Source organism: Rutidosis leptorrhynchoides, chromosome 4 (genome assembly GCF_046630445.1).
Source record: "Rutidosis leptorrhynchoides isolate AG116_Rl617_1_P2 chromosome 4, CSIRO_AGI_Rlap_v1, whole genome shotgun sequence".
NCBI classification, from domain to species: domain Eukaryota; kingdom Viridiplantae; phylum Streptophyta; class Magnoliopsida; order Asterales; family Asteraceae; genus Rutidosis; species Rutidosis leptorrhynchoides.
Window position 1 is genome coordinate 160,297,647 of NC_092336.1, and position 144,179 is coordinate 160,441,825.

Genomic DNA, 144,179 nt, shown 5'->3' on the forward strand with positions numbered 1-144,179 from the left:
TTGATTGATGAAATGTGTTTAGTTGTTTTCCTCGTCAAATTACCTTCCCAACGGTATAAGATACTTGTCTTGATTGTTTGCGGATCATAAATGGTGATTGTTTGAAGTTAGGTTCGTGCATAAAACTTAAAAACTGCCAGAATTCTCTGCACAGGTAATGGCGCGGCGCGCCATATACCCGCGCGGCGCGCCATTTTGGTCTGTCCAACTTGGTCAATTTTTGAATAATGTTTGCTATACTACGCACCTCCGATTCACATGTAACTTGTCCTAACATGCTCATACATGATTAAAAACCTCAGAAAAATAGTTCGGGACACGACCCGAACGTGTTGACTTTTTCGTTGACTTTGACCGACCGAGGTTTGACTTTTTGTCAAACTTAACCAAATGATTATGCAACCTTCCTAACTTGTTTATATACTTGTATCTTGCATGAAACTTGACAATTTGATTTCACATGCTAAATAATCGAGTCGTAACGAGCCATAGGACTAATTGAACATCTTTGACCTATCGTGTTTACCGTTATTGATACGACCTATTTGTTTAGGTCAAGACTAGCACTATCCTTCACACACGTTATTTTGTGAAGTACTTTTCGTACGTGCACTCAAGGTGAGATCATAGTCCCACTTTTACTCTTTTTGAACTTACATTTGGGATGAGAAAACATAAACATTTCTTTTACTAAGTGAACACAAGTACAGGAAAACAAACATTCTACATACGAGTTTAGAACAAAATCCTCAATTCGATTATCATTAGTTACACTTGCCAGGTGTAAGCGAGAACTTATGTTGTATGGATCCATATGGGTTTGACAAACCCTCATTCAAACGGTTCGCTACCGTTTACGAATGAAATATATTTTCGAGAAACAGTGTATGTTCTAGCACTAAGTGATGGGGTTCAATGGAAGGAAATGTTAAGCATTGATAATTGGGTGCTCGTGAAACAAACTTTTGGAATGTATTACTATTATTTCATTGATGCAAATCTTGTGGTTCACGTGTACTTACTTACTTAAACCTATGATTTCACCAACGTTTTCGTTGACAGATTTCTATGTTTTTCTCAGGTCCTTGAACGATACATGATACATGCTTCCGCTCATTATTTTGATACTTGCATGGGATGTCGAGTATATATGCATACATGGAGCGTCTTTTGGATACTTTTAAATTGTGTCGCATAAGTTTCATTTGTACTTAAAACTTTGTATCGTAACTTGAGGTGGAACTATTCTTGTAAACTTGAACAACCTTTACATTTGAAATGAATGCGACATATCTTTTGGTCAAACGTTGTATTAAAGACTTATGACCACGTAACGGGACCTAAGTAGACGGCGCCGTCAATGACGATTTGGTCGGGTCGCTACAGATGGTATCAGAGCGTTGGTTGTAGGGATTTAGAGTTCATTGGTGTCAACCTCGAGTCATAGGGTACATTGGTGAGTCTAGACTACAACCGGCATATAGACTTGAAGTAGGAATTACTTGACTACTTGTGCATTTATACTCGAACGCTTCTACTCATATCTACTCTTAGTTCATCTTAATCTCACGTTGTTTAATTTGATTGACGCGCCACCTTGACTATATGAAATGATGTCGAATGCACATATGAATCAGGGTAATATAATTTCCGGGATTATATTACGGTGACTCATATGAACGTTCCGACATTATGACATAAAGAATTTAAGGCGAGTCGAGGAAAAACTTCTCTTTATCTTTATTCTATATCACGGTTAGTATTATTGAGAATACTAATCAATGATATTCTTGTGTCTTGAAGGAACAATGGCTCCTCGTCGTGTACGCCGCAATGAAACTCCCGAACAAGCTCTCGAACGGATGATAGCTACCGCCGTAGATGCGGCCATGGCCGGTCACTCATCCAACAACAATAATAATAACAACCACAACAACAACCACAACAACAACAACAACAACAATGGAGCCGGAAACTCAAACGAGGGATGCTCCTATAAAGCTTTCATGGGGTGCAAACCTCACACTTTTGATGGAACCGGGGGACCGGTCGTGCTCACCCGATGGTTTGAGCAAACGGAAGCCGTCTTTAGCATAAGCGGTTGTCGGGACCAAGACAAGGTCAAATACTCCACTCACACTTTCTCCGGAATTGCTCTAACATGGTGGAACACCTATGTTCAATCGGTGGGTACCGATGAAGCTCATGCCCTCTCTTGGGCCGATCTAAAGGAAAAGATGATTGTTGAATATTTTCCGCGCGAAGAAACCCGAAAGCTTGAGGAAGAACTAAGAGCTTTGAAAGCGGTCGGAAACGATCTTAAAGCTTATAATCAACGCTTCGCCGAACTATCCTTGATGTGTCCTAATCTTGTTAACCCCGAATCTCAAAGGATTGAGCTCTACATGCTCGGTCTTCCAAAAAGCATCAAACAAGGGGTGATGTCATCCAAACCCACTACTCATCAAGCCGCTATGAACATGGCTCGCCAACTAATTGAAACGGTTGACGAAATCGTAGTTCCGGCACCTAAGGCCGAGGATAAATCGGGCGGTAACAAAAGAAAGTGGGAACCCTCCCAATCAAACAACAACAACAACTTTGCTAAGAAGCCTTACACCTCCGACGGCAAGAGGGGTTATGCCGGGAACCTACCTCTTTGCAACAAATGCAACAAACATCACTTTGGTGAATGTGGCAAGTTAATTTGCCACCGGTGCCAAGGAGTTGGTCATAAGGCCAACGATTGTAAAAGTGCCACTCCCGTTGCTCGAAAGTGGCCCAATGCACCAAAGACGGGCACTTGTTACGAATGTGGTCAAACAGGTCATTATAGAAATGCATGCCCAAAGAAGAAAGATAACCCCAACATGCGCGGCCGAGCTTTCAACATCAACACCGAGGAAGCCCGGGATGACACTGAACTAGTCACGGGTACGTTTCTTCTCAACAATTCTTATGTCTCTTGCTTATTCGATTCAGGTGCCGATAAATGCTTTGTATCCAAGACTTTGACTCATTCTTTTAGCACTCCACCTCTTCCATTAGATACCACTTATACCATTGAAGTGGCTAACGGGAAACTATTAAGTGCCGACACATATTACCGGGGGTGTACGATAAACATTTTGGGTAAGGAATTTGAAATTGATTTGATACCCATGGAACTAGGAAGCTTTGATGTATTAATCGGTATGAATTGGTTAGTCAAAACGAAATCTCACATTCTTTGTGATCTTAACGCAATCCGAATTCATATCGAGAATGGTAAACCTTTGATCGTCTATGGCGATAAGAGTTGCACCGGACTCAACCTCGTTTCGTGTGTTAAAGTTAGAAAACTTGTCCGTAAGGGTTGTTTTGCGATCCTTGCTCACGTTAAGAAAGTCGAGTTCGATGAGAAGCACATCGATGATGTGCCAATTGTTAGTGACTATTCCGATGTATTTCCCGACGAATTGCCGGGTCTTCCGCCTCATCGACCGGTTGAATTCCAAATCGATCTTATTCCGGGAGCCGCACCCGTAGCACGTGCACCATATAGACTCGCTCCATCTGAAATGCAAGAATTGCAAAGTCAAATCCAAGAACTACTTGATCGTGGTTTTATCCAACCTAGCCATTCACCTTGGGGCGCTCCGATTTTGTTTGTTAAAAAGAAAGACGGATCCCTACGAATGTGCATTAATTATCGTGAACTAAATAAATTGACGGTTAAGAACCGATATCCTCTTCCTCGCATCGATGACCTCTTTGATCAACTACAAGGGTCTTGTGTATATTCGAAAATCGATCTCCGCTCGGGTTATCATCAATTAAGGGTTAAGGGGGAAGATGTCTCCAAAACCGCTTTCCGAACTCGTTATGGTAGTTATGAATTCCTTGTCATGCCATTTGGTCTCACTAACGCACCGGCGGTGTTCATGGATCTTATGAACCGCGTGTGCAAACCGTATCTCGATAAATTCGTTATTGTGTTCATCGATGACATATTGATCTATTCTAAAAATGAAGAAGAGCACGAACAACATCTCCGACTTGTGCTTGAACTTTTAAGACAAGAACAACTCTATGCCAAATTCTCCAAGTGTGAATTTTGGTTAAAGGAAGTTCAATTTCTTGGTCATGTTGTAAGTGACCAAGGTATTAAAGTCAATCCAACAAAAATCGAAGCCATTAGCAAATGGGAGACTCCTACTACTCCTACTCACATTCGTCAATTTTTGGGACTCGCCGGGTACTATCGTAGATTCATCGAAAATTTCTCTTTGGTTGCACGTCCTCTAACCGCATTGACTCACAAGGGAAAGAAATTCATTTGGGCGACCGAACATGAATCCGCATTCCAAATCTTGAAAACGAAGCTAACCACCGCTCCTATCTTGTCACTTCCCGAAGGCAATGATGACTTTGTTGTATATTGCGATGCCTCAAAACATGGTTTTGGGTGTGTATTGATGCAACGAACGAAAGTCATTGCTTATGCTTCTCGACAACTCAAAATTCATGAACGAAACTATACGACACATGATCTCGAACTCGGAGCCGTTGTCTTTGCACTTAAAATGTGGAGACACTATCTTTATGGAACCAAGAGTACTATCTTCACCGATCACAAAAGCCTTCAACACATTTTCGATCAAAAGCAACTAAACATGAGACAACGAAGGTGGATTGAAACCTTAAACGATTACGATTGCGAGCTTCGTTACCATCCCGGGAAGGCAAATGTAGTAGCCGATGCCTTAAGTCGAAAAGAAAGAGCGGTGCCTCTTCGTGTCCAAGCCTTAAACATCACCATCCACACAAACCTTAATAGCCAAATTCGGGTAGCCCAAGATGAGGCTCTCAAGGATGAAAACATCTCTCTCGAACACTTGAACGTCCTCACCTCTCGATTCGAAATTAAAGAAACCGGACTCCGATATTTCGCCGGAAGAATTTGGGTGCCTAGCTATGGGGATCTACGAAGCCTTATCTTAGATGAAGCCCATAAGTCACGATACTCGATTCACCCCGGTGCCAATAAGATGTACCACGACCTTAAACAACTATATTGGTGGCCGAACATCAAAAGGGACGTAGCTACTTATGTTTCCAAGTGTTTGACATGTTCCAAAGTCAAAGCCGAACACCAAAGACCGTCCGGACTACTTCAACAACCCGAGATCCCGCAATGGAAGTGGGAAAGGATAACGATGGATTTTATCACCAAGCTACCAAAAACGACGGGCGGTTATGATACCATTTGGGTTATTGTTGACCGTCTCACCAAATCCGCACACTTCCTTGCCATAAAAGAAACGGACAAAATGGAGAAACTTGCACAACTTTACATTAAGGATATCGTAGCCCGACACGGTGTACCATTATAGATTATCTCCGACCGAGATGGCCGTTTCGTTTCTAGATTTTGGCGTACATTGCAAGAAGCATTGGGAACGCGTTTAGACATGAGCACCGCATATCATCCTCAAACCGATGGACAAAGCGAACGTACAATTCAAACCTTAGAGGACATGTTACGAGCTTGCGTGGTTGATTTCGGAAAAGCTTGGGACAAGCACTTACCTCTCGCCGAGTTCTCTTACAACAATAGTTATCACGCGAGTATTAAAGCCGCACCTTTTGAAGCGCTATATGGCCGCAAATGTCGTTCACCTCTTTGTTGGGCCGAGGTAGGCGACGTGCAAATCACCGGACCCGAACTCATTCACGAAACCACCGAGAAAATCGTTCAAATCCGAGATAGGCTTAGGACGGCCCGAAGTCGTCAAAAGAGCTATACCGACAAACGACGCAACGATCTTGAATTTCAAGTCGGTGACCGAGTAATGTTAAAAGTCGCGCCTTGGAAAGGTGTAATCCGTTTTGGGAAACGCGGGAAGCTAAATCCGCGGTATATTGGTCCTTTCGAAATCTTGGAGCGTATTGGAACCGTTGCTTATCGTTTAGATCTTCCGCCTCAATTGAACTCCGTTCATCCTACCTTCCATGTATCTAACTTGAAAAAGTGTCTTGCCGAACCCGATATCGTCATCCCTCTCGAAGAACTTACTATTGATGACAAACTTCATTTTGTGGAGGAACCGGTTGAAATTGTGGACACCTCCGTCAAGACATTGAAACAAAGCCGAATCCCGATTGTCAAGGTTCGTTGGAATGCCAAAAGAGGACCCGAGTTTACTTGGGAAAGACAAGATCAAATGCAAAGGAAGTATCCTCATCTATTCGTGAATTCGGAAACGCAAGATCTCGAGGAAGAAACAACGACTACTACGCCTACTTAAATTTCGGGACGAAATTTCTTTTAAGGAGTAGGTAATGTAACATCCCGCCTTTTTCCATTTACTTTTCCGTTATACTAATATAAAGTCCGTTATATGTTTATAACATCTCCCGTTGATACGCGTTTTAAATTATCTCGTTTAGGTAATTCCCGCACCCGAATGAAAGTTGAGGGACTAAACTTGACAAGGGATCAAACCCTTGACTATGTCAAAGGGTCAAACCCCTTTCACCCATTCATTTTCATCTCCATCTCTCTCTCTTTCTCTCTAGCAAGAACACACACCCAAAACCAAATTCATTCAATCATCATCTAAATTCGATCTAGGAGGCTTACAACAAAATAAACTACATATTTGTGATCCTCTCTTCATCCTCTTCATTTTGGTACCAACTTCATCTCATTTGGGTAACTTTCTAAAATCACTAGATTTTGTGTTCTTGATATTTTTAACTTATAAAAGTGTTAATTAGTGTCTATGGCTCAAGTCTAACATGAATATATGATTTATATGCTCGATCTCGTTGTTTTAGTGTAACTAGCATGAACTTGAATTTTGGTGTGTTGTTCTTGAATTTTGGATGATCATATGTTGTTAGATGTTAAAAGTTGATGTTTTAATTGTGTTACTAGCATCACTAGCTTCAATTTGATGTATAGGTTGCCTTAGAAAACTTCATGAACTTGATTATTGATTTTGGTGAATTTGGGTTAGGGTTTGATGAACTTGAAATGGACTTTTGATGCATTGAATGCCATGGATTATTATTGGTAAGTGTTTAGTTGGATTGTATGCTTGATTACCTTCGAAACGGCATATCATTCATGTAAATTGGTTGCCCGAATCATTGAATTGCATTTATGAACTTGTATGCGGTTAATGTTAAGCATTAGATGCGGTTTTGGTTGTTGTAATAGGTAGATTGATTGATGAAATGTGTTTAGTTGTTTTCCTCGTCAAATTACCTTCCCAACGGTATAAGATACTTGTCTTGATTGTTTGCGGATCATAAATGGTGATTGTTTGAAGTTAGGTTCGTGCATAAAACTTAAAAACTGCCAGAATTCTCTGCACAGGTAATGGCGCGGCGCGCCATATACCCGCGCGGCGCGCCATTTTGGTCTGTCCAACTTGGTCAATTTTTGAATAATGTTTGCTATGCTACGCACCTCCGATTCACATGTAACTTGTCCTAACATGCTCATACATGATTAAAAACCTCAGAAAAATAGTTCGGGACACGACCCGAACGTGTTGACTTTTTCGTTGACTTTGACCGACCGAGGTTTGACTTTTTGTCAAACTTAACCAAATGATTATGCAACCTTCCTAACTTGTTTATATACTTGTATCTTGCATGAAACTTGACAATTTGATTTCACATGCTAAATAATCGAGTCGTAACGAGCCATAGGACTAATTGAACATCTTTGACCTATCGTGTTTACCGTTATTGATACGACCTATTTGTTTAGGTCAAGACTAGCACTATCCTTCACACACGTTATTTTGTGAAGTACTTTTCGTACGTGCACTCAAGGTGAGATCATAGTCCCACTTTTACTCTTTTTGAACTTACATTTGGGATGAGAAAACATAAACATTTCTTTTACTAAGTGAACACAAGTACAGGAAAACAAACATTCTACATACGAGTTTAGAACAAAATCCTCAATTCGATTATCATTAGTTACACTTGCCGGGTGTAAGCGAGAACTTATGTTGTATGGATCCATATGGGTTTGACAAACCCTCATTCAAACGGTTCGCTACCGTTTACGAATGAAATATATTTTCGAGAAACAGTGTATGTTCTAGCACTAAGTGATGGGGTTCAATGGAAGGAAATGTTAAGCATTGATAATTGGGTGCTCGTGAAACAAACTTTTGGAATGTATTACTATTATTTCATTGATGCAAATCTTGTGGTTCACGTGTACTTACTTACTTAAACCTATGATTTCACCAACGTTTTCGTTGACAGATTTCTATGTTTTTCTCAGGTCCTTGAACGATACATGATACATGCTTCCGCTCATTATTTTGATACTTGCATGGGATGTCGAGTATATATGCATACATGGAGCGTCTTTTGGATACTTTTAAATTGTGTCGCATAAGTTTCATTTGTACTTAAAACTTTGTATCGTAACTTGAGGTGGAACTATTCTTGTAAACTTGAACAACCTTTACATTTGAAATGAATGCGACATATCTTTTGGTCAAACGTTGTATTAAAGACTTATGACCACGTAACGGGACCTAAGTAGACGGCGCCGTCAATGACGATTTGGTCGGGTCGCTACAGCACAACTATTTAAGGCGAGATCAGTTTGTAAGACATTCGAAGAACGTTCCAAGACTGTCTTGGTTTATAAGAGACTTTCGTTTGAAAGATGGGGGATATCACATTGGGAAACCCATAAGTTACGATGTGTTTACTTTGACGCATATATTGCGGGGAACCCAAATGCTACTTTACGCAACGGGTTAAGAAATTATTTTGACTCAATGTATCCGAATATAGGACTTCATGATTTAGAAAAAGCGGCTAACATGCAACATAAAGAAGCATGCTATGCTTACGGGTTAGTAATGTTCTCTTCTCACCAAAGTGAGAAAAAGAACATCGGGCTACAACTATTAAACAAAACGTTCCCACAAGTGACGGTGTCGGTAATTGGGGTAAGAAATGAGGTTTTTAGGTTATTACGAGACTGTTGGTCATTACATAACCCTCGTCCCTTTGACGACGTTACAACACGCTGTCTTATCAATGGCCATAACGGTTATGTTCCACAAGACCAAGGATGGGAAGTAATCCTAGTAAAACCAGAATGCATGACGTGTTTCTAGACGTATGAATTACGTGTCTTTATTGCCTTTGCTGAACGACTTGTGTACTAGCTAGAATTATCTTCACAACCATCTTGTATCAAATTTATTATGTGCTATATTTCATGCTATATGTAAAATAAGCGGTATTGTAAGTTTGTAAAATATTGTGTAAAAGTTTGAACGCGAAATATTATTATAATCAGTTTTTCATATAGAATTGTAGTAGTTGAATTGTATATTAGCTACTAAGTATGAACTTAACGGGTAGGTACTACCCGAATTTAAACTTATAAAACGCTAATATGAAGAAAAAGCTTTTATAAATGAGTTCATATTATGATACGAAATACTATTAACTACTCTTAATATTCTGTATGATTAACTTGTTCCATTTGACTATTTTGAAGGAAATGGCACCGAATACTCGACACACCGTGAATATGAATGAAGAGGAATTCCGTACTTTTCTAGCTTCAAACATAGCCGCAGTACAGGCTGCGCTACATACCAACAATAACCTTGGATCTAGCAGTACAGGAAATCGTGTAGGATGCACCTACAAAGAATTCACTGCCTGCAAACCTTTGGAATTTGATGGAACCGAAGGACCGATCGGATTGAAACGGTGGACCGAGAAGGTCGAATCGGTGTTTGCCATAAGTAAGTGTACTGAAGAGGACAAAGTGAAGTACGCTACGCATACCTTCACAGGTTCTGCGTTAACATGGTGGAATACCTATCTAGAGCAAGTGGGACAAGACGATGCGTACGCACTACCGTGATCAGCATTCAAGCACTTGATGAAAGAGAAGTACCGTCCCAGAAGGTCAATAAGCTCAAGATAGAACTTAGAGGGTCACGAACCCAAGGATTTGATATTACCACGTATGAAAGACTATTCACAGAATTGTGCCTATTGTGTTCGGGAGCGTTCGAAAATGAGGAAGAGAAGATCGACGCGTTTGTGAAAGGATTACCGGAAAGAATCCAAGAAGATATAAGTTCACACGAGCCTGCCTCCTTACAACAGGCATGTAGAATGGCTCACAAACTAGTGAACCAGATTGAGAAAAGAATTAAAGAACAGACGGCTGAAGAGGCCAATGTGAAGCAAGTCAAAAGAAAGTGGGAGGAAAACGGTGATAAGAATCACCAATACAACAACAACAGCAATTATAATAATAATCGCAACAATTATCCCAACAATCGCAACATCAATCGTAACTACAACAAATGGCCCAACAACAACAACAACAACAACAACTACAACAATCATCCCAACAACAATAACAACCGCAACAACAACAACAATCAGAAGCAGCTATGCCAAAGGTGTGAAAAGTATCACTCGGGGTTCTGCACCAAATTTTGCAACAAGTGTAAAAGAAATGGTCATAGCGCGGCGAAGTGTGAGGTCTACGGACCAGGGGTTAACAGAACGAAAGGAACAAATGGTGTCGGAACGAGTAATGGTGGAGCAAGTAGTGTCGGAGCAAGTTATGCCAATGTAGTTTGTTATAAATGTGGAAAACCGGGCCACATTATTAGAAATTGCCCGAACTAGGAGAACACAAATGGACAAGGCCGCGGAAGAGTTTTCAATATTAATGCGGCAGAGGCACAGGAAGACCCGGAGCTTGTTACGGGTACGTTTCTTATTGACAATAAATCTGCTTACGTTTTATTTGATTCGGGTGCGGATAGAAGCTATATGAGTAGAGATTTTTGTGCTAAATTAAGTTGTCCATTGACGCCGTTGGATAGTAAATTTTTACTCGAATTAGCAAACGGTAAATTAATTTCAGCAGATAATATATGCCGGAATCGAGAAATTAAACTGGGTAGCGAAATATTTAAGATTGATTTGATACCAGTAGAGTTAGGGAGTTTTGATGTAATAGTTGGCATGGACTGGCTGAAGAAGGTGAAAGCAGAGATCGTATGTTATAAAAATGCAATTCGCATTGTACGAGAAGAAGGAGAACCCTTAATGGTGTACGGAGAAAAGGGCAACATGAAGCTACATCTTATTAGTAATTTGAAGGCACAAAAACTAATAAGAAAAGGTTGCTATGCTATTCTAGCACACGTCGAGAAAGTACAAACTGAAGAAAAGAGCATCAATGATGTTCCCGTCGCAAAAGAATTTCCCGATGTATTTCCGAAAGAATTACCGGGACTACCTCCACATCGATCTGTTGAATTTCAAATAGATCTTGTACCAGGAGCTGCACCAATAGCTCGTGCTCCTTATAGACTCGCACCCAGCGAGATGAAAGAACTGCAAAGCCAACTGCAAGAACTATTAGAACGTGGTTTCATTCGACCAAGCACATCACCATGGGGAGCTCCTATTTTGTTTGTCAAGAAGAAGGATGGTACATTTAGGTTGTGTATTGACTACAGAGAGTTGAACAAACTTACCATCAAAAACCGTTATCCACTGCCGAGAATTGACGACTTATTTGATCAACTACAAGGCTCGTCGATTTATTCGAAGATCGATTTACGTTCTGGATATCATCAAATGCGAGTAAAGGAGGATGATATTCCAAAAACTGCTTTTAGGACGCGTTATGGTCATTACGAGTTTATGGTTATGCCGTTTGGATTGACTAACGCACCAGCTGTGTTCATGGACCTTATGAACCGAGTGTGTGGGCCATATCTTGACAAGTTTGTTATTGTTTTCATCGATGACATACTTATTTACTCAAAGAATGATCAAGAGCACGAAGAACATTTGAGAAAAGTGCTAGAAGTATTGAGGAAAGAAAAACTGTACGCTAAGTTTTCAAAGTGTGCATTTTGGTTGGAAGAAGTTCAATTCCTCGGTCACATAGTGAACAAAGAAGGTATCCAGGTGGACCCGGCAAAGATCGAAACCGTTGAAAAGTGGGAAACCCCAAAAACTCCGAAGCATATACGTCAATTTTTAGGATTGGCTGGTTACTACAGAAGATTCATCCAAGATTTCTCTAAAATAGCAAAACCCTTGACTGCATTAACGCAAAAAGGGAAGAAATTTGAATGGAAGGATAAACAAGAAAAGGCGTTTCAATTATTGAAGAAAAAGCTAACTACGGCACCTATATTGTCATTGCCTGAAGGGAATGATGATTTTGTGATTTATTGTGACGCATCAAAGCAAGGTCTCGGTTGTGTATTAATGCAACGGACGAAGGTGATTGCTTATGCGTCTAGACAATTGAAGATTCATGAGCAAAATTATACGACGCATGATTTGGAATTAGGCGCGGTTGTTTTTGCATTAAAGACTTGGAGGCACTACTTATATGGGGTCAAAAGTATTATATATACCAACCACAAAAGTCTTCAACACATATTTAATCAGAAACAACTGAATATGAGGTAGCGTAGGTGGATTGAATTGTTGAATGATTATGACTTTGAGATTCGTTACCACCCGGAGAAGGCAAATGTGGTAGCCGACGCCTTGAGCAGAAAGGACAGAGAACCCATTCGAGTAAAATCTATGAATATAATGATTCACACTAACCTTACTACTCAAATAAAGGAGGCGCAACAAGGAGTTTTAAAAGAGGGAAATTTAAAGGATGAAATACCCAAAGGATCGGAGAAGCATCTTAATATTCGGAAAGACTGAACCCGGTATAGGGCTGAAAGAATTTGGGTACCAAAATTTGGAGATATGAGAGAAATGGTACTTAGAGAAGCTCATAAAACCAGATACTCAATACATCCTGGAACGGGGAAGATGTACAAGGATCTCAAGAAACATTTTTGGTGGATGGGTATGAAAGCCGATGTTGCTAAATACGTAGGAGAATGTTTGACGTGTTCTAAGGTTAAAGCTGAGCATCAGAAACCATCAGGTCTACTTCAACAACCCGAAATCCCGGAATGGAAATGGGAAAATATTACCATGGATTTCATCACTAAATTGCCAAGGACTGCAAGTGGTTTTGATACTATTTGGGTAATAGTTGATTGTCTCACCAAATCAGCATACTTCCTGCCAATAAGAGAAGATGACAAGATGGAGAAGTTAGCACGACTGTATTTGAAGGAAGTCATCTCCAGACATGGAATACCAATCTCTATTATCTCTGATAGGGATGGCAGATTTATTTCAAGATTCTGGCAGACATTACAGCAAGCATTAGGAATTCGTCTAGACATGAGTACTGCCTATCATCCACAAACTGATGGACAGAGCGAAAGGACGATACAAACGCTTGAAGACATACTACGAGCATGTGTTATTGATTTCGGAAACAGTTGGGATCGACATCTACCGTTAGCAGAATTTTCCTACAACAACAACTACCATTCAAGCATTGAGATGGCGCCGTTTGAAGCACTTTATGGTAGAAAGTGCAGGTCTCCAATTTGTTGGAGTGAAGTGGGGGATAGACAGATTACGGGTCCGGAGATAATACAAGAAACTACCGAGAAAATCATCCAAATTCAACAAAGATTGAAAACCGCCCAGAGTCGACAAAAGAGCTACGCGGACAGTAAAAGAAAAGATATAGAGTTTGAAATTGGAGAAATGGTCTTGCTTAAGGTTTCACCTTGGAAAGGCGTTGTTCGATTTGGTAAACGGGGGAAACTAAATTCAAGGTACATTGGACCATTCAAGATTATAGATCGTGTCGGACCAGTAGCTTACCAACTGTAGCTACCTCAACAACTCGCGGCTGTACATAACACTTTCCACGTCTCAAATTTGAAGAAATGTTTTGCTAAAGAAGATCTCACTATTCCGTTGGATGAAATCCAAATCAATGAAAAACTTCAATTCATTGAAGAACCCGTCGAAATAATGGATCGTGAGGTTAAGAGACTTAAACAAAACAAGATACCGATTGTTAAGGTTCGATGGAATGCTCGTAGAGGACCCGAGTTCACCTGGGAGCGTGAAGATCAGATGAAGAAGAAATACCCGCATCTATTTCTAGAAGATTCGTCAACACTTTCAACAGCTTAAAATTTCGGGACGAAATTTATTTAACGGGTAGGTACTGTAGTGACCCGAACTTTTCCATGTTTATATATATTAAATGAAATTGATATTTACATGATTAAGTGTTTCCAACATGTTAAGCAATCAAACTTATTAAGACTTGATTAATTGGAATAGGTTTCATATAGACAAATGACCACCCAAGTTGACCGGTGATTCACGAACGTTAAAACTTGTAAAAACTATACGATGACATATATATATGGTTATATATATAGTTAACATGATTTTATTATAAGTATGTATCTCATTAGGTATTTTAACAATGAGTTATATATATAAAAATGAGACTATTAAATTAAGAAACTCGAAAACGATATATATAACGATTATCGTTATAACGTCTTACTAGGTACATATGAATCATATTAAGATATTGATACACTTGGTTAATTATGTTAAATGATAAGTAAATATATCATTAAGTGTATTAACAATGAACTACATATGTAAAAATAAGACTACTAACTTAATAATTTTGAAACGAGACATATATGTAACGATTATCGTTGTAACGACATTTAATGTATATAGATCATATTAAGAGATATTCGTATATCATAATATCATGATAATATAATAATTTAAAATCTCATTTGATATTATAAACATTGGGTTAACAACATTTAACAAGATCGTTAACCTAAAGGTTTCAAAACAACATTTACATGTAACGACTAACGATGACTTAACGACTCAGTTAAAATGTATATACATGTAGTGTTTTAATATGTATTCATACACTTTTGAAAGACTTCAAGACACTTATCAAAATACTTCTACTTAACAAAAATGCTTACAATTACATCCTCGTTCAGTTTCATCAACAATTCTACTCGTATGCACCCGTATTCATACTCGTACAATACACAGCTTTTAGATGTATGTACTATTGGTATATACACTCCAATGATCAGCTCTTAGCAGCCTATGTGAGTCACCTAACACATGTGGGAACCATCATTTGGCAACTAGCATGAAATATCTCATAAAATTACAAAAATATGAGTAATCATTCATGACTTATTTACATGAAAACAAAATTACATATCCTTTATATCTAATCCATACACCAACGACCAAAAACACCTACAAACACTTTCATTCTTCAATTTTCTTCATATAATTGATCTCTCTCAAGTTCTATCTTCAAGTTCTAAGTGTTCTTCATAAATTCCAAAAGTTCTAGTTTCATAAAATCAAGAATACTTCCAAGATTACAAGTTTACTTCCAAGTTTTCTAAATCTATTCCAAGTAACCATCCAAGATCAAGAAACCTTTGTTACTTACAGTAGGTTATCTTTCTAATACAAGGTAATAATCATATTCAAACTTTAATTCAATTTCTATAACTATAACAATCTTATTTCGAGTGGAAATCTTACTTGAAATTGTTTTCGTGTCATGATTCTGCTTCAAGAACTTTCAAGCCATCCAAGGATCCTTTGAAGCTAGATCTATTTTTCTCATTTCCAGTAGGTTTATCCAAGGAACTTGAGGTATTAATGATGTTCATAACATCATTCGATTCATACATATAAAGCTATCTTATTCGAAGGTTTAAACTTGTAATCACTAGAACATAGTTTAGTTAATTCTAAACTTGTTCGCAAATAAAAGTTAATCCTTCTAACTTGACTTTTAAAATCAACTAAACACTTGTTCTATATCTATATTATATGCTAACTTAATGATTTAAAACCTGGAAATACGAAAAACACCGTAAAACCGGATTTACGCCGTCGTAGTAACACCGCGGGCTGTTTTGGGTTAGTTAATTAAAAACTATGATAAACTTTGATTTAAAAGTTGTTATTCTGGGAAAATAATTTTTATTATGAACATGAAACTATATCCAAAAATTATGGTTAAACTCAAAGTGGAAGTATGTTTTCTAAAATGGTCATCTAGACGTCGTTCTTTCGACTGAAATGACTACCTTTACAAAAACGACTTGTAACTTATTTTTCCGACTATAAACCTATACTTTTTCTGTTTAGATTCATAAAATAGAGTTCAATATGAAATCATAGCAATTTGATTCACTCAAAACGGATTTAAAATGAAGAAGTTATGGGTAAAACAAGATTGGATAATTTTTCTCATTTTAGCTACGTGAAAATTGGTAACAAATCTATTCCAACCATAACTTAATCAACTTGTATTGTATATTATGTAATCTTGAGATACCATAGACACGTATACAATGTTTTGACCTATCATGTCGACACATCTATATATATTTCGGAACAACCATAGACACTCTATATGTGAATGTTGGAGTTAGCTATACAGGGTTGAGGTTAATTCCAAAATATATATAGTTTGAGTTGTGATCAATACTGAGATGCGTATACACTGGGTCGTGGATTGATTCAAGATAATATTTATCGATTTATTTCTGTACATCTAACTGTGGACAACTAGTTGTAGGTTACTAACGAGGACAGCTGACTTAATAAACTTAAAACATCAAAATATATTAAAAGTGTTGTAAATATATTTTGAACATACTTTGATATATATGTATATATTGTTATAGGTTCGTGAATCAACCAGTGGCCAAGTCTTACTTCCCGACGAAGTAAAAATCTGTGAAAGTGAGTTATAGTCCCACTTTTAAAATCTAATATTTTTGGGATGAGAATACATGCAGGTTTTATAAATGATTTACAAAATAGACACAAGTACGTGAAACTACATTCTATGGTTGAATTATCAAAATCGAATATGCCCCTTTTTATTAAGTCTGGTAATCTAAGAATTAGGGAACAGACACCCTAATTGACGCGAATCCTAAAGATAGATCTATTGGGCCTAACAAACCCCATCCAATGTACCGGATGCTTTAGCACTTCGAAATTTATATCATATCCGAAGGGTGTCCCGGAATGATGGGGATATTCTTATATATGCATCTTGTTAATGTCGGTTACCAGGTGTTCACCATATGAATGATTTTTATCTCTATGTATGGGATGTGTATTGAAATATGAAATCTTGTGGTCTATTATTATGATTTGATATATATAGGTTAAACCTATAACTCACCAACATTTTTGTTGACGTTTTAAGCATGTTTATTCTCAGGTGATTATTAAGAGCTTCCGCTGTCGCATACTTAAATAAGGACGAGATTTGAAGTCCATGCTTGTATGATATTGTGTAAAAACTGCATTCAAGAAACTTATTTTGTTGTAACATATTTGTATTGTAAACCATTATGTAATGGTCGTGTGTAAACAGGATATTTTAGATTATCATTATTTGATAATCTACGTAAAGCTTTTTAAACCTTTATTGATGAAATAAAGGTTATGATTTGTTTTAAAATGAATGCAGTCTTTGAAAAACGTCTCATATAGAGGTCAAAACCTCGCAACGAAATCAATTAATATGGAACGTTTTTAATCAATAAGAACGGGACATTTCAACAATGACCCAGGAACCTCTAAACCACCAGATTTTTCTAAATCATTGTGGAAAACGACAGATTGTATTAGGGGAGCATCATATATCCCTAGGAAATTAGCAAAACGAACCAAGTACGAAGAAGAAGAAACGAGTGAGTCGGATTAAAGAGTTGTAATCATGTTGTGTAATATATGTAATATAGTGTGCTTGTACTTTTATGTTCTATGTAAAAATTGCTTGTATTATTTGTTAATTATCTTTTACGAATCTATTCCTTGTCTATTTTACAGTATAAAAACAAAATGGACGTTAAGGGTAGACAACCGAATATTTTAGAAGACCTACCAGAGGATATGATTGAGGAAATCTTGTCTAGAGTCGGTCAGAATTCATCAGCACATTTAGTTATGGTGAAATTAACTTGTCAAACATTTGAAAGACTTTCCAGAAATGCCTTAGTTTATAAAAGGCTTTCCTTTGATAGGTGGGGTATATCACATTGGGGAGACCGTAAGTTACGCCGTGTTTTCTTTAAAGCGTTAAATGCGGGGAACCCAAATGCAATTTTACGCTACGGGTTAAGAACCTATTTTGACTCAACATATCCCAACATAGGATTTCGTGAGTTAGAAAGAGCTTCTAACATGCAACATAAAGAAGCATGTTATGCTTATGGGTTAATAATGTTAACTTCTCATCAAATTGAGAAAAAGAACATTGGGTTGCAACTTTTAAATAAAACATTCCCACAAGTGATGGACTTGGTAGTTGAGATGAGAAACAAGGTTTTTAGATTATTACGGGGTTGTTGGACATTACGAAACCCTCGTTCTTTTGACGACATTACAACATGCTGTCTTGTCAACGGTCACAACGGTTATGTTCCACAAGACCAAGGATGGGAAGTAGTCATAGTAAAACCAGAATGCATGACTTGTTTCTGGACGTATGAATTACGTATCTTTATTGCCTTTGTTGAACGACTTGCGTATTAACTAGAATTGTCTTCGCAACTGTTTTTTATCAGAGTTTTTATGTGCTATATTTCATGTTATATGTAAAATAGCGGTATTGTAAGTTTGCAAAATATTGTATAAATGTTTGAATGTGAAATATTATTATAATCAGTTTTCATATAAAATTGTAGTAGTTGAATTGTATGTTAGCTACTAAGTATGAACTTAACGGGTAGGTATTACCCTAATTAAAACTTATAAAACGCTAATATGAAGAAAAAGCTTTTATAAATGATTTCATATTATGCTACGGAATACTATTGACTTGTGACGACCCGGAAATTTCTAACCAAATTTAAACTTTAATCTTTATATTATTCCGACATGATAAGCAAAGTTTGTTAAGTTAAATCTCAAGAATTTTAAACTGTGTTCATACATTCATTATAACCTCGACCAAATTCCGACGATTCACGAACCGTTATATATAAATAGATATGTATATGTATATATATATTGTAACTTGAGAATATTGATAAAGTATTAAACGTATAATACTTTACACGAACGTATTTGTTTCAATATGATTTTCGACGAAATTAAAAAAAAATATATTAAATGATTGAATTATCAGAAACATTAAATTATGATTACAAGTCTCTGTTGAGAGGTCCACTATAATTTGAGAAAATCTATTCCTCTTAACGATATTCAGAATAATTTGTAACGCTATTTATAAATAAAAACAAAAAGTGTCATTTACGAAAGTTAGACAAAAGTTAGTGGAGAATTGGTTTCCGTAATATTCTATTAATCTATTTTCAAACGTACAAATACGTTTTCAGTTTAAAAATAACTTTATTATTAAAACGTATATAACTTTTATAAATATCTAGAATCACTTTTGATAACTCATTACTTAACCAGCATAATAAATATAACGATATTTATATTTTATTTCATTAAATATATATAACGATTTAAATTAATATTATATATATATATTTATACGCGTATTATACATACATAGTTTTTATACTTTTACTATACTTTAACTTTAACTTTAATAATTCACTTTAATAATTCATACTTTAATAATTCACTTTAATAATTCATACTTTAATAATTCACTTTAATAATTCATACTTTAATAATTCACATTAATAATTCAAACTTTAATAATTCACTTTAATAATTCATACTTTAATAATTCAATTTAATAATTCATACTTTAATAATTCACTTTAATAATTCAAAAATCTATTATAAATAGAATTCAATAAGTTTCATTATTTCATAGAAACTTGAAAATATATTTCTCTAAACTCTCTCAATCGAATTACATATATATATATATTTACTTAGTATTATTTCAAGATATAATTAGTATACATAAAATACTACGACGGAGTTATATTCAGACGATTTCAAAATAAGTTTTCAAATGAGATAGAGCTAAGGAAATTATGGGTTATAGCTATGAAGGTTATGGGTATTGATCGAGGGTATTGCTCGTGAGGTCAACCTAACGTTTATCATTTTCGTTGCGTCTACGTACTTTCCTGCAATATTGAATCACAATATTGATACGTTCGTGAATCCGAGACAAACCCTGCACTTGTTCAGCGCCGTCATATACATAATTGCTACGAAATACAGTATTGTGAGTTTCATTTGCTCCCTTTTTATTTGCTTTTGCAATATATTTTTGGGCTGAGAATACATGCGCTGTTTTATAAATGTTTTACGAAATAGGCACAAGTACTAAAACTAATTCTACGTGGGTTTAAACCAGAAATATACCCTTAGCTTGGTAACATTAAACTACTTGTCTATGTACGGTAGGCGCGAATCCTAAAGATAGATCTATTGGGCCTGACAAACCCCATCCTGACTATGGGATGCTTTAGTACTTTGAGGTTATTTTAAACACACCTGATCTGGTGTACTTTAGAGGGTAAAACATGAACGTTAAGGCTTGTTACCGGGTGCCTACAACTTATAGAATACTTTTATACACTTGCGAGTGTACGGATATTTATAGAAACTAAAATTTTGTGGTCTATTACTATTACGGAAATGATGGATTACGATAAACTAATGAACTCACCAACCTTTTGGTTGACACTTTAAAGCATGTTTATTCTCAGGTATTAAAGAAATCTTCCGCTGTGCATTAGCTCATTTTAAGGATATTACTTGGAGTCATTCATGGCATATTTTGAAAGACGTTGCATTCGAGTCATTGGGTTCATCAAGATTATTATTAAGCCAATTATAGTTGGATGTATTATGAAATGGTGTGCATGCCGTCAACTTTCGTTGTAAAGAAAGTTTGTCTTTTAAAACGAATGCAATGTTTGTAAAATGTATCATATTGAGGTCAAATACCTCGCGATGTAATCAACTATTGTGAATCGTTTATAATGTATATGAACGGGTCCTTTCTGTTGGTATCAGAGCGGTGGTCTTAGCGAACCAGGTCTTGCATTAGTGTGTCTAACTGATAGTTGTTAAGATGCATTAGTGAGTCTGGACTTCGACCGTGTCTGCATGTCAAAAGTTTTGCTTATCATTTTTAGTCGGAAATCATCTACTTACCATCCTTAGGAAATTACCTGCTTATCATTCTTAAGTCTAGACGCGTTTTCCTACATTTATTGCATAATAGTGTATAGACGAATTCTTATCTTAGCATATCTGTTACTGTGAACTTTGACTGACATCTTTCAAAGATTCCTCCGTAATTTATGGGATTTTGGTATTATATATACATATGTAAATTATGTATTAAAGAATACCAAATCTAAATTCTACAATCTATTTCATACCAAAAATTCTTTCCCTGATCATACAAGATGGATCCCTCAACCAGTTCGAGTTCCCCGGATTCCGACAGCTATGCCGATATGGATTTCCACATGAGCTCCGAAAGCAGCGTGACCGGAATGGATCAACCAATTAGCCATCATCTATTCTGGATGAATTGGGGATGGGTTCGTAATCTACTTAACCATTGGAGACAAGAAGAAGGTGATCCCTTTCATCCACCACATTGCCCTCTTGGCAATGAACCTGAAGCACTTACCGGCGAACCTGTCCGAAACACCATTTTCTCTCTCATTTCCAGAGTATCTCGTCATGATTATATACTACACCAAATTCTAGATCTTATTTATCCGCTCGTCCGAACTGACAATCACCCCGGTGTAATAGAAGAAGTCAACGAGCTTCGCGCTCGGGTAGTGGCTTTGGAGAATATGGTGCAAAGGTTACAAACACTAGCAGCAGCACCAGCAGCATAACCAGTACCACCATCAACAACATCAACAGTACCATTACCACCACCAACAACAACCGCATCGCAAACCTCAACTTCACAATCTGTCCCACGAGCATCGACGTCATACGCCATGTAGATACCAAGGAATACCACAACGATGAAGTATTGATTCATAACTTCATTGGAGAAACATTCTACGGCGATTATGTAATTTCTAAAGTTTAGAAATTATCTATCCTAGCCTTAACCATAAATCAAATGAGTTTAATTTAATATTAACTCTTTAAATCAATATTACATCTGAAGAAATATACACATATATATTTTCATAAAGACTGTAATAAAATTCTTTTGTACAAAATATTAATTGTGAAATTTTTTTAACGGGTAGGTAATACCCGAGAGATATATAAATTCACAATTAATATGTTACATTCTTCGAATCTGATTCAGCAAATCATCCATTATACTCCCTACTTTCACAACAATATACATTCTTTTATAGAAATCAAAACAACCATACTCATTCAAAATCTAATTACATATTCAGATTTTGAAATCTCATAATTCGATTCAAGATATAACCGAAATCATCACTCTTAGATTCCTACATCTTTCAAAACTATACTTTGACTTCAAAACTGTCCTAGAACCTCATTTCTATTCATGGAACTCACAAAAATATTTGTATCATTCAAAATCTTAGAACATCATATGTATATTAACAATTACAATATGTGTTCAAACACTTCAAAATTCCTAAAGACATGCGAGATGATGATCCAACTACATATTACCCACTGTCATGCATCTGAAAAGCTCTTGAAACCAAAGTTATAGTTTAACACGTATCCGTGTCAGATCCTTTGATATTTATTACCAAATATAATTTTTCATTCTCTTTCCAAAATAGACAGTTTTGTCACAGCTCCAGCAAATCACCTTCATTTGTTTATACGAATAAACCTTATTTTAACAATTACCCCTTCATCATTGTTACTGGGGAACCTTTCATATCTCGCCACATTAGCAGTAAACTTATCAACATCTTCATTAACCTTCGACTTAAGCCTCTCCGAAAAGCCACTATACTTATTCATTAAAACCCCATCATGTACTCACCTACATCCTGTAACAATAATTGTCACACCAACTACTGGGAATTAGTAATCAGTATTTTGAATTTCGCAACAATTTTACGTCAAAAGTTATACATATAACGTCTATCTCCTAGACTTACATACTTCGAATGTGAATTTTCTGAAAAACATCCCAAAATATGAACTAGTTCTCCGAAATTGGAAAAATGCTGATGAAGTAGCAAAAACTGTAAACGACTTTAACAGTCAAAAGTTTGATGATAAAGAATAGTATGGTGGTAAAGCTGAGAAAAATAGAAGGTTTGAAACTGGAAAACGGATTGAGCAGACCATGAAGGAGGCTGTGGACAAATCACAAAGACTAAACCTGCCTTCAAAGGATCCAAATGATTCAGTATCTACTGAAATCGTTAGCAAACACCTTACTTCTTATTCTAAACCTTCACAGACAAATCTTCTTCATCATCCATATTATCGTATCTTTTATTATAATATCTTCGATATTCCTGAAGATATTTTCACAACTATTCTTATCCGAAATCTTTTATCTCTTCGCAATATCTGCGTTACAACATAAAAAGAAACTGTGTTAGTTTCTAAATTCTAAAAAAAATTTTGAATTTAAAATAGGAATATTCTTGAAGAAGTGTTGGGAGCTGAAGCATGAGTTAGTATAATATAATTACACTTGATCAACGTGATTATATTACAGTAATTCATGCTGAGTTTCTAAATGGAACATGATGATTCACAGATCATAACGTCATCATGTGCTATGTTACACGACTCTTGTATTCTCTTTGATCTCTAAATATCAAGAAAATATTTCTTGATGATTCGGCCTTTTCCGAGGTATTCTGGTAATTTGACAAGTCAAGATCATGCCATTACAATTTCCTTCCTAGAACAATAACAATGTTCATTCCGAAATTTATATCTGCGAATTCTGGACTATTACAAGCGGTGCTTAATCGCAAGAAGAAGAAATGAAAGGACAAAGCTCCGAACTAGAAATGGGAGTATAAATCATAGCAAATAGAAGAGAGCATTAACTGTGAATGACAATGATTATAGAAGAAGCAAGAACTTTGAAATATAAGGAAAGATATAAAACCCAACAACAACCCAGAAATCACAAACCGTATATATTAATGCATATAGCAATATAAAGATACGAGAGAACTAAAAACACTATAAAGCCAAGAGTATAGTAGAAGTAAATAGATTCTTCCGGAGGCAGATGAAAAAGAAGAGTGACAGATATGAAAGTGAGGAGTATATCAAGAATCAGCACTGGATGAAGCATATTGACAAATACTTTAAAATATGAGTTGAGAAGGTGTGAGTTGTAAGAAAACAAATGAGGTGGATTTATAGTGAAAAATCCGACAGAGAAATCAAAATGGATTATCGCATTAATTCGAAGAGGATCATAATTTCCTTAATCGCCGAATAATCAAATCCAATATAGATTACAAAGATTTTCTTTTCGGAGATCAATCGTGATGACGTCAAAAGATACGACGAATCACTATTATCTTATTTCATTCATTTACGATAACTTCACTCACACGCTTCGAGTAATCGAATTATTTTATCCATTCTTCTTGAACATGATAAAACTCTATAATCGTTATAATAACATTCTCATTGTTAGTCATGACGACCTCTATCAAATTTCGGGGACGAAATTTCTTTAACGGGTAGGTACTGTGACGACCCGGAAATTTCTGACCAAATTTAAACTTTAATCTTTATTATTCCGACATGATAAGCAAAGTTTGTTAAGTTAAATCTCAAGAATTTTAAACTGTGTTCATACATTCATTATAACTTCGACCAAATTCCGACGATTCACGAACCGTTATATATAAATAGATATGTATATGTATATATATATTATAACTTGAGAATATTAATAAAGTATTAAACGTATAATACTTTACACGAACGTATTTGTTTCAATATGATTTTCGACGAAATTAAAAAAATATATATTAAATGATTGAATTATCAGAAACATTAAATTATGATTACAAGTCTCTGTTGAGAGGTCCACTATGATTTGAGAAAATCTATTCCTCTTAACGATATTCAGAATAATTTGTAACGCTATTTATAAATAAAAACAAAAAGTGTCATTTACGAAAGTTAGACAAAAGTTAGTGGAGAATTGGTTTCCATAATATTCTATTAATCTATTTTCAAACGTACAAATACGTTTTCAGTTTAAAAAGAACTTTATTATTAAAACGTATATAACTTTTATAAATATCTAGAATCACTTTTGATAACTCATTACTTAACCAGTATAATAAATATAACGATATTTATATTTTATTTCATTAAATATATATAACGATTTAAATTAATATTATATATATATATATATTTATACGCGTATTATACATACATAGTTTTTATACTTTTACTATACTTTAACTTTAACTTTAATAATTCACTTTAATAATTCATACTTTAATAATTCACTTTAATAATTCATACTTTAATAATTCACTTTAATAATTCATACTTTAATAATTCACTTTAATAATTCATACTTTAATAATTCACTTTAATAATTCAAACTTTAATAATTCACTTTAATAATTCATACTTTAATAATTCACTTTAATAATTCATACTTTAATAATTCACTTTAATAATTCAAAAATCTATTATAAACAGAATTCAATAAGTTTCATTATTTCATAGAAACTTGAAAATATATTTCTCTAAACTCTCTCAATCGAATTACATATATATATATATTTACTTAGTATTATTTCAAGATATAATTAGTATACATAAAATACTACGACGGAGTTATATTCAGACGATTTCAAAATAAGTTTTCAAATGAGATAGAGCTAAGGAAATTATGGGTTATAGCTATGAAGGTTATGGGTATTGATTGAGGGTATTGCTCGTGAGGTCAACCTAACGTTTATCATTTTCGTTGCGTCTACGTACTTTCCTGCAATATTGAATCACAATATTGATACGTTCGTGAATCCGAGACAAACCCTGCACTTGTTCAGTGCCATCATATACATAATTGCTACGAAATACAGTATTGTGAGTTTCATTTGCTACCTTTTTATTTGCTTTTGCAATATATTTTTGGGCTGAGAATACATGCGCTGTTTTATAAATGTTTTACGAAATAGGCACAAGTACTAAAACTAATTCTACGTGGGTTTAAACCAGAAATATACCCTTAGCTTGGTAACATTAAACTACTTGTCTATGTACGGTAGGCGCGAATCCTAAAGATAGATCTATTGGGCCTGACAAACCCCATCCTGACTATGGGATGCTTTAGTACTTCGAGGTTATTTTAAACACACCTGATCTGGTGTACTTTAGAGGGTAAAACATGAACGTTAAGGCTTGTTACCGGGTGCCTACAACTTATAGAATACTTTTATACACTTGCGAGTGTACGGATATTTATAGAAACTGAAATCTTGTGGTCTATTACTATTACGGAAATGATGGATTACGATAAACTAATGAACTCACCAACCTTTTGGTTGACACTTTAAAGCATGTTTATTCTCAGGTATTAAAGAAATCTTCCGCTGTGCATTAGCTCATTTTAAGGATATTACTTGGAGTCATTCATGGCATATTTTGAAAGACGTTGCATTCGAGTCATTGGGTTCATCAAGATTATTATTAAGCCAATTATAGTTGGATGTATTATGAAATGGTGTGCATGCCGTCAACTTTCGTTGTAAAGAAAGTTTGTCTTTTAAAAACGAATGCAATGTTTGTAAAATGTATCATATAGAGGTCAAAAACCTCGTGATGTAATCAACTATTGTGAATCGTTTATAATGTATATGAACGGGTCCTTTCATGACTACTCTTAATATTCTATATGATTAACTTAATTCTTTTGGCTATTTTTGAAGGAAATGGCACCGACTACTCGTCAGAACTTGAACATGAGTGAGGAAGACTTACGTGCTTTCCTTGCAGCAAATATAGCCGCAGTACAGGTTGTAATGAAAAACAACAATAACTCAGGGTCTAGCAGTGGAGTTAACTCCACAGGAAACCGTGTAGGATGCTCCTACAAGGCTTTCACTGCCTGTAAACCTCTGGAATTCGATGGAACTGAAGGACCAGTCGGACTGAAATGATGGACCAAAAAGGTCGAATCTGTGTTTGCTATAAGCAAATGTGCTGAGGAAGATAAGGTAAAGTACGCCACGCATACCTTCACAGGTACTGCGTTAACATGGTGGAATACCTATCTCGAACAAGTGGGACAAGATGCTGCTTACGCACTACCGTGGTCAGCATTCAAACACTTAATGAACGAGCAGTACCGTCCCAGAAACGAGGTCAATAAGCTCAAGGTAGAGCTTAGAGGGTTACGAACACAAGGGTTTGATATTACCACGTACGAACGACGATTCACAGAGTTGTGCCTATTGTATCCGGGAGCGTTCGAAGATGAAGAAGAGAAAATCGACGCATTTGTAAAAGGGTTACCGGAAAGGATCCAAGAGGATATAAGTTCACACGAGCCCGCCTCCATACAAAAGGCAAGTCGAATGGCTCATAAACTTATAAATCAAATTGAGGAAAGGATTAAAGAACAGGCGGCCGAAGAAGCCAATACGAAACAAGTCAAGAGGAAATGGGAAGAAACCAGTGACAAGGGTCACAATTTCAATAATCAACCCAACAATCATAACTACAATCGCACCAATTTTCGCAACAACAAACGCAACAACAACAACCACCCCAGCAACAACTACAACAACCGTTTCAACAACAATAACAACCGCAACAACAACAATCCCAACAATAACAACAAGAGGCAGAAATTCTGCCAGAGATGTGAAGGATACCATCTAACTGGGCTCTGTATAGCAGTATGTACTAAGTATAATAGAAAGGGCCATGGTGCGACAAAGTGCGAAATCTACGGATCAATGGCTAAGGGAACAAATAATGCCGGAACAAGTATGCAGACATTACCTGTTTCGGATGCGGGAAGAAGGGCCATTAACAAAATATGTGTCCAAATCAGGGGGATAATAATGGGCAAGGCCGAGGAAGAGTCTTCAACATTAATGCGGTTGAAGCGCAGGAAGACCCGGAGCTTGTTACGGGTACGTTTCTTATTGACAATACATCTGCTTATGTTTTATTTGATTCGGGTGCGGATAGAAGCTATATGAGTAAGGATTTCTGTGCTAAATTAAGTTGTCCATTGACGCCTTTGGATAATAAGTTTATACTAGAATTAGCAAACGGTAAATTAATTGCAGCAGATAATATATGTCGGAATCGAGAAATTAAACTGGTTAGCGAAACATTTAAGATTGATTTGTACCAGTATAGTTAGGGAGTTTTGATGTGATAATCGGCATGGACTGGTTGAAAGAGGTGAAAGCAGAGATCGTATGTTACAAAAATGCAATTCGCATTGTACGAGAAGAAGGAAAACCCTTAATGGTGTATGGAGAAAAGAGCAACGCGAAGCTAAATCTTATTAGTAATTTGAAGGCGCAAAAGTTAATAAGAAAGGGTTGCTATGCTGTTCTAGCACATGTCGAGAAAGTACAAACTGAAGAAAAGAGCATCAATGATGTTCCCGTCGCAAAAGAATTTCCCGATGTATTTCCGAAAGAATTACCGGGATTACCTCAACACCGATCCGTTGAATTTCAAATAGATCTTGTACTGGGAGCTGCACCAATAGCTCGTGCTCCATACAGACTCGCACCCAGCGAAATGAAGGAACCTCAAAGCCAATTACAAGAACTTCTAGAGCGTGGTTTCATACGACCAAGTACATCACCATGGGGAGCTCCTGTTTTGTTTGTCAAAAAGAAGGATGGTACATTCAGGTTGTGTATCGACTACCGAGAGTTGAACAAACTTACCATCAAGAACCATTACCCACTACCGAGAATCGACGACTTATTTGATCAATTACAAGGCTCGTCAGTTTATTCGAAGATTGATTTACGTTCTGGGTATCATAAAATGCGGGTGAAGGAGGATGATATTCCGAAGACTGCTTTCAGAACACGTTACGGTCATTACGAGTTTATGGTTATGCCGTTTGGATTGACTAACACACCAGCTGTGTTCATGGACCTCATGAACCGTGTGTGTGGGCCATATCTCGACAAGTTTGTCATTGTTTTCATTGATGACATACTTATCTACTCAAAGAATGATCAAGAGCACGAAGAACATTTGAGAAAAGTGCTAGAGTTGTTGAGGAAAGAAAAACTGTACGCTAAGTTTTCAAAGTGTGCATTTTGGTTGGAAGAAGTTCAATTCCTCGGTCACATAGTGAACAAAGAAGGTATTCAGGTGGATCCGGCAAAGATTGAGACCGTTGAAAAGTGGGAAACCCCTAAAACTCCGAAGCATATACGCCAATTTTTAGGACTGGCTGGTTACTACAGAAGATTCATCCAAGATTTTTCCAAAATAGCAAAACCCTTGACTGCATTAACGCATAAAGGGAAGAAATTTGAATGGAAGGATGAACAAGAAAAAGCATTTCAATTGTTGAAGAAAAATTTAACTACGTCACCTATATTGTCATTGCCTGAAGGGAATGATGATTTTGTAATATATTGTGATGCCTCAAAGCAAGGCCTCGGTTGTGTATTAATGCAACGAACGAAGGTAATTGCTTATGCGTCTAGACAATTGAAGATTCACGAGCAAAATTATACTACACACGATTTGGAATTAGGCGCTATTGTTTTTGCATTAAAGACTTGGAGGCACTACTTATATGGGGTCAAAAGTATTATATATACCGACCACAAAAGTCTTCAACATATATTTAATCAGAAACAACTGAACATGAGGCAGCGCAGGTGGATTGAATTGTTGAATGATTACGACTTTGAGATTTGTTACCACCCGGGGAAGGCGAATGTGGTAGCCGACGCTTTGAGTAGAAAGGACAGAGAACCCATTCGAGTAAAAGCTATGAATATAATGATTCACAATAACCTTACTACTCAAATAAAGGAGGCGCAACAAGGAGTTTTAAAAGAGGAAAATTTAAAGGATGAAATACCCAAAGGATCGGAGAAGCATCTTAATATTCGGGAAGACGGAACTCGGTATAGGGCTGAAAGAATTTGGGTACCAAAATTTGGAGATATGAGAGAAATGGTACTTAGAGAAGCTCATAAAATCAGATACTCAATACATCCTGGAACGGGGAAGATGTACAAAGATCTCAAGAAACATTTTTGGTGGCCAGGTATGAAAGTCGATGTTGCTAAATACGTAGGGGAATGTTTGACGTGTTCTAAGGTCAAAGCTGAGTATCAGAAACCATCAGGTCTACTTCAACAACCCGAAATCCCAGAATGGAAATGGGAAAACATTACCATGGATTTCAACACTATATTGCCAAGGACTGCAAGTGGTTTTGATACTATTTGGGTAATAGTTGATCGTCTCACCAAATCAGCACACTTCCTGCCAATCAGAGAAGATGAAAAGATGGAGAAGTTAGCACGACTGTATTTGAAGGAAGTCGTCTCCAGACATGGAATACCAATCTCTATTATCTCTGATAGGGATGGCAGATTTATTTCAAGATTCTGACAGACATTACAGCAAGCATTAGGAACTCGTCTAGACATGAGCACTGCCTATCATCCACAAACTGATGGGCAGAGCGAAAGGACAATACAAACGCTTGAAGACATGCTACGAGCATGTGTTATTGATTTCGGAAACAGTTGGGATCGACATCTACCGTTAGCAGAATTTTTCTACAACAATAGCTACCATTCAAGCATTGAGATGGCGCCGTTTGAAGCACTTTATGGTAGAAAGTGCAGGTCTCCGATTTATTGGAGTGAAGTGGGGGATAGACAGATTACTGGTCCGGAGATAATACAGGAAACTACCGAGAAGATCATCCAAATTCAACAACGGTTGAAAACCGCCCAAAGTCGACAAAAGAGCTACGCCGACATTAAAAGAAAAGATATAGAATTTGAAATTGGAGAGATGGTCATGCTTAAGGTTGCACCTTGGAAAGGCGTTGTTCGATTTGGTAAATGAGGGAAATTAAATCCAAGGTATGTAGGACCATTCAAGATTATTGATCGTGTCGGACCAGTAGCTTACCGACTTGAATTACCACAACAACTCGCGGCTGTACATAACACTTTCCACGTCTCAAATTTGAAGAAATGTTTTGCTAAAGAAGATCTCACTATTCCGTTAGACGAAATCCAAATCAACGAAAAACTTCAATTCGTCGAAGAACCCGTCGAAATAATGGATTGTGAGGTTAAAAGACTTAAGCAAAACAAGATACCAATTGTTAAAGTTCAATGGAATGATCATAGAGGACCCGAGTTCACCTGAGAATGAGAAGATCAGATGAAGAAGAAATACCCGCACTTATTTCCAGAAGATACGTCAACACCTCCAACTGCTTAAAATTTCGGGACGAAATTTATTTAACGGGTAGGTACTGTAGTGACCCGAACTTTTCCATGTTTATATATATTAAATGAAATTGTTATTTACATTATTAAGTGTTTCCAACATGTTAAGCAATCAAACTTGTTAAGACTTGATTAATTTAAATAGGTTTCATATAGACAATTGACCACCCAAGTTGACCGGTGATTCACGAACGTTAAAAGTTGTAAAAACTATATGATGACATATATATGATTATATATATATAGTTAACATGATATTATGATAAGTAAGTATCTCATTAGGTATTTTAACAATGAGTTATATACATAAAATTGAGTTTATTGAATTAAGAAACTCGAAACGATATATATAACGATTATCGTTATAACAACGTCTTACTAAATACATATTAATCATATTAAGATATTGATACACTATGTTTAATCATGATAAATGATAAGTAAACATGTCATTAAGTGTATTAACAATGAACTACATATGTAAAAATAAGACTACTAACTTAAAGATTGCGAAACGAGACATATATGTAACGATTATCGTTGTAACAACATTTAACTTATATATATCATACTAAGATATATTAACATATCATAATATCATGATAATGTAATAATTTAACATCTCTTTATATATAATAAACAATGGGTTAACAACATTTAACAAGATCGTTAACCTAAAAGTTTCAAAACAACATTACATGTAACGACTAACGATGACTTAACGACTCAGTTAAAATGTATATACATGTAGTTTTTTAATATGTATTCATACACTTTTTAAAGACTTCAAGACACTTATCAAAATACTTCTACTTAACCAAAATGCTTACAATTACATCCTCGTTCAGTTTCATCAACAATTCTACTCGTATGCACCCGTATTCGTACTCGTACAATACACCGCTTTTAGATGTATGTACTATTGGTATATACACTCCAATGATCAGCTCTTAGCAGCCCATGTGAGTCACCTAACACATGTGGGAACCATCATTTGGCAACTAGCATGAAATATCTCATAAAATTACAAAAATATTAGTAATCATTCATGACTTATTTACATGTAAACAAAATTACACATCCTTTATATCTAATCCATATACCAACGACCAAAAACACCTACAAACACTTTCATTCTTCAATTTTCTTCATAAAATTCATCTATCTCAAGTTCTATCTTCAAGTTCTAAGTGTTCTTCATAAATTCTATAAGTTCTAGTTTCATAAAATCAAGAATACTTCCAAGTTTGCTAGCTTACTTCCAATCTTGTAAAGTGATCATCCAACCTCAAAAAATCTTTCTTATTTATAGTAATATATCTTTATAATACAAGGTAATACTCATATTCAAATTTTGATTCAATTTCTATAACTATAACAATCTTATTTCGAGTGGAAATCTTACTTGAACTTGTTTTCGTGTCATGATTCTGCTTCAAGAACTTTCAAGCCATCCAAGGATCCTTTGAAGCTAGATCTATTTTTCTCTTTTCCAGTGGGTTTATCCACAAAACCTGAGGTAGTAATGATGTTCATAACATCATTCGATTCATATATATAAAAGTACCTTATTCGAAGGTTTAAACTTGAAATCACTAGAACATAGTTTAGTTAATTCTAAACTTGTTCGCAAAAAAAAGTTAATCCTTCTAACTTGACTTTTAAAATCAACTAAACACATGTTCTATATCTATATGATATGCTAACTTAATGATTTAAAACCTGAAAACACGAAAAACACCGTAAAACTGGATATACGCCGTCGTAGTAACACCGCGGGCTGTTTTGGGTTAGTTAATTAAAAACTACGATAAACTTTGATTTAAAAGTTGTCCTTCTGGGAAAATGATTTTTCTTATGAACATGAAACTATATCCAAAAATCATGATTAAACTCAAAATGGAAGTATGTTTTCCAAAATGGTCATCTAGACGTCGTTCTTTCGACTGAAATGACTACCTTTACAAAAATGACTTGTAACCCGTATTTTCGACTATAAACTTATACTTTTTATGTATAGATTCATAAACTTAAGTTCAATATGAAACCATTTAGCAATTGGATTCACTCAAAACGGATTTAAAACGAAGAAGTTATGGGTAAAACAAGATTGGATATTTTTACTTGTTGTAGCTACGTGAAAATTGGTAACAAATCTATACAAATCATATCCTAGCTAACTTATATTGTATTATACATGTATTCTAATATATTATGTAATCTTGGGATACCATAGACACGTATGCAAATGTTTTGACATATCATATCGACCCATCTATATATATTATTTGGAACAACCATAGACACTCTATATGCAGTAATGTTGGAGTTAGCTATACAGGGTTGAGGTTGAATCTAAAAATATATATACTTTGAGTTGTGATCTAGCCTGAGACGTGTATACACTGGGTCGTGGATTGGGTCAAGATAATATATCAATTTATTTCTGTACATCTAACTATGGACAACTAGTTGTAGGTTACTAACGAGGACAACTGACTGAAAATATTTAAAACATTAAAACGTATTAAAAAATGTTGTAAATATATTTTGAACATACTTTGATATATATGTACATATTTGTTATAGGTTCGTGAATCGACCAGTGGCCAAGTCTTACTTCCCGACGAAGTAAAAATCTGTGAAAGTGAGTTATAGTCCCACTTTTAAAATCTAATATTTTTGGATGAGAATACATGCAGCTTTATAAATGTTTTACAAAATAGACACAAGTACGCAAAACTACACTCTATGGTTGGATTATTAAACCGAATATCGCCCTTCAAGTCTGGTAGCCTAAGAATTAGGGAAATGGCCCCTAATTGACGTGAATCCTAAAGATAGATCTATTGGGCTTAACAACCCCCATTCAGGTTATGGATGGTTTAGTACTTCGAGATTATTATACAGACGAGAGGTTCTGTTTTGGGGATATTCTATGCATTAAGTTAACGTCGGTTACCAGGTGTTCAACATATGAATGATTTTTATCTCTATACAGTTTATGAAATGCCTGATAAGAGATGTGTTATAAAAATGAAATCTTGTGGTCTATTATTATGATTTAATAGTATGTAGGTTAAACCTATAACTCACCAACAATTTTGTTGACGTTTTAAACATGTTTATTCTCAGGTGATTATTAAGAGCTTCCGCTGTTGCATACTAAATTAAGGACAAGATTTGGAGTCCATGCTTGTATAATATTGTTTAAAAACTGCATTCGAAGACTTATGTTGATGTGTAATATTATTGTAAACCATTATGTAATGGTCGTGTGAAAAACGCTATATTTTAGATTATCATTATTTGATAATCGTCGTAATATTTTAAAGTTTATGGTTTGTTTTAAAATCGAATGCAGTCTTTGAAAAACGTCTCATATAGAGGTCAAAACCTCACGACGAAATCAATTAATATGGAACATTTATAATCAATATGAACGGGACATTTCATACAACACGTGTATACTATGTACTACTAACTGTGGACTACTAACTGTGGACTATTAATTGTGGACTACTAACGTTGGACTGCTAACTTGACAACTTAAACAATCACACGTGATTGAAAATATAAACTTAAACAATCACACGTGATTGAAAATATAAACTTAAACAATCACACGTGATTGAAGATATGATATGAATAATAGTTGTATTACATTTTGATATATATATATATATATATATATATATATATATATATATATATTTGTTACAGGTTCGTGAATTCAAGGACGACGGCCATATTTTTAATAAGTTGAAAACTTATTATTAATATACTTTTACTACCGTGAGTATATAGTCTCATTTTTAAACTCTAAAAATATTTTGGGATGAGAATACATGCATTTTATGTTTTACGCTATGGACACAAGTACTTAAAATATATATTCTACGTTGAGTTGTAACACCTTGCATATCTTCCCTAATAGCTTGGTAACTAATATTTACATGTTGTAAGAACATGTAAGCGCGAATCCTATTGATAGATCTATCGGGTTTGACAACCCCAACCGGGCTAGTCGCTTTAGTATCGTAAACGGTTGCATAGTACTTCGTTTTTACTACACTTGGTACAGTGTAGGGAGATTTCATAATAAAGGGAATATGATACATTAATGGTTAAGTATGGTTACCGAAGCGCTCAACAACTTATAGAATACTTTTATACACTTGCGAGTGTACATATATTTATAACTATGAAATCTTGTGGTCTATATTTATATCGATGCTAGCTTTAAACCTATATATCTCACCAACCTTTGTGTTGACTGTTTAAGCATGTTTATTCTCAGGTCCTTAAGAAAGTCTTCCGCTGTTGCATTATCTGAGCAAGCTGTGCATGGAGTCTCATGTTTTTGTTTAAATGAAGTGTTGCATTCAATAAAACATTTGTCATGTATTATATTCGACTGTTATGTCACGTGTGTAGTATTTGAAAACCGATGTATCATGGGGATTATTTCTTAAATAATCGCCCACTCGTTTAAAACATGCATTATGTATAATAATGGTGTGCTTTTTATAAAACGAATGCAATATTTTTCTAAAGCGTATCATATAGAGGTCAAATAACTCGCTATGAGACCAATGAATAACGTACTACGTTTATAGTAATATGGACGTGTCGTTTCAATAAACATCAACAATTCGCATTTATTTTACTCTTTGGTCCAAATTTTTCAACACTAAAGGCATTATCGATCCCGTTAAAATGAACTAAATAGAGCGGACCGATTCAGATAGATATCAGTCGGATCGGAATCTGATTGACATCTTTAATTACCATTCTAGAAACATATGATAAATCAAATGGATCAATATTTTTTATTGAGGTAGTACTCCGTAAAAAATATTGAAAAAGATAGTAACTTCCAATGATAATTATGAACGTACAGTATATGCGTAATTCTCACGTATGTACAAAAATATACGAACACCTTTTTATACGATAGTCAAAATCGCATCATCATTTTCCTTCATCTATTCATTTTTAATTCCCAGTTAATTAAAAACCTAAATAAAAATCTTTCATTTTTTTCACAAACAAAATGTCTACACAATCTCCGGCCGAACCTCCGTCACGTGCCGTCGGCGGCACCGAATACAGCTGGTGCCGCGCCGTTCCCGACGGCACCGGCGTCACCGTATTATCTCTACTTTTCTCCAAACAACCAAATCTCCCTCACCTTCAATCATGCATCCACACCTTACAAAACTCCCATCCTATTCTTCGATCAAAGCTCAGATTCAACCCCTCAACTTCCACTTTTTCCTTTTTTACCCCCTCAACTTCCTCCAACCTCCAAATCACCTCCTCCGATTCCAATTTCACATTCTACCAAACCCTAGAACACGAAATCAATACCAACCCGTGGAAACACAATGAATCGGAAACTGGAACTGATGTTATGTTTGCGAGTGTGTATAATTTGCAGGAGGGGAAATATGCGGTGGTGTTACGGTTGCATACGGCGGCTTGTGACCGTACATCAGCTGCATTTTTGTTGAGAGAGTTGTTGAAGTTGATTGGTGATGATGACAATGTGGATTTGTTTAAAGAAGATGGATTAGGGTTAGCTATTGAAGATTGTGTGCCTGCTGGGAAAGCTAATAAACCGTTTTGGGCACGTGGTGCTGATATGTTTGGGTACTCTGTTAATTCGTTTCGGTTTTCGAATTTGGAGTTTAAGGAAAGCGGGTTTCCGAAATCGACCGAATTTGTTAGGTTGAAAATTGGATTAGAAGATACAGAAAAGATTCTATCTGTAAGTGTCATTTGTATATCATTTTCTTAATTGTTAATGTTTATCATTATTATGATTGATTGAGTTTATATGGAATTTTTAATTTTCTGCAAGATATGTGAAATGTGGATTTATGGTAATGGTATAGGATTTGCAAGAATGATACGAGTAGTTAAAAATGAAACGTTTAAGAATGCGGTTACTTTTTTGGTTAAACGGATTTTTCGGATACAAGATTGTTAAATATTTTTAAGAATGCGGTTAGTTTAGTTTTGTGAATTTCGTTGATGGACGTAATTGATGTCTAATCTAAAGGTTAGTGGTAATTAGGTAGACCTTGGTAGTTAAAGCATGCCTCCTAGTTTGATACTAAGCAAATGCATTGCTGAATCATACTCAATTTTAGTAAACATTGTTTTGAATTATGCTTACCATTCTTATATCTGTAGAATCCACATTAATGTAGTTTTCAAGTTTTTTAAAAAAGTATAAATAATAACGCTTAGAAGGTTTGAGGTGGTTAGGTTGACTAAGCTAGTCAAAGCATACATCCCCTTTCATAGAATTGTGGTATAATATGAAAAAGAATATAACTGCTCTATTATAATGAGTCTGATTCGATTAATTGTATATTGACTATTTTATCCTGATTAATCAGCTTACTTGTGTCATGACATTAAATTTTTCAGGGCTGCAAATCGAGAGGTATTAAGCTATTTGGGCTGTTAGCAGCAGCTGGATTTATAGCGGCTCATGCTTCTAAAAACATTCCAGACGAGAAATGGGAAAAGTATTCACTTGCAACTCTTGTTGACTGTCGTTCACTTCTTGATCCAGTTCTTAGTGATCATCATGTTGGTAAGCCTAATTTTTATAGACATTGCTCGCATATCATGTTACATATGTGTGTGTGTATCTGCTTGAACTGCTTAGCTGTTATACGTAAGCGTTTGAGTGTGGCTGAAGTTATTAATAACGAAATGGGCAGTTTGCGTAACATGTCAAAATTGGTAACTTATATTTTTGTACAGGTCAAAACCAGTAAGGCCAGTTGGCCCAGAAACCTTTATTTTTTCAAAGTTGCAGTTTCTTATGTATGATTAGCAGGGATGAATCTAGCTACAAGCACGTGGGTCACGGAACACCACTAGTTTGAAATTTTTTAGTAGATAATACCCTTTAAATTGTATAGGACACCACTAAATTTAACTGTTGGACTCTATACATTTTTCAAATTTGTAGTTTTTATTTTAAATCGTATAGGACACCACAAAATTTAACTACTCGGACCCCATATATTATCGAATTTGTAGTTTTTTGAAGGTATATTACCATAAAAGTAGCATTCAAATATATAATTAGTACTGGAAAAATTTTTGGGACCCCATTGAGTTATAATTCTGAAATCACCGCTGATAATTAGTGTGTTGGATACAAGGTTGCAAAATTCGCTGCTTGGGGGGATTTTTTTTTTTTTAAGGCAAACTCACACACACTACTGCACAAATTAACCCGAAATATATATACAAATTGTCCTAAGCAGGACTCGAACCCTCAACCTCCTGGTTGGAAGGGCCACCTCGTTACCGCGGGACTTTGGAGGGAGTAATCGACAACTCGGGATGGATTGGGCTTTTTATACATTTTTAAATAATAATTTTTAAAATTATATATGTGTATATTTAGATTAAAACCATAAAGTGAACTTTAACATAATTGTCTAAAAACATAAACATAATCATTCATTTGTTTAAAAACTCTACAAATCTAGTTAATATTCACATTAACATGTTAACCAATTTTGACTTTGACCGAATTTGAACAACAAATCCGATTTTGACCCATTAACCGACGTTGACCGACTAGTTAAACGGACTTTTGAAAACCGGATCGGTTTGTTCTTAAAAATGAATAATCTGGGATTGATCTGGAGTAATCGGGGTTTTTTACAACGGTGGTTGGATATGAATCATATGATCATAAAATTTCTTTGTTTCAATAATTAAAAATTTAGCCTTCAAATTAAACGATTTTAGAAGTTTTATATATGTTAAATATTAAGCTTTATGACTGATGCAGGATTTTACCATTCCGCTATCTTAAATTCTCATGACGTAAAGGGAGGAGAAGATATATGGGACCTAGCACAAAGAATATTTTCATCTTTAGAAACTGCAAAGAACAACAATAAACATTTCACAGACATGGCTGACCTAAACTTTCTCATGTGCAAAGCCATCGATAACCCTAGTTTGACTCCATCTTCATCACTAAGAACTTCACTTATTTCAGTATTCGAAGAATCCTTAATTGAAAACACCAATCAATTGCACAAAGACCTTGGTTTATTAGATTGCATTGGGTGTGCTTCTGTTCATGGCGTGAGCCCTTCACTCGCAATTTTTGACACAATTAATGATGGTCAACTTGATTGTGCTTGTGTGTATCCATCTCCAACCCATTCAAGGGAACAAATGCAAGATTTTGTGGATCATATGAAGAAAGTTCTTATTGGGGCTACTGTTTCTAAATGAATGTACTTGTAATTTTGACTTTCATTTGTTGTTAGGGATTCGGGTTTTAGCTGATAAATGTTCTTGGATGTAATTTTGTGGCTAGCTCGTTAAAAATCTTCTGCAAGTGATATGTCAGTGAATAAATTTGCTGGTCATGCATCATGTTCCGTTGTAAGTTTGTAATGCTCCCCCATTGATATGCATAAACAAATATTGGTGCTGCTGTATTTTAAGTGTGTTTTCGATATAATTTTCTGAATTTACAGAAAAATGTGATAAATTGAAAAGGGTGACTATGATCTTATTTGATTTGTGTGTACTGTGTACATATGAGGTGTACTGATTTGTGTGTAGTTGTGTACTGTGTGCATATGATTCACTCGGTATGTTCAACTCGGTTCGTAGTACCTATAGCTGAAGTTGTTCCTTCTACGGTCTCTAACCACCAATAGTCCTGACATAATTGACATTTTTAGGAATAATATCTTAATTATTACGGCTACTCAAATTCCGTTTTATAGCTGGCAATTCAATAGAATCCCCGACACGTTAATTTTTATAAACCTGACTAGTTTACTTAAGGAATAATTTACAATGTTTGACCTAGAAATAATAATGGCTTATGAAATACTAACATCATCTAATACAATGATTAATACTTTGAACGGTGGAAATATATTAAAACACTCGAGCAATGAGCGAGAGAGAATCTCAAGCTACAAAGGCATCAAAAGCCATTTGCTCCCGTTACTAACTTTACGACATCTATGACATAACCAAGAAGGAATACAAGCGAATGAAATTGATAATATCACTTTTCTTAAGAGCCTTAGAATGAAAACAGACATTGTTGCGAAAACGTTATAACATCCGCGAAGTAGCTCATGTAATGAAGTAAGCACATTCCTTGGTGTCTTGTTGGACTCTCCAAGTATTTGACTAGAGCTCCCAATCATTCCAAGTCAAGAAAGAAGACATCCCAAAGACATTCCACCTGCAAACAAAAAACCAAACCTGTTGCGCAACTTCAAGAGAAAAAGACGTGATTAGAGAATTTCGCGACCTTGTTGCAAGAGGCACACATAATCGAGTCAATCTTTAAACCCATGGATGATAAGTTGGACCGGTTCAGAAGCTTGTTCAGAATCATACGCCATCGGCTTCTCATCGGTGGTCGTGAAACTTTCATTTCTCTTCACATTTTTTCTCTCTTCTTCCCCCTTACTCCCCTCCTGACTCCGATTTTTTATTTTAGTCGAGATCCGGTTCTCTTTTACGTGGGCTCTGTTGGCCTCGGGCGATAAATACGATGGGCTGCTACATATATTATGATCTCGGCGGTGGCTATGTATGTGCGGGTGCCTGGATTCTCCTCGTTTCGCTGAGCAGGTCTACTCTTTTCCTTAATTTTTGTTATGTTGAGTTCACTATATTTCGCCTGAATGTACAACCTTACTTTTTATCGCATTTTGTGCTATGTTTCGAGTTGAAAATGTGTTTGTAAGCTACGAGGTTTGTTCGTTGAGTGACTTCTGTGTGATTGTGGTGGTGTTTGTTATTTTTGGTATCATCCATCTTTTGGTTGTTTTAGGAATTTCGATAACGATAAGGTGTCGATCCTTGGGTTACGTTAAGAGTTTTTGGGAGATTCAGTTGTTACGAACTTACGATGTTTGTGTTCAGCGTTATTGATATTTAGGTCTAGTTTCATTCGAGATGTAATAACTAAAGGGCTTATGGTAAATCTGTATTCGTTGACCTTTTTAACTAAAGAGGTCGATGGTTTAAGTCCCGCAGTAAGCATATTCGTTAATTTATAGATGTCAAGTGTGTGCGTCGCTGTTCAAAAAAATGTTAAATGGATCATAGGTAATGTTGTATTAAATAGATCGTAGGTAATACTGTATTCAATCAGATTATTTGATGAATTAACAAAAAAATAGAAAGAAAAATAGGTGAAAAAGGAAATAATAATAAAATTTGAAAATCACGTGTTGGTGCAGTTTGGGGTGACTTGTTTTTTCATATTCACGTTTTGAGCCTCTCAAATCGCAATTAATTGATTTTAAAGTTATATATGCCAAACACTATTATTTAATTATTTGCGATTTGAAAACGTAATAATAGAATAATCTACTCCTAATTGCTAAGCCAAACACCCCATCACAAAATTAATTATTAGATTATTGCGTTTTCAAACAGCATAATCAAATCAAAACATCATTAATATATAACCCGTTTTGTTATAGCTGATTATTTGATTATGATTATCTAAAGCGTATAATTAACTAGTGAAATAACCCGTGAAATCACGGGTTTGTTTAAACGAAACAATTTAATGACATGTTTTAGTTATTAAGTGAATGTAAATGCTAAAGTCATTTATTTTAATGACCCGTTTGACTAAAAAACTTGTCATTGTTTTTACAAATATATAGAGACCTATTTTCGCACATACATATGTAATGTAATTAATTTCGTAAAAAGAATCCATATTTGAATCCATATTATTATTATTTGTAGAAATCCTCGCCTTTACAATGCCAAAATATTTTTTGCTTAATATTTTGTCATCTAAACTTGACGTATCATTTTATTTTTCAATCATTCAACCTGTTCAAAAAAAATACATATTCTACAATATAATATAATTGAAAAGATTAACTAACTTTGAACTATGACAATGATAGTGTGCATCGGCATGAACAATCTGACCCAAACAAACTATGTAGTGGCAAACTTGACCCATTTCTTGAGTTCATCTGAGTTGGTGGTGAACCATCGAACCACTATTCAAGTTGTCTCCTTTGGGCTTCGAGTAAACACTCTCGCACCATTGCTCACCACGTATAGCACATTTCCCTTGCCCTGTTGATCCAAAATATAACACAATAGGTAATAATTAAGCAATGTCTTAATGCTAACATAGTTCCTATTGACTTTAATGAGGTGACTTATGAAAGAAACTGATTTGGGTAGTGTTTTTCTCAAAAAAATCATACGCGTCGTATCAGTTAAGTTTGCTAAAAGGGAAAGGTACGAACAGGTCAAAACTCAAAGTGCTTTTCTGATGCACACAACTTCATAAAATCGTTTTATTAAAAAAAAAGTTGGCTCATTGTAAAAACATGTTTAGCTAATCATATGTAACACGCTAATAATTAAAGAAAAAATGATATAATAATAATAATAATAATAATAATAATAATAATAATAATAATAATTTCATCAACTGTACATTTTAATGTTGATACTAATACTAATCTTATATGTCAAAAACCACACATTCTTGAAAATACGTATATAATACGAAGTAAAGCACGTATAAGTAGACTTTACATATTTGTCATGGTATATACTCATTAAGGATAATCGGTAGACCTCTTATCAACGCCTCATCAATTGTGCCAGGACCAGCCTACAAAATCCGACATAATAAGTTAATACCTAATAATGCTAAAAACGAACATATATTTCATAGCATTATCCCTCAAGAAAGACAAGCTTTTAGTTGCAATTGTTCTATTTACAAGTGATATTCGTTTAAATAATAAAAGGTGAAGACAAAAGACAGATTCGACGAATTGAAGACGCAAACGACCAAAAAGCTCAAAAGTACAAATTACAATCAAAGTGGTTCCAATTATTGATAAGAAACGTCTCAAAATTACAAGAGTACAAGATGCGAAACGTAAAATACAAGATATTAAATTGTACGCAAGGACGTTCGAAAATCCGGAACCGGGACCAAAGTCAACTCTCAACGCTCGACGCAACGGACTAAAAATTACAAGTAAACTATGCACATGAATATAATATAATATATAATTAATTCTTAAAATTAATATATATATTATATTATATAATAAAAACCGTCGGCAGAAGAAACAAAGACATGTGAGCTGAATTCCAGGGCCATGCGATCGCATGGCCTGGAAGGCAAAAAGCCATGCGATCGCATGGCAGTAGGTAGCAGCTGACATGCCTATAAAATTCGAGTTTTTGCTCATCATATAACACATCTTTTTCTTTCTCTCTATCATACGATATATATATATATATATATATATATATATATATATATATTATATTTTAATTTTAATTTTAATTTTAATTTTAATTTCTAATAATAAGGGTATGTTAGTGAATGTTGTAAGGGTGTAAGTCGAAATTCTGTCCGTGTAACGCTATGCTATTTTTAATCATTGTAAGTTATGTTCAACCTTTTTAATTTAATGTCTCGTAGCCAAGTTATTATTATGCTTATTTAATACCGAATTAATCATGATGTTGGGCTAAAAATATTAAGATTGGGTAATTGGGCTTTGTACCATAATTGGGGTTTGGACAAAAGAACGACACTTGTGAAAATTAGACTATGGGCTATTAATGGGCTTTATATTTGTTTAATTAAATGATAGTTTGTTAATTTAATATAAAGATTTACAATTGGACGTACCTATAAATAACCACATACACTCGATCGGATACGATGGGCGGGATATTTATATGTACGAATAATCGTTCATTTAACCGGACACGGGAATGGATTAATAGTTTATGGAATTATTAAAACAGGGGTGGAATTATGTACAAGGACACTTGGCATAATTGTTAACAAAGTATTAAAACCTTGGGTTACACGCAGTCGATATCCTGGTGTAATTATTAAACAAAGTATTAAAACCTTGTTACAATTTAAGTCCCCAATTAGTTGGAATATTTGACTTCGGATATAATGATAATTTGACGAGGACACTCGCACTTTATATTTATGACTGATGGACTGTTATGGACAAAAACCAGACGGACATATTAAATAATCAAGGACAAAGGACAATTAACCCATGGGAATAAACTAAAATCAACACGTCAAACATCATGATTACGGAAGTTTAAATAAGCATAATTCCTTTATTTCATATTTAATTTCTTTTATTTCATATTTAATTGCACTTTTAATTATCGCACTTTTATTTATTGTCATTGTATTTAATTGCACTTTTAATTATCGTACTCTTTAATTATCGCAATTTTATTTTATCGCACTTTTATTTATCGCAATTTCATTATCGTTATTTACTTTACGCTTTAAATTAAGTTATATTTATTTTTAATATTTTACATTAGGTTTTAACTGCGACTAAAGTTTTAAAAATCGACAAACCGGTCATTAAACGGTAAAAACCCCCTTTTATAATAATAATATCACTTATATATATATTTGTATTTTTATAAATTTTAAACTAATATAGCGTTAAGCTTTGTTTAAAAGATTCCCTGTGGAACGAACCGGACTTACTAAAAACTACACTACTGTACGATTAGGTACACTGCCTATAAGTGTTGTAGCAAGGTTTAGGTATATCCATTCTATAAATAAATAAATATCTTGTATAAAATTGTATCGTATTTAATAGTATTTCATTGTAAAAATAATACTATTTCCTAATACACCTCGCACACATCAAGTATTTTTTGCGCCGCTGCCGGGGAAATTCTGCTTAAACGCCGGAAGCGCAACGCTATAGAAAAAAGGATTTTTATTAATTTTTAGTTTACTTTTATAAAAATACGCTTTTGTAAGAAAATATACGTTTTAAATTTTAAAAACCTAAAATATAAAAAGAAAATTAAAAATATTTTTAAAAGTTTGTTAAATATATAAGTTTTATAAAGTTTCTTTATTTTTATTTTTTTTAAAAAAATATATAAGTTTTATATAAATATTCTATATATTTAAAACAGAAAAAAAAAATTAAAAGAAATCAAACGACCCAGTACTGTAGCAGCTCGTAACCTGGCCTGAAACTCTAGCTCATGCGATCGCATGAGCCCGAAGGCAAAACTTCATGCGATCGCATGAAGCTGTCTGACACGCCAACTGTTGCCCTAAAACAGCATTAATTACGGAGTTTATTATTATTATTATTATTATTTAAACCCTAATTAGGTTTTTAGTTTTTAATTATTAGTTTAGTTTTTATTATTAATTTATATATTTAGTTTAATTAGTTTAATTAAATTATAAAAATAATAGTTTTATAAAATAAATAATATAAAAATAATATTTTTATAAAAATTGTACTTTTTACAACTTTAAGTTTATTTTTATATTTTGTACCCTTTTAATTGTTTTAGCGTAATATTTGTATTTTTCGCTAGTTTTTAGTTTTAAGATATAGTTTTTGCCATAGTTATTTTTATTTCTAGATTTTTAGGCTTTGCCGTAAAATCCCTTATGTGCTTTTTCTTTAGACTAAGATTTAGGTGTTTTAGAATTTTGCGACGCATTTTTAAGATTTTAGTACCCTTTTTAAGTCATTGCCATTTGGGATATAGTATTCTTTTTAAGCTTTAATATTTTTAGACGCAACTTTTAATTCTTAAATTTTAGTGCCTTTTAAGTTACGACGCGCTACTTTCTTATTTTTATTTTTATTTTTCGACGCCTATTATTTTTCGATCTTTTATTTTTCGACCTTTTTCGACGCGCTCTTTTTCTTTCTTATTTCTCGACATTCTAGTTTTAGGACTTAGATTTTTTTTCTATTTCTTCTCTAAAATTTCTTTAAATTACGAAAAATTATTTTTAAGTGGTTAAATTGATAGACATCAAAATTTTCTGGTTCGTAGTAATAGTTGGATTTGTACGTGGACCGGGTCATTGGAGCCAAACAGTACTTAATTATATTGAGACCAAACGAATCCTGCCCCTCTGCTGCATCTTTTGGCTATTCGAAACGTGGGCAAAATCAGAAAAGTCTATTAATTTGATAACTTATATAATTTTTCTTCCTTTTTAAAAACTAATAGGATATTCAGTGAATGCACCGAGCAAAACGTTCACCACCTTTTGTACGTTCACCACCTGTAACTCGATCAAGACATCTAGCAAATATTGTCGCCGTTGATTTTTCTTTAGAATCGTCATCCAATCAACCAAGTACTCCAATTCAAATTTCCGATAATCCATTTTTTGAACCCGACCTCACAATTGAGAATTCTGAGAATATTCAGGGACAATTCATAGATCCTGAACCAGTAATCTTTCCTCCGGAACCACCAACTATTCAAACAGAGATTGTTGAGGAACGAACCATTAAATCAGAATCCTATAGTGATTCAGATTCAACAAATTCAATTATGGAGAATCTGGAACCTCTAAGTATGGAAGACCGAATGAGAGCTAAACGCACTGGTCAAGGTCACGCAATTACTCAACCTGACATTAATGCGCCAGATTATGAAATCAAAGGACAAATTCTACACATGGTAACTAATCAATGCCAATTTAGTGGTGCACCGAAGGAAGATCCAAATGAACATCTTCATATCTTTAATAGAATCTGCACACTATTTAAAATAAGAGAAGTGGAGGTTGAACAGATATATCTCATGTTATTTCCCTGGACTTTAAAGGGAGAAGCCAAAGATTGGTTAGAATCGTTACCTGAAGGAGCGATTGATACATGGGACGTTCTAGTTGAAAAATTTCTTAAACAATTCTTTCCAGCATCTAAAGCCGTAAGACTTCAAGGAGAAATTGTTACGTTCACACAGAAGCCAAATGAAACTCTATATGAGGCATGGACAAGATTTGGAAAGTTATTAAGAGGATGTTCGCAACATGGTTTAGACACCTGTCAAATAGTACAAATATTCTACCAAGGATGCGACATCACTACAAAAAAAGACATAGATATAGCAGCTGGTGGTTCCATTATGAAGAAAACAACAACTGATGCTTATAAAATTATTGATAACACTGCTTCCCACTCACATGAGTGGCACCAAGAAAAAGATATCGTTAGATCATCTAAAGCAGCTAGAGCCGATTCTAGCCATGACTTAGATTCCATTTCCGCAAAGATAGATGCTGTCGAGAGACGAATGAAAAAGATGACTAAAGATATACACTCAATACGAATTAGTTGTGAGCAGTGTGGAGGACCACATTTGACAAAAGATTGTCTCAGTATTGAACTAACAATGGAACAAAGAGAGAATGTTTCATACATAAACCAAAGGCCTGAAAATAATTATCAAAATAATTATCAACCGTCAAGACCAATCTACAATTAAAACCAGAACTATAACCGAAATGTTTCATACAACAACCAACAAGGTCCTAGCAATCAACAAGTATCCAATAATACTTACAACCAGCAAAGACCTAATTTTCAAAATAAACCACCACAAACCGATGATAAAAAGCAAAATTTAGAAGACATGATGTCAAAGCTAGTTGAATCTCAAACACAGTTTTTCACATCTCAGAAACAAACGAATGAACAAAATGCTCAAGCATTTAAAAATCAACAAGCTTCTATTCAAAATCTGGAACAAGAAGTGAGCAACCTAGCAAGGTTAATAGGTGAAAGAAAACCGGGAAGTCTACCTAGTGATACAAATGCTAACCCCCGGAATGAAACAGCTAAAGCCATTATCACGAGAAGTGGTATTACACTTAAACCACCTGAAATATCTGTAATTTCTGATGAAGCTATTCCTACTCCACAAGAACCACAACCTGATCAAGATAAGAAAAAAGAACCGGTAGTTGAAAAGGTTAATGAAGATAACACAGTTAAGGCAAAACCTTATGTTAAACCATACCAACCACCACTTCCTTACCCGAGTAAAATGAGAAAAGAGAGACTTGAAGCCGAGCAATCTAAATTTTTGGATATGTTTAAACAGATAAATGTAAATCTTCCTTTCATTGATGTGATTTCAGGAATGCCTAGATATGCCAAATTCTTGAAAGATCTAATCACAAATAGAAAGAAAATGAAAGAACTCTCGGCTGTTACTATGAATGCTAATTGTTCAGCAGTGCTGTTGAATAAGATACCAGAAAAATTATCTGATCCAAGAAGTTTCACAATTCCATGTTTTCTGGGTAGTCTTAGTTCAATAGAAACATTGACAGACTTAGGTGCTAGTATAAATTTAATGTCGTATTCACTATACGCTAAACTAGGCCTTGGAGAATTGAAACCAACACGAATAAGTATACAACTAGCCGATAGATCAGTAAAATATCCTAGAGGGATAATGGAGAACATGCTAGTTAAAGTTGGTACTTTAGTATTTCCAGTAGATTTTGTTATTCTGAACATGGAAGAAGATTCTCAAGTTCCTCTCATATTAGGAAGACCATTCTTAAACACGGCTAAAGCAATCATAGACGTGTTTGGTAAGAAACTGACCCTAAGTATAGAGGACGAGAGTGTTACTTTTTCTGTAGATAGAGCTATGCAACAACCGCAATCTGCAGACGATACATGTTATTATATTCAAACTATAGAATCACATGCAGAATTGTTAGAAGAATTTCCAGAATTACAAGGAACGGGAGAATGTTCTTTAGGAGAAGGAACTGAACCAATTGATGAAACTGAAATGTTAGCTACACTTATGGCTAATGGATATGAACCAACAACAGAAGAAATTCAAATGCTAAAAGAAGAAGACAGATATCGATATAAATCATCGATAGAAGAACCACCGACATTAGAGTTAAAGCCACTTCCAAACCATTTGGAATATGCTTATTTACATGGTGAATCTGAATTACCTGTAATAATATCGTCTTCTCTTACTGAAAATGAAAAATCTCAACTCATTTCTGTGTTAAAAGCTCATAAACAAGCTATTGCATGAAAGATTCATGATATTAAAGGAATAAGTCCTTCGTATTGCACACATAAAATCATTATGGAAGAAGGTCATAAAACGTATGTGCAACGCCAACGAAGACTAAATCCTAATATGCAAGATGTTGTTAAGAAAGAAATTATTAAACTGCTGGATGCAGGTTTAATATATCCAATTTCTGATAGTCCATGGGTAAGCCCAGTTCAATGCGTACCTAAGAAGGGTGGCATGACTGTCATCACAAATGAGAAAAATGAGCTTATTCCTACTAGGACTATAACAGGATGGCGTGTTTATATTGATTATAGAAAATTAAATGACACCACCAGAAAAGATCACTTTCCCTTACCTTTCATTGATCAAATGTTGGAAAGATTAGCCGGAAATAGTTACTATTGTTTTCTTGATGGTTTTTCTGGATATTTTCAAATTCCAATAGCACCCGAGGACCAAGAAAAAACCACGTTCACGTGCCCTTATGGTACTTTTGCTTACAAACACATGCCATTTGGACTTTGCAACGCCCCTGCAACCTTTCAAAGGTGCATGATGGCGATTTTTCACGACATGATAGAAGAATGCATAGAAGTTTTCATGGATGATTTTTCAGTCTTCGGTGATACTTTTGAAACATGTCTAGTTAATCTTGAACGAATGCTTATTAGATGCGAACAATCAAATCTAGTTCTTAATTGGGAGAAATGCCATTTCATGGTTAAAGAAGGCATCGTTCTTGGTCATAAATTTTCAAAGGAAGCAATTGAAGTGGATAGAGCTAAAGTAGATGTAATTGCTAAACTTCTACATCCCACCAATGTTAGAGGAGTTAGGAGTTTTCTAGGGCATGCCGGTTTTTACCGACGTTTCATAAAAGATTTTTCTAAAATTGCCACTCCTATGAATAAACTCCTAGAAAAGGATGCTCCATTCATCTTTTCGGATGAATGCATCAAATCTTTTAATATACTTAAAGAAAAACTCACTAATGCGCCGATCATGATAACTCCAAATTGGAATTTACCATTCGAACTTATGTGCGATGCAAGTGATTTTGCAATGGGAGCCGTTTTAGGACAAAGGATTGAAAAACGATTTCAACCTATTTATTATGCTAGTAAGACGTTACAAGGAGCACAAACGAATTACACAACTACTGAAAAAGAACTCCTTGCTATTGTCTTTGCTTTTGACAAATTTCGATCATATCTCGTTCTAGCTAAAGTGGTGGTCTATACTGACCATTCTGCTCTTAGATACCTATTTTCGAAACAGGATGCCAAACCAAGATTAATCCGTTGGATCTTACTCTTACAAGAGTTCGATATTGAAATCCGAGACAAAAAGGGAGCAGAAAATCTCGCCGCTGATCATCTTTCTCGTCTTGAAAATCCCGAATTAGAAGCTCTAAATGAATCGGCCATACAAGACAACTTTCCTGATGAATATCTATTGAAGATAGATTATAATGAAATTCCATGGTTTGCAGACTATGTAAACTACTTAGTATGTGGATTCCTTGAAAAAGAATTATCGTACCAAAAACGAAAGAAATTCTTTAGTGATATAAAACACTATTTCTGGAAAGATCCACATCTGTTTAAAAGTTGTCCCGATGGAATAATACGCCGATGTGTATTCGGAGATGAAGCTAGTCAAATCTTAAACCATTGTCACACAGGACCAACAGGAGGGCATTATGGGCCACAACTCACAGCAAGAAAAGTTTACGATGCTGGATTCTATTGGCCTACAATTTTCAAAGACGCACACCTTCTTTGCAAATCCTGTGATGCTTGTCAAATGGCCGAAAAAATAAGTCAACGTGATGAAATGCCACAAAATGTCATTCAAGTATGTGAAGTATTTGATATTTGGAGTATTGACTTTATGGGTCCATTTTCAAAATCTCATAATAATCTCTACATTTTCGTTGCCATTGATTATGTATCTAAATGGGCGGACGCACAAGCTCTCCCGACTAACGATGCACGAGTTGTAGTCAATTTTTTAAAACGTCTTTTTGCAAGGTTCGGAACACCGAAAGCTTTAATAAGTGATCGGGGAACTCATTTCTGTAATAATCAACTTGAGAAAGTTCTTAAAAGATATGGAGTAACTCATAAAATCTCCACTGCTTATCATCCACAAACAAGTGGACAAGTTGAAAATACCAACCGAGCTCTAAAACGTATTCTAGAGAAAACCGTAGGATCAAATCCGATGGAATGGTCCATTAAATTGGAGGATGCACTCTGGGCTTTTAGAACAGCCTACAAAACTCCAATTGGAACCACACCTTTTAAACTCGTTTACGGAAAAGCATGTCATCTTCCAGGAGAAATTGAACACAAAGCATTTTGGGCTTTAAAGACATATAATCTTGATTTACATGAAGCTGGACGTCTACGGTTAAGTCAATTAAACGAATTAGAAGAATTAAGACATGAAGCATACGAAAATTCCTTAATCTATAAAGAAAGAACGAAGAAATGGCATGATAAAAGAATCAGAAGTTTAAAAGAATTTAAAGAAGGAGACAGAGTTCTTCTTTTCAATTCACGATTCAAGCTATTTCCTGAAAAATTGAAATCAAGATGCTCTGGACCATTTATAGTCAAAAGAGTTTTCCCGTACCGAACAGTAGAATTCATAAATTCAAATGGGATTGAATTTAAGGTTAATGGTCACAGAGTTAAACATTACATAGATAGTCCAATGGAAGTTGACAACGAAGTTAATCACAATTTCAACACCACAGCTAACTAAGTGTAGGGAGGTTCGAATCTTTTTAGGGTAATATGTATTTCTGTTAGAGTTAGATTTTCTGTTTTCGTGTAGCTCTCGAGAATGGAATCCGAATGGTCTTTCCCTAGCAGACCCTAAAGAACTAGTCTTCTCCCCCCATTCTGAATTTTTATTTTTTTTAGGTTTTAATAGATGAAGACTTCCTGTGAACTAAACCATGTTCTAATGCTACACGCTTTGATCACTAAACGTAATAATGACACCCTTCCAAGTGAAATAGTATCATTAATCAGAGGTAAATTGGAAGGAGTAAGAAAAGAATCCAGAAACGAAAATAATAAGTTACAGTTTGGTAAAGGAAAATCAAAATCCGCAGCGAAAAGGAGAGCTCGACACCTTGAAAGATGTCACAAATGCGGAAAATTGTCACACGAAGGAAAATGCTCGACGAATCAGACATATTCCAATACCGAATTTGTTACTTTATGCAGAGACGGACCGTTCATATGTTTAGAAGAAAAAACGTTGAATGCTCGAGGTTACGCCTATGTAGCTATGGAAAACCAATTAGTCCGACTATCTTATGAGTGGGATAGAGCATATCACTAAGAAATCTATTTCACAGGTAAGTATGTACAGTTTTCATTTTTATTTTTATTTTTAACCTTTTGATAATAAACGCTAAATCGTTCGCTATAAAGTATTAAATTGGTATTCGATAAAATTAGGTCTTACGACCGAAATTATTGATATCATACAAAAATTTATTACATCACTGCGAAATTTACCGTTTATTATTAAGGTATAAATATCTTTAATCAATCAACCCAAAATATTTCAAAAATTCGTCAGGAGTAAAACTAGGTAATATAGCTTAAATTACTTTACCGAAAAGAGGGGCGTATATTTTTGATAATATTTGACTGATTAAAGTGGGATAAAAGACCAAAAAGATTTTTAATTTTATTTTTACTTTGTTTTTAAAATTAATATTAAAATAATATTGTAAACTTTTTAAATTAATATATTTAAAATTGTAAATATTTAAAAAATTAATATTTTTAATATAAGTTTATATGTATAAAAACAAAAATATAATTTAAGTTTGGTGTGAATTTTTAATATGAATTTTTAATTTTATGCATTTTAAATTTAATTTTGGTGTGAATTTAAAAACAAAAATTTACTTTATTTCGCTAAGTTAAAAATTGATTTCTAAAAATTCGTCGTGAGTTGAAGACTAGGTAATTGAACCGAAATTGCTCTACCCAAGGGAGGGACGAAACTTTTATTATCATTATTTTTAATCTTATTGAACTAAAGTATGCCAAAAACATTTAAAAACCCCAAAAATCTTTACTTTTAAAACCGCGCTTTGAATTGACAAATTTTAAAATTTTGTCGAGGGACGGACTAGGACATCGATCCGAAACGCCCTCATCCTAAAAAGAAACAAATTTTTAAAATTTTATTAATTATATGTTTTATAAGTTTTAAGGTTTTTATATATAAAAAAAAAATCAAAAATTCACTGTACCCGGACTCCATGCGATCGCATGGAGTTTGGCCTTTGCAGCCATGCGATCGCATGGCCCTAGAAAACAGGCCAGATACAAGTGAACCAGCGAGCTGTTCTTCACACCACAAAACACACACATATACACGAAAATACTCCCAAATCACCTCTAAAATTCGTCAAAATTCACCGTAATTCGTCAAATTTTTCGCTCTAATAATGAAATTGTTCAGAAGCTTTTCAAAGAAGGTAAAAATTACACCCCTAAACTCATAAATTTTCTAGTTTTTGTGATAATTACCAATATTTTACCTAATACAATTTTGTTAATTTCTAGTGTAATTAGTATTAAATTGTTAGTATTTTATGATTTGAAGCCAAAAACTTCAAAATTTTTAGAAATCTAGGGTTTGTGTTCTTGAGCAATTTGGGGCTTTTTGATATAAACAGGTTATGACCGATTTTTGTCATGAATTATTGCTAAATTGAGTAGTGTAACATGTTTAGGTAGCTAAATGATCTAAACATTGATCATAAACATGATTTTTGAAGATTAAAGTGGACTTTTTATTTGCAAAATTCATGAACTTGATTAATTTGATATAATTGCCATTTGAGACTTGTTTAATTGTTAGTAATGACTATTTTGACATGTTATTTGAGTTAAATGCTTATGAACTTTGTCTACATTTTCATATGTGCTTATTTGAAAAAGTGTAGAATTGTAAAGAAATGTGAAAATGTGTATAAGTTTAATTTTGATTTAACATGTTATTGTGATTGTTTTAAGTTGTTATTTTGCTAACACTAATGCATATTTGGATGCACAAATTTTGTGTTTAATGTGTTTTGCAGAGAGCCGATACTGGAGGTTCATCATCATCATCATCATCTAGACGACCTGCTCCAGCACCAGAACCGGAACCAGAAATGCAATATGAACCCGAACCAGAACAACAACAGGAACAACATCAGCCTGATCAACATGTACCTTATTATGATCCGCTACAGTTTGTTAATGAATTCATAGTATTTCTGATGCATCCGCCTGTAGAATACCCAACGATTCCTGAACACACGTTGCATCCTAATCTGAGATTCGATAGACGATGGAGAGATTACCCGGCATATCAAAGTAATAAATTCAAATTAATAACGAAAGATGTAGAGGTGCTTAGGGTAATTGATTGGGGTCCTTTGGAAAGGGTCCAACTTACTGACCGTGTTAGGGAGCATTTGATACAAAGGTATGGCAGTTCTTCTTTTACTGATTGGGAACGCTTATTCACCATTCGTAGACCTGTATATAAGGAATGGTGTGTTAAGATGATGAGTACTATAGCGTTAAATGTAGATGTAGATAGATTAGATGATAGAAGTTTTCTTAGGTTTATACTTGGCGGTAGGATGTACAGGATGTCCATGCTAGACATGGCCAGGGCTTTGCAGATATATACGCCCGCTGAATTACTACTACCCGATTGTATGAATTTGATTTATCGTGGTGAAAGGGTAGATAGGAATTTTGATGCAAACGCCGTCTGGAGGCGTATGTCAGACTATAATGTTTTTGGGCGGGGAGGAACACATACCAACTTACATATTAACAGAGCCGAGCTTCGTATAATTCATAGATTTTTGGCTAACTCGATTACACAGAGAGGTCACAACAAGGAAAATTTGACCTTACATGATTTATTTTACCTAAAGTGTATTCGAGACCCAAGAGGCTTTGTTAATATCCCCTACTGTGTTGGTTTTTATTTATCTAAGATGGTTGAAGGAATACAGGAAGAGGGGATAATTGGAGGAGGTATTTTTGTTACTCTCATTGAAGAGTATTTAGGTGTAGATAAGGTATTGAAGAGTAGACGCAACCAGGCAATACCCTATGTAGGTAGTCATCCGCAGGTAGAAAGAGGATCAGACGAGGAGATGGAGGAAGCGGATGACATTAGGGATGTCATTTGGGAGGCTATGACTGATGTCTACCAGCGTGTAGATGAGGTAGACATGACAAACGCGGAGAGATTTCGTCGGATGGAGCAGTGGCAAGCCAGGAATGATTACGAGCATTCCAGGCAACGACAGCATGATAAATGGGACTATCATCAGCGTCCGATTATGAGCCAACTGTCACCTCAGGATCACTACGTCCCGACCCGACCCGCTTACTATCCTCAACACCAGCCCGAGATGAGACCACCTTATACACTCTACGACCCTAACCAGGCATACCAGTACACCTATCACCAACCATGGAACCCGGACGATGACATGAACTGGAACCCCTATCCAGATTGATTTAGTTCCGGTTGGTAATTTATATGATTTTTAATTTTTATTATTTATGTTTATTTATGTTTAAACACATTATATTATGATACTTTTATTGTAATGTTTAATATTTTTATTATGTTATACTAATGTTTCATATTTGATTTGAAAGTGGGATTTTAAGTCCCATTTCAAATTACCATGCATGTTTATATTTGTATTGTATGTATATCGTCGATTGTACAAAACAGGGTAAAACAGCGCATTTTCAAAGACTGGCATTAAGTTCAGCAAAAGCTAGTACTTTTGACGACAAAACGCAAAACAAATGTGATGTAACAAGACGGAATGAACAAATGATATGCACCATTTATCATTCAGCATACAAACGCCAATATGTTTGAAAACTTTGGTAAAATTTAATCATTTTTCTACGCTAATCACCCTCAATAATTTAAATTTTTACTGATTTCTTGCAAATGAGGGCACTGAAAGATCTTAAGTGTGGGAAGGGGTTAAATTCTTTCGGAATTTTATCTTGTGTAAAAATACTAGTAACGCAGTAGTTGTATTAGAATCTAGTGCTCTCTGATAATAAAGAACAGCCCTAGTCTTATATACTGACTACCCAATTCTAGTAAAATTTTTCAAAATTTTCAATTAAATGAACTCAAAATCATGTTTATACATATTTATGAACAATAAAATTAGGTGTTAACACCGAAATTATTGTTACCTCGGAGAGGACATAAATTGAGAAACAAACCAAAATGTTAAAATTCATTTAAAATGGAATAGAGGACAATAAAAAGGAAAATAAAAGCCAAGTGTGGGAAAAATTACCAAGTTATTTAAAACATATATCACATATTTTTGTGCAAATAACTGAAGATACTCTTGCTTTGGACTAATCTAAACAGTTTTACCCGATTTACTGTAATATATTTGAAAGAAAAGATGGATCTACACGATGAATCAATTCCATCATTAAAAGAAAATAAAGTCTTCCGAAAAAGACACGCGCTTCTTGATTCAGGTCATGAAGTTGTCGTCCAGACCAGCTGTAGGTTGACGAAAAACCTAGAAAAGTCATCTCTAAAATCAGCAGGAAATCCACGGACCTCAGCATCAAACAGGGTCGCCAAGTGGTCCGACTTATCCTAATCATGAGAGGATCTGTCTTGTAAAATGGGGAGGACGCCGTGCAAATTAGCTGGATAAGACTAATGAATCAGACCCCCAGAAAGGATAATCTCCTTAAAGATCAAAAATCAGCTTTTAAGCCTGATATTACTCGATCCTAGAGATTGACCTTAAAGATTGAGAATTACAAACTCATGGAATTCAATGATATCTAAACTCGAGCTTGAACGAGAAAATATTTTGATCAAAATTACAAACCGATTTGTTTTCTGAAAACCCATTTTTCAACGCGTTCATTACCATTGAACGTAAAATCCTAGGAATTCACCTGGAATTCATTAGGTCACCTGAACCAAATCAGGTGTCAACCGTAAGAACGGTGGTTGCATAACATGGTCAAAGACAGGACCTTGTGCCAGACCAGAAAATTATAAGGGCGAGCTTTACTATTGCTCCTACCAAGGATAGTAATTGCATCCGACACGTTATAGACCATAATTAAAAGCATGTCAGGGGACATTGCCTTAACAGTTGCTTGTTCAACGCTTTCTTTTACAACCGGACGGTAGTTTACCGAAAGGTAATATACAGAGCAAGTATACTGGACGTGTTGCTTTCCTAATACACGGTTAGCAAGTGGGTGACACAAAACCACAAGTTTTGAGCTAAAATTTTCAAATCTGAAACCCACCAAACCCACAAAAATAATTTGCAAACACCGGTGAAGGGTTATTCCGGAAAACTTATCTAGGGTAAAAGCTAGATTAAATTTTTAAAAGATCAAATGTTTTCATAAAGATCCAATTTCCTTAAAGGATCTAAATTTTTATAGTCATGTGGGACTGTAAACCACATCGTTACTACCATTGTTCATACCGCCGTATAAAAATCACTTATATACAAAGTGTGAAGAATAAAGAAGTGATTCTATTATTTTTATTTCAAGACTATATTGCTTGAGGACAAGCAACGCTCAAGTGTGGGAATATTTGATAATGCTAAAAACGAACATATATTTCATAGCATTATCCCTCAAGAAAGACAAGCTTTTAGTTGTAATTGTTCTATTTACAAGTGATATTCGTTTAAATAATAAAAGGTGGAGACAAAAGACAGATTCGACGAATTGAAGACGCAAACGACCAAAAAGCTCAAAAGTACAAATTACAATCAAAGTGATTCCAATTATTGATAAGAAACGTCTCAAAATTACAAGAGTACAAGATGCAAAACGTAAAATACAAGATATTAAATTGTACGCAAGGACGTTCGAAAATTCGGAACCGGGACCAAAGTCAACTCTCAACGCTCGACGCAACGGACTAAAAATTACAAGTAAACTATGCACATGAATATAATATAATATATAATTAATTCTTAAAATTAATATATATATTATATTATATAATAAAAACTGTCGGCAGAAGAAACAAAGACATGTGAGCTGAATTCTAGGGCCATGCGATCGCATGGCCTGGAAGGCAAAAAGCCATGCGATCGCATGGCAGTAGGTAGCAGCTGACATGCCTATAAAATTCGAGTTTTTGCTCATCATATAACACATCTTTTTCTCTCTCTATCATACGATATATATATATATATATATATATATATATATATATATATATATATATATATATTATATTTTAATTTTAATTTTAATTTCTAATAATAAGGGTATGTTAGCGAATGTTGTAAGGGTGTACGTCGAAATTCTGTCCGTGTAACGCTATGCTATTTTTAATCATTGTAAGTTATGTTCAACCTTTTTAATTTAATGTCTCGTAGCTAAGTTATTATTATGCTTATTTAATACCGAAGTAATCATGATGTTGGGCTAAAAATATTAAGATTGGGTAATTGGGCTTTGTACCATAATTGGGGTTTGGACAAAAGAACGATACTTATGAAAATTAGACTATGGGCTATTAATGGGCTTTATATTTATTTAATTAAATGATAGTTTGTTAATTTAATATGAAGATTTACAATTGGACGTACCTATAAATAACCACATACACTCGATCGGATACGATGGGCGGGATATTTATATGTACGAATAATCGTTCATTTTACCGGACACGGGAATGGATTAATAGTCTATGGAATTATTAAAACAGGGGTGAAATTATGTACAAGGACACTTGGCATAATTGTTAACAAAGTATTCAAACCTTGGGTTACACGCAGTCGATATCCTGGTGTAATTATAAACAAAGTATTAGAACCTTGTTACAGTTTAAGTCCCCAATTAGTTGGAATATTTGACTTCGGATATAATGATAATTTGACGAGGACACTCGCACTTTATATTTATGACTGATGGACTGTTATAGACAAAAACCAGACGGACATATTAAATAATCAAGGACAAAGGACAATTAACCCATGGGAATAAACTAAAATCAACACGTCAAACATCATGATTACGGAAGTTTAAATAAGCATAATTCCTTTATTTCATATTTAATTTCTTTTATTTCATATTTAATTGCACTTTTAATTATCGCACTTTTATTTATTGTCATTGTATTTAATTGCACTTTTAATTATCGTACTCTTTAATTATCGCAATTTTATTTTATCGCACTTTTATTTATCGCAATTTCATTATCGTTATTTACTTTACGCTTTAAATTAAGTTATATTTATTTTTAATATTTTACATTAGGTTTTAACTGCGACTAAAGTTTTAAAAATCGACAAACCGGTCATTAAACGGTAAAAACCCCCTTTTATAATAATATCACTTATATATATATATTTGTATTTTTATAAATTTTAAACTAATATAGCGTTAAGCTTTGTTTAAAAGATTCCCTGTAGAACGAACCGGACTTACTAAAAACTACACTACTGTACGATTAGGTACACTGCCTATAAGTGCTGTAGCAAGGTTTAGGTATATCCATTCTATAAATAAATAAATATCTTGTGTAAAATTGTATCGTATTTAATAGTATTTCGTTGTAAAAATAATACTATTTCCTAGTACACCTCGCACACATCAATACCCCAAAATCTTAAAAAGATGCAAGCCTTTAGACGAAAACTTTTCCAGAAAATATGTAATAATGTGCAAGTATTACGCCTAAAGTTCGAATCTTCTAACCCCAAGATTTATAAACAAATGAATATGAAGGTTCCCCATATGATATTTTTGAGTTACTGACCTGGTTAGATGATCAATACACTGAAAAGATCGTACCTTGGTTATTATGCAGTCACAAGCACCCATCCATTTCTGCATTTGTGTCTTAAATCCTCTAACCTATTAAAAAATGCACTTTCAAATACTCACAACTTGTTTGACCCATTACAAATAAAATATACCCGAATCAGTTCATCCATGAGTAAATGGGTCAAAGTTGCCACCTCCAATAAAATGTAATTTATCTTACCTTAACAGGGATCTTTCATTGTAAAGATTGAAGTGAAGAAGCTAAAGCTTTGTTTCGACCACACATTACTACAATTTGTCCCATTGGCTTCCATGTTTCTTTATCGAATAAAGATTCCGCAAGAGCGTTTGCAGTTTTCTTAACGGGGCCCATACCTTCCACCTCCCATCAACAAAATCGCGGGCAATATCCGATCAAGTTCTAGCTCTACTTGTAAGCCATCCTACAAAAATCCTCAAATTACCCCATGAAAACCAAAACTACCATGGTAAAAAAGTAAAAATAAAGTAAAAGAAAAAATATATGGTTAGCTTGTTAAGGGCTGCACGAGCGGAAGACGGCCAAACGGGCAATCCGAAAACACGTACTTGGTTATGTTCTAAGTCATCTAGTAAAGTCCTTTTTGATACCTCTTCCGAAGGGCGGTAACATCTTTTTACCCCTTGGTGAAACCTGGTTACATAACAGAAATTTGAATACTTTTCGGACTAATGTGATTATTTGAGTATCATACCTGAAACACAACAAAGATAATGTATACTGGTTGATAAAGAAAAGGAACATACTTTTATAGTCAGGGGAGGTCGAACTCAATGGTGACTTCAATAATAGTGTAAATTTCTTGCAGTTGTGTCAACATCAAAACCCAAATAAGGCCTAGTTTACTCATCAGACTATAATTATGATAAATATACTAATTAGTGCTTGCATTTAAGTCATTTTATCTAATGAATAATGGAATGATGGAATAGTGTGGTGATGTATGCTATATTTATATAAACTAACCTTATAGTAGTTTTGAAAAGATCATACTCTTTGTTAGAAAAGTGCAACCACAACTTGTTCATTACACACATCCCACAAAAAGAAAGAAATCATTTAGTCGAATTCTCAGTCCACATGGTTCATTTTTTGTAGCATTTGTGTTGTAACCATGAGAGTTGAATCCATTGCATATCTGAAAGAAGGTAACATAACACAATTGCAACTTTTGAAATTTCATGAAAATATTAACCAACCTTCAAAAACGTACCAAATTTATTTAGAATGTAATTCATGGCTAAAATAAAATAAAATAAAAGTATCGTGGCCATTGCGAAATTGGAGGATTTGTAGTGATTAAAACTTATGTTTTATGGGATTTGCATAAATCAGTTAATAACTACTGCTATCTAAGTATTTAACTTTGTTAGTACCACCAATAACAAATAATACTATTAAACAGTTTAAATCGTAATTGTTACATGCTCTTTTCTTTAGTGTAGCTCCAACTTTAAACCAATAGATATTGACTTTTTTCAAAAGTAATAAACTTATTTACCTAAGTATTACTTACATTACCTTAAACATCCATTAGCAACATACACTGCAAAAAGTAAAACTTTCAAATATGAAGGAACCAAATCATCAACATTCCAAATAGATGAAAAGACGCCAAATAAACTAATCAAAGTAAATCTTAATATTTTGCTGCAGCGAATGATAAATTAGTGTGCTTATGTGTGCTACATTTATATAAACCCTAAACTTACCAGACTATCATCCTAATTTTGTTGAACTTCAAAATATAATGATGAATTTGAAGATGGCTTACGTGAGAGAACGGAAAGTAAAATAAGAAGATAAATGAACTCATAGTGTGAATAACATAAATTATATAGAATTAAAAACTGGCGCTTCCTTGAAAGTTAGGTAAATACCTTGAATAAGATATCTCTAGTAAAATCAATTAAAAAACCCTAAAACCATTTAATCTTTTCCAAACTTTCATTTAACAGCCATTAAAGCACAAATCAAAACCCTAAGTATCAATATAACATGAAACCAGAGTAAATACATCGACTAACCTTTCAGCAAATCGACTAACCTGTATTTGGAAGATTTCTTCAAAAAGTAAAAATTAAGGCAAATCGACTAATCCAATACTAACCTGTTATTGAGGCTTCTTTGAAGGAACGATGAAGAAACCGTCTGGTTATTGAAGCATTTAAAACAATCAGAAGTGCAGGTGATGATTTTTTGGATTGAATGAAGATTCAATCGTCTGGATTGAAAGTAGAGGTATGATGCTGGCAATGTAAAATTGTAAGGTGAAAAGTAGAGAGGAAGAGCACGCGTGTTTTATGTCTAGGGTTTTTTAAGATTAATTCTTGACGAATGAAACTATATAATTAATAATTATTGTAAAGATTAAGATTAAATTTTTAAATGTAAATTAAATGATTAATAATGTCACCTAAGTTGCTTTCTTTTAAGTTTGAAGGAAAAATCTTATTTATGATGTAAATTAAATTAGATTTTTTTTTTTTTAAATGTAAATTAATTTTTAAATGTAAATTAAATGATTAAATTACATTTCTTTTAAATGTAAATTAAATTAGATTTTTTTTCTTTTTATTTTTAATTTATTTTAATGAAGGAAAAATCTTATTTATGATGTTATCATTTTAAAATTTTAATATTAATAGATAGAAACTATAGATTTCAAAAGCAAATCCAAATACTCCCTTAAATCTTTATATCAATTTTAATTTTTAATTGTAATTTTAATTTAGCTTCTGTTTTCTTTTAAGTAAAGATAAAAATAAAATAAAATAAAAATCTGATGCGGAGTATATAAAACCCAGCGATGGATATTTGCATTAGGGTTTCTTTCTGCCTGCGCGCGATAAACCTCACAAAATAATCAACTTCAGTTTCTCTGCTTGTCTTTAAAAAATTAGGGTTTCGCCATGAGCAGATCAGGTCAACCTCCAGATCTCAAGAAGTAAACACTCTATTACTCTATTTATGTTTCCTATTAATCATTTTCTCGTTTTTTTTTTTTTTTTTTTTTTTTTTTTTTTACTTTCTTAATTCCTAATTTCTACCGTTTTCTCTTCAATTGAAACACAGGTACATGGACAAGCAACTACAGAGTAAGTTCTCGACTATTTTACGCAATTTCCATTGTTAATTTTGTGTTATTGGTTTCATTCCCGTCGTATTTATTGAAATTTGTAAATTAGGGCAAAAAGTCCCTTTTGGTCTTCACTGTCGTACCTAGTTACAATTAGTTTTGTTTGTGGAGCATTTGGTTTTTGGTCTGAGTTAGGTATAGCTTAAACATACACTTTATTTCCTGAATTTTATATGTATATAATATAATCTGTTTAGAGTTGTTAAAACCTTCAACAGATGTTAATATTATTAATGTCTAAATGGTGAATAATGGGATTAATGCCTGTTATTCATATCAAGTATGATGATAATTATAGTTGGACTTTGTTTCTATTTATGAGTAGGATTTTCTAGTTAGAAACCATATAGTGACTTGTTATGGTTACAACCAGTTAATGAAGAATGTGGTGTGATGCAAGAGTAACCTTTTAATTAACATTGTATGTATTGCAGTCAAGCTGAATGCTAACCGCACAGTGGTTGGAACACTTCGTGGTTTTGACCAGTTCATGAACCTGGTGATTGACAACACTGTGGAAGTTAATGGTGACGAGAAAAATGATATTGGCATGGTGGTAAGTATCTTTTCAACAAGACTAGAATATGAATCTTTATTATATTATTTCTATTATTTACAGACTGAAAAAGATCATCTTCCTTGTTTTCACAGGTCATAAGAGGGAATAGTGTGGTCACTGTTGAAGCGCTTGAGCCGGTCAGTAGAGGTCAATGATTTCAGAACCGTATTAGTATGATATTGGTGTATTATGTAATCGAGTTTCTATTTCCCAGAATGTTTCTTGTTATAACTGAAGCTGATTTGTGGCCAGTTTATTATCTAAATTGGTAAAACAAGCGGTGTATCAACTGCATTGTGACTTTTTATGTTATTAACCGAGTTCTTATTGATTTAGTTTTCATTCCATCTTTTGTATTCCAAAATTTATGTAATTTGCTTAATGTGGTTATTTTGCCAAACATACCTCACGGGTTGACTAGTCCTAGAGGTGACAAGATGGGCAGGTTAGATCAAGTCACGTGGACTAGGTAACTTGACAAAATTACTACATGTCTCTCCAAGGTTTATACTCTAATAATCTAGACGGATGGTATGAATATAATCTAATTTGAATGTTAAAAATTACTGTAAAATACAAGGATACACTTTGTAAAGTTCCATCAGGTCGATTTCTGTAACAGATAAAGAAGTCGTCCACGTTTCTTTTTTTTGTTTTTGTTTTTTGTTTTGTTTTCTTATAACTAATGAATCTTGTGTTCTGCATATTTGAATTTTAGTCATTCGAAAAACATTAATCATATGAGATAGGTTGCTTTGATTGTGCTGCTATATGGTTGTCTTTCTTTAATGGTAGTTAGGAGTCACTGACGGGGGTTCGAATGATGTCAGAACTCACTCATCCGACCATTTTTTGGGATGAACATTATAGTCTTACCGCTCCGTCCATTCGGAGGAAACTCTCAAGGCGAATCTATATGGGCATCGTGTGTAGTAAAACCCTCTTGGGTGAGGTTCGAATGCAAGATGTCCGCAGCCCCCGAGGCCCACGAAATGAGCGGGTAACATCAAGTGAAATATTTTGAAGTTTATTGGAATCGAACCCCTATGGGAAAGGTCATCACCAGTCTTTGTTTATAAGGTTGTCTTTTGTTCATATTGTTCATTTGTTTCCAAACAAATGAGTAGCCTTTTGTTCATTACCCCAACGTTTTAATCATCTATAGACAGATGGAACGCCAAATTCTTTTACGAACATAAATAAATAAACATCATAGTTAAATTTCAACGATATATTGTTGCTCCTTGTGTGCAGATGATGTAAATACAAATCTATATGTAAATGATGCATCTCTTAGTCAATACTTCGTTCTTTTATTTAGAATTATTAGTGACAACTATAACAAGGAAAACAGTTACTTAAGCAACCCACTTTGTTATTAGCAATAGTGTACGTGAGATCGGGTTATCAACTGTAAATTGTTATATTAAAGCAACACGATTAGAGTTTAAACTAGTTAATGGACTAAAATTTGTTATTAGTAATTCTAGTTCTTATTCTAATTCATTCATGATTATATTGATATGGACCATAGTTAGCATAACTAGAAAGAACCAACCAGCATATGAAGAGAAGAGAATACAGTCACAAGATCTGAACTCCAGACCTTTTGTATGATTATGAAGCACACTAACCACTAGGTTGTTACCGACTTATTTGTGATTATCGGAACTGATAAACATCTTCCAGGGGCGGCTGCCCACAGTGCCGCCACTGTCATACCGCCCCTGCAATTGTGTATTGACTAAAGTACTAACCTGTTGACTTAAAAAGTTAAATTGATCCAAATATTTCATCAATGAATGGTTGTAACTGGCTACATGCAGTTGTTCGCTAATCAACCTACAAAATACTCGTAATATAAAGTGCCAAAATCAACATTGCAAAATAACTACATGAAGATGTGTTTTGGTAAAAGGATACATGCTTTGTAATATTCCCTGTACCTACATTGTTTCCAAACCAGGTTTCGCACACCTTTCTGTTTATAAACCACTTAAATCCTCGTTCTATTCTGCCTGTTTATTAAAACCACACATCCATGTATATAAAATGAGGCCAGATAAGACCGTTTCAGCACCTGGCTATAAGACCGTTTCAGCACCATTCAGAAAATTGTTGCTGCTGTTTTTAATAACCAAATTATTTGACTTTGATCTGTTTCGGGGTTAACAATCAAATTAAAAGATGCACTTGTGTTGTTCCTTGATCTCCCTCATGAGCTTAAAGCCATGAACAACCTGGTCTATACTTCCAACACAGTAGGCACGCACAAATTACCAGTAGTCATTACATGAACAAGCTCCATCTTTAAAATGGTGAAAACGGGTCGGATCTCTAACAATAAACCGACGATCCACAACCTTACTGACCAACTTTATAAAAACATGACAATCTCCACATACCCGTAAATTCTTTATCACAAGAATATCTTGCCCGACATCAGTATTCAACAGCGCAAACGCAATAGCTAATCTCTCACTATGAACCAAACCAAAACTACTACTACTATTAACATTTACCAAATCATCAAGTCTATTAAGCATTGTATATATCTCATCTGTTTGTAAATGATTATGATCACCCGCAACAAAAAGATGAGTTTTTCCTTTATGTTCAACGTAGCTATAACCCGGATCTTTTCTCAGCCCTGTATTTTTCATCATGACCCGTACGCGTAGAATACCTTCTTTGTTATTGACTTCAGTGTATAAGTTTGATAGCAAAACATAGTACCCAATATTGGTTGGTTCAAGCTGAATCACACGGTCAAACGCCACCTCAGCTAGGTCAACATTCTTATGAATCTTGCAAGCACCCAAAAGAGCTCCCCAAACCGCACCATCAGGTTCCATCGGCATTGTTTTAATCAAGTTTTGAGCCTCGTTAAGTCGACCCGCCCGACCCAAAAGATCCACTACACACGAGTAATGTTCTGGACCCGGTTTCAACCCGTACTTCATCTTCATCGAATCAAAATAATCCAACCCTATATCAGTCAACCCAGCATGACTACACGCAGACAATACGCTAACGAAAACCGTCCCATCAGGCCTAATGTTGCACCTTATCATTTCATTAAAAAGATGAACAGCAGTTTCACCTAGACCATGCATCCCATAACCACCTATTATTGCGGTCCATGATACTAAATTCTTATCCAACAAGTTATCGAATATTTCTTTCGCTTTTAAAAGGTTACCACATCTAGCATACATGTTAATTAACGCGTTATTCACAAAAACATTATCTTTAAAAGAACTATTTTGTATCTTCTTTTCTATCTCTACACCAACTTTTTGGGCACCAAGGTGAGCACAAGACGATAACACACCAACGAGAGTTATCGGGTTAGGGTCCAAACCGGACGACTCAAGTTCCTTATAAAGTTCCAACACTTCGGTTGCATATCCATTTTGTGCATACCCTGAAATAATAGCATTCCATGTACCCAACTCTTTAACAACCATACCGTCAAAAAACTTCCTAGCAAGTTCTTTCGACCCACATTTCACATACATCGTAAGCAAACAATTCGCAACAAAAAACTCATTTCCCAACCCGTTTTTCGCTACAAACCCATGTAACGATTCTGCAAATTTCAAATGTTCACAATCACTACAACCTGGAATCAAACCCAACATTGTAACAGCATCAACACGAACACCCAAACCCCTCATTCTCCTAAACAACTCATACGCATCTAAAAACCGACCATTCTTCGTATACCCAGCCACCAATGCGTTGTAACAAACAGTCAGTTTTTGTGACTCAGGACTTTCGTCGAACAGTTTGCGTGCATCTGTAATAAAACAACATTTTCCATAGAAGGAAATCAGAGCTGTTTGCACAAAAGGTTCAGAATGACATCCGGTTTTGATGACGTGGCAGTGAAGCTGCGTGCCGGAGATTGGGAGTGATAGGACTGCGCAGGATTTAAGGGCGACCGGAAAAGTGAAGGCGTTGGGTCGGGTCCCAGATTGGAGCATTTGGCGGTAGAGAGTGATGCATTGGTGGTAGTTGCCGTGTTTGGTTAGCTCCCGGAGATGAGTGTTCCATGAGGTGGAAGTGGTGTTGGTTACGGTGGCGATGGTGGTGGGAAAATGGTGGGAAAGGTGGTTGGTTGTGGTTTTGAAAGTGAAGGACTGTTTGGTCATAGCAGAATACTGCTAGGTGCTCTGTGTATGTTTCATTTAACTATACATGGAGATAGAGATAGAGATATCAATTATCGATGGTTAATTACCATTTTGAGATAAACGGATAAATAATTCGGAGCAAACACATTTTTACTTTTAGTTAGTTTAATAATGGTTGAATAATAACATTTTCAGCCCGTTAACATATATCTTAATATTTATTTTTGCACATTAACATTTATTTAAAGAGTTTGTGTAATCAGAGCCTTAAGGGCTTATACTTAAGAATTTTTTAATGTATAATTTGTTGTACACCAAGTTAATGGGTGAGGTGGTTTTTAAAATTCAATAGGTGGTTACTAAAATGTACAATACTTTAATTCATATCATGGTCTCTTAAAGATAGCCTTTAGGACTAATGTTAGAAAAACTCGTCACACCACTAAATACTAAGTGGTTAAAAATGTGTGGCTCAAAATTGCTTATCTGCTTATCTAAAAAAAGCGTTTAGTGTTGGTTTCATCCAAAATATAACTCGTTGCACTCACGCAATCGTAATTGTTGCATATCATCGGTAACCAAAAACCTTCTCCACCGATTACTATCGTTGCATTGAACTCAAATCAACTCTTTCATGTATTTGATCCTTTGTCGTTTGAATCATAACTATTCCTTCGTGGTTCGAATATCGATTCTAATCGTATGTTCAGATTCACTTTCTTCGTCACAAACTCAGATCCACTCGTTTAGATATTATTTACCTGTGCTTAGTGGTTATTTATTTTACGGAATCAGATAATAATTAAATAACTAGACTTTAGCAATTACGAGTACTCCGTTTAAAAAAAAAAGAAAAAAAAAACATTAAGGGATAATAATCAATTAATTTAACCCCGTTTTTTCTTCTTATAACCTCATTTTGCTCCATCTTTTTCTCTTTTTATCAACTTCTTCCTCTTTTAAAAAGTAAATAAATAAACTAAATATAAAAAATAAAAATTGTTTAGTCTTAAACGATATCGTTAGGGTTTAGGCGGGAACAGATATTTACTCCAGTAACCAAAATGATCCTTCTAATGCCACCATCATCTTCATCCCTCAAATTAAACCCTAAATCATTTCAACTAAATTCAACCCGTACCAGAAATCCGCACATCACAAAACGTCATAATCAATATAAACCCTACCACCTCACTCCAATTTCATGTTCAATTAAATCATCCACGTCACTCAATTCAGTTAAACCCTACGTTCAATCAGAATGGAAAACAATCCTCAACGGCTGGATTTGGAGCGCTGTTTCAGTTTACTCTTTATCAAAAATCGTGCCAAAAGTTGGAAACTTATCTGCCGTGAAAAGTGTTGAACTACTGAGAAATGAGAGTTTGGTGATTGGGGCTTTCGTTTTGGCTCGCTTGGTATCAAATTACTTGCAGCAATCGTTGCTTTGGGAAGCTTCACTTCTATCAGTTTATAAAGCTAGGGTTTTTGTGTTTGAAAGGGTTTTGAAGAGAGATTTAGGGTTTTTTGAAGGTGGTGATGGGAAGTCAGTTGGTGATGTTGCTTATAGGATTACTGCTGAGGCTTCTGATGTTGCAGATACGGTTTACGCTGTGTTGAATGTCGGTATTTTTTGTTTCAATTTTTATTGATGTTTATGTTTGTATGCGTAGATGCTATGGACTTGTAATGTTAATTACATTACTTTAATAGCTATTACTTCAAACTTTTAATAATGCTGTTGTATGTAATTGTAGACCATCGTGCCCAGTTCCCTGCAACTATTAGCAATGGCTAATCAGATGGTGGTTATCAGCCCTGTTCTGTCATTAGTTTGTGCCTTGGTAAGCTGATGTTTTTCTTCATTTGTTGTTACAGTATCATCCGCTTTGTAAAATATAACTAATGGTTTTGTCTGGAGGTGGCATAATGGGTGGGTCGAGAGGGTTGCGTGGTGTGTAATTCTTTCTATGGTCTTAGCGGTAGCTGATAGGTCACTTCATATAGGTCAAAATCCTATTTTTCCATATATTTATGGATAATTAGTGTGTCATATATGATAACTCAGTTACTGTATATCTTTTCAATAATTATCTGAATTGTGAATAAATCGAATTAGGAATTCCATGCATTTTAAACACACTTTTGCCATTTTGACCCATTTTGACACCTGTTGTTGGGTGCAAAGGCTTCCCTCTCGACCCTTGCAATGCTAAGAAGATTTGTTGCACTGAATTTGTGTCCGTTTTGATTCTGTTTATGTTAATGGTTTATTCAGTTCTATAGTAATGTTGTCTGAACTCTCTGAAGGTGATACCACTGATGGCCTTGGTGAGTACTTATCTTGGTGAAAAGCTTCGTGATATATCAAATAAAGCTAATTTAAGCATTGCTGCTCTCTCAGCCTATCTTAATGAGGTATGCTTGATGAAAATCTTGTACTATATGTTCTCCACTTGTTCTTTCTGGAATTTTTCGATAAATATTTTAAATATTGAGGACTTGATGTACTTTAGGTCCTGCCCGCAGTCCTTTTTGTGAAGGCAAACAATGCAGAATATAGTGAATGTATGAGATTCGAGAGGCTTGCTCAAGATGATCTATATGAACGTTTAGATAAAAAGAGAATGAAGGCATTGGTTCCTCAGATGGTACAGCTAACTTTATTTGGGATGCTACTTCTGATTTTTATGGGCTCATCGGTGGCTTCATGTAATTGTTCTAGTGTGGTTTCGTTCTTAACATCTTTGGTTCTCTTGATTGAACCACTTCAGGTTATTCACTTCCCCACTTTCATTAAAATTTTCTTTATCTCATACATCACTTTCATTATCCTCTGTATCCTGTCGCCTTTTCATGTGCATACTTCAATTGAAATGTTTAAATTTTGATAAAAATGGCATAGGATGTGGGAAAAGCGTACAATGAGCTAAAGCAAGGAGAGCCTGCTATTGAGCGCTTGTTTCAACTTTCAAGTTTTCAGCCCAAGGTAAAATTAACTCTATGTGGTTAACATAGTAAAAAAGTAATTGATTTTGATGTTTAAATAATGTTTGTTACATCTGTCTAGGTTATTGAGGAACTAAATGAAGTTCATTTAGAGTCTGTTGCAGGAGAGGTTAAATTCTGTGAAGTCTCATTTAGATACAGTGACAGTACGCCTCTCGTATTAAACAAGATTGATCTTAATATAAAAGCTGGAGAGACAGTCGCTCTTGTGGGACCCTCAGGGGGAGGAAAAACGACCCTCGTAAAGTTGCTTCTTCGCCTCTATGATCCTATATCTGGTATGATGTCGGGAATGTCAAAAGTAATACTAGAGGTTGCAATTTCTTTATTAATGGGTCGATTCAGGTTAAAGTGTATTTTTAACGCCTAAAACCTCATATGTCATTTGATAAGAATTTGGTTAATAACTGAAAAAAGATGATATTTTATCTTAAAAAGTTATTTAAATAAGTGAACATAAGTATTTTAGGTCTACCAAATCCATTAAAAATACATGTTCTGACTTGAACTCGTCTTGACCCTGTTACCCAACCCATCTACTTTGTCACCTCTTACTAGTAATCTCTATAACTGATTAATTTTAGATATATATGTAATGCTGAAATATCGTTGTTAATAGGTTGTATTCTCCTTGATAACCATGATATTCGAAGTATCTCTTTGGAAAGTTTAAGGACACATGTTGGATTGGTTACGCAGGACACTGTAAGTACCTAAATAGATAATTAACATATCAATAAATAACATAGTTAAGTAGTTTACACTTGTCTGGTCTTATCTTCCTGATTGTTTGAATGGGTCGTCAGACACTTTTTTCAGGGACAATTGCTGAAAATATTGGGTACCGAGATCTGATAACTAAAATTGATATGGAGAGAGTGAAGGTTGCAGCACAAATGGCAAATGCAGTTGAATTCATTGAAACACTCTCTGAAGGATATGCTACTAATGTGGGACCCAGAGGCTCACTTTTAAGTGGAGGTCAAAGGCAAAGGTATTTATTGATTAATACCCTTCACCCCTTGTAGTCCCTAATGTTGATATTATCTACCCATTTGACTGATTTTTTGTTATCTTTTTTTCTTTTCTTCCCATTATAGATATAATATACTATGAAGACCCACTTATAATTAAATTGATCAAAAGTATTTATTAACGCAGATTAGCTATTGCGAGAGCTCTGTATCAGAATCCTTCGATCCTCGTTTTAGATGAAGCAACTTCTGCACTGGATACAAAATCTGAGATGTTGGTGAGACAAGCTTTGCAGCGCTTGACGAAAGATCGTACTGTAAGTACAAACTGCTGATGACCATTTAAATAATCTAATCTTACTTTCCTATAGATAAAAATTTCCTCCCGTCAAAGGGTAAATTAGTACTCCAACTTATAAAACTTATCTAAATATGAAAATGGGTCAAAAGTCTCACCTAGTGTATTCAGAATGTAGCACACAGTTCATAAAGAGTTTTATCAGAATTAATTAGATCAAATATGTTATTTGATTTAGACAACACGTTACAGGGCTTCTAAATCAATTTTGACGGTGACGTGGCAAAATTTGACGCCCTTAACGCCCCGTAACAGGGCGTTAGTCTATTTCATGACGGGCAAATGGTAATTTTGACACCCAATCAAATTTTTGCACCTCATTTTCACTTTATTTATATATTTTTTTCCACCAAACTTCCGATTATAGTTTACCAAATCATCCAAAAGCTTTCGACTCAAATTTGACACTCAAATGACACCATAACTTACTTCAAAATTCGACACTCAAATTTGACGCTCAAATTTGACACTCACCATAAATTACCTTCAAAAATTTGACACTGTAATGTCATAGTCAAAATCTCCCATCTCCTATCGAAACACCAAATTTGGCTCTACATCACAATCATGGTAACGTGTGATCTTATAACCTTAATTTATGAAATTCACTGAAGGAAATTAAAACACCCGTCGATGTTATGACTTGTGAGTCTATGACCGAGCGTCCGAGCCTGCCTGCCTTCCTAGCCCATTGTACCACCTCTATCACGTTTTCTGTTTGTTATACTAATGGTATGTTGATCATGGTTTAATAAATTTTAGTGACTTATTAAGGTTGAATCATGTAGGTTATTGTCATTGCCCATCGCTTGGAAACTGTTCTAATGGCAGAACGAGTTTTTTCTATTAATGATGGAAAACTACAGGAGATTCCTCGCTCATCTCTTTTGGTTGCTCAGCATGATTCGCTGGCATCAAGTGGCCTTCTCATCTAGTTAGCATTTCATCACCTAAAAGAAAGCGTCTCGTAAGCTTTTTGCATTCAGAATGATTCAATTTTTACAAAAAAGAAAAAGAAAAAGTGCTAGGTTTTTTGACTTTTTCTTACCTTTGGTCCAGCATCATCGTTTGAGGTTAAGCTCATTTAGACCATGTTAACAATAGCTGGCAGAGGTTGACTTTTACTCTTTTAGTGATTAGCCGTTCATTGACATGTTAACGATGTATGGCCTGCATTTCTGTGAATTATTAAATAATACAATGATTTCTTAATATTTACATTAATCTTTAAGGAAAATATTATGTTGAGAATAACATCTAACATGTTTAAGATTCTACATACTTATCATTTTTGCTTCTGATACATCATCTTAATGTCCAAAAGTGTTATTTTGATGTTAAGTTAAACTTGTACAATTGAAACTTACGTCAAAGATTTTGGCAGAGCTAAGAGAATACTACTCCGTATAACATAAGACACCAACGTTGATTGATGGTTTCCAGTGGTTTCCAGCCTAATCTTTCTAGATGTTCAAAGTAAGACATCTTTGAACAACTCATGAAGAAGAAGCAAACTTGAACACGATGACGGCCGCCAACTTCCGCCAACTTCCGCCAACCTTCCTCGTTCACACCTATCTACCGCTATAAGATCTTAGCTATAAATAGAGGTGCAAACCTCAGTTGTAAATCATCCCAAATCACTCAGAGAAGTGTAATCACAACCTTGAAAGTGTGTGTGAGTTTGAGAGTTTTTTTTTAGAGTTTTGTAATACTCGTGTAATCTATTCTTGTGAGTAATAGAGTTATTTTCTCTCAAATTTGTGTCTCTCAACGTCCAGGCGATCCTCTCTTCCTAACAAGTGGTATCAAGAGCTTGGTTAGAGACGTTGGTTGAGTTTTTGGGTCTTCTGAAGTTTCCTCAAAAATCCAATTTTGAGTGTACCATTGGATTCGTCTCGTCGAACCGAGTCCAACGCAAAAAACGGTGACTTAAACGGAGTTATAACGAGCCCAGAAAACGCGGTCAAAGTTTGGTCAACTCGCCGGAGAAGACGACCGTTGCCGGAATTTTCGGCGGAGAAGAAAGTTCTGTAGCAATTCACTGTAGCAGTCCTGTAGCAATTCACTGTAGCAGCTGGCGACAATGTAGCATGCAAGTTCCTGTAGCAGTACTGTAGCAATTCTGAAATTTTACAATTTGGTCCCTGAAATTTTCAGAAATTCATTTTTGGTCCCTGAAGTTTATAAAAATTATAATTTTGCCCCGTAAGTGAAATTTAAGCCGCGAAGTGTCTATTCCACCATTTTCAACCGTTCCGGACGTAACGGTGATCTTTGTTTTCTACAATTCAACCCCGTTTGTGTTGAAAAATTATTTGTAAGGTGATAATGTTCATAGAAGAGTCAACATCATCTTCGGGAGCTATGATTATGCTCACAGCCACAAACTACACGATGTGGAAACCTCGGATGGAAGATCTCCTCAGCTGTAAGGATTTGTTCGATCCTATTGAATTGAAGGGTATAAACCCTGATTCTGCCAAAGAGAAAGAGTGGAAGAAATCAAACCGAAAAACTATTGGTCAGATCCGTCAATGGATTGATCATAGTGTCTTCCACTATGTTGCACAAGAGACAGACGCATATATCCTCTGGAAAAAATTGGAGGACATGTACCAGGCCAAGACTGCTCGGAATAAAGCCCTGTTGATGAGGCGTTTAGTCAACATGAAGCTTAAAAGTGGAACTTCAGTTGCCGAGCATACCAGTGAGTTCCAGAGCTTGGTCAACCAGTTATCGTCTGTAGAGATGCCGCTTGGCGATGAAGTTCAGGCGCTATTGCTACTTAGTTCTCTTCCCGATAGTTGGGAAACGCTGGTAGTAACACTCAGCAACTCAGCCCCGAATGGCAAACTTACCATGTCAATGGTCAAGGATGCCCTATTCAGTGAAGAGGCAAGGAGAAAGGACATAGGCACATATCAGACCCATGCCTTTGTCACAGAGAATCGGGGGAGACAGCGAATGAGTAGCAAAAATAAATGGAGAGGCAGAAGCAAGAGCAGGGGCAGGTCAGCTGATGGCAGAAAACCAACATATAAATGCCATCATTGTGGATTAGAGGGACATATGAAGAAGAACTGCTACCGGTTGAAAGAGGAACAAAGTCAAAGCAGTTCACAGCCGAAGAATAAGGGTGGAGAAACATTAGTTACTATCATTGGTGATGTAACTTATTGTTCAACCCATGATGAGACATGCATTCACGTCTCACGAGAAGACACGGAATGGGTGGTAGATACTGCAGCTTCGTACCACGTGACTCCATACAAGGAATACTTCACAACATACAAAGTTGGTGACTTTGGAGTTGTGAAGATGGGAAATTCCAGTTCCGCTGATATTGTCGGAATTGGTGATGTCAAGATAAAGACAAGTTCCGGGAGCACAATCACTCTGAAGGATGTCCGTCATGTGCCAGATCTTCGGCTGAATTTACTTTCTGGGGTAGCTCTCGACAAACAGGGCTATAATAGTCATTTCAGTAGAGGCACATGGAAATTATCAAGAGGCGCTATGATAGTCGCACGAGGACACATTTTTGGCACACTGTACAAGACTCATGTGAAGATCTGCACAGACAGCATTAATGTTGCAGAAAAGGAAGCTTCACAAAATTTATGGCACCAGAGACTCGGTCACATGAGTGAGAAAGGGTTGTCTACCCTAATAAAGAAGGAGCTTATCAATGTAGACAAGGACGCTGCACTAGATCCTTGCAATCATTGTTTGTTTGGTAAGCAGCATAGAGTCTCGTTTAACTCCTCTTCAACGAGAAGATCAGAGTTACTCAGTCTGGTACACTCTGATGTTTGCGGTCCCTTGGAGGTTGAATCAATTGGCGGCAACCGATACTTTCTAACGTTTATCGATGATGCTTCTCGAAAGGTGTGGGTATATTTCTTGCGGACGAAGGACCAGGTTTTCGATTACTTTAAACAGTTCCATGTCATGGTAGAACGTGAGACAGGAAAGAAGTTAAAGTGTCTTCGATCCGACAACGGCGGTGAATACTCTTCCAGGCAGTTCGATGCCTATTGTAGATCATAGGGCATCCGACATGAGAAGACAGTTCCACGTACCCCTCAACACAATGGTATAGCAGAAAGAATGAACCGAACAATCATGGAACGTGTTCGGAGCATGCTCAGTATGGCTAAGCTGCCAAAGCCATTCTGGGGAGAAGCAGTCAGAGCCGCATGTTACTTGATCAACCGATCTCCATCAGTACCACTGATTTTTGAAGTTCCGGAGAAACTTTGGTCTGGAAAGGATCCATCATACTCTCACTTAAGAGTATTTGGATGTTTTGCTTACGCACATGTATCCAAGGAGCTCAGACAGAAGCTAGATGAAAGGACCACTCCATGCATATTCATAGGCTATGGAGATGAAGAATTTGGATATAGATTATGGGATCCAAAGGAGAAAAAGGTGATCAGAAGTAGGGACGTGGTGTTCCATGAAATCCAAACAATAGAAGATATTGAAAAGCCCACAATATCTCAGAAGTCAAATGTTGCTGCTCAGGTGCCAGAGGCAACAACAGAATCATTCATGAGAAATGAACTTTCAGTGCAAGATGAAATACCGGAAGTAGAAGATAATGAGGAAAATGACGGTGCTGAGCAGGGGGAGCCACAACCCCATCTGCCAGACGTTCCAGAACCATCACAAGGCGAAGATGATGGTGGATCTCCTCAGTATATTCCAGAAGTTCGTAGATCTGAACGAGGTCGGATTCCATCGAGTAGATATCCGGAATCCGAGTACCTTCTACTTACTGAAAATGGAGAACCAGAGAGTTTTCATGAAGCAGTATCTCATAAGGACAAAGAAAAATGGTTGCTCGCAATGCAGGATGAGATGGATTCTCTACAGAAAAATCAAACTTATGAGATTATAGAACTTCCACGCGGGAAGAAGGCACTGAAAAATAAATGGGTGTTCAAGCTGAAAAAGGATGGCAGCGGAAAAGTGGTGAAATACAAAGCACGACTTGTAGTCAAAGGATTCCAACAGAAAAAGGGATTGATTTTGACGAGATATTTTCACCAGTAGTCAAGATGACTTCAATTAGAGTCATACTTGGATTGGTCGCAAGTATGAACTTGGAGCTTGAACAGATGGATGTAAAGACAGCTTTTCTTCATGGAGATTTACAAGAAGAAATTTACATGGAGCAGCCGGAAGGTTTTGAGGTTTCAGGAGATAACCTCGTATGCAAGCTGAAGAAAAGTTTGTACGGTTTAAAGCAGGCACCTAGGCAGTGGTACAAGAAGTTTGACTCGTGCATGGTGAATCAAGGGTACAAGAAAAATGCAGCAGATGAGTGTGTCTACATTCAGAAGTTTTCTGAAGGAAATTTCGTTGCTCTTCTACTATATGTAGACGATATTTTGATCGTAGGGAAAGACGCAACGAAGATCAACCAGCTGAAGAAGGAACTCTCGAAGTCTTTTGACATGAAAGACTTAGGACAGGCTCAACAGATTTTGGGAATGCAGATAACCCGAGACAGGAAGAATAAAAGGTTATGGCTATCTCAGGAGAAGTATATTGAACGAGTGATTTCACGTTTCAATATGAACAATGCCAAACCTGTTAGCATTCCATTAGCCAACCATTTCAAGTTAAGCAAGAGTTCTTGTCCCTCATCCAAGGAAGAGATCGGGGAGATGTCTTCAGTACCATATTCTTCAGCAGTTGGAAGTTTGATGTATGCAATGGTGTGTACAAGGCCCGATATTGCTCATGCAGTGGGAACGGTGAGTCGTTTTCTCTCCAACCCTGGGAAAGAGCATTGGAATGCGGTAAAATGGATTCTTAGATATCTTAAAGGTACAACAAATCTATGTCTTTGTTACGGGGAAGCAGATCCAATCTTGGAAGGCTATACAGATGCGGATATGGCCGGAGATCCTGATAGTAGGAAATCTACTTCAGGATTCATTTACACTTTTGCAGGAGGAGCTGTTTCATGGCAGTCAAGACTACAGAAGTGTGTTGCATTATCCACAACTGAAGCAGAGTATATTGCTGCCGCAGAAGCTGGAAAAGAAATGTTGTGGTTAAAGCGTTATCTTCAAGAATTTGGAATCAAGCAAAAGGAGTACAAGGTATATTGTGACAGTCAGAGTGCTCTAGATTTGAGCAAGAACTCCATATACCATTCCCGTACAAAACATATTGATATTCGCTATCATTGGATACGCGAGGTAATTGATCGACAACTGTTGAGACTAGTGAAGATCCATACAAAGGAGAATCATGCGGATATGTTAACAAAGGTGGTGACTCGAGAGAAGTTGGAGTTATGCAGAGACATAACTGAAATGTTTGTGGATTTGGCTGGAGGGGGAGAATTGATGGTTTCCAGCCTAATCTTTCTAGATGTTCAAAGTAAGACATCTTTAAACAACTCATGAAGAAGAAGCAAACTTGAACACGATGACGGCCGCCAACTTCCGCCAACCTTCCTCGTTCACACCTATCTACCGCTATAAGATCTTAGCTATAAATAGATGTGCAAACCTCAATTGTAAATCATCCCAAAATCACTCAGAGAAGTGTAATCACAACCTTGAGAGTGTGTGTGAGTTTGAGAGTTTTTTTTTTTTTTTTTTTGAGTTTTGTAATACTCGTGTAATCTATTCTTGTGAGTAATAGAGTTATTTTCTCTCAAATTTGTGTCTCTCAACGTCCAGGCGATCCTCTCTTCCTAACATTGATATCCGATAGAAAACTACTTGCGTAGTACAGCAAGAAAAAAAAATGGTTGTATGCTCCTCGAACTTCTTTTTGAAAATACAGTAATCGATTCGATAATCATTATAAATAAACACTCTAAAGTTTAATAATGTATCTAAAGTTTAATAATGTACATTGTCGTATTACTTTTTTACACACAAAAATTTGAGAGTATGTTTGTTGATAATTGCACTATATAATTTGAGAAGAATATTAAGTAAAATGAAGTTATGAAGGTGTTCAATTGTTAAGAAAGTGATTGACCAATAAAAATATGGAGTAGCAGTGGGGTGCTGACATTGGGGCAGTAGTAGATATCGGATGTAGATGACAGAAAATATTCTTTTGTCGTATCATCATAGGTTTACAATTTAGAAATGCACGAAGTTTTTAAAAAAATAGAATGTATGTTTAAGCATTTATTGTAATGTGTCAATTTTTCATATTATACATCACTCTTCATATTTAAATTCAGGAATTATTTATGGAAATGTATAATTTTATATTGGAAATATTAACTTTCCGCTTAAGGTTTAACAAAAGTCGGGTATGATTATCATTTTCCTTAAAAATTTATGGACATTCTGGATAAACTAAATGTTCTCTCTCTCAACTAATTTTATGGACAGTTAATTTACAATATTCTAAATATTGAACGTAAACATTTAGGTGTTGTTTGTTGTTAAAAATGGTTTTGTCTGAAGATCTGCGGATCATGTCTGTAAAAAAGGTTTTAGCATAAAGGTATGTATGCTAAATAATGAATAATGTTTATTTTTATGTGTGTAAAATAATTAAATTATGTCTGTAGCATATTTCTAAGTCTGTGAGATTACGTACAGAATAGAATATTATTTTATGTTATGTTTTAAAAAAAATAAAACAATAACAAAAATGTCTGCAAACATAGAAGTAGAAATAAAATATAATAAGGTTTTCAGACTAAAAACACGGATAACCAACACAAGAAAAGTGAGTAACACAATATAACCACCAAAGAATGAGTTGTGATTCCCACGCAGATCTAGTTTCAGACACATCACACCACCTCTACCGCGTGTTTGCCACGTACCATATATATACCCAATCAAAATTCTCCATGTCAACAATCAATCAAATTACTCACATCCAATTGGTTGCCACACATACTTACACTGTACCGCATCATATCTGATCCCAGCTCCCTCTTATTTTACACGTGTTATACTAATACACATTCACGTTGTGACAACCGTCTTTCTCAATATCATTATTTCTATCTCTCACACACATAGTGAGACACCGCAATAATACACACAGTTATACATACAGTGCTGTTGTGAGAGAAAGCTTAAATTGATCGTGATTATGGCAGGAAGGAAGAGAAAGAGACTTAAATTGTAAGTTTCTGATAGCGAATTTACTGTTAATTCAATCAATTTTGTGTTTTACTTTCTGAATTCTTCTTTAGGTTTTAATGAATTTGGGGATTTGTGGTTGTTGAGATGAAATCGATGTTTATAGTAACAAATTGAGCTGTGAAATGTGTGTAATTGAAGTTAAATTGGATTGATTTGACCAGAATTTGAGAATTTTGTGTATAATGTGATACTCTGTTGGTAGTTGGCGATTCTTTAAGATTTAATTGAGCCTCTGCCCTGAATGTATTTCAATTGATTGGTTTAAGCATTTGTAAGGCAATTTTGTTAGTGTTGAAGTATTGTAATTTAGGTAAATTTTCAAAATTTTATAGGTTTTAGGGTTTATGATTCAGATACATTGATTCGGTAAGGCAATCAACCAATCATCATGAAAAATCTTCAATTTTTATATACCTTTATCAATTATTATTTGAATTTGAATTTTGTCTATGTAACCTATGAAACTAGTAAGATTTATAGAAATTAATAGAAGATTAGTAACCGAAGATGCCGTTGGTTTGATGTTGAATCTATAACGTGGTTTAGTAATGTCGATTACTTGCTTCATGTGGTAAACAATTAAACTCTAAGCATTTAGGATGATTGTGATCAGAATTGTATGGATTGTTTGCAGTGCTCTCTTAAACATCATTAATTGTTTTAAGCATTTGTAAGGCACTTTGTTTGTGTTGAAGAATGTCAATTTATGTAAATTATCATGATTTTAGGCTTTAGGGTTTATGGTTTAGATACATTAATTCGATAAGGTAATCAACTAATTCTCATGATAAATCTTTGATTTTTATATGTCTTTGCCATTAATTATATGAATCTGTCTCTGTAACCATTCCAATTAGTAAAATGATAAGGATAGGTAGAAGAATAGTAACTGAACACGCTGCAGGTTTGATTTTTTTGAACCTAGAACAGAGTGCTCTATTAAACATCACTGATGAAATTATACATAACCAGTGTTGAGTGTTTTATATCATTTTGTGCTTGATAGGTTAACAGCAACGTACAAGGATGATACAAAACTTTCAACGAGCGGAAATAAGGAGCAGGAAGAAGAAGAGGCGTGGTCTTTCCTTCCAGTCGAACTCCTTGAATTTATAATATCACAATTAACGTTAAGGGACAACATTCGCACTTCTGCAGTATGCAAAAGATGGTTGTCAGTAGCTTTATCAGTCAGAGTGGTCAACAAGCCACCATGGCTTATGTACTTCCCAAAACTTGGTCACCGTTTCGAGTTTTATGACCCTTCACAACGCAAAACATACTCTCTTGAATTACCCGAGTTACATGGTTGCAGGATTTGTTATAATAAAGACGGTTGGTTGTTGCTTTACAAACCAAGAACCCAACGGGTCCTATTCTTTAACCCATTTACCCGAGAAATGATTAAATTGCCAAGGTTTGAGATGACTTATCAAATTGTGGCGTTTTCGACATCCCCTAAGTTTCCCGACTGCATTGTTTTTACAGTTAAGCATGTTAGTCCTACTGTTGTTGCTATCAGCACTTGTCATCCAGGAGCAACAGTTTGGACTACAGTTAACTACCATAACCGATTACCGTTTGTAAGCAGTATTTGGAATAAACTTGTTTTTTGCAATGGATTGTTCTATTGTTTAAGCCTAACCGGATGGCTGGGGGTTTATGACCCGCATGAGCTGACTTGGACTATCCGTATTGTCCCTCCACCCAGGTGTCCTGATAATTTCTTCGTTAAAAATTGGTGGAAAGGGAAGTTTATGGCTGAGCATAAAGGTGATATCTTTGTTATATACACTTGTTATAGTGAAAACCCGATTATCTATAAGTTGGATCAGGCAAATAAAGAATGGGTTGAAATGAAAACACTTGAAGGTGTGACACTGTTTGCCAGCTTTTTGTCATCCCATGCAAGAACTGACCTTTCGGGGATGATGAGGAATAGCGTCTATTTCTCTAAAGTTCGGTTTTATGGAAAACGGTGTATATCATACTCGTTAGATCACCAACGATACTACCCGCGGAAGCAGTGTCATGATTGGGGAGAACAAGATCCGTTTGAGAGCATATGGGTCGAACCACCGGAAGATATTTCAACATTCAACTGGGAAGACTAATGTAACAGGTAATATTTCATGCAACTGTTTATAAATACCAACTACAGGTGGCAATATTTGCGGGTCAGTAATGGATCTGAATGGGCTCAAGTTGTAACTCGTCATTTTAGTATGGACAATTGGACAGATTGGGTTAGCTTGGCCCAAGAATTCAACTTTGGGCCAACTTTAACCTGCTCGGCTCATTCACTAAATAATCTACAATTTCTTATTAAAGAAATCCAGGAGGCTGTATGCAAAAAGATATCAACTTTGGGCGAACTTTAACCCGCTCGGCCCATTTGAGTTGTTTAAGATAAAAATAACCCATATTAAACCCAACATTTAGTAAATGGGTCGAAATTGCACCTCTAAAAGCAACTGTCAAGTTTTTTCTGAACCACATACTTGACCTATTTCAGTTTGTTACTAAATGTTCTATTTTCCTGCTGCAGTGTTTTTAGATAAATTATTATCCATCAAGAGTGGAGTTCTGCTGAATAAAGCTACCAGATGTTCGCCTATGGTATCTCAAACTCAATAAACATCCAAATCCAAATATATCATGGATAAACATGGAAATTTGTGTATCCTTAGGACATCAAGTATAAATGTTTACTAATATAGTAAATTATGTAATAGGCAACTTAGTTTAATAATTGTTTCCTAGTTATTCATGACATTGCTTGTTTAAACTTGAACTGTTGAACATAGGGATTAGTATGCAGATTTAAGCATAACGCGTTTCGTGTGAACTCTCTTTACCATCACGTTACTAATCCCGTGTCTTAAACGAATAAAAGTATGGCAAATCATACATAAGTGATCGGTTGATCACAATCAGCTAACAGAGATTCACTTGTGGGCAAGAGTGATTTTAGTTGGTTCAATATGAGAGTATGAATTACTATGATCTACATTATAGAATAATAAGGATCAAACATTTTAACATAAATTCAACTTCAGTGATAACTTTAATGGTAGGTATGTCATCACTATAATGGTTCTGTTAACCTCTTTATTAAAATGATTATGCGGCGCTTGGTGTGGATGTTGATTCAGCCACAATTGGTGACCTTGTGTTGTCCTTGTCGGATCGTGTTATTGGTGGTTCTCCCATTGCTTTGTTATCCCCTGATCACGCTTGTGATCCTTTCGTGTATCTCGTTGTTGGTGAATCTCGGGTGGATAGGTGTGAGGGTCCTCTTGTGATACGTTTATGTTGAATGTCAAGCGGCACAAAGATCTTTGGCTTCATGATTCTTCCCTTAAAAAGAAGGTTAAGTCGAAGGGTGTGGTGGTTTTCGAATCTTTTTGTTTAAGAGATGAGGATGTCGAGGTACTTGATTCTGGGACGGATGTGGTGGGTTCTTATTCGCTATCTCCTATTGCAAGTGTTTCGACTAGATTTGCTAGTGTTGAAGGCAAACTCATTAATCCATATAATAAGAAGATTAAGATCATACATCAAAGGTTTGACTTGTTATTGAAAGGGATGGACTATGTTTTCGGGGATCACATTAGGCATCTTGGTGTTGTTTTTTATCCGGTTCTGTTTCGTGTTTAGTGTATGGATTTGAATTAATTTTGGTATGTTGTTAGCCATCTCCGTGGGAGGCTGCTGCCCATAAGGCCATACCCGGCATGGGAAAGAAAAGCGGCGGACAACCGACTCGTCCATTGAGTATAAGAGAGCAAATGATGGTATAGCAATGAACATCGGGATGATACTAGGAAATATGGTCCGAAGAATCTCGATAGTAGTTCCATAAACAATCCTTTGAGGGTCGTTTGTCTCGAGAGTTGTTTTCTTTGCTTTGGTTAAACATACCCCATTAGCCTACAAACCGAGCAACCAGCCCCCTTCAATATCTCTCATAATGAGTTCTTCATTGTTGAAAGCTAGATAATATATCTGGCAAACGGGTCAGGTTGGGTCGGTTTGGGTAACGGGTCAAAATGGTGTTGGGTTGAAATGGGTCATCGGTCAAACGAGTCAAATTTTTAAACAGGTCCAAATGGGTCAGGTTGGGTAACAGGTCGAAACGAGTCACTGGTCAAACATGTCATGTACTTTTTCTATTAAATTTTTTACATTTATTATATTATTTTGGTTATTATTATTTATTATAAATACAGAAAAAATATTAAACATAATAAATGATATAACCATGAATGCTTTCATATATGTTTGGATGAAATTTTTTAAGCTCGACTCATTTGACTCATTCACACGACCCAATTGACCTATTTCTATTTATTGAACTTTGAGAATTGATATCTATTAGACATGTTCATTTATATTTTGTATAGGACTTAATAGCTTGAAGGGAAACTTATTGGACATTTTTTAAAATTTTGATTTACATTACCATACCTAATTTATTTCATAACTCAATTTACCAAAAAGCTTGACCCAATTGACCCAATTTTTAGAGTATGAGTCTCAATTGTCATGTATGCTAGATACACTTGAGGTGTGTAATGCATAGTTAAAAATTGTCATCTGAATGGCTAAACAAATACTAGCTAATAAGCCGAACTCCCAACAATAACTAAGATTCCTCAAGGTTTAATAATCTATCAGCTGGTTCGTGCTTTGTTCGGGTCGTATCTTCTTCGGTTCTTTCATTAGTGATGAAAGATCTCCATTTATGTTATTCTCTTTGTTTTTCTGTTTAAAAAAGAAACTAAAACAGTACGTATTATATTTCGAGAAAATAAAACAGATATGACGAGCATAACTATGCTCTCTAATGTCATGATTTATTATAAAAATTGCAAGTCAAAAAATTCTTGAAGTCCAAAAATATTTGCTATTTTATAAAAAGAATCTGCATTTGCATTTATGCAATTAGTTGTAACGTTCCTATTCTGTCCTTGTCCAGTTTTATTAAATAAATAAAAAGATTATAATTAAAATAATGATAGCTGTTTCTTAAAATGTAATAAAGTAGTATATTTGGTGAGCAACGCAAAAGAATTACTAAAGTACCCATTAGTTGAGGTTGGCAACTTAAGAATTTTATTTTTGCATTGAAAATTAAAATAAATCACATTTTAAAAATAAACATTTATTTTAAATGTGCTAAAGAGCTGACCTAAAACTAAGCATTGCTGTCTCAATAATAATTCCTTATTAAGACGAATTTTATTATTTGGTACAAATGAACTAATAATGAGAATTTATCAATGCTAGATCTTGTAAGAAAATGATTATAAATATAAATATGTTACATCTGATAAATGAGATTAATCTTGACATCATTAAACTGTTTGTAGTTGCGCTTTTATTTAGGTTTTGCTATTGTTAGGTCAAGTTGTGGTTAAAATATTAATTTAAAACAAAAAAGGAACTATCATGATTTCAAAATGTAAAATGTATGAAAAATAGTTATTTTATTATTAAGATTTTGCTAACATATGTTCTCGTATCATATCTTAGAGAACATTTGATGAATATGAATTATCACAATATTATGATATGATATTATATAATACCAGTGGCGGATCCAGAATTTTTTCCAACCGGGGGCGAAATTTTTTTTAAAACCATAGCAATTTTTTTGAGTAAAATATGGAGGTTTTGGGACAAAAAATTGAAGTTTTTAGACAAAATTTGAAGATTTGTGCGTAAAATTTGAAGATTTTGGGTCAAAATTTGGAGAATTTTGAACAAAATTTGAAAGTTTTGGGGCAAAATATAAAGCTTTTGGGGCAAAAAAAAAATTTCACCGGGGACAAAGTCGAAAAATCCAAAATTTTTACACTAAAATTTCGAAATCCACCGGGGGCGGGCGCCCCCCCTCCTTACACTCTAGATCCGCCTCTGTATAATACTCATTAATAAAATCTTATATTTATAGTTTTTATGTGTGCATTGATTACAAATTATGTATTTAAGGAAGGAAAAAATTACGTTGTTGGTACCTGTGGTTTGTTTATATTATCATGGCAACACTTAGACTTTATCTTTTGTGTGGTTGGTATCTATGTTTTGTTTAACTTACGTGTTGATACCCCTAGCTAACTGCAGTCTATTTTCATCATTTCCCTATTTATTTTTTGTATAATCTAATTTTATCTTCTTCATTTTTTTTGTTTTAAATAAATAAACCACGTTTTCCTATTAATCCTATTACGAAGTACCCTCTAATTATCTCTTCTTTTGAGACCCTCTAAAAGACAAAATCAGCTAACACTCTCTTTCATCACAAGAAATTATTTTCTTAAATTTGTGGAAAACTCGAAGAACGTTATCAACCCTACTACGTACCATCATCATCTTGAACAAGAATTTGTTTAAAGTTATCATTAGACATTTGTGGTAGCCACTCCTTTATCAAATTGTATTAAACAAGGAATTAAATTTTTCAACCATGTGGGATGAACTGGAATGCTAAATGGGATTGACATGTCAGTTTGTAAAATAGATTTTGTAAAATTTTATTAATTCTGGATGAACAAGGATGAGCTTTAACTTATGAACACAAAATCGAAATTCATGATCTACTTGTTTTCAGGCCATAAATCCTTCATGAAAACTGTTCTAAATTCGTTTCTTAACACTCGACAATCAAGTTCGTTGTCTGAAACAACCTGTATCACTCGAATTTGACCATGAACAATACGGTTGACTTTTGAATCCGGGACTTTGACTATAAAATTCGAGATCGATTCTTCGAATTGGAAGCTATAACTTTACAGAAACGTTCACTTGAATATTTAGAACAACTCTGCGTTTCTAGTTTTCCTTAAATCCTTCCAGATTGATCCGGAGACTAAAACGGTTTAAATTTTCGATGAACGAAGAACACGATCCAATTCTCCTTGAATTCGAACTTGTTAAACTGATATGAATGATCACGAAGTTTCTTTTTCTGTTGTAGATCACGAATCTGAAAGTATGATTGTTTCTAGAATCACCAAGTGTTAATTTCACAATTATGAACTCATGAAGATAACGAAGAACGAGTACTGTGGAATTTTTAGAGATAAATTTGTAATGTTTTGATTTAGTTTTCTGTAATCTGATGTGATTTTCAGTTTGAGTGATAATGAAATGAAATCAAGTGTTTGTGATTTAGATTTGATTTTGTGATGTTGTGATAGAAAAGTGGTTTTATTATTATTATTATTATATTATTATTTTAATACTTATATTATTATTATTATTATTATTATTATTATTACCATATATACTAACCAACACCCAAATTTTGGTGGTTTTATCCCAACCCCCACCCAATTTCCTCCAAAAACGACAACAAGGAAAAAAGGGGAAAAAAAATACAAAACACCCCCTAAAAAATGTAAAAAGTTACATCCCAACCCTCAAAACAGGGGTATCAAGTGTAAAATCAATATTTTAATAAAAAAACTTAATTAAACTTCACCCATATTTTCAACGGGACATACCTTTCCGCTCGACTCGCGTTAAAATTTTTCGAACCAACCGTTCAACTCAAAAAAATCTAACGAACACAACGGGACTAACTATACGCGAAACGGACACTTCTAAAAAAACGCTAAATACCTCGGATTCTATTCAATACTCAACGGGACATATCTTCCCGCTCGGCTCGCGTTAATTTTTTTCGAACCAACCGTTCAACTCAAAAAAATCTAACGAACACAACGGGACTAACTATACGCGAAACGGACACTTCTAAAAAAATGCTAAATACCTCGGATTCTATTCAATACTCAACGAGACATATCTTCCCGCTCGGCTCGCGTTAATTTTTTTCAAACCCACCGTTCAACTCAAAAAAATCTAACGAACACAACGAGACTAACTATACGCGACACAGACACTTCCAAAAAAAAAAAAAACGCTAATTACGTGTATTTAGATCAGTGTTCCATAACCTATAATAAACTCCCCAAACTAACTACATCATATCGATAATTCTGTTTCCCTTTTTTTTTTACACGATCTTCATGCCGTTAAAAAGGCCATTAGGTACATTAGATACTAACTACATGTATTTAAAAACACCCGTAGTAAAACGTTTTTACTTCTGTAAATACATAACGCTCCATTAACTATGAATATACAACCCGAAAGGTCCCGCGGCATCGCGCGGGCCCATTTTACTAGTTATTATTATTATTATTATTATTATTATTATTATATTATATTATATTATATTATATTATATTATATTATATTATATTATATTTATAACTAAAACCCGTGGGAAACTATGTCGTTTCACCCCCACCCCGTCACAAATTTGGTCAAAACGACATTGACCCAAAAAATGCCTCAAAAAACACAAAAAAACCCCTCAACTTTTGGACCTTAACAAAAGATACCCTGTACTCTAGGGGGGGTAAACTGTCAATTCCAAAACTTAAAATAAAAACTTCCCCCGTACCCTTCAACAGCCCGTATCTTCCTCCTCGCTCCGATTTAAACTTGACCGAGCACTCCGTTAAACTCGAAATATTATTATGAACAAAACGAGACTAACTACGTTCGAAACGGACACTTTTTAAAAAAATGCTAAAAACAACGACAGCCCGTATCTTCTCGCTCGCCGCAACTTAAATTTTTTCGACAGTACCGTCAGACTCGAAATAATTTTATGAACAAAACGATACTAACTACATTCGAAACGAACACTTTTTAAAAAACGCTAAACACAACGACAACCCGTATCTTCCTGCTCGCCAGGAGTTAAATTTTTCCGCCAGCACCATCAGGCTCGGAATAATTTTCTCAGGAAAAAGAAACTAACTACGTTTAAACCGAACATATTTTAAAAAACACTAAAGACGACGACACCAACAATAACGTATACCACATGAGCCGTTTTCCCTTCTGTAAATAAAACTGCGTTAAACATGAATACGCGGACCGAAACACCCAGCCGCATCGCGCGGGCTGAACCGAACTAGTTATCCCTATACACTAAAACGCATGGCCAGATTCGCCGTTTCAGTTACACTGAATCGTCGTTTTGCGTTTGTGTTCACACTACAATCAGTCCCTCAACTTCGGCTTACTTTACACAACGACCCCTCCAGTTTTTCCTTTTTCGGGGGTAGAAAACGTAATTATATAATTTTATTAAAATAAAAGAAACTAATTCTATCCGAATTTTTAACGGGCCCGATCTTCTCGCTCGGTGCGATTTAAATTTTTCGAGACCACCGTTCAACTCGAAAAAATCTAATGAACACAACGCGACTAACTATACGCGAAACGGACATCGTTAAAAAAAACACTAAATAACGGGCCCTATATTCTCACTCGGTGCGAGTTAAATTTTTCCGTGACCACCGTTCATCTCGAAATAATTTTATGAACACAACGAGACTAACTATACGCGAAACGGACATCGTTAAAAAAACACTAAATATTTCGGGCTGTATTTCATACATATACATACATGTCCAACAAACAACCCAACCTACTAGATATATTAGGTACCAAACAACGTATATCCAAATTCGATCACGCGTTGAATACAACCGCAGCAACGCACGGTCGAATTTTTTCTAGTTTATTCTAAATAAAAGGAAGAAGAAAAAAAATTTGATTATAAAAAATAGGGAAATGACGAAAATACCCTTACATGCTTGGCACATGTGAGGGGTTAACCATTAAAATTTGACTGCAGTTAGTTAGGGGTACCAACCACGCAAGTTAAACAAAACCTAGGTACCAACTACGCTAAAAAAAAGTTTAGGTGTTGTCATGATAATGTAAACAAACAACAGGTACCAACAGCGTAATTTTTTCTTAAGGAAGTTACAAGTTCCTTTGAAACGACCCGTCCATATTACTATAAATGCGGTACGTTATTCATTGGTCCCATAGCGAGATATTTGACCTCTATATGATACGTTTTAGAAAATATTGCATTCGTTTCTAAAAAAACACACCATTATTATACATAATGCATGTTTTAAACAAGTGGGCGATTATTTAAGAAATATTCCCCAAAATACATCGGTTTCCAAATACTACACACGTGACATAACAGTCGAATATAATACATGACAAATGTTTTATTGAATGCAACACTTTATTTAAACCAAAGCATGAGACTCCATACACAACTTGCTCAGATAATGCAACAGCGGAAGACTTTCTTAAGGACCTGAGAATAAACATGCTTAAACAGTCAGCACAAAGGTTGGTGAGATATATAGGTTTAGCATCGATATAAATATAGACCACAAGATTTCATACTTATAAATATATGTACACTCGCAAGTGTATAAAAGTATTCTATAAGTTGTTGAGCGCTTCGGTAACCATACTTAACCATTAATGTGGCATATTCCCTTTATTATGAAATCTCCCTATACTGTACCAAGTGTAGTAAAAATGAAGTACTATGCAACCGTTTACGATACTAGAGCGACTAGCCCGGTTGGGGTTGTCAAACCCGATAGATCTATCAATAGGATTCGCGCTTACATGTTCTTACAACATGTAAATATTAGTTACCAAGCTATTAGGGAAGATATGCAATGTGGTACAACTTGATGTTATGCGAGGTGTATACGAAATAGTTATATTTTTACTACCAAATACTATTAAATACGATACAATTGTACACAAGTTATTTATTTATTTATAGAGTGGATATACCTAAACCTTGCTACAACACTATAGGCAGTGTACCTAATTGTACAATAGTGTAGTTTTTAGTAAGTCCGGTTCGTTCTGCAGGGAGCTAGCCAAGTTTAACGCTATATTTTTAAGCTATATTTGTATATATATATATATATGTATATATATATATATATAAGTAGTATTATTATTATTATAAAAAAGGGGGTTTTTACCGTTTAGTGACCGGTTTGTCGATTTTATGTCTTAAGTCACAATTAAAACCTAATGTAAAATATTAAAAATAAATATAAATTAATTTAAAGCATAAAGTAAATGACGATAATAAAATTGCAATAAATTAAAGTGCGATAAATAAAATGACGATAAATAAAAGTGCGATAATTAAAAAGTACGATAAGATATAAATTAAAGGAATTATGCTTATTTAAACTTCCGTAATCATGATGTTTGACGTGTTGATTTTAATTTATTACCATGGGTTAATTGTCCTTTGTCCTGGATTATTCGATATGTCCATACGGTTTTGTCCATAATAGTCCATCGGTCATAATTATAAAGTACGAGGATCTTCGTCAAATTAACCTTATACCCGAAGTCAAATATTCCAACTAATTGGGGATTCGAACTGTAACAAGGTCTTAATACTTTGTTTAATGAATACACCAGGTTATCAACTGTGTGTAATCTAATGTTTTACTACTTTGTTAACAATTACACCAATTACCCTTGAATGTAATACACCCCTGTTTTAATGAGTTCATTAACTATTAATCCATCTCCGTGTCCGGTAAAATAAAAAATAATTCGTATTTATAGATATCCCGCCCACCGTACCCGATTAAGCGTATGTGGTTATATACAGATACGTCAAATTGAAACCTTTATATTAAATTAACGAGGTATCGTTTAGTTAATATAAAGCCCATTAATAGCCCATAGTCCAATTTCCACAAGTGTCGGTCTTTTGTCCAAACCCCAATTATGGTACAAAGCCCAATAATCCCGTTTTAATATTTAGCCCAAAATCACGATTATTTCGGCTTAAATAAGCATAATAATAATTTAGCTACGAGACATTAATTTAAAAGGTTGAACATAACTTACAATGAGTATTAATAGCGTAGCGTTACACGGACAGAGTTTCGACTTACAAACTTAAAATATTCGCCACTATAACCTTATTATTATTAAACTTAAATTAAAATTATAATTAAAATATAAATATAAATATATCGTAGATAGATAGATAGAAAAAGGTGTGTTTGATCGAGCAGAATTCATTGCCTTTTATAGGCCCACGTTTAACTGTTGTACTCCGCGAGTGCGGAGGTTTTCTTTATCACAGCTCCGCGAGTGCGGAGCTTTGGAATCCAGCTCACTGATCAAATCCAAAACGTGGGTTGCGTATAATTATAATATATAATAATATATATAATTAATTATATATTATATTATATTCTTGTGCATAGTTGACTTGTAATTTTTGGTCCGTTGCGTCGCGCGCTGAAAGTTGGTTCATTTCTCGGTTCTGGATTTTCGAACGCCTTTTCGTATGATTTAATATCTTGTACTTTGCGTTTCACGGCTTGTACTATTGTAATTTTTAGACGTTTCTCATCAATAAATTGAACCACTTGGATTGTACTTTGTACTTTTTAGCTTTTTGGTCATTTGCGTCTTCAATTCGTCGAATCTGTCTTTTGTCTTCACCTTTTATTATTTAAACGAATATAACTTGTAAATAGAACAACTGCAACTAAAAGCTTGTCTTTCTCGAAGGATAATGCTATGAAATATATGTTCGTTTTTAGCATTATCAAATATTCTCACACTTGAGCGTTACTTGTCCTCAAGCAATATAGATCTTGAATAAAACTTTACTAGAATCACTTCTTTATTCTTCACACTTTGTACATCAGTGATTTTAATACGGTGGTATAAACAATGATAATAACGATGTGGTTTATAGTCCCACATGACTATAAAAATTTAGATCTTTTAAGAAAATTGGATCTTTATGAAAACTTTTGATCTTTTGAAAATTCAATCTAGCTTTTACCCTAGATAAGTTTTCCGGAATAACCCTTCACCGGTGTTTGCAAATTGTTTTTGTGGGTTTTGTGGGTTTCAGATTTGAAAATTTTAGCTCAAAACTTATGGTTTTGTGTCACCCACTTGCTAACCTTGTATTGGGAAAGCAACACGTCCAGTTTACTTGCTCCGTATATTACCTTTCGGTAAACTACCGTCCGGTTGTAAAGGAAAGCGTTGAACAAGCAACTGTTAAGGCAATGTCCCGTGACATGCTTTTGATTATGGTCTATATCGTGTCGGATGCAATTACTATTATTTGTAGGAGCAATAGTAAAGATCACCCAATAGTTTTTCGGTCTGGCACAAGGTCATGTCTTTGACCATGCTATGCAACCACCGTTCTTACGGTTGACACCCGATTTGGTTCAGGTGACCTAATGAATTCGAGTGAATTCTTAGGATATTACGTTCAATGGTAATGAACGCATTAAAAATGGATTTTCAGAAAACAAATCAGTTTGTAATTTGATCAAAATATTTTCTCGTTCAAGTTCGAGTTTAGATATCATCGAATTCCATGAGTTTGAATTCTCAATCTTTAAAGTCAATCTCAAGGATTGAGTAATATCAGGCTTAAAAGCTGATTTTTGATCTTTTAAGGAGATTATCCTTTCTGGGGATCTGATTCATTAGTCTTATAAGCTAATTTGCACGGTACCCCCCCCATTGTACGAGACAGATCCTCTCATGGTTAAGATAAGTCTGACCACTTGGCGACCCTGTTTGATGCTGAGGTCCGTAGATTTCCAGCTGATTTTCGAGAAAACTTTTCAAGGTTTTTCGTAGACTCTACAACTGGTCTGGACGACAACTTCCTGACCTAAATCAAGAAGCGTGTGTCTTTTTTTTTTGAAAGACTTTACTTCCTTATAAATTCTATTTATATTACAATAAACTGGGTAAAACTGATTAATATTGTCCCAAACAAACGTATTTTTAATTATTTGTACAAAAATATGTGATATATGTTTTAAATAACTTGGTAAATTTTTCCCACACTTGACTTTTATTTTTTCTTTCTTTGCCTTTTTATTTTTCTCTATTCCATTTTAAATGAATTCAAGCGTTTTAGGTTGTTTCTCAATTTATGTCCTTTTTGAGGTAACAACAATTTCGGTGTTAACACCTATTTTTATCGTTCATAAATATGTATAAACATGATTTTGAATTCATTTATTTGAAATTTTTTAAAAATTTTACTAGAATTGGGTAGTCAGTATATAAGACTAGGGCTGTTCTTTATTATCAGAGAGCACTAGATTCTAATACAACTACTGCGTTACTAGTATTTTTAATGGTAACCAAGTGTTTAAATTAAAATTTTAAAACCCGAAAGAATTTAATCATTTCCCACACTTAAGATCTTGCAATGCCCTCATTTGTAAGAAATCAGTAGCAATTTAAATTATTGAGGGTGATTAGCGTAGAAAAATGATTAAATTGTCATTTTTAAGCGTTGTTTTAAAAGCAATGATTTTTTTTAAATGTTTTTGGCATACTTTAAATCAATAAAATTAAAAATAATGATAATAAAATTTCTCGTCCCGCCCTCGTGTAAAACAATTTCGGTTTCATAACCTAGTCTTCAACTTACGACGAATTTTAGATATCAAATTTTTAACTTAATGAAATAAAGTACATTTTTATTTTTTCACACCAAACTTAAATTTAAAATGCATAAAATTAAAAATTCATATAAATATCATTAATATTTTTATACATTAATTTTACAAACTTATATTAAAAATATTAATTTTTAAAATATTTAAAAACTTAAATATATTGGTTATAAAAATTTACAATAATAATTTAATATTAATTTAAAAACAAGGTAAAAATTAAAATTGAAAATCTTTTTGGTCTTTTATCCCACTTTAATCAATCAAATATTATCAAAAATATCCGCCCCACTTTTGAGTAAAGTAATTTCGGCTATATTACCTAGTTTTACTCCTGACGAATTTTTGAAATATTTTGGATTGATTGATTTAAAGATATTTATACCTTATGAATAAACGGTAAATTTCGCAGTGATGTAATAAATTTTTGTATGATATCAATAATTTCGGTTTCGCATACCTAATTTTATTGAATATCAATTTAATACTTTATAGCGAACGATTCAGCGTTTATTATCAAAAGGTTAAAAGCAATAAAAATAACATAAAAAAAAACTGTACATACTTACCTGTGAGATAGAATTCTTAGAGACCTGCTTTAGCCGACTCATAGGAGAGTCGTGTGATTTGGTTTTCCATAGCTACATAAGCGTAACCTCGATTCTTCAATAACTTTTCTTCTAAACATATGAACGGTCCTTCTCTGCATAGAGTAACAAATTCGGTATTTGAATATGTTTGATTGTTCGAACATTTACCTTCGTGTGACCATTTTCTGCATTTATGACATCTTTCAAGGTGTCGTGCTCTTCTTTTTGTTGCGAATTTTGATTTTCCTTTACCAAAATGTGTCTTATGATGGTCTTTCCTGAGTTCTTTCCTCACTTCGTCCATTTTTCCTCTTATGAATGATACCAGTTCACTCGGGAAGATGTTATTATTACATTTAGTAATCATAGCGTGTAGTAATAGACCATGGTTCAGATCAAAGGAATTCTTCATCTTGTAAAACCTAAAGGAAATAAAAATTCAGAATGGGGGGAGAAGACTAGTTCTTTAGGGTCTGCTAGGGAAAGACCATTCGGATTCCATTCTAGAGAATTACATGAAAACAGAAAATCTAACTCTAACAGAAATATATATTATCCTTAAAAAGACTTGATTCTCCCCACACTTAGTTAGCTATGGTGTCGAAATTGTGATTAACTTCATTTTCAATTGGACTATCAACAACTTGTATATCTCTGACTTTTTCTTCAAGCTAATTGTTGATTTCCTATGTAACTTTCACAAATTCAACTAACATTGCCTTTTCTTTAGGCGATAAATTGGATACTAATCGGTTACATAACTTAAAGTTCCCCTTAATCCTAGCATCTTGAATCCGTTTATAAAGTTTCTTCGTTAAACTGTTGAAAATGGGCTCATCTAATTTTGTATCAATAACGGGGTTCTTTGTTATCGGGTTATCATTAGGTGTTTCTTCATCTTCCCCACACATAGGCGTTTTTATGGGTTCAACAGTTTTGGTTGGTGGAGATCTAAACTTTCGGTTCACAAAGGTAACCGATTTGTCACCATCCCTAAGTATCATTCTACCTTCTCTTACATCAATGAACGCTTCGGTGGTTGCTAAAAATGGGCGACCTAAAATTAGAGGAATATCAAGGTCTTCCTCCATATTAATAACTATGAAGTTTGCAACAAAGGTCAAACTTCCCACTTTAACAAGTAAATTATTGGCTATTCCAACAGGGTGTTTAATGGTTTGATCAAATAATTGAACACCTATTCTGGTTGGTCTTAATTTACCCACACCTAATCTTTTGTATAAGGAAAGAGGCATAACGTTTGCACTTGCTCCTAAATCTGCGAGTCCATTATACATAGCACCATCATTAAGCAAGCAATAAATGATAAATTCACCAGGGTCTCCTACTTTAGTAAGTAGAGTTGGTTTGTTAACCTTTTTCGGGTGATCTTTTCTTGGTTCTTTCACTTCTACTTGAACTTCTTGTTCACATTTTTCTTCGTTTCTTGGAATGGGAGGTTTGTATCGGAATTCTTCTTCATCACTCCAATTTGAAGCTTCCCCGTCTTCAAATTTTGGTTTTTCATATGTTATTGATAACATATTTATGTTTTTATTCTGGGGATTTTCTTGAGTGGTGAAATTATGATTAACTTCATTGTCAACTTCCATCGGACCATGTATGTAATGTTTAACTCTGTGACCATTAACTTTAAATTCAATCTCATTTGAATTTATTAACTCTATTGTTCCATATGGGAAAACTCTTTTGACTATGAATGGTCCAGACCATCTTGATTTCAATTTTCCAGGAAATAGCTTGAATCGTGAATTGAAAAGAAGGACTCTGTCTCCTTCCTTAAATTCTTTTGAACTTTTGATTCTTTTATCATACCATTTCTGAAATGTCCCGTTCTTATTGATTAAAAACGTTCCATATTAATTGATTTCGTTGCGAGGTTCTGACCTCTATATGAGATGTTTTTCAAAGACTGCATTCATTTTAAAACAAACCATAACCTTTATTTCATCAATGAAGGTTTAAAAGGCTTTACGTAGATTATCAAATAATGATAATCTAAAATATCCTGTTTACACACGACCATTACATAATGGTTTACAATACAAATATGTTACAACAAAATAAGTTTCTTGAATGCAGTTTTTACACAATATCATACAAGCATGGACTCCAAATCTCGTCCTTATTTAAGTATGCGACAGCGGAAGCTCTTAATAATCACCTGAGAATAAACATGCTTAAAACGTCAACAAAAATGTTGGTGAGTTATAGGTTTAACCTATATATATCAAATCATAATAATAGACCACAAGATTTTATATTTCAATACATATCCCATACATAGAGATAAAAATCATTCATATGGTGAACACCTGGTAACTGACATTAACAAGATGCATATATAAGAATATCCCCATCATTCCGGGACACCCTTCGGATATGATATAAATTTCGAAGTACTAAAGCATCCGGTACTTTGGATGGGGCTTGTTGGGCCCGATAGATCTATCTTTAGGATTCGCGTCAATTAGGGTGTCTGTTCCCTAATTCTTAGATTACCAGACTTAATAAAAAGGGGCATATTAAATTTTGATAATTCAACCATAGAATGTAGTTTCACGTACTTGTGTCTATTTTGTAAATCATTTATAAAACCTGCATGTATTCTCATCCCAAAAATATTAGATTTTAAAAGTGGGACTATAACTCACTTTCACAGATTTTTACTTCGTCGGGAAGTAAGACTTGGCCACTGGTTGATTCACGAACCTATAACAATATATACATATATATCAAAGTATGTTCAAAATATATTTACAACACTTTTAATATATTTTGATGTTTTAAGTTTATTAAGTCAGCTGTCCTCGTTAGTAACCTACAACTAGTTGTCCACAATTAGATGTACAGAAATAAATCGATAAATATTATCTTGAATCAATCCACGACCCAGTGTATACGTATCTCAGTATTGATCACACCTCAAACTATATATATTTTGGAATCAACCTCAACCCTGTATAGCTAACTCCAACATTCACATATAGAGTGTCTATGGTTGTTCCGAAATATATATAGATGTGTCGACATGATAGGTCGAAACATTGTATACGTGTCTATGGTATCTCAAGATTACATAATATACAATACAAGTTGATTAAGTTATGGTTGGAATAGATTTGTTACCAATTTTCACGTAGCTAAAATGAGAAAAATTATCCAATCTTGTTTTACCCATAACTTCTTCATTTTAAATCCGTTTTGAGTGAATCAAATTGCTATGGTTTCATATTGAACTCTATTTTATGAATCTAAACAGAAAAAGTATAGGTTTATAGTCAGAAAAATAAGTTACAAGTCGTTTTTGTAAAGGTAGTCATTTCAGTCGAAAGAATGACGTCTAGATGACCATTTTAGAAAACATACTTCCACTTTGAGTTTAACCATAATTTTTGGATATAGTTTCATGTTCATAATAAAAATCATTTTCTCAGAATAACAACTTTTAAATCAAAGTTTATCATAGTTTTTAATTAACTAACCCAAAACAGCCCGCGGTGTTACTACGACGGCGTAAATCCGGTTTTACGGTGTTTTTCGTGTTTCCAGGTTTTAAATCATTAAGTTAGCATATCATATAGATATATAAAATGTGTTTAGTTGATTTTAAAAGTCAAGTTAGAAGGATTAACTTTTGTTTGCGAACAAGTTTAGAATTAACTAAACTATGTTCTAGTGATTACAAGTTTAAACCTTCGAATAAGATAGCTTTATATATATGAATCGAATGATGTTATGAACATCATTACTACCTTAAGTTCCTTGGATAAACCTACTGGAAAAGAGAAAAAATGGATCTAGCTTCAACGGATCCTTGGATGGCTCGAAGTTCTTGAAGCAGAATCATGACACGAAAACAAGTTCAAGTAAGATCATCACTTGAAATAAGATTGTTATAGTTATAGAAATTGAACCAAAGTTTGAATATGATTATTACCTTGTATTAGAATGATAACCTACTGTAATAAACAAAGATTTCTTGAGGTTGGATGATCACCTTACAAGATTGGAAGTGAGCTAGCAAACTTGAAAGTATTCTTGATTTTATGGAACTAGAACTTGTAAAATATATGAAGAACACTTAGAACTTGAAGATAGAACTTGAGAGAGATCAATTAGATGAAGAAAATTGAAGAATGAAAGTCTTTGTAGGTGTTTTTGGTCGTTGGTGTATGGATTAGATATAAAGGATATGTAATTTTGTTTTCATGTAAATAAGTCATGAATGATTACTCATATTTTTGTAATTTTATGAGATATTTCATGCTAGTTGCCAAATGATGGTTCCCACATGTGTTAGGTGACTCACATGGGCTGCTAAGAGCTGATCATTGGAGTGTATATACCAATAGTACATACATCTAAAAGCTGTGTATTGTACGAGTACGAATACGGGTGCATACGAGTAGAATTGTTGATGAAACTGAACGAGGATGTAATTGTAAGCATTTTTGTTAAGTAGAAGTATTTTGATAAGTGTCTTGAAGTCTTTCAAAAGTGTATGAATACATATTAAAACACTACATGTATATACATTTTAACTGAGTTGTTAAGTCATCGTTAGTCGTTACATGTAAATGTTGTTTTGAAACCTTTAGGTTAACGATCTTGTTGAATGTTGTTAACCCATTGTTTATTATAACAAATGAGGTGTTAAATTATTATATTATCATGATATTATGATATATAATATATCTTAGTATGATGTATATACAGTTAAATGTCGTTACAACGATAATCGTTACATATATGTCTCGTTTCGAAATCATTAAGTTAGTAGTCTTATTTTTACATATGTATTTCATTGTTAATACACTTAATAATATATTTAATTATCATTTAACATAATTAACCAAGTGTATCAATATCTTAATATGATTCATATGTACCTAGTAAGACGTTGTTATAACGATAATCGTTATATATATCGTTTTCGAGTTTCTTAAATTAATAGTCTCATTTTTATGTATATAACTCATTGTTAAAATACCTAATGAGATACATACTTATAATAAAAACATGTTAACTATATATATAACCATATATATGTCATCGTATAGTTTTTACAAGTTTTAACGTTCGTGAATCAACAGTCAACTTGGGTGGTCAATTGTCTATATGAAACATATTTCAATTAACCAAGTCTTAACAAGTTTGATTGCTTAACATGTTGGAAACATTTAATCATGTAAATATCAATCTCAATTAATATATATAAACATGGAAAAGTTCGGGTCACTACAGTACCTACCCGTTAAATAAATTTCGTCCCGAAATTTTAAGCTGTTGAAGGTGTTGACGAATCTTCTGGAAATAGATGCGGGTATTTCTTCTTCATCTGATCTTCACGCTCCCAGGTGAACTCGGGTCCTCTACGAGCATTCCATCGAACCTTAACAATTGGTATCTTGTTTTGCTTAAGTCTTTTAACCTCACGATCCATTATTTCGACGGGTTCTTCGATGAATTGAAGTTTTTCGTTGATTTGGATTTCATCTAACAGAATAGTGAGATCTTCTTTAGCAAAATATTTCTTCAAATTCGAGACGTGGAAAGTGTTATGTACAGCCGCGAGTTGTTGAGGTAAATCAAGTCGGTAAGCTACTGGTCCGACACGATCAATAATCTTGAATGGTCCAATATACCTTGGATTTAATTTCCCTCGTTTACCAAATCGAACAACGCCTTTCCAAGGTGCAACTTTAAGCATGACCATCTCTCCAATTTCAAATTCTATATCTTTTCTTTTAATGTCAGCGTAGCTCTTTTGTCAACTTTGGGCGGTTTTCAACCGTTGTTGAATTTGGATGATCTTCTCGGTAGTTTCTTGTATAATCTCCGGACCCGTAATCTGTCTATCCCCCACTTCACTCCAACAAATCGGAGACCTGCACTTTCTACCATAAAGTGCTTCAAACGGCGCCATCTCAATGCTTGAATGGTAGCTGTTGTTGTAGGAAAATTCTGCTAACGGTAGATGTCGATCCCAACTGTTTCCGAAATCAATAACACATGCTCGTAGCATGTCTTCAAGCGTTTGTATCGTCCTTTCGCTCTGCCCATCAGTTTGTGGATGATCGGCAGTACTCATGTCTAGACGAGTTCCTAATGCTTGCTGTAATGTCTGCCAGAATCTTGAAATAAATCTGCCATCCCTATCAGAGATAATAGAGATTGGTATTCCATGTCTGGAGACGACTTCCTTCAAATACAGTCGTGCTAACTTCTCCATCTTGTCATCTTCTCTTATTGGCAGGAAGTGTGCTGATTTGGTGAGACGATCAACTATTACCCAAATAGTATCAAAACCACTTGCAGTCCTTGGCAATTTAGTGATGAAATCCATGGTAATGTTTTCCCATTTCCATTCCAGGATTTCGGGTTGTTGAAGTAGACCTGATGGTTTCTGATGCTCAGCTTTGACCTTAGAACACGTCAAACATTTTCCTACGTATTTAGCAACATCGGCTTTCATACCCGGCCACCAAAAATGTTTCTTGAGATCCTTGTACATCTTCCCCGTTCCAGGATGTATTGAGTATCTGGTTTTATGAGCTTCTCTAAGTACCATTTCTCTCATATCTCCAAATTTTGGTACCCAAATCCTTTCAGCCCTATACCGGGTTCCGTCTTCCCGAATATTAAGATGCTTCTCCGATCCTTTGGGTATTTCATCCTTTAAATTTCCCTCTTTTAAAACTCCTTGTTGCGCCTCCTTTATTTGAGTAGTAAGGTTATTATGAATCATTATATTCATAGATTTTACTCGAATGGGTTCTCTGTCCTTCCTGCTCAAGGCATCGGCTACCACATTTGCCTTCCCCGGGTGGTAACGAATCTCAAAGTCGTAATCATTCAACAATTCAATCCACCTACGCTGCCTCATATTCAGTTGTTTCTGATTAAATATGTGTTGAAGACTTTTATGGTCGGTATATATAATACTTTTGACCCCATATAAGTAGTGCCTCCAAGTCTTTAATGCAAAAACAACCGCTCCTAATTCCAAATCATGCGTCGTATAATTTTGTTCGTGAATCTTCAATTGTCTAGACGCATAAGCAATCACCTTCGTTCGTTGCATTAATACACAACCGAGACCTTGCTTTGATGCGTCACAATAAATCACAAAATCATCATTCCCTTCAGGCAATGACAATATAGGTGCCGTAGTTAGCTTTTTCTTCAATAACTGAAACGCTTTCTCTTGTTCATCATTCCATTCAAATTTCTTCCCTTTATGCGTTAATGCAGTCAAGGGTTTTGCTATTCTGGAAAAGTCTTGGATGAACCTTCTGTAGTAACCAGCTAGTCCTAAAAACTGGCGTATGTGTTTCGGAGTTTTCGGGGTTTCCCACTTTTCAACAGTTTCTATCTTTGCCGGATCCACCTTAATACCTTCTTTGTTCACCATGTGACCGAGGAATTGAACTTCTTCCAACCAAAATGCACACTTTGAAAACTTAGCGTACAATTCTTCCTTCCTCAATACTTCTAACACCTTTCTCAAATGTTCACCGTGTTCTTGGTCATTCTTTGAGTAAATAAGTATGTCATCAATGAAAACAATGACAAACTTGTCAAGGTATGGTCCACACACTCGGTTCATAAGGTCCATGAACACAGCTGGTGCATTAGTTAAACCAAACGGCATGACCATAAACTTGTAATGACCGTAACGTGTTCTGAAAGCAGTCTTTGGAATATCATCTTCTTTCACCCGCATTTGATGATACCCGGAACGTAAGTCAATCTTTGAATAAACAGACGAGCCTTGTAGTTGATCAAATAAGTCGTCGATTCTCGGTAGTGGGTAGCGGTTCTTGATGGTAAGTTTGTTCAACTCTCGGTAGTCGATACACAACCTGAATGTACCATCTTTCTTCTTGACAAACAAAACAGGAGCTCCCCACGGTGATGTGCTTGGTCGAATGAAACCACGTTCTAAAAGTTCTTGTAATTGGCTTTGCAGTTCTTTCATCTCGCTGGGTGCGAGTCTGTAAGGGGCACGAGCTATTGGTGCAGCTCCTGGTACAAGATCTATTTGAAATTCAACAGATCGATGTGGGGGTAATCCCGGTAATTCTTTCGGAAATACATCGGGAAATTCTTTTGCAATGGGAACATCATTGATGCTCTTTTCTTCAGTTTGTACTTTCTCGACGTGTGCTAGAACAGCATAGCAACCTTTTCTTATTAGTTTTTGAGCCTTCAAATTACTAATAAGATGTAGCTTCGTGTTGCCCTTTTCTCCGTACACCATTAAGGGTTTTCCTTTTTCTCGTATAATGCGAATTGCATTTTTGTAACAGACGATCTCTGCTTTCACTTCTTTCAACCAGTCCATACCGATTATCACATCAAAACTCCCTAACTCTACTGGTATCAAATCAATCTTAAATGTTTCGCTAACCAGTTTAATTTCTCGATTCCGACATATATTATCTGCTGAAATTAATTTACCATTTGCTAATTCGAGTAAAAATTTACTATCCAAAGGCGTCAATGGACAACTTAATTTAGCACAAAAATCTCTACTCATATAGCTTCTATCTGCACCCGAATCAAATAAAACGTAAGCAGATTTATTGTCAATAAGAAACGTACCCGTAACAAGCTCCGGGTCTTCCTGTGCCTCTACCGCATTAATATTGAAAACTCTTCCGCGGCCTTGTCCATTCGTGTTCTCCTGGTTCGGGCAATTTCTAATAATGTGGCCCGGTTTTCCACATTTATAACAAACTACATTGGCATAACTTGCTCCGACACTACTTGCTCCGCCATTACTAGTTCCGACACCATTTGTTCCTTTCGTTCTATTAATCCCTGGTCCGTAGACCTCACACTTCGCCGCGCTATGACCATTTCTTTTACACTTGTTGCAAAATTTGGTGCAGAACCCCGAGTGATACTTTTCACACCTTTGGCATAGCTGCTTCTGATTGTTGTTGTTGTTGCGGTTATTATTGTTGTTGCGGTTATTATTGTTGTTGGGATGATTGTTGTAGTTGCTGTTGTTGTTGTTGTTGTTGTTGTTGTTGTTGGGCCGTTTGTTGTAGTTGCGATTGATATTGCGATTGTTGGGATAATTGTTGCGATTATTGTTGTAATTGCTGTTGTTGTTGTATTGGTGATTCTTATCACCGTTTTCCTCCCACTTTCTTTTGACTTGCTTCACATTGGCCTCTTCAGCAGTCTGTTCTTTAATTCTTTCTTCAATCTGGTTCACTAGTTTGTGAGCCATTCTACATGCCTGTTGTATAGAGGCGGGCTCGTGTGAACTTATATCTTCTTGGATTCTTTCCGGTAATCCTTTCACAAACGCGTCGATCTTCTCTTCCTCATCTTCGAATGCTCCCGGACACAATAGGCACAATTCTGTGAATCGTCTTTCGTACGTGGTAATATCAAATCCTTGGGTTCGTAACCCTCTAAGTTCTGTCTTGAGCTTATTGACATCGGTTCTGGGACGGTACTTCTCGTTCATCAAGTGCTTGAATGCTGACCACGGTAGTGCGTACGCATCGTCTTGTCCCACTTGCTCTAGATAGGTATTCCACCATGTTAACGCAGAACCTGTGAAGGTATGCGTAGCGTACTTCACTTTGTCCTCTTCAGTACACTTACTTATGGCAAACACCGATTCGACCTTCTCGGTCCACCGTTTCAATCCGATCGGTCCTCCGGTTCCATCAAATTCCAAAGGTTTGCAGGCAGCGAATTCTTTGTAGGTGCATCCTACACGATTTCCTGTACTGCTAGATCCAAGGTTATTGTTGGTATGTAGCGCAGCCTGTACTGCGGCTATGTTTGAAGCTAGAAAAGTACGGAATTCCTCTTCATTCATATTCACGGTGTGTCGAGTAGTCGGTGCCATTTCCTTCAAAATAGTCAAATGGAACAAGTTAATCATACAGAATATTAAGAGTAGTTAATAGTATTTTGTAGCATAATATGAACTCATTTATAAAAGCTTTTTCTTCATATTAGCGTTTTATAAGTTTAAATTCGGGTAGTACCTACCCGTTAAGTTCATACTTAGTAGCTAATATACAATTCAACTACTACAATTCTATATGAAAAACTGATTATAATAATATTTCGCTTTCAAACTTTTACACAATATTTTACAAACTACAATACCGCTTATTTTACATATAGCATGAAATATAGCACACAATAAATTTGATACAAGATGGTTGTGAAGATAATTCTAGCTAGTACACAAGTCGTTCAGCAAAGGCAATAAAGACACGTAATTCATACGTCCAGAAACAAGTCATGCATTCTGGTTTTACTAGGATTACTTCCCATCCTTGGTCTTGTGGAACATAACCGTTATGGCCGTTGATAAGACAGCGTGTTGTAACGTCGTCAAAGGGACGAGGGTTACGTAATGTCCAACAGTCCCGTAACAATCTAAAAATCTCATTTCTTACCCCAATTACCGACTCCGTCACTTGTGGGAACGTTTTGTTTAATAGTTGTAGCCCGATGTTCTTTTTCTCACTTTGGTGAGAAGCGAACATTACTAATCCGTAAGCATAACATGCTTCTTTATGTTGCATGTTAGCCGCTTTTTCTAAATCACGAAGTCCAATATTCGGATATATTGAGTCAAAATAATTTCTTAACCCGTTGCGTAAAATAGCATTTGGGTTCCCCGCAATATATGCGTCAAAGTAAACACATCGTAACTTATGGGTTTCCCAATGTGATATCCCCCATCTTTCAAACGAAAGTCTCTTATAAACCAAGACATTCTTGGAACGTTCTTCGAATGTCTTACAAACTGATCTCGCCTTAAATAGTTGTGCCGAGGAATTCTGACCGACTCTAGACAAGATTTCATCAATCATGTCACCGGGTAGGTCTCTTAAAATATTGGGTTGTCTATCCATTTTGTGTTTTTATACTGTAAAATAGACAAGAGTTAGATTCATAAAAAAAATACTTATTAATACAAGCAATTTTTTCATATATCATAAAGCATAAGCACACTATATTACATATATTACACCACACGAATACAACTATCTTATTCCGACTCGCTCGTTTCTTCTTGTTCGGTTTTGGTTCCCCTAATACGAGCCGTCGTTGTCCACATTGGTTTAGAAAAACCTGGTGGTTTAGAGGTTCCCGGGTCATTGTTACAACTTAAGGACTTCGGGGGTTGACGATACATATAAAGTTCATCGGGGTTGGAATTAGATTTCTCTATTTTTATGCCCTTTCCCTTATTATTTTCTTTTGCCTTTTTAAATTCAGTTGGGGTAATTTCTATAACATCATCGGAATTCTCGTCGGAATCCGATTCATCGGAGAATTGGTAATCCTCCCAATATTTTGCTTCCTTGGCGGAAACACCATTGACCATAATTAAACTTGGTCGGTTGGTTGAGGATTCTCTTTTACTTAACCGTTTTATTATTTCCCCCACCGGTTCTATTTCTTCTTCCGGTTCCGATTCTTCTTCCGGTTCCGATTCTTCTTCCGGTTCCGACTCTTCTTCCGGTTCCTCTTCGGGAACTTGTGAATCAGTCCACGAATCATTCCAATTTACATTTGACTCTTCAATATTATTAGGTGAGTCAATGGGACTTGTTCTAGAGGTAGACATCTATCACATAATGTCAAACACGTTAAGAGATTAATATATCACATAATATTCATATGTTAAAAATATATAGTTTCCAACAAAAATGTTAAGCAATCATTTTTAAAGAAAACACGGTCGAAGTCCAGACTCACTAATGCATCCTAACAAACTCGATAAGACACACTAATGCAAATTTTCTGGTTCTCTAAGACCAACGCTCGGATACCAACTGAAATGTCCCGTTCTTATTGATTAAAAACGTTCCATATTAATTGATTTCGTTGCGAGGTTCTGACCTCTATATGAGACGTTTTTCAAAGACTGCATTCATTTTAAAACAAACCATAACCTTTATTTCATCAATGAAGGTTTAAAAGGCTTTACGTACATTATCAAATAATGATAATCTAAAATATCCTGTTTACACACGACCATTACATAATGGTTTACAATACAAATATGTTACAACAAAATAAGTTTCTTGAATGCAGTTTTTACACAATATCATAAAAGCATGGACTCCAAATCTCGTCCTTATTTAAGTATGCGACAGCGGAAGCTCTTAATAATCACCTGAGAATAAACATGCTTAAAACGTCAACAAAAATGTTGGTGAGTTATAGGTTTAACCTATATATATCAAATCATAATAATAGACCACAAGATTTCATATTTCAATACACATCCCATACATAGAGATAAAAATCATTCATATGGTGAACACCTGGTAACCGACATTAACAAGATGCATATATAAGAATATCCCCATCATTCTCGGACACCCTTCGGATATGATATAAATTTCGAAGTACTAAAGCATCCGGTACTTTGGATGGGGCTTGTTGGGCCCGATAGATCTATCTTTAGGATTCGCGTCAATTAGGGTGTCTGTTCCCTAATTCTTAGATTACCAGACTTAATAAAAAGGGGCATATTCGATTTCGATAATTCAACCATAGAATGTAGTTTCACGTACTTGTGTCTATTTTGTAAATCATTTATAAAACCTGCATGTATTCTCATCCCAAAAATATTAGATTTTAAAAGTGGGACTATAACTCACTTTCACAGATTTTTACTTCGTCGGGAAGTAAGACTTGGCCACTGGTTGATTCACGAACCTATAACAATATATACATATATATCAAAGTATGTTCAAAATATATTTACAACACTTTTAATATATTTTGATGTTTTAAGTTTATTAAGTCAGCTGTCCTCGTTAAACTAGTTGTCCACAATTAGATGTACAGAAATAAATCGATAAATATTATCTTGAATCAATCCACGACCCAGTGTATACGTATCTCAGTATTGATCACAACTCAAACTATATATATTTTGGAATCAACCTCAACCCTGTATAGCTAACTCCAACATTCACATATAGAGTGTCTATGGTTGTTCCGAAATATATATAGATGTGTCGACATGATAGGTCGAAACATTGTATACGTGTCTATGGTATCTCAAGATTACATAATATACAATACAAGTTGATTAAGTTATGGTTGGAATAGATTTGTTACCAATTTTCACGTAGCTAAAATGAGAAAAATTATCCAATCTTGTTTTACCCATAACTTCTTCATTTTAAATCCGTTTTGAGTGAATCAAATTGCTATGGTTTCATATTGAACTCTATTTTATGAATCTAAACAGAAAAAGTATAGGTTTATAGTCAGAAAAATAAGTTACAAGTCGTTTTTGTAAAGGTAGTCATTTCAGTCGAAAGAATGACGTCTAGATGACCATTTTAGAAAACATACTTCCACTTTGAGTTTAACCATAATTTTTGGATATAGTTTCATGTTCATAATAAAAATCATTTTCTCAGAATAACAACTTTTAAATCAAAGTTTATCATAGTTTTTAATTAACTAACCCAAAACAGCCCGCGGTGTTACTACGACGGCGTAAATCCGGTTTTACGGTGTTTTTCGTGTTTCCAGGTTTTAAATCATTAAGTTAGCATATCATATAGATATATAACATGTGTTTATTTGATTTTAAAAGTCAAGTTAGAAGGATTAACTTTTGTTTGCGAACAAGTTTAGAATTAACTAAACTATGTTCTAGTGATTACAAGTTTAAACCTTCGAATAAGATAGCTTTATATGTATGAATCGAATGATGTTATGAACATCATTACTACCTTAAGTTCCTTGGATAAACCTACTGGAAAAGAGAAAAAATGGATCTAGCTTCAACGGATCCTTGGATAGCTCGAAGTTCTTGAAGCAGAATCATGACACGAAAACAAGTTCAAGTAAGATCATCACTTGAAATAAGATTGTTATAGTTATAGAAATTGAACCAAAGTTTGAATATGATTATTACCTTGTATTAGAATGATAACCTAATGTAAGAAACAAAGATTTCTTGAGGTTGGATGATCACCTTACAAGATTGGAAGTGAGCTAGCAAACTTGAAAGTATTCTTGATTTTATGTAACTAGAACTTGTAAAATATATGAAGAACACTTAGAACTTGAAGATAGAACTTGAGAGAGATCAATTAGATGAATAAAATTGAAGAATGAAAGTGTTTGTAGGTGTTTTTGGTTGTTGGTGTATGGATTAGATATAAAGGATATGTAATTTTGTTTTCATGTAAATAAGTCATGAATGATTACTCATATTTTTTTTAATTTTATGAGATATTTCATGCTAGTTGCCAAATGATGGTTCCCACATGTGTTAGGTGACTCACATGGGCTGCTAAGAGCTGATCATTGGAGTGTATATACCAATAGTACATACATCTAAAAGCTGTGTATTGTACGAGTACGAATACGGGTGCATACGAGTAGAATTGTTGATGAAACTGAACGAGGATGTAATTGTAAGCATTTTTGTTAAGTAGAAGTATTTTGATAAGTGTCTTGAAGTCTTTCAAAAGTGTATGAATACATATTAAAACACTACATGTATATACATTTTAACTGAGTCGTTAAGTCATCGTTAGTCGTTACATGTAAATGTTGTTTTGAAACCTTTAGGTTAACGATCTTGTTGAATGTTGTTAACCCATTGTTTATTATAACAAATGAGATGTTAAATTATTATATTATCATGATATTATGATATATAATATATCTTAGTATGATGTATATACAGTTAAATGTCGTTACAACGATAATCGTTACATATATGTCTCGTTTCGAAATCATTAAGTTAGTAGTCTTATTTTTACATATGTATTTCATTGTTAATACACTTAATAATATATTTACTTATCATTTAACATAATTAACCAAGTGTATCAATATCTTAATATGATTCATATGTACCTAGTAAGACGTTGTTATAACGATAATCGTTATATATATCGTTTTCGAGTTTCTTAAATTAATAGTCTCATTTTTATGTATATAACTCATTGTTAAAATACCTAATGAGATACATACTTATAATAAAAACATGTTAACTATATATATAACCATATATATGTCATCGTATAGTTTTTACAAGTTTTAACGTTCGTGAATCACCAGTCAACTTGGGTGGTCAATTGTCTATATGAAACATATTTCAATTAATCAAGTCTTAACAAGTTTGATTGCTTAACATGTTGGAAACATTTAATCATGTAAATATCAATCTCAATTAATATATATAAACATGGAAAAGTTCGGGTCACTACAATTTCTTCGTTCTTTCTTTATAGATTAACGAATTTTCATATGCTTCATGTCTTAATTCTTCTAATTCGTTTAATTGACTTAACCGTAGACGTCCGACTTCTTGTAAATCAAGATTACATGTCTTCAAAGCCCAAAATGCTTTGTGCTCAATTTCTACTGGAAGGTGACATGCTTTTTCGTAAACGAGTTTAAAAGGTGTGGTTCAAATTGGAGTTTTGTAGGCTGTTCTAAAAGCCAAGAGTGAATATTCCAATTTCATGGACCATTCCTTCGGATTTAATCCTGCGGTTTTCTCTAGAATACGTTTTAATGCTCGGTTGGTATTTTTAACTTGTCTACTTGTTTGTGGATGATAAGCGGTTGAGATTTTATGAGTTACTCCATATCTTTTGAGAACTTTCTCAAGTTGATTGTTACAAAAATGAGTATCCCGATCACTTATTAAAGCTTTTGGTGTTCCAAACCTTGCAAAAAGACGTTTTAAGAAGTTGACTACAACTCATGCATCGTTAGTTGGGAGAGCTTGTGCTTCCGCCCATTTAGATACATAATCAATGGCAACGAGAATGTAGAGATTATTATGAGATTTTGGAAATGGACCCATAAAGTCAATACCCCAAACGTCAAATACTTCACATACTTGAATGACATTTTGTGGCATTTCATCACGTTGACTTATTTTTCCAGCCCTTTAACAAGCATCACAGGATTTACAAAGAAGGTGTGCGTCTTTGAAAATTGTAGGCCAATAGAATCCAGCGTCGTAAACTTTTCTTGCTGTGAGTTGAGGCCCATAATGCCCTCCTGTTGGTCCTGTGTGACAATGGTTTAAGATTTGACTAGCTTCATCTCTGAATACGCATCGGCGGATTATTCCATCGGGACAACTTTTAAACAAATGTGGATCTTCCCAAAAATAGTGTTTTATATCACTAAAGAATTTCTTTCGTTTTTGGTACGACAACCCTTTTTCAAGGAATCCACATACTAAGTAGTTTGCATAGTCTGCAAACCATGGAATTTCATTATAATCGATCTTCAAAAGATATTCATCAGGAAAGTTATCTTGTATAGCCGATTCATTTAGAACTTCTAATTCAGGATTTTCAAGACGAGAAATATGATCAGTGACGAGATTTTCTGCTCCCTTTTTTGTCTCGGATTTCAATATCGAACTCTTGTAAGAGTAAGATCCAACGAATTAATCGCGGTTTGGCATCTTGTTTTGAAAATAGATATCTAAGAGCAGAATGGTCGGTATAGACCACCGTTTTTGCTAGAACGAGATATGAACGAAATTTGTCAAAAACAAAGACAATAGCAAGGAGTACTTTTTCAGTAGTTGTGTAATTTGTTTGTGCTCCTTGTAATGTCTTACTAGCGTAATAAATAGGTTGAAATCGTATTTCAATCCTTTGTCCTAAAACGGCTCCCATTGCAAAATCACTTGCATCGCACATGAGTTCAAATAGTAGATTCCAATTTGGAGTTATCATGATCGGCGCATTAGTGAGTTTTTCTTTAAGAATATTAAAAGATTTGATGCATTCATCTGAAAAGATGAATGGAGCATCCTTTTCTAGGAGTTTATTCATAGAAGTGGCAATTTTAGAAAAATCTTTTATGAAACGTCGGTAAAAACCGGCATGCCCTAGAAAACTCCTAACTCCTCTAACATTGGTGGAATGTGGAAGTTTAGCAATTACATCTACTTTAGCTCTATCCACTTCAATTCCTTCCTTTAAAATTTTATGACCAAGAACGATGCCTTCTTTAACCAGGAAATGGCATTTTTCCCAATTAAGTACTAGATTTGATTGTTCGCATCTAATAAGCATTCGTTCAAGATTAACTAGACATGTTTCAAAAGTATCACCGAAGACTGAAAAGTCATCCATGAAAACTTCCATGCATTCTTCTATCATGTCATGAAAAATCGCCATCATGCACCTTTGAAAGGTTGCAGGGGCGTTGCTGAAATGTCCCATTCATATTGATTATAAACGTTCCATATTAATTGATTTCGTCGCGAGGTTTTGATCTCTATATGAGACGTTTTTCAAAGACTGCATTCATTTTTAAAACAACCATAACCTTTATTTTATCTATAAAGGTTTAAAAAGCATTACGTAGATTATCAAATAATGATAATCTAAAATATACCGTTTGCACACGACCATTACATAATGGTTTACAATAAGAATATATTACATCAAAAAATAAGTTTCTTGAATGCAGTTTTTACATAATATCATACAAGCATGGACTCCAAATCTTGTCCTTATTTTAGTATGCAACAGCGGAAGCTCTTAATAATCACCTGAGAATAAACATGCTTAAAACTTCAACAAAAATATTAGTGAGTTATAGGTTTAACCTATATATTATCAAATCATAATAACAGACCACAAGATTTCATATTTCAATATACATCCCATACATAGAGATAAAAATCATTCATATGGTGAACACCTGGTAACTGACATTAACAAGATGCATATAAGAATACCCCCTATCATTCCGGAAAATCCTTCGGACAAGATAAAAACAAATTCGAAGTACTAAAGCATCCGGTACTTTGGATGGGGATCGTTAGGCCCAATAGATCTATCTTTAGGATTCGCGTCAATTAGTAGATCGGTTTACTAATTCTTAGGTTACCAAGCAAAAGGGGCATATTCGGCTTCGATCATTCACCCATATAATGTAGTTTCATTTACTTGTGTCTATTTCGTAAAACATTTATAAAACTGCATGTATTCTCATCCCAAAATATTAGATTTTAAAAGTGGGACTTTAGCTCACTTTCACAGATTTTTACTTCGTCGGAAAGTAAGACTTGGCCACTGGTCGATTCACGAACCTATAACAAATATGTACATATATATCAAAGTATGTTCAAAATATATTTACAACACTTTTAATACATTTTGATGTTTTAAGTTTATTAAGTCAACTGTCCTCATTAGTAACTTACAACTAGTTGTCCATAGTTAGATGTACAGAAATAAATTGATATATATTATCTTGAATCAATCCACGATCCAGTGTATACACGTCTCAGACAAGATCACAACTCAAAGTATATATATTTTTAGAATCAACCTCAACCCTGTATAGCTAACTCAAACATTGCTGCATATATAGTGTCTATGGTTGTTCCAAATAATATATATACATGGGTCGATATGATATGTCAAAACATTTGCATACGTGTCTATGGTATCCCAAGATTACATAATATATTAGAATACATGTATAATACAATATAAGTTAGCTAGGATATGATTTGTATAGAATTGTTACAATATTTCCCGTAGCTACAACAATCAAAAAACTATCCAATCTTGTTTTACCCATAACTTCTTCGTTTTAAATCTGTTTTGAGTGAATCAAATTGCTATGGTTTCATATTGAACTCTATTTTATGAATCTAAACAGAAAAAGTATAGGTTTATAGTCGAAAATATAAGTTACAAGTCATTTTTGTAAGAGGTAGTCATTTCAGTCGAAAGAACGATGTCTTGATGACCATTTTGAAAAACATACTTCCACTTTGAGTTTAACCATGATTTTTGGATATAGTTTCATGTTCATAAGAAAAATCATTTTCCCAGAAGAACAAATTTTAAATCAAAGTTTATCATAGTTTTTAATTATCAAACCCAAAACAGCCCGCGGTGTTACTATGACGGCGTATGTCCGGTTTTACGGTGTTTTTCGTGTTTTTAGGTTTTAAATAATTAAGTTAGCATATCATATAGATATAGAACATGTGTTTAGTTTATTTTAAAAGTCAAGTTAGAAGGATTAACTTTTTTTTGCGAACAAGTTTAGAATTAACTAAACTATGTTCTAGTGATTTCAAGTTTAACCTTCGAATAAGGTAGTTTTATATATATGAATCGAATGATGTTATGAACATCAATACTACCTCAGATTTTGTGGATAAACCTACTAGAAATGAGAAAAATAGATCTAGCTTCAAAGGATCCTTGGATGGCTTGAAAGTTCTTGAAGCAGAATCATGACACGAAAACAAGTTCAAGTAAGATTTCCACTCGAAATAAGATTGTTATAGTTATAGAAATTGAATCAAATTTTGAATATGAGTATTATCTTATATTAGAAAGATATCTTACTGTAAATAAGAAAAATTTCTTGAGGTTGGATGATCACTTTACAAGATTGGAAGTAAGCTAGCAAACTTGGAAGTATTCTTGATTTTATGAAACTAGAACTTATAGAATTTATGAAGAACACTTAGAACTTGAAGATAGAACTTGAGAGAGATCAATTAGATGAAGAAAATTGAAGAATGAAAGTGTTTGTAGGTGTTTTTGTTCGCTGTTATATGGATTAGATATAAAGGATGTGTAATTTTGTTTACATGTAAATAAGTCATGAATGATTACTAATATTTTTGTAATTTTATGAGATATTTCATGCTAGTTGCCAAATGATGGTTCCCACATGTGTTAGGTAACTCACATGGGCTGCTAAGAGCTGATCATTGGAGTGTATATACTAATAGTACATACATCTAAAAGTTGTGTATTGTACGAGTACGAATACGGGTGCATATGAGTAGAATTGTTGATGAAACTGAACGAGGATGTAATTGTAAGCATTTTTGTTAAGTAGAAGTATTTTGATAAGTGTCTTGAAGTCTTTCAAAAGTGTATGAATACATATTAAAACACTACATGTATATACATTTTAACTGAGTCGTTAAGTCATCGTTAGTCGTTACATGTAAATGTTGATTTGAAACCTTTAAGTTAACGATCATGTTAAATGTTGTTAACCCAATGTTTATTATATCTAATGAGATTTTAAATTATTATATTATCATGATATTATGATATATTAATATATCTTAGTATGATATATATATATACAGTTAAATGTTGTTACAACGATAATCGTTACATATATGTCTCGTTTCGAAATCATTAAGTTAGTAGTCTTGTTTTTACATATGTAGTTCATTGTTAATACACTTAATGACATGTTTACTTATCATTTATCATGATTAAACATAGTGTATCAATATCTTAATATGATTCATATGTATTTAGTAAGACGTTGTTATAACGATAATCGTTATATATATCGTTTCGAGTTTCTTAATTCAATAAACTCAATTTTATGTATATAACTCATTGTTAAAATACCTAATGAGATACTTACTTATCATAATATCATGATAACTATATATATAATCATATATATGTCATCATATAGTTTTTAAAAGTTTTAATGTTCGTGAATCACCGGTCAACTTGGGTGGTCAAATGTCTATATGAAACCTATTTTAATTAATCAAGTCTTAACAAGTTCGATTACTTAACATATTGGAAACACTTAATCATGTAAATAACAATTTCATTTAATATATATAAACATGGAAAAGTTCGGGTTACTACAGTTACAAAGTCCAAATGGCATGTGTTTGTAAGCAAAAGTACCATAAGGGCACGTGAAGGTGGTTTTCTCTTGGTCCTCGGGTGCTATTGGAATTTAAAAATATCCGAAAAAACCGTCAAGAAAATAATAGTAACTATTTCCGGCTAATCTTTCCAACATTTGATCAATGAAAGGTAAGGGAAAGTGATCTTTTCTGGTGGCGTCATTTGATTTTCTATAATCAATACAAACACGCCATCCTGTTACAGTCCTAGTAGGAATAAGCTCATCTTTTTCATTTTTGATGATAGTCATACCACCCTTCTTAGGTACACATTGAACTGGGCTTACCCATGGACTATCAGAGATTGGATAAATTAAACCTGCATCTAGCAGTTTAATAATTTCTTTCTTAACAACATCTTGCATATTAGGATTTAGTCTTCGTTGGCATTGCACATACGTTTTATGGCCTTCTTCCATAAGGATTTTATGTGTGTAATACGAAGGACTTACGTCTTTAATGTCATGAATCTTCCATGCAATAGCTGGTTTATGAGCTTTTAACACAGAAATGAGTTAAGATTTTTCATTTTCCGTAAGAGAAGATGATATTATTACAGGTAATTCAGATTCACCATGTAAATAAGCATATTCCAAATGGGTTGGAAGTGGCTTTAACTCTAATGTCGGCGGTTCTTCTATCGATGATTTGTATTGATATCTGTCTTCCTCTTTTAGCATTTGAAGTTCTTCTGTTGTTGGTTCGTATTCATTAGCCATGAGTGTGGCTAACATTTCAGCTTTATCAATTGGTTTAGTTCCTTCTCCTAAAGAACATTCTCCTGTTCCTTGTAATTCTAGAAATTCTTCTAACAATTCTGCATGTGAATCTATAGTTTGAATATAATAACATGTATCATCTGCAGATTGCGGTTGTTGCATGGCTCTATCAACATAAAAGGTAACACTCTCGTCCTCTATACTTAGGGTCAGTTTCTTACCGAACACGTCTATTATTGCTTTAGCCGTATTTAAGAATGGTCTTCCTAATATGAGAGGAACTCGAGAATCTTCTTCCATGTCCAGAACAAAAAAATCTACTGGAAATACTAAAGTACCAACTTTAACTAGCATATTTTCCATTATCTCTCTAGGATATCTTATTAATCGATCGGCTAGTTGTATGCTTATTCGTGTTGGTTTTAATTCTCCAAGGTCTAGTTTAGTGTATAATGAATATGGCATTAAATTTATACTAGCACCTAAATCTGCCAATGCTTCTATTGAACTAAGACTACCCAGAAAACATGGAATTGTGAAACTTCCTGGATCTGATAATTTTTCTGGTATCTTATTCAACAACACTGCAGAACAATTAGCATTCATAGTAACAGCCGAGAGTTCTTCCATTTTCTTTCTATTTGTGATTAGATCTTTCAGAAATTTAGCATATCTAGGCATTCCTGAAATCACATCAATGAAAGAAAGATTGACATTTATTTGTTTAAACATATCCAAGAATTTGGATTGCTCGGCTTCAAGTCTTTCTTTTCTCATTTTACTCGGGTAAGGAAGTGGTGGTTGGTATGGTTTAACATAAGGTTTAGCCTTAACTGTGTTATCTTCATTAACCTTTTTAACTACCGATTCTGATTATTTTTCTTTCTTAGGTTGTGGTGCCTGTGTAGTAGGAATAGAGTCATCAGAAATTACAGGCATTTCAGGTGGTTTAAGTGTAATACCACTTCTTGTGGTAATGGCTTTAGCTATTTCATTTTGAGGGTTAGCATTTGTATCGCTAGGTAGACTCCCCGGTTTTCTTTCACCTATCAACCTTGCTAGGTTACTCACTTCTCGTTCCAAATTTTGAATTGAAGCTTATTGATTTCTAAATGCTTGGGCATTTTGTTCATTGGTTTGTTTCTGAGATGTGAAAAACTGCGTTTGAGATTCAACTAGCTTCGACATCATATCTTCTAAATTTGGCTTTTTATCATCGGTTTGTGGTGGTTTAATTGGAAAAATAGGTCTTTGCTGGTTGTAAGTATTATTAGATACTTGTTGATTGCTAGGACCTTGTTGGTTGTTGTATGGAACATTTCGGTTATAATTCTAATTTTGATTGTAGTTTGGTCTTGGCGGTTGATAATTATTCTGATAATTATTTCCAGGCCTTTGGTTCATGTATGAAACATTCTCTCTTTGTTCCATTATTTGTTCAATACTAAGACAATCTTTTGTCAAATGTGGTCCTCCACACTGCTCACAACTAATTCGTATTGCGTGAATATCTTTAGTCATCTTTTCCATTAGTCTTTCAAAAGCATCTAACTTTACGGAAATGGAATCAAAGTCATGGCTAGAATCGGCTCTAGCCGCTATAGATGATCTAACGATGTATTTTTCTTGATGCCACTCATGTGAGTGGGAAGCAGTGTTATCAATAATTTTGTAAGCTTCAGTTGCGGTTTTCTTCATAATGGAACCACCAGCTGCTATGTCGATGTCTTTTCGTGTAGTAATATCGCATCCTTGATAGAATATTTGTACTATTTGATAAGTATCTAAACCATGTTGAGGACATCCTCTCAACAACTTTCCGAATCTTGTACACGCCTCATATAGAGTTTCATTTGGCTTTTGCGTGAACGTAACAATTTCTCCTTGAAGTCTCACGGCTTTAGATGCCGGAAAGAATTGTTTAAGAAAATGTTCAACTAAGACATCCCATGTATCAATCGCTCCTTCAGGTAACGATTCTAACCAATCTTTGGCTTCTACCTTTAAAGTCCAGGGAAATAACATGAGATAGATTTGTTCATCCTTAACTTCTCTTATTTTGAATAGAGTACAAATCCTATTAAAAGTTCGAAGATGTTCGTTTGGATCTTCCTTCAGCTCACCACTAAATTGGCATTGATTTGTTACCATGTGTAGGATTTGTCCTTTGATTTCATAATCTGGCTCATTAATATCTGGTTGAGTAATTGCATGACCTTGGCCAGTGCGTTTAGCCCTCATCCGGTCTTCCATACTTAGAGGTTCCAGATTTTCCATGATTGAAATTGTTGAATATGAATCACTAGAGGATTCTGACTTAATGGATTCTTCCTCGACAATTTCTGGATGAGTGATTTGTGGTTCAGGAGGAATGATTAGTGGTTCAGGATCTCTGAATTGTCCCTGAATATCCTCCGGATTCTCAATTGTGAGGTCGGGTTCAAAAAATGGATTATCAAAAATTTGAATTAGAGTACTTGATCGACTAGATGACGATTCTAAAGAAAAATCAACGGCGACAATATTGGCTAGATGTCTTGATCGAGTTACAGGTGGTGAACATATGAAAGGTGGTGAACGTTTTGCTCGGTGCATTCACTGAATATCCTATTAGTTATAAAGATAAAAATTATATAAGTTATCAAATTAATAGACTTTTCTGATTTTGCCCACGTTTCGAATAGCCAATAGATGCAGCAGGTAGCCAGGACCCTTTAAATCGGAAACCCACAACTCGCCTCTAACAAATCCAACTATTACTACGAACCAGAAAATTTTGGATGTCTATCACTTTAACCACTTAAAATAATTTTTCGTCGAAGTTTTAAAGAAAATAAAGAAAATTCTGTGTCCTAAAAACTAGAGCGTCGAGAAAATAAGAAAGAAAAAGACTGCGTCGAAAATCGTCTAAAAATAAAAGGTCGAAAAATAATAAGAGAATAGCGCGTCGAAACTTAAAAGTCTAAAAACTAAAAATTAAAACTTACGTCTAAAGGTATTAAAGCTTAAAAGGAATTCTATATCTAAAACGGCAATTACTTAAAAAGTAAAACGGCGTCGCAAAATTCTAAAGCACCTAAATCTTAGTCTAAAGAAAAAGCACTTAAGGGATTTTACTGCAAAGCCTAAAAATAAAAATAAACTACGACAAAAAAAAAACTAACCTTAAAACTAATTACGAACGAAAAATATACAAAATTACGCTTGAACGATTAAAATGATACGAAATATAAAAATAAAACTTAAAGTTATAAAAATACAATTTTTATAAAAATATTATTTTTATATAAAGTATTTTATAAAAATATTAGTTTTATATATTAATAAAACTAATTAAAACTTAAAAATACAAAATTTAATTAAAACTTAAAACTAATTATATTAAATTATTAAACCCTAATTATAATTAATAATAATTAATTTTTAACCTTAATTTCGTAATAAATGAGGTACCTCTAAAGACCCGTCCTAATCCATCTGGACGAGTACATTACATTTGGTTACATCGCGAGGTACTTGACCTCTATATGATATCTTTTACAAACATTGCATTTGTTTTTTAAAAGACACTCTTTCATTACATCGAAAGTTGACGGCATGCATACCATTTCATAATATATCTAGCTATAATTGACTTAATAATAATCTTGATGAACTCAACGACTCGAATGCAACGTATTTTGAAATATGTCATGAATGACTCCAAGTAAGGTCTCTAAAATGAGCAAATGCACAGCGAAAGATTTCTTTAATACCCGAGAATAAACATGCTGTCAAGTGTCAACTAAAAGGTTAGTGAGTTCATTAGTTTATCATAAACATTCATTTCCATCATTTTAATAGACCACAAGATTTCCTTTATTCAATAATCATACACTCGCAAGTGTTTAAAATTCATTAATATGGATTGAACACCTGGTAACCGACATTAACAAAATGCATCTAGAATATCCCCATATATAAATATCGAAGTACTAAAGCAGTTCAAATTCTCTGACCGAGGCTTGTCAATGGCCCATAGATCTATCTTTAGGATTCACGTCAATTGGTGGTAATTATAATAAACACCAATTCTTAGGCTACCAAGTTCAACAAGGGCGATATCCGGTATAACAATTCAACCATAGAATGTAGTTTCAAGTACTTGTGTCTATTCCGTAAGACAGTTATAAAAGCAGTGCATGTATTTTCAGTCCCTAAAATATATATTGCAAAAGCATTTAAAAAAGGAGCAAATGAAACTCACAATACTGTATTTTGTAGTAAAAATACATATGACGATACTGAACAATGCAGGGTTGGCCTTGGATTCACGAACCTATATCAATTGTGTATTTATTAAAATATGTAATCATAATCGAGCAAGTTTATATAAATTATTATTAATAATATACTTGTTATAGTATTTGTTATTTAGATCAATTTAATATATATATATATATATATATATATATATATATATATATATATATAATATAACTAATATTTATCGTTCTTTATAATATGTTAATAATAAAAATATATATTAGGGTTTATATATGATATCAATATATATTTACGTATTATCTGATACATTTTTATATATATATAGTTTAGTAATTATAATTTTAATAATAACAGTATGGTGATATGTAATTTTAATATTATTGTAATGTATTTTTATATTAAAATATCCGTTTGTAATAATACTGGAAATGATAAGAATGATAATAATAATGACAGTAATAATAGTAATAATAATAATAGTAACTATAAATATAACAATTTTACTACTAATGATAATAAATTTACTAATAACAATACTAAATATTATGTTAATAATAATAATGGTTATAAATGATATCAATAATAATAATATAATATTAAAGATAATAAAATTAGATTTTAAATGATGATATTAATATTAGTAACACAATAATATCAACAATAATCACATTTGTAATTATAATTGTGATAATATTAGTAAATGGTAACTAATACCTATTTTTAGTAATAATAATAATAATAACTATAATACTTGTATTAATAATAATCATTAATAATAACAATAACAACAATAATAATAATATTAATAATAATAATGATAATAATAATAATAGTAATAGTGAAAGAAAAGAAAAACTACCTTAGAAACCGTTTTAAAAAAAATGCATGATGCAGGGATCGAACCCGAGACCTCTCGATTAACAACCGTGTCCTTAACCATCTGACCACTCGAGTTTTTCTGATTTTTAACCGTAACCAAATTACTTTAACCCGTTCGTTTCTGGTCCCCTTTCTTCTTCTCTATACCCATCGACCAGAGCACCAATCCCAATCTCAAATTAAAGTTAAATTTATCTTTGTATCATAAATGGAAACGATTTGTATGTGTAATTAATCAGACACAATAATAAAAAAAATTTAAAACAAATAACAGGTGTTATGAACTGTCGTGAAAAAAAAAATTGAACTCAATTCATGATTTTGACTTCTGGACGTTTTTAGATTATAATCATAACACGAATTTCGCTATGAACACAGTTGTTGACTTTTTAAACATTGAACTTTGAAAATCAAATTCAAACTCGATAGTTTAAATTGGACATTGAAAACTTGCAGTTAGTTTGCGTATAAGACTCCTAACACAACAGCATTTACGGATTTTGAGATGGAATTAAAATTCAAGTTTTGGGGGAAAAAATTAAGAACAGAGGTTCCGCTAAAATAAATAAAAACAAAATTCGTTTTTCCTTCAATTACAGCAGCACGTTTGATATATGCAGTATGAATTTTGTTTGGCAACTTTAATGAATTGGACGTGTAACAAACTACCGACATAAACAAAATTGAAAACAGTTTGATGGCAATGATTAACGATTTCATACAAGAGTTGATAGAAAAAAAATAAATAAGTAAATACATATACTGCATATTAAGTAATGACTGAAACAGATTTTTGTTATTTACTTGATGGATCGAATTTCATAGATAAGGACAGGTGGTTTGATAAAGTTGTGAATTGTGTATTTTTCTCTGCTTTTATGATCCTATATATATATATATATATATATATATATATATATATATATATATATATATATATATATATATATTTTGTATATAAATATATAATTGTATTTATATATACTGGTTTATATATATGTATATATATATATATATATATCTGTGTAACTTTTATAATTTTTGGTAATTAACAAATATAACTATATTATTACTGATAATAATATTACTAATAATATTATTGTTAATTGAACTAGTAATAATAAAGGACAAATAATAATATAAAAAAAATGACAAGTGATGCTATTATCACAATATTAATAATAATTTAGTTATGATAATATTAATATTAATAATAATAATAATGATTCTTAATGACAAAGCTTAATGATTTTACTAGTAATAACAAGTTACATATTTCATTTTTTTCTTATCTATATAATATATCTTATAACAATATTAATAATACAATTTATAATATTAATATTAACATTAATAATAAACATAGGGGTGATACTAATAACATTCATAAAATATTTATATTTAAACTTGTAATTACATTTAATTATTATTGTTATGAATATAAATGTTGAACATTTATTATTTACACAATCTATATATATATATGTATATATATATATATATATATATATATATATATATATATATATATATATATATATATATATATATTACCATATAATCCTAATTATTAATAAGAATCATATATATATATATATATATATATATATATATATATATATATATATATATATATATATTTATTTATTTTGATAATACTTAATTATTCTGTATATTATTTTACATTATAATTTAAGTAATTTAAAGTGTATTTTATTAATTCAACATATCATATATACATTTACGTTTATATTTATATATATATCTATATTTATTTATTTACATTTTTATTTACACACAATGGTTCGTGAATCGTCGGAAAATAGTCAAAGGTTAAATGGTATCATGAAATAGTTCCAAAATTTTCGAGACTCAATATTACAGACTCTGCTTATCGTGTCGGAATTATATAAAGATCAAGTTTAAATTTGATCGGAAATTTACGGGTCGTCACAGTACCTACCCGTTAAAGAAATTTCGTCCCGAAATTTGAATGAAGTCGTCATAGCTAACAATAAGAATATTTTCATGACGAATAATAGTTGATAAATAGAGTTTTATAATTAGTGAGTAACATGAATAATACAATTCATTTATGTGAAGAGTACGAGTGAAGCTATCACAAAAGTTTGAGATAGAGATTTAACTTTTGACGTAGTCAGGGTTGAATTTAGAAAATAAGGTGCGTCTTAACTTTTGACATTGTCTTGGTTGAATTCCGGAATTCAAGGGTTTTAAAGAAAATCTTCGAAATCTAAAAGATTTGATTTTTCGGCGAATAAGAAAATTAAGATCTCTATAATTAAATGCGGAAATCTGACTCGATTACTCTGTCTGATACTTCCATTATAAATTTAAACCTTTCCGTTCCATTATTATCACCATTCCTATACTTTCTTTCTTAGTTCATACATCCAAAAGATTGTGAAAAATGCTTAATCCCGTTTTAATCCTTGATATATTCCTAATTATCATTTCTGTCATCCTTCTTTTCAATCTCCCACCAGAAAAATCTGTTTACTTCCACTATTACCTTGGGTGATACTATTCTTATTTATACCGTGTCTTTATATTGCTATTTATTAATATCCACAGTTTGTAACCTCCGTGTTGTTATTGGGCTTTATATTTTCTCTTATATTTTGAAGCTCTTTGTCGTTTTATAATCTTCTCGATCTCTCGTAAAGCGAGTAACGGTCCAGAATTCGTAAGTACACAGTTTCGAATGAACATGGCTAATGTTCTAAGAGTAAGATTGTAATAGCACGATCTAGATCGGTTAAATTACTAGAATTTAAGAGAAAAGATAGAATTATTAGGAAGATATGTTCTCGATATGTTTGGAGATTAGGTAGAATGTAAGAGTCGTGTAACATGACACATGATGACGGTAGATTTCGTAAATCATCACATTCCATTAGAAACTCAGCATGAATTACTGTAATATAATCACGTTGATCAAGTGTCATTATATTATACTAACTCATGCATCAATTCCTAACACTACTTCAAAACATTCATAATTTAAACTCGAAGATTTTACAGAAGTTCCCAATATAATGAAACACAGGAAGCACAAAAAGGTATATAATTTCGGATGAGAATATTTATGAAAATATCCTCAGAAATATCGAAGATATTTATGATGATATTTTAGAATTTCCAAGTTCAAAGGTTGATGAAGAAAAATTTTCCGCAAGATTTTAACATGACTTCGGAGCAAGATATTCTCTAAAGATTTCAACGGATCCAGAATTACCCGGATTCTTTGAATATAGGGTATGGTCCTTGTATTTGTCCTCGGTCTCCTTCGTGGTTAGCTCAATCCGTTTTCTAGTTCCAACTTTTCTGAGCTTTGTCAACATACTATTCTTTATCATCAAACTTCCGACGGTTAAGGTTGTTTACGGTTGTCTATAGTTTCTGCTGCTTCATTCAGTTTTTTCAACATTCAGAGTATTGATTTGTAAACTGAGTGCTTTTCAGAATTTCAGAATGGAAGATCATAATTCTAAGAGATAAATGTTATACATATAACTGTTGATGTAGACATGCTGTGAGTTTTCAAAGTACTGATTGCTGATTCTCGGTAATTGATATGGCAGTTCTCGTTACAAGATGCAGATAAGTATATGATAGGGTTTCAATGAATAAATATAGTGATTTATCAGAGAGATTTAAGCCATGGAGCGACGAGGTTACTGATACGTCTGATGGTAATATGATGGAATATAAAAGGTTCTCCAGTAACAATAAATGAGCATGCATACATATCAAGGTTATAATAAGACTAGTACGGTTGAAAAGTTGAAGTTGACTTGCTGGAGCTGAGACAAAATCGACTAATTCGGAAAAGAATTGCATTGTTATTTACGGTAATAAAAATGCCAAAGGAGCTAGCACAGATACATGTTAAACGTTTACTCAGGTTCCGAGTGTGTATAACTATATACATCAATCTTTTCTTCCGTAGATGAAATGTGGTTGGTTCATCCTCTCGATTGAGGTGTTTTCAAGAATCATGAAAAGTTTGAACGCAGATAGTAATCGTCTAGATACAAATGAGGTTTATGATGAAATCAAGTGGCAAACTTGAAGAAATGTTTAGTTTCATATGTTATAATCAATATTTTAATTCATTTTAATTGTCCAATGTTATTATTCCACAGTCGATAGTCCACAGTTAACAGTCCAATAATTCATATATAGTTTATAATATTCGAATTAATTAATACATATCGTGACCCGTGTACATGTCTCAGACTCGATCACAACTCAAAGTATATATATTATTATAGAATCAACCTCAACCCTGTATAGCGAACTCTAGCATTACAGATGGTAGTGCTCCAAATGAACATATATTTAGTAGCAATATCCTCCCAATATGTAAATTATTTAGTTGTAATTGTCCTATTTTAAGTTGTAATCGTTTATATTAAATAAGTGCGAAGACAAAAGGCGAAAACGACGATTTGAAGACGCAAATGACCAAAAAGCTCAAATGTACAAGATACAATCCAAGTGGTTCAATTTATTGATAAGAAACGTCTAAAAATGACAAAAGTACAAGTTGCGGAACGCAAAGTACAAGATATTAAATTATACGAAAGGACGTTCGAAAATCCGGAACCGGGACATGAGTCAACTATCAACGCCCGACGCAACGGACTAACAATTACAAGTCTACTATGCACAAGAATATAATATAATATATAAATAATTATATTAATTATTTATATTTTATATTTATATATAAATTATGTCAACAAGCTAAGATCTAAAAAATTGTGAGCTGAAAAATCAAACTCCACGACTCGCGGAGTTTGAAGGCCAAAAACTCCACGACTCGCGGAGCAGACAGATTCCAAAATGCCTATAAAAGGCCACGAGCTTCTGCAGTTTTAAAAAAAAATATAATAAATAATATTAATAATACTCTATAATAAATAAATAAATAAATAAATAAATAAATAAATATATATATATATATATATATATATACATATATACATATATATATATATATATATATATATATATATATATATATATATATATATATATAGTATAGGGTAGTTTTCTATTAGATTAGTTCGGGTTATGTAAAGGTTATTTTACGGGTTTTTGAAGTCGAAATTCTGTCCGTTTAACACTACGCGATAAATACTCAATGTAAGTTATGTTCTCCTTTTTAAATTAATGTCTCGTACTTAAGTTATTATTATGCTTATTTAATACCGAAGTAATCATGATGTTGGGCTAAAAATATTAAAATTGGGTAATTGGGCTTTGTACCATAATTGGGGTTTGGACAAAAGAACGACACTTGTAGAAATTAGACTATGGGCTATTAATGGGCTTTATATTTGTTTAACTAAATGATAGTTTGTTAATTTTAATATAAAGATTTACAATTGGACGTCCCTATAAATAACCATATACACTCGATCGGACACGATGGGCGGGGTATTTATATGTACGAATAATCGTTCATTTAACCGGACATGGGAATGGATTAATAGTCTATGGAATTATTAAAACAGGGGTGAAATTATGTACAAGGACACTTGGCATAATTGATAACAAAGTATTAAAACCTTGGGTTACACGCAGTCGATATCCTGGTGTAATTATTAAACAAAGTATTAAAACCTTGCTACAGTTTAAGTCCCCAATTAGTTGGATTATTTAACTTCGGGTATAAGGATAATTTGACGAGGACACTCGCACTTTATATTTATGACTGATGGACCGTTATGGACAAAAACCAGATGGACTTATCAAATAATCCAGGACAAATGAAAATTAACCCAGGGTAATAAATAATCAAAACGTCAAACATCATGGTTACGGAAGCTTAAATAAGCATAATATATTTTATTTCATTTTCCTCGTACTTTTATTTATTGTCATTTTAATTATTGCCATTTATTTTATATTGTTATTTAAATATCGTCATTTACTATACGCTTCGTTTAAGATATAAATCGACAAACCGGTCATTAAACGGTAAACCCCCTTTTATATATTATTATATATAATTATATATATTTTGTACAAATATAGTTATTTAAAAATATAGTGTGCAATAAGCCCGCTCCCTGTGGAACGAACCGGACTTACTAAAAACTAAACTACTCTACGATTAGGTACACTGCCTATAGTGTTGTAGCAAGGTTTAGGTATATTCCATTTGTAAATAAATAATTAAAACTTGTCATATTTTGTATAAAATTGTATAGTATTTAATAGTTTTTCCTAGTAAAATATAAACTATTTCGTACCCCCACGCTACGACATCAAGTTTTTGGTGCCGCTGCCGGGGAACTCGGCGAAACGCTATATTTTTAATTTATTTTTGTATAAATATATTTATATATATTTTTAGAAAAACAATATAAAATTTTAAAAAAAAAACACGTTTTTCAAACTCCACGACTCGCGGAGTTTGCAGGCTTAAAACTCCACGACTCGCGGAGCCACTTGCATTTATTATGGAGTTTTAATTATTATTATTAATTATTTAGTATTTAGGGTTAATTAATTTAGTATTTAATTTAAGTTTTAATTAATTTGTAATAATTAATTTTAATTAGTTTTATTTAAATTGTAAAATTAATAGTTTTATAAAATAAATAATATAAAAATAATATTTTTATAAAAATTGTACTTTTTACAACTTTTAGTATATTTTTATATTTTGTTCCTTTTTAATTGTTTTAGAGTAATTTTTGTATTTTTTTATTTAGTTTTAAGATATAGTTTTTGCCATAATTATTTTTAATTCTAGATTTTTAGGCTTTGCCGTAAAATCCCTTAAGTGCTTTTTCTTTAGACTAAGATTTAGGTGCTTTAGAATTTTGCGACGCAGTTTTTAGATTTTAGTGCCTAATTAAGTTATTGCCGTTTTGGATATAGAATTCCTTTAAGCTTTAATACCTTTAGGCGTAACATTTTAGATTTAATTTTTAGACTTTTAAGTTACGACGCGCTATTTTCTTATTTTTATTTTTCGACGTTTTTCGACGCGTATTCTTTTTCTTTCTTATTTCTCGACGATCTAGTTTTTATGACTTAGAATTTTCTCTATTTCTTCTCTATAATTTCTTTAAAATTTCAACGAAAAATTATTTTAAGCGGTTAAATTGATAGACATCCAAATTTTCTGCTTCGTAGTAATAGTTGGATTTGTTAGTGGCTGAGTTGTGAGCTTCCGATTTAAAGGGTTCTGGCTCCCTGCTGCATCTATTGGCTATTCGAAACGTGGGCAAAAGCAGAAAAGTCTATTAATTTGATAACTTATATAATTTTTTTTTATTTTATAACTAATAGGATAATTAGTAAATGCACCACGTTGTAGCTAAAATTTGATAAAAAGTGTATTATGGAAAATTTTGAGAATATGTTGGAAACTCTTTCTGACATGCGAAATCAATTAAATCAATACTCTCAAACGAGTGTTGATGACAATTCGTTCGGTCAATCTTGGATCACGAATGACGAAACAATAACTGGTTGTGAAATCTGTGGAGATTATCATTCAATATGGGAATGTTATTATTATGTTCCTATGAAAAATTACGCACCCACGGAACCTGAATGGAATGATTATGAAAAATACAATTCAAATTGGGATTATTCCCAAGAATATTTCCAAACTCAACAACCAGTAGACGAGGAAAATTACGTGTCTGAAAATTTATTAGACAATATGAAAATCAAACTCGAAGAACTCAATGCTCAAAATGAACAAATGAGAGAGTTTGTAAACCAGCAAGATGAAACTCTATCAGACTACACACATGTTGATCTGAGGAGTATTGTGCAAGAAAATCTCATATCATTGAATTTTGTTGAATTCGAGAGCTCCGAAATCACCAACTATCCCGATGATACTTTTTATTCAGCTTTACCAATTTCACAACATATCGACACATTAGCCTCTACCGACGAAATCATCGATCCATCAATGGATAAAGAAGAAGTAAGGGTGACAAATTGGTACTCTTGGGAAAACGATAACGTTGAAAATTTTACCCCCGAGACCAAAGTGGAGGAACCGATAAGGACCGTTAATAAAGAAGAATTTGCTTCGATCCAGCCACAACCTTCCAACCCAATATTCTCAATAGACGTGTCATCTACCGAAGATGAACTACGAGCTTTAATAGATAATGACACCTCGGATTTCACCCAAATGGGTAATAGAGGTGAAACCTTTGATCCCGAGAATGAACGGAAGGAAATGTTAGGAATTGTCCGCCCTATAATATGTATGTCGGTGTATATCGATCCATTTGACCAAGAACCAGAAAAGAGATATATCCATTTACTAAAAGCTACACTTAAAAAAGAATTAAGTAGTGACAATCGGGCGAGTCTAAACTTTAAATCCATTGATATATTATACACCACCTGAGATGTAAATAACTGGCTCACTACTCTAATTCGTGGAACTTATTCTACCGACTTCACATGTCGTCAGCTAAGTATGGGGAAGTCTAACCCCACTTAACATTAAATTAGGGGTTCGGGTTAATGCATAACTCGTTAATAAAAATGCATGATAAGTTAGGGTAAAAGACGCATTTTCAAAAATTATCAAACAGTTCAGAAAAGCAACCGTTTTTGAAGAAAAACATGTGTGATAAAACAAAAAGGAATGAACGATGAGGTGCACCATCTATCATCCTGCAATTTTATGGTATCTTTAACTACTTTCTACACTAATCACCCTCATGAATTTATAATTATAGTCTGATTTCATGCAAATGAGGGCATTGCATGATCTTAAGTGTGGGGAAGGATTATAAATTCTCTCGGGTTTACACTTGGTTTTATTTGCCAAATTTTGTGAAAATTTGAAAAATTTTCAACTAAATGAAGTCAAAATCATGTTTATACATATTTATGAACGATGAAAACTAGGTGTTAATACCAAAATTATCGTTACCTCAGAAAGGACATAAATTGAGAAACACCCTAAAACACTTGAATTCATTTAAAATGGAATAAAGGAGAATAAAAAGGCAAAGAAAGAAACTAAGTGTGGGGAGAATGTACCTAGTTATTCAATTAAAAACTATCTAGCACATGTTTCTGTAAATTTTATTGCAGGTGCTTTTGTTTTGGACTAAATTAACTATTTTACCCGATGAAAGAAAAGAAAAGATGGATCTACACGATGAATCAATTCCATCATTAAAAGGAAGTAAAGTCTTCCGAAAAAGACACGCGCTTCTTGATTTAGGTCAAGAAGTTGTCGTCCAGACCAGCTGTAGGTTGACGAAAAATCTAGAAAAGTCATCACTAAAATCAGCAGAAAATCCACGGACCTCAGCATCAAACAGGGTAGCCAAGTGGTCAGATTTATCCTAACCATGAGAAGGATTTATCTCGTACAATGGGGGGACACCGTGCAAATTAGCTTGATAAGACTAATGAATCAGATCTCCAGAAAGGATAATCTCCTTAAAGATTAAAAATCAGCTTTTAAGACTGATATTACTCAATCCTTGAGATTGACCTTAAAGATTGAGAATTCAAACTCATGGAATTCAATGATATCTAAACTCGAGCTTGAACGAGAAAATATTTTGATCAAAAATACAAACCGATTTGTTTTCTGAAAACCCATTTTCAATGCGTTCATTACCATTGAACATAAAATCCTAGAAATTCACCTGGAATTCATTAGGTCACCTGAACCAAATCGGGTGTCAACCGTAAGAACGGTGGTTGCATAGCATGGTCGAAGACAGGACCTTGTGCCAGACTGAAAAATTATAAGGGTGAGCTTTACTATTGCTCCTACAAAGGATAGTAATTGCGTCCGACACGTTATAGACCATAATTAAAAGTATGTCAGGGGACATTGCCTTAACAGTTACTTATTCAACGCTTTCCTTTACAACCGGACGGTAGTTTACCGAAAGGTAATATACGGAGCAAGTATACTGGACGTGTTGCTTTCCTAATACAAGGTTAGCAAGTGGGTGACACAAAACCATAAGTTTTGAGCTAAAATTTTCAAATCTGAAACCCACAAAACCCACAAAAATATTTTGCAACACCGGTGAAGGGTTATTCCGGAAAACTTATCTAGGGTAAAAGCTAGATTAAATTTTCAAAAAGATCAAATGTTTCCTTAAGGTTCTACATTTTCATAGTCATGTGGGACTGTAAACCACATCGTTACTATCATTGTTTATACCACCGTATCAAAATCACTGATGTATAAAGTGTGAAGAATAAAGAAGTGATTCGTGTGATTTAATTTCAAGTTCTGTATTGCTTGAGGACAAGCAACGTTCAAGTGTGGGGATATTTGATAGTGCTCCAAATGAACATATATTTAGTAGTAATATCCTCCCAATATGTAAATTATTTAGTTGTAATTGTCCTATTTTAAGTTGTAATCGTTTATATTAAATAAATGCGAAGACAAAAGGCGAAAACGATGATTTGAAGACACAAATGACCAAAAAGCTCAAATATACAAGATACAATCCAAGTGGTTCAATTTATTGATAAGAAACGTCTAAAAATGACAAAAGTACAAGTTGCGGAACGCAAAGTACAAGATATTAAATTATACGAAAGGACGTTCGAAAATCCGGAACCGGAACAAGAGTCAACTATCAACGCCCGACGCAACGGACTAAAAATTACAAGTCTACTATGCACAAGAATATAATATAATATATAAATAATTATATTAATTATTTAAATTTTATATTTATATATAAATTATGTCGACAAGCTAAGATCCAAAAAATTGTGAGCTGAAAAATCAAACTCCACGACTCGCGGAGTTTGAAGGCCAAAAACTCCATGACTCGCGGAGCAGCCAGATTCCAAAATGCCTATAAAAGGCTACGAGCTTCTGCAGTTTAAAAAAAAATATAATAAATAATAATCATAATACTCTGTAATAAATAAATAAATAAATAAATAAATATATATATATATATATAATATATATATATAGTATAGGGTAGTTTTATATTAGATTAGTTCGGGTTATGTAAAGGTTATTTTACGGGTTTTTGAAGTCGAAATTCTGTCCGTATAACACTACGCGATAAATACTCAATGTAAGTTATGTTCTCCTTTTTAAATTAATGTCTCGTACTTAAGTTATTATTATGCTTATTTAATACCGAAGTAATCATGATGTTGGGCTAAAAATATTAAAATTGGGTAATTGGGCTTTGTACCATAATTGGGGTTTGGACAAAAGAACGACACTTGTGGAAATTAGACTATGGGCTATTAATGGGCTTTATATTTGTTTAACTAAATGATAGTTTGTTAATTTTAATATAAAGATTTACAATTGGACGTCCCTATAAATTACCATATAAACTCGATCGGACACGATGGGCGGGGTATTTATATGTACGAATAATCGTTCATTTAACCGGACATGGGAATGGATTAATAGTCTATGGAATTATTAAAACAGGGGTGAAATTATGTACAAGGACACTTGGCATAATTGATAACAAAGTATTAAAACCTTGGGTTACACGCAGTCGATATCCTGGTGTAATTATTAAAAAAAGTATTAAAACCTTGTTACAGTTTAAGTCCCCAATTAGTTGGAATATTTAACTTCGGGTATAAGGATAATTTGACGAGGACACTCGCACTTTATATTTATGACTGATGGACCGTTATGGACAAAAACCAGATGGACTTATCAAATAACCCAGGACAAAGGGCAATTAACCCAGGGTAATAAATAATCAAAACGTCAAACATCATGGTTACGGAAGCTTAAATAAGCATAATATATTTTATTTCATTTTTCATCGTACTTTTATTTATTGTCATTTTAATTATTGTTATTTATTTTATATTGTTATTTAAATATCATCATTTACTATACGCTTCGTTTAAGATATAAATCGACAAACCGGTCATTAAACGGTAAACCCCCTTTTATATATTATTATATATAATTATATATATTTTGTACAAATATAGTTGTTTAAAAATATAGTGTGCAATAAGCCCGCTCCCTGTGGAACGAACCGGACTTACTAAAAACTATACTACTCTACGATTAGGTACACTGCGTATAGTGTTGCAGCAAGGTTTAGGTATATCCCATTTGTAAATAAATAATTAAAACTTGTCATATTTTGTGTAAAATTGTATCGTATTTAATAGTTTTTCCTAGTAAAATATAAACTATTTCGTACCCCCACGCTACGACATCAACAGCATATAGAGTGTCTATGGTGATTCCAAATAATATATATAGATGCGTCGATATGATATGTCAAAACCTTGTATACGTGTCCTGATATTTAAAGTGCGTAAAATAAATAACATAAATTAAATGACGATAAATAAAATTGCGAGAATTAAAATTGCGATAAATATATTGCGATAAATAAATTACGATAAATAAAATGTAATACGGAATTAACAGTTAGCTAGGAACAGTTAGCTAGGATTTTGTTAGCGTAGATTCTTAATAAAAATTTTCATAGTTGATTTGTTTGTTTCTAACAAATTTTATTTTGTCCCATGTTTTCTTCATTATGCCACTTGTTAGATTCTGATATGTCAAAATCCAAATATGAAATTGAAAGAAAATGGTTATTCTGCGGTGAACGGATACGTATATCTGTGGATGTAAGCAGGATAGTAAATGACTTGTTGAATTAGATTCGAAGAATGTACAGTGTAACTTATTAAGGTGAAATCTAAATATTCCTCGGGTATTACCTACCCGTTAAAATATTTTTACCATTAACAGTTTGTACAAAAGAATTTTTAATTACAATCTTTATAAAAACATATATACATATATATTTTCTTCAGATGAAATCATGGATTTAATGAGTCAATATGGTATTAGACTCATTTGATTTACCGTTAGAACAAGAATATATAATCTATAAAACATTAGAGATTACATAATCGCCATGAAGGACGAAGATAATTGATGTAGAACGATACGTAGAACGATGATTATACTCGAGATATAGATTGTGATGTTGAGGTGTGTGTTGTCGGTGGTACTGTCGATGCTGGTGACGCTGCTGGTGCTTGTAAGTTGTGCATCGTACTCTCCAAAGCTAGTACTCGAGCACGAAGTTCATTGACTTCTTCTATTAATTCGGGATGATTGGTGGTTGGAGGAGCGGATGAATAAGGTTTAGAATTTTAGATAGAATATAATCGTGGTGAGATATTCGGGAAAATGAGGGTGAAAATGGTGTTTCGGACTGGTTCGTCGGTAAGTGCTTCAGGTTCATCGCCAAGAGGTAAATTCGGTTGGTGAAAAGGATAGCCTTCTTCGTGTTTCCATTGATTAAGTCGACTACGAACCCATCAGATGAATTGGGGATGGCTGATTGGTTGATTCATTCTGGTGACACTGCTTCCGGAGCTTAGGTGAATATCCAAGTCGGAATAGCTGTCGGAATAACTATCGAAATAGCTATCGGAATTTGTGGGACTCGAACTGGTTGAGGGATTCATCTCGTACGATCAGATGAAGGATTTTTGTTAAGAAATAGATTATAGGATGTAGATTAGTACCCTGCAATACATAAGTTACATATGTATATATAATACTAAAATCCCATAAGTTACGGAGGAATCTACGGAAACTGTCAGGCAAAGGTAACCATAATAGATACGCTAAGATTTGAATTTATCTATACACTGTCTATGCAATAGAGGCAGTAAGAAGTGTCTAGACTTTAAGAATGATAAGCAAATAATTTTCGACACAAAATGATAAGCAAAACTGTTGACATGTAGACACGGTCGAAGTCCAGACTCATAATGCATCTAAACAACTATCAGTTAGACACACTAATGCAAGACCTGGTTCGCTAAGACCACCGCTCTGATACCAACTCTAACGACCCGTCCTAATCCATCTGGACGAGTATATTACATTTGGTTACACCGCGAGGTACTTGACCTCTATATGATATCTTTTACAAACATTGCATTCGTTTTTGAAAAGACAATCTTTCATTACATCGAAAGTTGATGGCATGCATACCATTTCATAATATATCTAGCTATAATTGACTTAATAATAATCTTGATGAACTCAACGACTCGAATGCAACGTCTTTTAATATATGTCATGAATGACTCCAAGTAATGTCTCTAAAATGAGCAAATGCACAGCGGAAGATTTCTTTAATACATGAGAATAAACATGCTTTCAAGTGTCAATCAAAAGGTTGGTGAGTTCATTAGTTTATCATAAACATTCATTTCCATCATTTTAATAGACAACAAGATTTCCTTTATTCAATAATCATACACTCGTAAGTGTTTAAAATTCATTCATATGGATTGAACACCTGGTAACCGACATTAACAAAATGCATCTAGAATATCCCTATATATAAATATCGAAGTACTAAAGTAGTTCAAATTCTCTGACTGGGGCTTGTCAATGGCCCATAGATCTATCTTTAGGATTCGCGTCAATTGGTGGCAATTATAATAAACACCAATTCTTAGGCTACCAAGTTCAACAAGGGCGATATTCGGTATAACAATTCAACCATAGAATGTAATTTCAAGTACTTGTGTCTATTTCGTAAAATAGTTATAAAAGCAGCGTATGTATTCTCAGTTCCAAAAATATATATTACAAAAGCATTTAAAAGGGGAGCAAATGAAACACACAATACTGTATTTTGTAGTAAAAATACATATGACGATACTGAACAATGCAGGGTTGGCCTTGGATTCACGAACCTATATCAATTGTGTATTTATTAAAATATGTAATCGTAATCGAGCAAGTTTATATAAATTATTATTAATAATATACTTGTTATAGTATTTGTTATTTAGATCAATTTAATATATTTAATTTATATATATATAATATAACTAATATTTATCGTTCTTTATAATATGTTAATAATAAAAATATATATTAGGGTTTATATATGATATCAATATATGTTTACGTATTATCTGATACATTTATATATTTATATATATATAGTTTAGTAATTATCATTTTAATAATAACAGTATGGTGATATGTAATTTTAATATTATTGTAATGTATTTTTATATAAAAATATCCGTTTGTAATAATACTGGAAATGATGAGAATGATAATAATAATGACAGTAATAATAGTAATAATAATAATAGTAACTATAAATATAACAATTTTACTACTAATGATAATAATGATAATAAATTTACTAATAACAATACTAAATATTATGTTTTTTTTTTTTGAAAGGCAAGCTTGCATCAGTCCGGACTGAAGCCTAGTCATCATTTGCACACACACACGCGCTTTCGGGCAGGAAACCTGAACCACACTCTGAGGATCCGACCCTTAAACCATCCCGAGGGGCAGGCCGGCCGGACCTTAGTCCCGGAGAGGGTCGGTAAAACCTTCCCTTTGGGCCACCTTCAAGGAATATTTTTCAATTCCTAGAGCGGGTGACGAGGTTCGAACCCGAGACCTCTAGCCCTGCGAGTACACAAGTGTAACCGCGGTACCACTGGACCGAAGATCCGTTGGTAATACTAAATATTATGTTAATAATAATAATGGTTATCAATGATATCAATAATCATAATATAATATTAAAGATAATAAAATTAGATTTTAAATGATGATATTAATATTAGTAACACAATAATATCAACAATAATCACATTTGTAATTATAATTGTGATAATATTAGTAAATGGTAACTAATACCTATTTTAGTAATAATAATAATAACTATAATATTTGTATTAATAATAATCATTAATAATAACAATAACAATAATAATAATAATAATAATAATAATGATAATAATAATAATAATAATAATAATAGTAATAGTGAAAGAAAAGAAAAACTACCTTAGAAATCGTTTTAAAAAAATGCACGATGCAGGGATCGAACCCGAGACCTCTCGATTAACAACCATGTCCTTAACCATCTGACCACTCAAGTTTTTCTGATTTTTAACCGTAACCAAATCCATATGGACGAACACGTCATTCATCGATTTCATTGCGAGGTATTTGACCTCTATATGATACGTTTTGTAAACATTGCATTCTTTTGAAAAGGCACACCATAAATGAATATTTAAATCAAAGGTTTTTGACATCTGATGATTTCTACATATAGACAATCACCGTAAATAATAGTTTACAATAGTAATTCCGTTGACAATGCATTCAAAATAAGATACATGGTGATAATTTGGTGAATGCAACGTTTCCTTGATAAATATTTCATGTAAGACTCCATGCACATAGCTTGTCTAACATATAAGCAAACAGCGGAAGACTTCTAGGGAATCTAAGAATAAACATGCTAACAAGTGTCAACACAAAGGTTGGTGAGTTCATAGTTTTAATTTTTTGCATAATCTGTACATAAAGGTGGATCACAAGATTTCGGTTGTTTCATCTAGAAATGTTTATTAAAATATTCTACAAGATTGAGCACCCTGGTAACTAAGCTTTAACGTTATAATAAGTACCCCTGTTTTAACATACATGCAACCAACATGTACAATACACGCAAACCAATGTGTACTAACCTCAAATAGCATACGCATGTTTTATAGTTCAGGCTAGGGTTTCTATACTTGGAACAGACGGGGATGTCAAGCCCTATGGATCCATATAAAACTATTCACGCCCACTAGTTCTTATAACCGGCAGTTACTAGTTACCAAAGCTAAGGGATTTTTGGTTCAAACTCGGTGTAGAATTTAGTATGTACTTGTATCCATTGCGTTTAAAATAAAGTGCATGTATTCTCAGCCCGAAAATATAGATTGGAAAAGCAATTAAAAAGGGAGCAAATGAAACTCACTTTAGCAGCATATAAAGTCATTCACCAAAATGTGACCGAAACTCGGAATGCAAAATTAACCGTAGATCTCAACCTAGAGAACATATGTTGGTCAATAAATGTCTATCAAGCTATGTCTGGTCATAGTGTATCACAATCCTAATGCTCGAGATCAACGTACAAAAGTTATCCAAAGTCGTTTCAAAAAGTCAATTTTGACAATAGTTCAACAAAATGATACGTGCTTTATATAAGAATTCATTTACTCGGCTGGTAATATTTAAAAATACATTTTATCAATCTTCGTAAACAAGTTGTTTAAATCTTAATTGCAGATTCAAAAGCAATTTCAATTAACGTCAATCATAATTCAGTTGATCATATATTTTAATCCGTTCATCGAAACTATTCGATATCTAAATGAAAAGTTATTGATTTTTCGTCAGCTTTTCAAAAACATGCATATCATATACCTTTTATCAGTAATATATGTATTTAATTTGTGATTCAACATAAACTGTTTAACGATGAAATTTAGCATACAAGCATGCATAAATATATATATTCGAGCACTAGACATGGATACACAATTAATATATAAAAGATAAGATATGAATGCTCACGTATCAATATTGTGATTCAATATTGTAAGAAAGTACGTAGACGTAATGGAGATGATAAATACTAGGTTTGATTCATAAATATACCCCCAAACATTACCCATAATTTCCTTAGCTCTATCCCTCTTTAAAACCATTTTGAAAGTGACACGCTCAAGACCTCATTGTAGTATTTTATGTATAATACTAATTAATATTAATAATATTAATAATAATAAGATTAATAATAATATTAATCTTAATAATAATAATAATAATAATAATAATAATAATAATAATAATAATAATAATAATAATAATAATAATATAAATACGGAGTATGATATATGTGTGTGTAAGACAGAGACCAGAATGCTCGAGCTTTATAGTGTGGCCAGATTTCAGACTCCATGCGATCGCATGGTTTCTGTGTGTTATGGCTATGCGATCGCATGGCCTAGGATTCCAGCTCACATCTGATTTATAATCTAGTTCGTCGACATATTAATTTATTATATATATAATATATTTAATTTATATAATTAATTATATATTATATTAAATTCACGTGCATAGTTGACTTGTAATTTTTGTTCCGACAAGTCGTACGTTGTCACTCGACTTATGTCCCGGTTCCGGTTTTTCGAACGCCCTTTCATACGCTGAGAAAACTAGTACTTTTCGTTTCGTGACTCGTACCTTTGTCAAAATATAAACTTAAATTATCAATAAACCATATCACTCAAAGTGTATCTTAAACTTTCGAGTGTTTTGGTCATTTACTTCTATAAATCATCGTCTCATAGTATATACATATACATTTTCATTTTGAAATAGTGTTTTACTGTAGCAAATTTACTGCAGCAAAGGTTTTTTACTGTAGCAAATAGTGATTTTCAAAAACACTGTAGCTTTTCGGGTACTGTAGCAATTCAAAAATACTGTAGCAAATTAGTGTTTTACTGGTTCATCTTAAACATTTTAGTTAACTTATCTAAATATCAATCGAATCAATAATCGAATGTTACTATCGTTTACTAAATAACTTGAAATCATATATATATATATATATATATATATATATATATATATATATATATATATATATATATATATATATATATATATATATATATATATATATATATATATATATATATATATATATATATATATATATATATATATATGCACATTAAGTTATATATATATTGTTCGTGAATCTTCGAGAACAGTCAAAGAATAATTGATTACATGAATATAGTTCCAAAACTTTGAGACTCAACATTACAGACTTTGCTTATCGTGTCAAAAACATTAAATCATTTAAAGATAAAGTTTAAATTTGGTCAAAAATTTTCGGGTCATCACAGTACCTACCCGTTAAAGAAATTTCGTCCCGAAATTTAAGTGAGGTCGTCATGGCTAACAATAAAAATGTTTTCATGACGAATATGAGTTGATAAATAGAATTTTATCACCGTTGAATAATATGGATAAAACAATCCAATTACTCGAAGCGTATGAGAGAAGTTATCGTAATAGAGTGAAATGGAGAGTAGAGATTCGTTTTAACTTTTGACGTAGTAACGATTGATTTCCGGAATTTAAGGAATAGAAAATCTTCATAATCTAAATAAGATTTGATTCTTCAAAATTTAAGGAAATTAAGATTTCCTTTGATTTAATGCGTAATCTGCCTCGATTGCTATGTCTGATATTTTGCTATAAATTGACCTCTTCTATTTCATTTATTTTCACCACTCCTATAATCTTCTTCCTTATTTCATACATCTTAATAGATTGTGAAAATGCTTCATCCAGTTCTGATTCTTGATATACTCCTAACTTTCATATCTATCATTCTTCTTTTCATCTGCCGCCGGAGGAATCTATTCACTTTTACTATACTCTTGGCTTTATAGTGTTTTTAGTTCTCCTGTGTCTTTATGTTGCAATACATAATGATATACATGGTTTGTAATTTATGTGTTTTTATCGGGCTTTATATTCTCCGTTATATTTCGGAGCTTCATGCTTTCGTTCTCTCTTCCCGCCTTCAAGTCAAGCGAATAATGGTCCAGAATTCGTAGGTATGGATTTTGAAATGAACATAGTTAATGTTCTAAGAAGGGAATTGTAATGGCACGATCTTGATTTGTCAAATTACCAGAATATCCGAAAAAGACCGAATCATCAAGAAATATATTTTCTTGATATATTTAAAGATTATATAGAATGAAAGAGTTATGTAACATGGTTGATGATGAGGGTGTGATCTGTGAACCTTTATCACGTTCCATTAGAAACTCAGCATGACTTACTGTAATATAATCACGTTGATCAAGTGTCATTATATTATACTAACTCATGCTTCAATTCCCAACATTACTTCAAAACATCTATTTTTCAAATTTTTCAGATTTTAAAAACTAAAATAGTTTCTTTTATGATGTAACACAGATAGCGCGAAGAGATGAATGATTTCAGATAAGAATGGTTATAAAAAATATCTTCAGAAATTTGGAGGATATTTATAATGGAAGATACGATGATATCTTAGAATATTTAAGATAAGATGATGATGAAGAATATTGTCCGCAAAGGTTTTAGAGTAAGGAGCAAGGTATTTGCTAAGGATTTCAGCAGACACTGAATTATTTGTATTCTTTGAAGGTAGATTTTGTTTTTGTGATTTGTCCACAGCCTCCTTCATGGTCTGCTCAATCCATTTTCCAGTTCCAAACCTTCTCTTTTTCTCAGCTTTACCACCATACTATTTGGTGTGCGGAGAGGTGTATATGAAATAGCTTTATTTTTACAACTAAATACTATTAAATATGCTACAATTTTACACAAGATATTTATTTATTTATAGAATGGATATACCTAAACCCTGCTACAACACTTATAGGCAGTGTACCTAATCGTGCAGTAGTGTAGTTTTTAGTAAGTCCGTTCGTCCACAGGGAATCTTTTAAACAAAGCTTAACGCTATATTAGTTTTCATTTATAAAAATACAAATATATATATAAGTAATATTATTATTATAAAGGGGGGTTTTTACCGTTTAATGACCGGTTTGTCAATTTTTAAAACTTTAGTCGCAGTTAAAACCTAATGTAAAATATTAAATAAATATAACTTAATTTAAAGCGTAAAGTAAATAACGATAATGAAATTGCGATAAATAAAAGTGCGATAAAATAAAATTGCGATAATTAAAAATACGATAATTAAAAGTGCAATTAAATACAATGACAATAAATAAAAGTGCGATAATTAGAAGTGCAATTAGATATAAAATAAAGGAAATTAAATATGAAATAAAAGAATTATGCTTATTTAAACTTCCGTAATCATGATGTTTGACGTGTTGATTTTAGTTTTATGCCCATGGGTTAATTGTCCTTTGTCCTGGATTATTTAATATGTCCGTCTGGTTTTTGTCCATAACAGTCCATCAGTCATAAATATAAAGTGCGAGTGTCCTCGTCAAATTATCCTTATACCCGAAGTTAAATATTCTAACTAATTGGGGACTTAAACTGTAACAAGGTTTTATTACTTTGTTTAATAATTACACCAGGTTATCGACTGCGTGTAACCCAAGGTTTTAATACTTTGTTATCAATTATGCCAAGTGTTCTTGTACATAATTTTACCCCTGTTTTAATAATTCTAGTGACTATTAATCCATTCCCGTGTCCGGTTAAATGAACGATTATTCGTACATATAAATACCCCGCCCATCGTGTCCGATCGAGTGTATATGGTTATTTATAGGGACGTCTAATTGTAAATCTTTATATTAAAATTAACAAACTATCATTTAGTTAAACAAATATAAAGCCCATTAATAGCCCATAGTCTAATTTTCACAAGTGTCGTTCTTTTGTCCAAACCCCAATTATGGTACAAAACCCAATTACCCAATTTTAGTAATTAGCTCAACATCATGATTACTTCGGCTTAAATAAGCATAATAATAACGTAGCTACTAGACATTAAATTAAAAAGGTTGAACATAACTTACAATGATTAAAAATAGCGTAGCGTTACACGGACAGAATTTCGACTTACACCCTTACAACATTCGCTAACATAACCTTATTATTATTAATTAAAATTAAAATTAAAATATAAATTTTATATATATATATATATATATATATATATATATATATATATATATATATATATATATATATATATTTACGTATATAGAGAGAGATGATATATGGATGGATAAAACGTTCAGAATGCGTTAGCTTTTATAGGCATTTTTAGAATTTGGGGCTCCGCGAGTCTCGGCCCATTTACTCTTAGAACTCCGCGAGTCACGGAGATATCAGATTCAGCTCACACCTTTTGGATCTTTGTTTGCCGACGTTTTATTATATAAATATAATATATATATAATTTATATAATTAATTATATATTATATTATATTTATATACATAGTTAACTTGTAATTTTTAGTCCGTTGCGTTGAGCGTTGAGAGTTGACTCTGGTCCCGGTTCTGGATTTTCGAACGTCCTTGCGTACAATTTAATATCTTGTACTTTGCGTTTTGAATCTTGTACTCTTGTAATTCTGAGACGTTTATTATTAATAATTGGAACCA

The 144,179-nt window shown here is 33.7% G+C and overlaps 5 protein-coding genes and 1 long non-coding RNA gene across 8 annotated transcripts; 4 read left to right on the forward strand and 2 right to left on the reverse strand.

Annotated features, from left to right (window-relative positions):
• Window positions 1–36,304: 36,304 nt before the first annotated feature.
• LOC139841608 (uncharacterized) lies at window positions 36,305–39,914 on the forward strand. The gene is made up of 3 exons (XM_071831820.1): window positions 36,305–37,134; window positions 37,803–37,971; window positions 39,193–39,914. The coding sequence occupies exons 1-3, from the start codon at window positions 36,418–36,420 to the stop codon at window positions 39,645–39,647; spliced, it is 1,341 nt and encodes a 446-aa protein (XP_071687921.1). The 5' UTR covers window positions 36,305–36,417; the 3' UTR covers window positions 39,648–39,914.
• A 2,248-nt stretch (window positions 39,915–42,162) lies between these two features.
• Window positions 42,163–62,456, reverse strand: LOC139843670 (uncharacterized). 3 transcript variants are annotated; one of them, XR_011757670.1, is made up of 8 exons: window positions 62,305–62,456; window positions 61,161–61,332; window positions 60,941–61,048; window positions 60,743–60,827; window positions 60,375–60,597; window positions 60,182–60,244; window positions 43,011–43,047; window positions 42,163–42,497 (listed from the first exon to the last, which is right to left on the reverse strand). It is a non-coding gene; the product is annotated as an uncharacterized lncRNA (long non-coding RNA). The 3 variants fall into 3 exon arrangements; XR_011757669.1 differs by having other exon boundaries at window positions 60,375–60,827; XR_011757671.1 differs by lacking the exon at window positions 60,941–61,048 and having other exon boundaries at window positions 60,375–60,888.
• A 553-nt stretch (window positions 62,457–63,009) lies between these two features.
• On the forward strand, window positions 63,010–64,237 carry LOC139843527 (probable small nuclear ribonucleoprotein G). The gene is made up of 4 exons (XM_071833630.1): window positions 63,010–63,141; window positions 63,270–63,292; window positions 63,768–63,889; window positions 63,985–64,237. The coding sequence occupies exons 1-4, from the start codon at window positions 63,107–63,109 to the stop codon at window positions 64,045–64,047; spliced, it is 243 nt and encodes an 80-aa protein (XP_071689731.1). The 5' UTR covers window positions 63,010–63,106; the 3' UTR covers window positions 64,048–64,237.
• Window positions 64,238–65,689: 1,452 nt separating this feature from the next.
• Window positions 65,690–68,049, reverse strand: LOC139843567 (putative pentatricopeptide repeat-containing protein At3g11460, mitochondrial). Its single transcript, XM_071833678.1, has one exon. It carries the CDS (start codon window positions 68,047–68,049, stop codon window positions 66,169–66,171), a length of 1,881 nt encoding a protein of 626 aa, XP_071689779.1. The 3' UTR covers window positions 65,690–66,168.
• Window positions 68,050–69,099: 1,050 nt separating this feature from the next.
• Window positions 69,100–73,569, forward strand: LOC139843204 (ABC transporter B family member 29, chloroplastic). Its single transcript, XM_071833269.1, has 10 exons — window positions 69,100–69,653; window positions 69,789–69,875; window positions 70,342–70,449; window positions 70,548–70,805; window positions 70,937–71,020; window positions 71,102–71,318; window positions 71,660–71,745; window positions 71,847–72,034; window positions 72,202–72,331; window positions 73,161–73,569. Exons 1-10 carry the CDS (start codon window positions 69,108–69,110, stop codon window positions 73,305–73,307), a joined length of 1,851 nt encoding a protein of 616 aa, XP_071689370.1. The 5' UTR covers window positions 69,100–69,107; the 3' UTR covers window positions 73,308–73,569.
• A 6,689-nt stretch (window positions 73,570–80,258) lies between these two features.
• On the forward strand, window positions 80,259–83,349 carry LOC139840322 (F-box/kelch-repeat protein At1g57790-like). Its single transcript, XM_071830588.1, has 3 exons — window positions 80,259–80,504; window positions 81,532–82,647; window positions 83,074–83,349. The coding sequence occupies exons 1-2, from the start codon at window positions 80,473–80,475 to the stop codon at window positions 82,637–82,639; spliced, it is 1,140 nt and encodes a 379-aa protein (XP_071686689.1). The 5' UTR covers window positions 80,259–80,472; the 3' UTR covers window positions 82,640–82,647; window positions 83,074–83,349.
• Window positions 83,350–144,179: the final 60,830 nt, after the last annotated feature.

Excerpts from the sequence above, each read along its gene's own strand:
- LOC139843527 (XM_071833630.1), top strand. The coding sequence starts at position 63,107 with ATGAGCAGATCAGGTCAACCTCCAGATCTCAAGAA. Across the intron at positions 63,142-63,269 it reads CAACCTCCAGATCTCAAGAA|GTACATGGACAAGCAACTAC; the intron begins GTAAACACTCTA and ends ATTGAAACACAG. Across the intron at positions 63,890-63,984 it reads AAAATGATATTGGCATGGTG|GTCATAAGAGGGAATAGTGT; the intron begins GTAAGTATCTTT and ends TTGTTTTCACAG.
- LOC139843204 (XM_071833269.1), top strand. The coding sequence starts at position 69,108 with ATGCCACCATCATCTTCATCCCTCAAATTAAACCCTAAATCATTTCAA. Across the intron at positions 70,450-70,547 it reads TCTCAGCCTATCTTAATGAG|GTCCTGCCCGCAGTCCTTTT; the intron begins GTATGCTTGATG and ends GATGTACTTTAG. Across the intron at positions 70,806-70,936 it reads TCTTGATTGAACCACTTCAG|GATGTGGGAAAAGCGTACAA; the intron begins GTTATTCACTTC and ends AAAATGGCATAG.
- LOC139840322 (XM_071830588.1), top strand. The coding sequence starts at position 80,473 with ATGGCAGGAAGGAAGAGAAAGAGACTTAAATT. Across the intron at positions 80,505-81,531 it reads AAGAGAAAGAGACTTAAATT|GTTAACAGCAACGTACAAGG; the intron begins GTAAGTTTCTGA and ends TGTGCTTGATAG.
- LOC139841608 (XM_071831820.1), top strand. The coding sequence starts at position 36,418 with ATGTCTACACAATCTCCGGCCGAACCTCCGTCACGTGCCGTCGGCGGC. Across the intron at positions 37,135-37,802 it reads ATACAGAAAAGATTCTATCT|GGCTGCAAATCGAGAGGTAT; the intron begins GTAAGTGTCATT and ends TAAATTTTTCAG. Across the intron at positions 37,972-39,192 it reads TCTTAGTGATCATCATGTTG|GATTTTACCATTCCGCTATC; the intron begins GTAAGCCTAATT and ends TGACTGATGCAG.
- LOC139843567 (XM_071833678.1), bottom strand. The coding sequence starts at position 68,049 with ATGACCAAACAGTCCTTCACTTTCAAAACCACAACCAACCACCTTTCC.